Source organism: Oryctolagus cuniculus, chromosome 9 (genome assembly GCF_051225735.1).
Source record: "Oryctolagus cuniculus isolate XC-2025 breed Fujian yellow rabbit chromosome 9, ASM5122573v1, whole genome shotgun sequence".
Classification (NCBI taxonomy): domain Eukaryota; kingdom Metazoa; phylum Chordata; class Mammalia; order Lagomorpha; family Leporidae; genus Oryctolagus; species Oryctolagus cuniculus.
Window position 1 is genome coordinate 84,150,727 of NC_142875.1, and position 143,684 is coordinate 84,294,410.

Genomic DNA, 143,684 nt, shown 5'->3' on the forward strand with positions numbered 1-143,684 from the left:
TCTCAGCGCCATATTGTGGGAGAGCAGATGCATAGAATAAGTCTTAATTCCAGTAACAGTCTAGTCCGAGTTGCTCCCCACACTCTACCAAGAGGCTCCCAAAGAAAATAACTGAAGGCAGCCTCTGGCCAATTGCCAGCCAAGAACAAAGTAAGTGTCCACCAATAGGAAGTAGAAGAGGGACGGTGTTTTGGTGCATTGGATTGAGTCCCTGCCTACAAAGCCGGCATCCTTTAAAAGTACTGATTCGAGTTCCGGCAGCTCTACTTTTCAGCCAGCTCCCTGCTGGTGCGATAGAGAAAGCAGTGGAAGCGTTTGGGCCCCAGAGACCTACATGGGGGACCTGGAAAGAGTTGCAGGCTCCTGGCTTTGGCCTGGCCTAGCCCCAGTCATTGCAGCCATTTGGGGGTAAACCATCAGATGAAAGATTTCTCCCTTTCTCTGTAACTCTGCCTTTCAAATAAATAAATAAATCTTTTAAAAAATGAAGCAGTTGAGTTCCTTAAGTTGAAAGAAAAGGATGCTGCTGAGTAAAATGAAAACACATGAAAGGATAACACATCCTAGTGAAAAGTAAGTACATAGTTAAATTTGGATTATTCTGGGGACCAGCATTCTGGTGGAGCAGGTGAAGCAGCAGCTGGCATCCCAAGGGGCACAAGTTCATGTCCTAGCTGCTTCACTTCTTATCCAACTCTCTGCTTATGGCCTGGGTAAGGCAGTGGAAGATACTGAAGTGCTTGGGTCCCTGCCACACACATGGGAGACCCAGATGAAGCTCCTGGTCCCTGGCTTTGGCCTGCTCAACTCTGGCCGTTGTGGCCATCTGGGGAGTGAACCAGAGGATGGAAGATCTCTCTCTCTCTCTTTCTCTTTCTCTCTCCCTCTCCTTCTCCCTCTCTAGCTCTGACTTTCAAATAAATAAAGATTTCTTAAAAAAAGGAATATTCTGGTATTGTAATAGTGGTGTGTTAATCATTTATATCTTTGGTTGGAAGACTAACAGGCAAAGTTATCTAAAAATAACAACCATGATAATTTGTTCAGGGACACACAATTGTTATGGATTGAGTAGGATTTGTCTCCCAAAAACCCATGCAGCTGTTTAAACTCTGATGTCTTAATGTTAGTGGTTGATGAATTGAAGGTAGAGACTTGATCTAGTCGCGGTGGCTGGAAAGTAGGGCTGGTGGGATTCATTAGGTCCCTGGGGGTGTGACCTTGGAGGGTGGTTCTCACCAGAGGTCTGATGATTTGAGTTCAAGTTCTTCCTGGTTGTTCTGTTGTCTGCTTCCTGGCTCACCCTGTGATTGTTCTGCTGCACCTGCCATGACCAACTTCCACAGATACTGCACTATCACCGCCAAACCGTAAGCTGAAGTAGTCCTTTCCTTTCCCAAGAAGCTCCTCCCAGGTATTTTAGATAAGGTAATGAAAAGCAGACTAATACAGCAATATAAAAATATGTTAATAGTGACATCAAAATGGGAGGGAGAGATTAAAACTGCAGAATTGTGTGTGTGTGTGTATTCCTGTGATCAAAGTTACTAGCTTAAACCAACCTGTAATAAGATTTTCCTTTTAGTATAACTACAAAGCAAAGATCTACAGAGTAGATGCATAGAAAGTAAAAAGCAAAGAATCAGAAGTAGAGAAAGTCACTTGACCACAAAGGAACACAGTAAGAGAGAAGGAAAGGGACAGTGGGTATTGTGGTTAAGTCTTTAAGCACTGGTTAAGCCGTTGCTCGTCACATCAGAGTGACAAGGTTTGAGTCCCAGCTCCGCACCAGCTTCCAGCTTCCTGCTGATGTGTAGTTCAGAGGCCACAGGTGATGGGTCAAGCACTTAAGTCCTTGCCAATCACTTAAGTCCTGCCTGGACTAAGTTCTGGGCTCCTGGCTTTGGTCTGGCTCAGACCTGACTATCGCAGGCCTTTGTGGAGTGAACCAGTGGATGGAAGATCTCTCTCTCTCTCTCCCTTTGTCTTTGTCCCTCTCTTACTCTGCCTTTCAAAGAAATAAAATAAGTAAAAACTTGAAAAAAAGAGAGAGGATTAAAGTAACAAAAGGTCTACAAGGCCGGCGTCGCGGCTCACTAGGCTAATCCTCCGCCTTGCAGCGCTGGCATACCGGGTTCTAGTCCCGGTCAGGGCGCCAGATTCTGTCCCGGTTGCCCCTCTTCCAGGCCAGCTCTCTGCTGTGGCCTGGGAGTGCAGTGGAGGATGGCCCAAGTGCTTGGGCCCTGCACCCCAAGGGAGACCGGGATGAGTACCTGGCTCCTGCCATCGGATCAGTGCGGTGCGCCGGCCGCAGTGCGCCAACCGCGGCGGCCATTGGAGGGTGAACCAACAGCAAAAGGAGGACCTTTCTCTCTGTCTCTCTCTCACTGTCCACGCTGCCTGTAAAAAAAAAAAAAAAAAAAAAAAAAAAGAGCTCTACAAAACAGCTAGAAAACAATTAACAAACTGTCAACAGTAAGTCCTTACCTACCAGCGGTATCCTTGGATGGAAATGGATACAATGCATTATAAATACTTAAAACAATTAAAAACAACTAAATCAATGTTTTTCAATGGGGATAAAATTCAGACACAGTGTTTAATAATAACAAAAAAAGGGTAGTCTCAGGAAAACATAGCATAATAACATTTATATAAGTCTTGAGCGCATGCAAAGCAGTATTATACAATTGTGTGTGTATGTAAGATGCATATATCTTACACATTCCTACATGCAGTATAGAGATGTGTAATAAAAGGAAAAAGCATGTATGTGAAAAATAACATCAAAATCAGAATGTGGTGAGCACTAGGTTTTTTTCTCATTGTGCAACTTGCTATAAATTTTTGTGTATGTTTTAAATGTTAAAAAAAAAAACCTCTCAAATGCTTATCTGTCAGGAAGGTGGAAATCCTGACAGAGACTGAGGAGGAAGATACATGTTTCTTGCAAAACTTATATAATTGCTGTCTTTATTTTATCTCAACCTCACTGTTAGACAGTAAGAACAAGTAGCCGGTGACTTGGGGAAGAAGGGTGGAATTGTGGTTGAATAAAGTGCTGTTAGAATGCTTTACTGTCAGCGAGGGATTTGGGGGAATGTGGAATTTGAGGTTGAGTCTGCGGAGAGGAGCGAGGCAGCCTGGTGAACACAGGAGAGAAGGGATGATGAGCGGTTTGCCTGAAAAGTCAACCATTTAGGAAGGATTCACGCCAGCCGACCTGGATGCTTTTATGTCACGTATGTGCATAAACCACAAAGATGACCTAAAATGCACCTGACTGGCAAGGGGGAAAAAAGGCAATGGAATCTTCCTTCCAAACCTGTCACTCTCATTCTCCGTAGTGGAAGTACAGAACACAAGAAAAATGGGAAGAAAGGATTTCGGGGTGGGGGTGGTTCTTCAGTGGTTCCTATCTCTTTAGGAGGGAAATGGGATCCCAGCCATACTGTGCGGTTCTTCATCCAGACTTGGAATGCTCAGTGCTTGGGGTTGCTTGGCACAACACTCACTGCCTTCTGTGAATAGAAAACCCAACCACAAGCTGTTTTTCCCTCTGTGACCTGCCACCGCCGTTATACCATGCTTCAGCGGATAAATCAGAAGGAGACGTGCTTTTCAATTTACTAGAAGACACCTTGCATGTTACAAACGAAGGCACTCTGGCCAGCATCTGGTTGAGTAATTCACATCTAGTTATGGATTTCTCCACTTAATGCTAGCTCCTAAAACACATGCAAGAGGCGTGGCTAACGTATTAGCATCGAGCAGGGTCCATCTGATGACTTACCCCGGTGCTCAATTACTATTACTGCAGCTGTCACAGATAACTAGATCCAGTCAGTGAATTACAACACTCCAGAGTGTTTGAATCCACTTCACAGCCTGCAGCCCTGGGATTTCTGCTCACATATACATATTTTAAAGATTATTTATTTATTTGAAAGGTGTGGGTGATCCCATGAGACTGCCTGCCTAGCCCATGCAGTTGGCAGGTGGCAGGAGCTCCAGGCGCATTCCACCCCCTCCCACCTTCTGACAATCAAGTAAACTGCTCCCGGGTGTGGCCCAGGCCCATCAGGAAAGCTACTGTAGCTATGTGACCTTCAAGCTGATTGGAGAAGCATAGTGGTGCCGATATTGGTTTCATCCTATAGAATTAGTATTGCCCTGAATTAGTTACACCTCTTCTGCCTGCCCCTTAAAAGGTGTGCTTGGTCATGAATAAAGCAGACACGTTCACTGAAACTTGTCTCTAGTGCTTCTTGTTCAAGAGCACCGTTGCCCCACCCATGCTGACTGCTCCCGGGCCTCACGGGATGAGCCCGCAATTGGCGCCTGAACGTGGGACCTGAACCCATAAGGTGAGCAAGGGTGCAGGCCCCCAGTCCCTCCTCTGCTAGGTGAAGAGGGTACTTCCACCTCGTTCTAGGGATCTCTGACGCGGTCATGGGCTCCCCATGTGAACATGAACGGCTGCCCACTAACTTTTCTTTTCTTTTTTTTTTGACAGGCAGAGTGGACAGGGAGAGAGAGAGACAGAGAGAAAGGTCTTCCTTTGCCGTTGGTTCATCTTCCAATGGCCGCCACGGCTGGCGCGCTGCGGCCAGCACACCACGCTGATCCGAAGGCAGGAGCCAGGTACTTTTCCTGGTCTCCCATGGGGTGCAGGGCCCAAGCACTTGGGCCATCCTCCACTGCCTTCCCGGGCCACAGCAGAGAGCTGGCCTGGAAGAGGGGCAACAGGGACAGAATCGGGCGCCCTGACCAGGACTAGAACCCCGTGTGCCGGTGCTGCAAGGTGGAGGATTAGCCTATTGAGCCGTGGCGCCAGCCAACCCACTAACTTTTCTAACTTTGCTTATCTTTCTACATTCCACCCTGTCCTTTGTGTGCGTGCCCCGCCCGGGGCTACCACACTGTCGCCCCACCCATGCCAACAGTACGCAGGCCTTGTGGGATGAGCCCACAGAAAGGCAGAGTTACACACAGAGAGAGGTCTTCCGTCTGCTGCTTCACTCCCCAAATAGCCACAATGGCCGGAGCTGCATTGATCTTCAGCCAAGAGCCAGGAGCCTCTTCTGAGTCTCCCACAGGGGTACAGGGGGCCAAGGACTTGGGCCATCTTCCACTGCTTTCCCAGGCCATAGCAGAGAGCTGGGTCGGAAGTGGAGCAGCCGGGTCTGGTACCGGCGCCCATATGGGATGCCAGCACTGCAGGCGGCAGCTTCACCCGCTCCCCGCTGCTCATATTTTTAAATTAGCCTAAAGAATTGCAAAATGATGAGCAAGGAGAATCCTCACAGACAGCTGCCAAAAGGCTTTCTGTTTATTTTGGCACACATGAGAAATATTTTGAATTCCTAAAACACAGAAAGGTTCTTCTCATTAGAAATGTGTGATTAAGTCTTGCTTGTCATTGGAGACTGAAGCCTAAGCCCAGTAAGTTGGTGAAGAAAGTAGAGCAAAATCCTCATTTTGCCTGGATAAGAAACAGGTATAAGTCTGTTCTTTTCCTCCTCTATCATCTGCTCATAACGCCTGCGAGCAAAGGCGGCGCCACAGACAGCCGCAACCCTGAACTTCCTTCCAGTCCTTTCCTTCCCGTCATCGGGCTCTGCTTCACCTGATGAGGTCTCTGGCACTCTGCAGCATTCCCTTTTTGCTTCCTCTCATTTGCTAGGAAGGAGTTCAGGTGTCACAAGTGAGAGAGCCCAGCGTCCCTGGGGCTGAGGTGTCAGCTGACACATTCAGGCTCTGATGGACAACTTGCAGGCCCTTCAGTTGTCATGGCTCCAGGGCAGGCTGGGCCTGGGGTCTGACAGTGACAGCGGGACTGGACTTTGCCCTACACAGGCCTGAAATCCAGAGGACTTGTAAATGTTTAGCTTTGGGCCCTTGGCATTCAAGGTATTGGTCTGTTTATGTGTCCACTCTTCTAAGGCAGTGTTTCTTAACTACTCGCTGTAGGAAATGCATTTCAGTTCACATGCCAGAGGATTTCAACAGGGAGAATTAAGCATATGGGATGGATGGAACACACACTGAAGGATGGAGAAACTTAAAAAGGAACACTGAAAAAACACAGGGGCGTGAACTGCCGCAAGCAGCTACTGCCTCCAAGGTTGGAGATCAAAGAGAGGAGAGGAGATTGGGGTTATCAGCACCCAGAAGCAGCTTGGAGGGAGCCCATGGAGCTGGGATTCAGACCCCTGACAAGGGACACCACTGCCAGGCTGACACTAATAACCCTGGGGTAGGAGGGAAGAGAAACGAGGAGGCTGGTTCTGGGTGTGAAATAAAAGGGTGGCAATGAGAAAAACTGCCACGGTGCTGAAAGATCATTGCTGGGGTGATGCTGAGAGGTAGAGCAGGCCCAGAGGAAGGATGAGGTGCACCCCCTCCTCCAGCTTTGTCGACTTCCTCCAGAGCCCCCGGTAGCCACATGACAAAGGAGGACAGTGGTCTGCACAGTTGCCAGCCCACCAATGTGAAGTGAGGGAGACAGGGCAGGTTTGAAGCTGAAGGCCATCAAGGCAGTAGCTGCCAAACAGTATGGTGACTATGAGTCTTCTATCACATTCTTTTCTACAGAGGTAGAGACACAGAGAGAGAGGTCTTTCATCCGCTGATTCATTCCCCACATGGCTGCACTGGCTGGAGCTGAGCTGTTCCGAGCCAGGAGCCAGGAGCTTATTCTAGGTCTCCCACATGGGTGCAGGGGCCCAAGGACTTGGGCCATTTTCTACTGCTTTCTCAGGCCATAGCAGAGAGCTAGGATTCAAAGTAGAGCAGCCAGGACTTGAACAGGCACCCGTATGGGATGCCAGTGTTTCAGGCCAGGGCTTTAACCAGATGCACCACAGCACCAGCCCCTCTAGTACATTCTTTCCTACTTTACTTCACCCAACACTACCTTACCTTTTTTGAAATAGAAAAAACTGGGACCGGTATCATGGAGCATCCCACATGGGTGCTGGTTCGAGTCCTGGTTGCTCCACTTCTGATCCAGCTCCCTGCCTACTGTGCCTGGGAAAGCAGTGGATGATGGCCCAAGTGTTTGGGCCCCTGCCACCCACCCCTGGGAGACTTGGATGGAGTTCCAGGCTTCTGACTTTGGCCTGGTCCAGCCCCAGCTGTTGCAGCCATTTGGGGTAGTGAACCAGCAGATGAACAATCTCTCTCTTTGTAACTCCACCTTTCAAATAAATAAATAAATAAATTCTTAAAAACCATATACATAGCCGGCGCCGTGGCTCAATAGGCTAATCCTCCACCTTGCGGCGCCGGCACACCGGGTTCTAGTCCCGGTTGGGGCGCTGGATTCTGGCCCGGTTGCCCCTCTTCCAGGCCAGCTCTCTGCTATGGCCAGGGAGTGCAGTGGAGGATGGCCCAGGTGCTTGGGCCCTGCACCCCATGGGAGACCAGGAAAAGCACCTGGCTCCTGGCTCCTGCCATCGGATCAGCACGGTGCGCCGGCTGCAGCGGCGGCCATTGGAGGGTGAACCAACGGCAAAGGAAGACCTTTCTCTCTCTGTCTCTCTCTCTCACTGTCCACTCTGCCTGTCAAAAATAAAAAAAAAAAAAAACCATATACAAAGCTGCAACAGACCCATCACACTGTCCCACAGTGAGGAAAATTACACTGGGAGATCTTCAAGGTGGGGCCTGAACATTGGAATTCAGCACTATTTTGACCTCCTAAGCTGTTCCCATAGCAGCAGTGACTTAAAAGAATTGAGTCCCATGGGGTGGGTGATGTGACACAGTGGGTTAGTGCCCTGGCCTGGGGCACTGGCATCCCGTATGGGCGCTGGTTTGAGATCTGGCTGCTCCACTTCCGATCAAGCTCTCTGCTGTGGCCTGGGAAAGCAGTGGAGGATGGCCCAAGTCCTTGGGCCCCTGCACCTGCATGGGAGACCTGGAAGAAGCTCCTGCCTCCTGGCTTCGGATTGGCACAGTTCCGGCTTTTGCAGCCAAGCAGCCAATTGGGGAGTGAACCATCAGATGGAAGACCTCTCTCTCTCTCTCTCTCTGCCTCTCCTCTCTGTGAAACTCTGACTTTCACATAAATGAATAAATCTTTAAAAATAAATAAATAAATAAATCCTTTAAAAAAGGCGGGGGGGATTGAGTCTCAAGGATCCCTCCACAGAATATGGGGACCTATACTTGCACAGGCTGCTGGAATGTCTACACCACAAGGATGCACGTATCCTGTTTACAGAAGTTTTCCTTATCTGCAGTTTTGTTTATAGCAATTTCAGTTACTCATGGTCAACTTCAGTGTGAAAATATTAGATGGAACTTTCCCTAAACAACTCGTGTGTTTTAAATAAGGCTGAGTACGTTATAATTGGCCTATTTTATCTTTAGCTATTATAATTATTAGTTATCTATTATTATTATAATTAATATCTTACCATGTCCAATTTATAAATTAAGCTTTATTATATGTATGTACGCATAGAAAAAAACCAGAGTCCATATAGGGTTTAGTGCTATCTGAGGTTTCAGGCATCCACTAAGGGTCATGGGACAGTCTCTGTGGATATGGGGGTATGACAACAGGACCAGACAGAGGAAGATTTGCTAAGGAAAAAAGTTAAGGAACCACCAAGCCTAAAAATTTATTGTATCTTTATTATATATAAGGTATTATGAAGGTACCTTCAAGAATATCCAGAAATGCACATGAAAGGAGCTTGAAATATGGTGAGGAGAACGGGGAAAGTCAATGAGTGTGGTCAATGGGTGGGCTGCCGCGGGGCCAGCACGTGGTCAGTTCTGGAGCGATAAGGGCGGGAAGTACGGTGAGTGCAGATCAGGGTGATATGCTTGTGAGCAGGAATGATTTGGAAAGGTTCTGTGTAAAGCATAAGTTAGTTTTATAAATTAAGGCACAGTAAAAGATGAACAGCGAAATAGTAATAGATAACTAATAATAGTGGTAGTTAATAATAAAATAGAACAATTTGAGCAGTGTACCGTATGTAAGAAAGCCTTTTTAAAACCTGTGAATTGTTTGTTTCTGAAATTTCCCATTTAATAGTTTTAGGTATAATTTGAATGGGCAGGGGGATGGGATCTGACGTCAATGAAACAACAGAAGCATCAGAATAAGGAAGGATAGGCCTGTGGGGTGCAGTGCTGGTGCTGAGGGGTCAGACCAAGAGAAATCCAAGCATCAGTCAGAGCTGGAAGGTGAAATCCTGGAAATGGAAAGGGTACAGAGATGTTTTCAAGTGCTAATAGGCATCTGTGTGTGTGTGTGTGTGTGTGTTTAAAATTCATTTTATTTGAAAGGTAGATTTACAGAGAGAGAGAGAGAGAGAGGGAGATCTTCCATCTGCTGGCTTACTCCCCAAATGGTCACAACAGCTGGGGTTGGGCCAGGCCAAAGCCAGGAACCAGGAGCTTCCTCTGGGTCTCCCACATGTAGGTGAAAGGACCCAAGGGCTTGGGCCATGCTCCACTTTTTTCCCAGGTGCATTAGCAGGGAGCAGCCAGGAATCACCCCACTGTCCATATAGGATGTTGGTGGTGTTGCAAGCAGTGGCTTAATCTGCTACGCCACAGCGCCAGCCCTGTATGTGCGTGTTGAACGGCAGAGATAAAAACAGAGAGCAAGATCTTCTAGCTAATCCACTAGCTCACTCTCTAAGAGACTGCAACAGCTGAAGCTGGGGCTGGCCAAAGCCTGAAGTCCTAAACTCAGTCTGGGCCTCCCATGTGGGTGGGAGGGACCTACACAGTAATGGTAATGAGCTGCCTCCCAGGATGGGTAATAGCAGGAAGCTGGAATCAGGAGCAAAAGCCAGGATTCAAATGTGGGCACTCTGATATGGAATAAAAAACCTGGATACCTAAGTGGTATCCTAATCGCTGTGCCAAAACACCCACCCAAATATAGAGACTAACCATCGGGAATATGCCCACATTGAAGGGGCAGATGAGTAAGGCAATGAAGTATGGATAGGGAGCTGTCCAGAGAACCAAGGCCATACACCACTGAGGGGTGTGACCAAAGCCAAATGCTTCGGAAATCTTTTTGACTTTGAACAGCTATGCTAAGTCTCTTTAAGTGTCTCTTGACTGCACTGCCTTTCTGTGCGGTTTAACCTGTTACTACTTTCAGTCCTATCTTTCAGAGTTTCCTCTATGGCATGGGTGCAACAGACCAGGGGAAATCAATAGCTAAAGTTTCTTGTTGGTCCTAGTTTCTTTCCAGTTTCCTGTGAGCTGCCAGGCATTTCAGGCTGTGCTACAGAGGTCCAGGGTCTTCCTTCACCTGTCTACCTCCAGCTCACTGCAAAGCTGCTATTTGCTTTTGCTGCTGTCATCCATTCCCAAGCAGCTGGTCCTGCTGAGTTAATTCCCTGAGATCCTGACTTCAAAACCCAGGAGGGTCTTGCTTTGAGACCTTGCTTTGGGGGACTTCTTCAAGGCTGCAGACTGCACTCCAACCCTGACCATCTACCTTGCAAAGACAAGTGACTGGTCACAAAGGAAACCAGATGAGGGACTGATGGATCAGGTGAACCTAGCGTTCTGACTGCAAAACATGTGTTCAGCTGGTAGCAGATCGGTATCGCCTTCTCCAGGAGTAAAGGAGAATCTATTTATATTCTTATTACTTATGCAGAGTTGTGACCAAACTGCTACAGGTGACAGGCTCAGGGGCTGCTTCGATAAAGATGTCATTGTGATAGCTCAGATTCTGTTCTGGACTTTATGCTTAACTGCTGTCATTTCTTTTCTGAAACATAAGCTGTGGTTCTATAGACTTTGGTTTCTTTTCTGCCCCCTGGATAACTGATTTCAGCTACCATCCCCTGCTTCATCATTTCTACTAAATAGAGTAAACCACTATTATGGATGTAAGAACATGGTTCTCATAAATGTGCCCACCATGAAGGTATCCTGGACAGATCAGGTACCTAAACTGCTTAATATTTATTGAGTACACCATGAACTGACTCAATACAATATGCAGATATATACAGGTGTGAAAAAACATTAATAGCTGGCCCAAAGTTTCTCCAGGGGGAGTTACTTTGTGTAGAAACATACTTTGAAAACAGTTTAGGGATGGTAGGTAGGCATGACGGCACAGATTAGGAAATGCAGATAACTAAAAATACTGTAGAAAGAGAAAAGAGGAGAGAGCAGAGATGGTGGATCATGGGAGGCTGCAGCTTATGATGAAGGCATAGGGGTTAGGCTATGGGGGAACGGAAGGACTTTTTTTCTTTTTAAAAAAGATTTATTTATTGAAAAGTTATCAGAGTAACAGAGCAAGAGGGAGAGACAGAGCAAGAGAGAGGTCTTCCATCCACTGGTTCACTCCCTAAGTGGCCACAATGGCCAGGGCTGAGCCAGGAGCTTCATGTGGGACTCCCACACAGGTGGCAGGAGCCCAAACATGTGAGCTATCTTCAGCTGCATTTCCTAGGCCATTAGCAGGGAGCTGGACCAGAAGTGGAGCAGCTGGGAAATGAACCAGTGCCTATATGGGATGCTGGCTTTGCAGGGAGCAACTTTACCCACTTTGCCACAATGCCCCAATTGAAGGACTTCTAAGAGCAGAGGATTCTAACTTTGTGGTTTTGTTTGTTTGTTTGTTTTGTTTTGCTTTTGCATCCCTTACTTAAAAGCTCCTTAGCTACTCCAAGCCTTTGGAAGAGTCAGAGAAGGGGTGGATTCCCACATTATGTGTCAGGAGAGGAGAGGAAAGTGGTTTGGGAGGTGATATGGAGGGACTCTAAGTGCTCAGAAAGCAGAACTCCAGAGCTAGAAGTGACCCAGAGAATAAACTGCAGGGACTCTTCAGGCGTGGAGGGGACACTGGTCTTTCCATAAGAGGTGGATAATGGACTGGTGCCAATTTCAACAAAATCTCTGTGACAGGGTGACCCTAACAGACAGCTGGATTACATACACACAGTAGTTGGCTATCTTCAACAATTCTCAAGAGACATTTATTGTAGAAAATGACAAGGTCAGTGATTTACTTCTCCTTCCTTTTTTTTTTTCTTCTTTTCCTATTAAATCTTTAGGTCTCACTCTCTTCATCTATAAAAACACGAGACTGGGCCTATTCTATCGCTCAGCTACTATTAGTTTACAGCTCTAATAATGATGAGTATTTTTGTTTCCTTTCCAAATATACTGATGTGCAGCACAATGTACAGATCTGAAGTGCACTATTCTGTGAGTTTTGATAGCTACATTTGCTTCTGTCACCCAAACTATTAGATATAGAACTCTTTCACTCTTTCATTCTTCCCAGATCTAGGAAAAATGATAAATTCATATGGAAACACAGGAGACCAAATAGCTAAAGCAATTTTATACAACAAAAACAAAGCCAGAGGCATCACAATACCAGATTTCAAGACAAACTACAGGGCAGTTGTAATCAAAACAGCCTGGCACAAAAATGAAAGAGTAAAACTCCAGAAATCAATCCACACATCTACAACCAGCATATGTACTCCCATGTTTATAGCAGCTCAATTCACAATAGCTAAGATATGGAATCAACCCAAATGCTCATCAACTGAAGACTGGATAAAGAAATTATGGTGTATATAAACACTATGGCATACCACTCAGCCATAAAAAAGAATGAAATCCTGTCTTTTGCAACAAAATGGATGCCAACTGGAAATTGTTATGTGAGAGTCGACTGTCAAGGTGCTACTTCACTGTTTTATTTTTACAGCTGCACTAGGAAGGTTTAAACCTGTAAGCTTAAGCTTAACTTTTTACACCCGCACATATACAATTTTAACTCTTCATTCCCCACTCCTTGTTGTGAGGATCTCTAATCTTAGAGATTATTTGTTTTTGTTTCTTTTAATGTGACATATTATTGTCTTATGACCATGAGTTTAACATTTTTAACTTGTTTCCGCATGAAGGTGATGAGTCTATTTAACACACAAGGTCCTATTGTTACAATTAGGAGTAGAACAATTAAGGGTCCTGCTAGGGCTGACAGAAGAGTAGTAAGCCATGGGGACCGGCCGAACCATGACTCATGGTATACTGAGTCCCTACCTTAGGCGCCTTTATACTTACCCCAAGAGATGTCCGTTGGAGGCGTCCACGGGCAGCCGCGATCTCGCTGGGGCCTCCAAATGTGAGAGTCGACCACCCGAAAAACGTCACCAAGAGACACGTCTCTTATGCAAACAGCACGGGGAAGTTTTATTGATTATCCAGCATGCTGGGGCTGTCTGATCATACATGAACAGAACAGCCCCGAATAACCAAAGGTTAGGGTTTATAAAGGCAAAAACCGCAAAACCAGGAAGGGGAAGAGAATACACGGTTGTTAAGCAGTTGCTAAAGTCTTACAATCAGCAATTATGATCTTAAGACATAGACAAATCACATCTTCATTATTAGCCCAGGTAACCCAGGTGCAACCTTTCTACTTTTAAGCTTGAACAATCATGCTAGGGGGTTTTTGTGCGTTGCCAAGGGTGATGTAGTGCACTGCTATTGTCCGACTATTTGAGATCATAGTTTTGGACCAGAGTCTCACGGTGGGGGGGTTGCTTTCCCAGAATGCAGTCTCAAGTGCTCCAAAATGGAGTCCCTACTGTCAAGGTGCTACTTCACTGTTTTATTTTTACAGCTGCACTAGGAAGGTTTAAACCTGTAAGCTTAAGCTTAACTTTTTACACCCGCACATATACAATTTTAACTCTTCAGTTACACTTGGTGAAATAAGCCTGTCCAAAAAAGACAAATACCACGTTTTCCGTGAACTGTGGTAACCAATAGAGTACCAAAAATGTAATGTATAGGAGTGAAATTTACATTTTGCGCTCAATGATTGTTTATACTCCTTGTCTCTACTATTGAGGAACAGTGTTTTTTTCCTTCTTACTATCTGTTGAACTCTTTACTTAGTGTAGGGTTAATCTTATGAGTGTAAAGTAAACTGGAAGCAGATCATTGTAAATATTGAGAGAGAATAGGAGAGGAAAGAGAAGGAAAGGTGGAAGTGTGAGTGGGAGGGAGGCCAGAATGGGAATTATCTCTATGTTCCTAAATCTGTATACCTGAAATACATGAAATTTGTATACCTTAAATAAAAACACATAAGCTTCTTGAAGTATAAACAAAAATTTCATGTCCAAGTCTTTGTGTGTACATGTTTTCATTTACCTTGTGTAGGTGTGTGTATTGCTTTTTGAAAGATAGAGACCACTTTTCCCCTTTGTGGGTCTTCAGCGTCAGTTTCTCCTTTGCTGGTATTTATTATTGTTGACTTTTTTATTACAGTCTAGGCAGTGTGAAATTGCATCTCATGTGGTTTCTGTTTGCTTTCTGCTAATAACTAATGATTTTGAGCATCTATATATGTGCTTATTTACCATCTTTTTTTTTGTGACATGTCTATTTGAATAACTTGCTCTTTTCCATTGGATTGTTTTATTCATTTTAAGAGTAATTTGTTCTGGATATAAGTTCTTTGTCAGCTATGTATTTTGTAACTATTTTATTCCAGTCTTGCTGGTATTTTAATTTTCTTAATGATGTCTGTAGAAATATAGTTTGAATTTTGATGTAATTCAATTTATGAACTTTTTTTATCATGCTTTTTATGACACAACCAAGAAATCTTTGCCAGATTTAAGATTCCATGTTTTCCTCTAGAAGTTATGTTGTTTTAGCTCTTACATTTATGTATGAGGGGACTTCAAAAAGTTTGTGGAAAAACTGAAATTAAAAGATAGTGGGGCCAGCACTGTGGTGCAGTAAGTTAATGCCCTGGCCTGAAGCGCCAGGATCCCATATGGGCGCCGGTTCTAGTCCCAGCTGCTCCTCTTCCATCCAGCTCTCTGCTATGGCCTGGGAAAGCAGTAGAAGATGGCCCAGGTCCTTGGGCCTCTGCACCCACGTAGGAGACCCTGAAAAAACTCCAGGCTCCTGGCTTCAGATCGGTGTAGTTCTGGCTGTTGTGGTCATCTGGGAAGTGAACTAGTGGATGGAAGACCTCTCTTTCTCTCTCTCTCTCTGCCTCTCTGTAACTTTGCCTTTCAAATAAATAAATCTTTTTTTAAAAAAGTGTGTATTCTTCACAAATTTTTTTGACTACCCTCATAAATTACCTTTTCAGTTGATGCTTGTATATGTCAAGGGTCTATTATTTCTTTCATTTTGTAATTATGTTACTGTTATTTCTTTCATTTTTACATGCATGTATCTTACTGTGCTAGTGAAATTTGTTGAAAGGAATGCCATTTCTCTTGTGAATTTCCTTCTGTTCTTTTTAGAATCAATAGGCCATGTATGTTAGTATTTGTTTCTGAATTCCCCTTTCTTAAACTGCTTTGACAAGTCTAGGTCCTTTCAGCTTGTTGATTTCCAAAACAAACAAAAATCCCAAAGCCTGATGGAAATTTGAATTGCACTGAATCCATGGATCATTTTGAGGATAACTGCCATCTTAACAATACTGAGTATTCCAAACCAGGAGCATGTAATCTCTCGCCATTTATTCAGATCTTTTTCTCAGCAGTGTTTTGTAATTTTCAGTGTACAAGTCTGGAACTTTCTTGTTAAATTTATTTCTAGGTATCTTGCTCTTTTTAATGCTATTATGATCTTATTTCCTGTGACTTTGTTGTGCTTGTTTGTTCTCATTATTTTGTGTGTGGATTCTGAAAGACAGTTCTTTCCAGTCCAGTTGCATTTTATTTCTTATCTGATTTCACTAGCTAAAACTTCTAGTACAATCTTAAAAAAAAAAAAAGTGGCATTAGAAGGCATTCTTAACCCGTATCCAATTTTAGGGAACTTCCTTTAGGCTTTCATCATCAAGTATGATGTTTGCTGTAGATTCTTCGGAGATAATGCTCTTCATCAGATAAAGGAAATTCCAAGCTAGATTTCAAGCTTGCTTACAGTTTTTGTCATTTAAGGATATTACAATTGCTTGAATGCTTTTCTTCATCTGTTGAAATGATCATGCATTCCTCCTTTATTCTATTAATATTTTTATTAATATTTACAGTGTTTTCACAGTAATTGATTTTTAGATGTTAAACTATCTTTGCATTCCCAGGATAAAAAAAAAAAAATTCTTCGCTTCTTAGCCAAACCCTGTGTCCGAAGCCAGCCAACCAATGTTCACCATAATTAATTAAAGGGCATTTGTAGCTACTGTTGAAAGCCAGGCTTTGTTTAATAGTCCTCGGACAGAGCCTCGGGGTTTCTCACTCACAAGGCTATGGGTGTGGCAATCTCCGATTTGCAGATAAAGCTCCCAGGGTCAGAGCAGGTGGGTCAGGGATCCCAGCTCTTCCGCCACCAAGGAGAGAGGCAGGCTGGGCAGGCCTCAGTGTACACCCGGCTAGTCCTCAACCCCCTGCCGAAGAAATGTACAGATCCAAATCCACTCGAAATCAACGCCACTGACAAATTCCAAGACCCGAATCATCCTACTGGCCCAACGAGCCTTCCCGTTCGTTTCCAGTCCTAGCCCCACCAACGGGCAGGCGGGAGGTGTGGAAGGCTGCCATTCGCCCTCGCCGCCTGAGAAACCGACCGAGCGGCCGACGGGAGCTGGCCCCGGCGCCCTGGACCCCGCCGAGCGCTCCTTCCTGCCCTGACGCCACAGGCGTCCCCTCCGAACTCAGAAGGCAGAACGCGCCCGCGCGGGAGTCGGCCGCCGCCGGGAGGGCCCCTCAGAAGCGGTCGGACCCCCGAAGCCACATCCTCCTCAATGCCGTCGTGTCCCCCCTTGCCCACGACGCGTTCCCGCGCCTCCCTGACCCCGAACCCTGACCCGCTGCTCGGGCTCCTCCCCAGAGCTGACTCAGAGCCCCTGCGCTCCCTCCCCGCGCCACCCCTGCGGCGCAGCCCGCGGCTGCCATGGCAACCGTACGCCGCCGCCGCCGCCTCTTCACGCACGCCGCGAACTAACGGACTGTGCGGCGACGGCCTGCCCCACCCCCACCCCGCCGGACCGCATCATCAACGGTCCGCCGACCTGCGGCACCCAGGTAATGAGCCTGAAGGACAGCAGCGCCAGCGGACGAGCAGGTGGTGGGTGTCCAGGTGGACAGCCTCGCTCCGTCTCCCGGTGGCGGAGACGCCCGGACAGTACGCGGCTGGGCTTCCCGGGCGCGAGCCGCCGTGCGGGGAGGGAGGGGCATCGAGGGGGAGCAGGGACAGGGCGCGAGGCTCCTTGTGCATTCTGGGGATTGTAGTTCAGTGGCCACTCGGGCCCACGGCCTTGGCGACGAGGCACGGACTGGGGAACTACAAAGCCCGGCGGCCCCGACCGCTGGCGAAGAGCGATAAACTTTGAGCGGACCGGGAGAGAGAAAAATCTCTTTGTCTTGAGGGTGCTCTTGGGTGGTCGCGGAACTGGGCTGTGTGCGCTGGGAAGGGGAAGTGGAGGTGAGACTTGGGCTTCCCGCCCTGTGGCTTGGCCCGCCCCGGCTGCAGGCGCCCAACCCCACTCCGGCAGGGCCACCGCCCTGCGTAGGCTGGGGGATGAGCAGTCGCCCCCGCTGCAGGGCCTGGGGCCTTCGGCGCCGCTCACCCTCGCAGGTTGCTGCCTCTCGGTGCAGAACCGTATGTATGGCACGCATCGGATGTGAGACCCGAGGAACTTAATTTAACAGGCTCCTCTCCTTTCCAGGATACTTTGATTTCCAGGTGTTCCATCATGGCTGTATTCCAGTAGCTTAGCGGTGTTGGCTTATTAAAACCATCAGTGAGTGATTATTCAAAGGGCAGTAGTGCCGAAAGGTTAAGTGTGCACGTAGATTAAAAGCAAGTCGTCGTTGTTTGCTGGTGTCTGGTGTTTTTACTGTTTTGTATTTGAGGTGCAGGGTTGTGTAATGATCCCCTTCTCCACTCAGCTCTCTACACATACTCTGCTTCTGCTCTGAAGATTATTTCAGCGTTAAGCTTCTGATAACTTTTAAAGCACTGACTTTGGGAGCTATTTTTTTTTTTTAAAGCGCTAGGTGGTCCTTGTGGTTTTGTTTGCTTATTCGGGTGGTCACCAGGAGCATTATGTAGAGTGAGAAAATGCCATGCTTGAATGCTCTGAAATGCACTTCTGTTTTTGGTTAAAGAAGCAATTTTGTAAAAGAAGGAGATGGAAAGTAGATTTGGTAAGACCCGGGTGGTGGTGGGGGTGGTGGGGTGGAGTGGGGGTGCCTGAGGCTGCATGTTACACGTTACAGAGATTGGAAAGTTTGTTGAGAACCTTTTGTGTGCCAGATATTATGCCCAGCGCTGAGAATAAAGAGATGAGTAAAATATGCCTGTGTCCTGGAGGGGCGAACGATGATGTCACCCCTCAGTGTGACGCACGTGTCTGCAGATTGCTGTGGGAGCCCAGATGGGACTGGGTGGGCATGGAACAACAGTGTTTATTGAATGCTTCAAGTGAGGCACTAGGCAAAGGGTGTTGCTTTGGAGGTGTGAAGTGGTTCCTGAGGAAACAGGCATAGTGACCTGGCCTGAGGTTCTGGCTGGTAAGTGGCAGCCTGTGATTTCCGTCCAGGTGGACCTAACTGAAGACGTAAATCATGATTTCAATCACCAGTTAGTTGAAAGATCTGGACTGTCCCAAGGAGTTCAGGGGAGGCCTTCAGTATGCTGTGACTTGACTTGTGTTAAGGCATTTGAGTGCATGTTCACTGGAGGCGAGGAAAGGCATTCTTCGTGAATTGTGGAGCATGAGTAAAGGATAGATTTAAGAGTGAATATTTTGTATGTGGGGATCCCTGAGGAATCCTTTGAATGACCAGGCCCCAGAATAACTTGCAGCGTAGCAGGAGAGACCAGATCGTAAAGTACTTGATAGTAAGATTGGAGTTTAGGATTTTTAACATGGGGCAATCATTAAAGAATTTCAGATAGAGTAGTGGCATCATCAGGTTTGTCTTTTTAGAAGGATAGTGCCTGGTTTACCGTGTGGAGAATGGGTCTCGGGAGAGTCGAGAGCTCAGAGTGGCGTAGGGAAACCTGTTGTAGGGAGGAAAGAACCCAGTAAAGGAATTAAGAGATTCTGAACCAAGCAGCTGGGGCTACAGAAAGATCTGGGGAGCATTTAAGAGATACAGTTGACATATAACTTGGGAGTTTCGATGTTGGCAGCCAGGAAGATTTGGTATCCTAAGATGTGGTGCTAGATTTCTGGGTAGGATGACAGGCTGGTGAAACCACTGATTGAGGTGGGAAGCAGGTTTTCGCTGGGTGAAAGATGAGCTAGTTGAATTTTGAACATTTATTTGGGTTCCTGAGGGATGTTCAAGGGGGGATGCGATTGCATCCAGTGCTATCAGGGATGGATAGAGATTTGCATGTAGATTAGTAGCTAAAATGACAGAGGACTAGCTCAGTGAGGAGGAGTAGAAATGAAGGAGGGGGTTTGAATATGCCACTCCATGGAGGCTCTGTTGTATAGGGGTGCATTGGAGGAATGGGAGGAGAGCCCACGAATGAGACTGGAGGGACATCAGGAGGCACAGAGGGAGAAGTGCCTGGAGAGAGGAGAACACACAAGGAAGGCGGGTGGAGTAACAAGCTGGGAGTGGGCCAGGAGGGCGGGGCAGGTGAAGACTGACAGGTGTCCAGGGGGTGTGGTGGCCGGAAGTCATTTCAAAACTGCAAAAATGAAGAGGAGTCAGGGAGCGTAGGCTGCATTGAAAAACCGTGAGATTTCTGCTCATACATATACAAAAGAACAGAATAATGAGCCCCCCGCCATGTAGCTATCACCCAGCTTGAAGAGTGAATGCATAGCCAATTTTGTTTCATCCATAACCTCAGCCCCCTTAAAGTGGATTATTTTGAAGTTAAACTCACACATCATATCTGATGATCATTTCAATTATTACTATTTCTTTTTTTTTAAGATTTATTTATTTTTATTTGAGAAGCAGAGTTACAGAGGCAGAGGCAGAAAAAGAGGGAGAGAGGTCTTTCATTGGCTGGTTAGCTCCCTAAATGGCTGCAATGGCTGAAGCTGCACCGATCTGAAGCCAGGAGCCTGGAGCTTCTTCCAAGTCTCCCATGAGGTTGCAGTGGCCCATGGACTTGGGCCATCTACTGCTTTCCCAGGCCATAGCAGAGTTGGATTGGAAGTGGAGCAGCTGGGACTCGAACCAGTGCCCATATGGGATGCTGGCACTGCAGGTGGCAGCTTTAGCCCGTATGCCACAGTGCCATCCCCAATTATTAATTATTTCTATATGTGTCTTTAAATGTTTCTTTTTTTTTTAAATAGCTGTATCAGTATCCTACTTTATAGTACTTCCTTAATATAAAATTTCTAGTCACATTTCTTTTTTTAAAAAATGTTTTATTTTTACCCACTTTAAAGGCAGAGCATGAGAGAGAAAGAGAGCACTTCAATCTGCTGATTCACTTTCTAGATGTTCCCAGTTGACTTCCCAAGACTGGGTGAGGTTGAACCCAAGAGCCTGGAACCCCATCTGAGCCTTCCTTGGGTGGGAGAGGCCCAAGCTTTTGAGCCATCATTTGCTGCATCCCGGGACACAGTAGCAGAAAGCTGGGTTGGAAGTGGAGTAGCTGGGATTCTAGCTGGCACTGTGATACAGGATGTGAGCACCCCAAGCGGCCACACTTCCCCCGCCATGCCACACTTGTCCTGACATTTATTAAAAAGATCTTGATTGTGAAGATATGGAGCAGTAACTAAAAAAGATTTGTAGGTTGTTTTATAACAAGCTGTTAAGGAAAGGACCCAACAAAGAAGGACTGTTTGAACCTGTAGGAGATGAAGAGAGCTAATAGAAGCCCCTGCAAATGTGGGAAGGGATGGGGTAAGCAGATGAAAGAACTGGTCTTGAAATGAGTTTGTCATGTATGACAAGTGTTAATTGTTAGTTCATTTATATCCCTGGGCAGTGTACTGGTATTGGTGGGAGGAGAGTGCCTGGGAAAGGAGAAAGTGCGAATGGGCGTAGGTAATTCTGGTTTGGGGGTCAAATGGTGAGCTGATTTTCTCTAAGAGGTGAATGGGAGTGGGGATCAGCTGATAGGAGATGAGATTGGGGTAAAGGAGAGTGACAGAGACTTGCCATAGCTCCATGGGAAAGGAGCTGACCGAGTACAAGTGAGAATTGGTTTTGTTGAACAGAGATTAGAAATCCTTAGTTTTCAATGATAGCACAACATGAGGTCGTGTGATTTTACTCCTTAAGTTTTGATTGGTTTACCAAGGGAGAGCTTAAAATTTTGATGAAACCAATAAGCCTGATGTAGTGCCGAAAAGAAGAGAGTCCAAATCAAGACCCGATGATTCCATCATATGCCACCCTGGATTTATTCACTTAGCTAACAATTACTGTCGGTTTTGTGTAAATATACAAGCTAAACTAAAACAACCCTTGCGGATCTTTTGGAAGCGTGCTCTGTTTTCTCAACATTTACAGTGCTGTTCTTTTATAGAAAACATTTTTTGAAGAGTCATTTGCTGAATGCTGTGTAGCACAGATCTGTCTGCACAGCTCATTTTCTGTGTAGTCATAGGCAGGTTCTCAGACCTGTACTCTTACCTCATGAAAGGTGTAAGTACTATTTTACATGATTGTGGAAAGGGTAAAGTTAGCGGAGGTAACCTAAGCGCTCAGTAACTGAAAGCATTTTCTTTCCCTTTCTTGCCAACAGTGTGGCAGCACTGCCTATTGTGTCTAACAAAAAGGCTGGTCTGTGACTGTGTCGCACCGTATGAAGCAGATTGGTGAGGTAGTACTTATATTACAACATGGTTAGCTTAGCTTCTAAAGAGGGATCGTGAATTGTTCTTCCTCAGGGTTGGGCCTTTGGCCTAATGGTTAAGATAGTGGTTAGGGTACCAGCTTCCCACACTGGAGAACTTGGGTTTGGGATTTGACTTTGGCTCCTGATTCCTGCTGTTGCGGACCTTGGGAGGCAGCAGTGATCGCTCAAGTAGTTGAGTTCCTGCCAGCCATGTGGGAGACCTGGATTGAGTTCCTGACTCTCAGCTTTGGCCTCCTGGCCACTGCAGGCATTTAAGGAATAAACCAGCAAGTGGGAGCTCTTTCTAGGTCTCTCAACTAATAGATAAAAAAAGAAGCCTCCTTAAATGCCATGAAATGTTATTTTATGGGCCATTAATAACACTCTTGCCTTTCTTTCTTTCTTTCTTCCTTTCTTTTATTTATTTATTTATTTATTTTTTTGACAGGCAGAGTGGACAGTGAGAGAGAGAGAGACAGAGAGAAAGGTCTTCCTTTGCCGTTGGTTCACCCTCCAATGGCCGCCGCGGCCGGCGCACCGCGCTGATCCAATGGCAGGAGCCAGGTGCTTCTCCTGGTCTCCCATGGGGTGCAGGGCCCAAGTACTTGGGCCATCCTCCACTGCACTCCCTGGCCACAGCAGAGAGCTGGCCTGGAAGAGGGGCAACCGGGACAGAATCCGGTTTCCCGACCGGGACTAGAACCCGGTGTGCTGGCGCCGCAAGGTGGAGGATTAGCCTAGTGAGCCGCGGCACCGGCCTTCTTTCTTCCTTTCTTTCTTTTTTTCTTTTTCCTTTTCCTTTTCCTTTTCCTTTCCTTTCTTTTCTTTTCTTTTCTTTTCTTTTCTTTTCTTTTCTTTTGTCAGAGTTACACAGAGAGAAGGAGAGACAGAGAGAGAGAGAGAGGTCTTCCATCTGATCGTTCACTCCCCAGATGGCTGCAATGGCTGGAGCTGCACCAATCCAGAGCCAGGAGCTTCTTCCGAGTCTCCCATGTGGGTGCAGGGGCCCAAGGCCTTGGGCCATCTTAACTGCTTTCCCAGGCCATAGCAGAGAGCTGGATTGGAAGTGGAGCAGCTGGGCCTTGAACCGGCGCCCATATGAGATGCCAGCACTTCAGGCCAGGGCGTTAACCCACTGCGCCATAGTGCCAGCCCCTGCCTTATTTTTATCTTCAGATACACAGGAAGTTCTGGAAGATCCCAGAAGCTCTAAAATCCTTTGCTGTCTGTATTCTGTATTTATGGGTTAGGTTTCATTGAAACTTAAGCATATGCTTATAAATTATATATTTATATATATTTGCTATAGTTTGAGTGGGATTTGGTTCCTGAACTCAGACCTTTGAATCTCAAAACTGAGGGTTGGCAGTGCTCGGAGGGTGGAGACATGAGTCAGTGACGGTGTTCAGGAAGTGGGCCCTAATGGGCCCTAGTGGGGGGTTCTTGCTCACTGAGGACATGCCTTTGAAAGAGCTGGTTATAGAAGCAGAGTTGGGCCTCGCCACGCTTTGCTTCCTGGCTTGCCGTGTGGTTCTTCCTCTGCACGTGTTCTCTCCCTACAATGTTCTGGTCTCACCAGGTGGCTGAACCAATGGGACCTGCCCAATCTTGGACTGTGAACCTCCAAAACTGCGAGCTGAAATAAGCCTGCTTCCTTTTTTTTTTTTTTTTTTTTTTTTGACAGGCAGAGTGGACAGTGAGAGAGAGAGAGACAGAAAGATCTTCCTTTTTGTCGTTGGTTCACCCTCCAATGGCCGCTGCGGCCGGTGTGCTGCGGCCGGCGCATTGTGCTGATCGAAGCCAGGAGCCAGGTGCTTCTCCTGGTCTCCCATGGGGTGCAGGGCCCAAGGACTAGGGCCATCCTCCACTGCACTCCCGGGCCATAGCAGAGAGCTGGCCTGGAAGAGGGGCAACTGGGACAGAATCTGGCGCCCCGACCGGGACCAGAACCCGGTGTGCCGGCGCCGCAAGGCGGAGGATTAGCCTATTGAGCCACGGCGCCGGCCCAAACAGCCTGTCTTAACTGTAGTAACAAAAAGGTAAGGAGCGAGGTTGTTACTGTTAGCTGTTCCTGAAGGTGTGGAGGAGGCTTCTGCATTTGTTTTCCAGAAAACAGTTTGGAGAAATAGGATAGAGAAAGCCCAGAATGCTGTAGAATGCAGGGCGCTCAAGGGGATGCTGATGCAGGCTGAGAATGCTAGAATGCTCTTGGAGGTGTCGACCATAAAGGCCAAGGTGATGAGGTTTCAGATGGAAATGAGGATCCTTCTGGGAATTGGACTAAAGGCCACCCTTGGTGCCTGTGACAAAGAACAGCCTTACTGTGCCTGTGTCCTGATAATTTTGTGGGAGGCTGAACTTAAAGATGGTGAACTGGTTTGGTGGAGGAGATTTCAAAATGGCGAAGCATGGGTGTTATTAGCTGTTATTGGTAAGTCAGAATCAGGAGCAGAAAGGAGTAGGGAGGAAAGATTGGGTCAGTTTGCAGCCTGGCCAGAGAAGGTAGGGAAAACATGGTCTGTAAGTGCAGATAAATGGAGTCGTGTTCTTTTTTTTTTTTTTTTTTGACAGGCAGAGTGGACAGTGAGAGAGAGAGACAGAGAGAAAGGTCTTCCTTTGCCGTTGGTTCACCCTCCAATGGCCGCCACGGCTGGCACACTGTGGCCGGCGCACTGCGCTGATCTGAAGGCAAGAGGCAGGTGCTTCTCCTGGTCTCTGGCGCACCGCGCTGATCTGAAGGCAGGAGCCAGGTGCTTCTCCTGGTCTCCCATGGGGCGCAGGGCCCAAGCACTTGGGCCATCCTCCACTGTACTCCCGGGCCATAGTAGAGAGCTGGCCTGGAAGAGGGGCAACCGGGACAGAATCCGGCACCCCGACCGGGACTAGAACCCGGTGTGCCGGCGCCGCTAGGTGGAGGATTAGCCTATTGAGCCGTGGCGCCGGCCTGGAGTCGTGTTCTAATACACAAGATGATGAGAGAAAAACCTGAAGGTGTTTGGGAGCTCTTTACACTGCCCCTTCTATCCCAGTCCCAGAGGCCTGGAGGGGCAGACATGTTTTGTGCAAGTCTGGTGCACTTCCCGAGAGCTTGCCCAGGGTGACTTTGGGCTTCCTGTCCTTGTGCTCAGCTGGCAAAGTGCTGTGAGGCCCTGGCTCAGGTAGGTCCAGGCACAGCTCATGCTGGCGACGGACCTGGGTGCCATCCACATAATGCTGATCTTGGAGACTTGCAGAGTGCAAGCGTTGTGGGGCTTTACTGGCTTCTACCAAGATTTCAGAGGAGAGCCTGGGAAGCCAGGCAGAGGTATGTGGTAGGGTTGGAGCCCCTGCGTGGAGCCCTTCTTGGTGCAGTGCTTAGTGGAGCAGTGGAGTGAAGCAGATGTGGAGGCCTTAGGATGGTAATGTGGTCAGCATGTGAAACGTTCATCTTGGAAAGCTAGAGAGAGCTGTGTGCAGCCTCAGAGATCTGCCATGTAGGCAGAGACTAACAGAGGCATGGAAGCCTCCTCTAGATTTCCAAGGATGTCTCGGACAGCCTGGGGGCCCAGGCAGACCTGGTACATGTACAGAGCTGCTGCAGAAAGCCCCCGTTAGGGAAGCTCATGAATGGACGTGTGGAGGCAGAGCTGGTACCTAGACTCTCCACCAGGGCACTGCCTAGTGGAGCTGCAGACGAGACTCCAACTCGTGGGAACTGAAGCATGGGCTGTGACCAGGCAGCCACGGGGGCACGGCTGCTCCTTCCACAGTGCACCCCGGGTGCCAGACATGGAGCTTTAGGATTTAATGCTTGCCCTCCTGGGTTTCAATCTTGCTTTGTTCCAATCAATCCTTTCTGTTTCCAAGGCTTCCCTGTTTGGAATGGAAATGTATACCTTGTACCTGTCCAGCCATTGTGTCTTGGAAGTATGTTATAGGCTGCCTTGGGTCTCTGATGAGACTTGAGAGTTTTGAGTGATGTTGGACTGAATGTAGGCTTTGGGACTGTTGGGCTAGAATGATTGTGTTACGTGTGAATTTCAGGGAGACAGTGCTGGAATACTGTGGTTTGAGCAGGTGCTGGTGCCAGGATGGAGACTTGATTCTGTTTGCAGGGTGAACCTACTAGGCGGTCCTTAGGTCCCTTAGGGCATGCCCTCAGAAGGTAGTTCTCAGAGAGGCTTGGTTATAAAAGCGGATTTGGGCCCCACCTCTCCCTCTGCTTCCTGGTTTGCTGTGGGATCCTACCTCTGCACATGCTCCACCTTCCCAATCCTCTGGCCTCACCAGACAGCCAAACCAGTGGGGCGTGTTGGAGCTTGGACCATGAACCTGCAGAGCTGTGAGCCAAAGTAAACCTCCTTCCTGTGTTACAGCTTTTGTTGGCTGTTTTGCTGGAGTGATGAAAAGCTGACTAAAAACAGCAATTTTGTGTGCTCAGCATTGTTTTAAACACTTGTCTCTCCAATGATAACTACACTTATATGGTCGGTGGATACAGGAAATTATGCGTTAGGATGCTTAGTCATAATCAGGTGTATATGTACAGGCATTGGCAGATAAATTGAAGACATAGGTTGTGAAACAGTTAAAAAATTGCCAAGGTTGAGTATGGCAGCAGCGGCAGCTGGATTTGGGGTTTCTAGCTGCTAGGTCAGTCCTGCTCGCATGTCATGTGGTGCTGGTGTTTGTGTGACACCCACAGTGAGGAGAACAGAGGCTCTCAGCTGCTGTGTCATGCTCCCCGGGATGGGGGCCAGTGAACATGCTCTGTGTCTTCCTGAAGTCCCACCATGGGGAGCAGGAGAGACCAGAGTTCAGTTCCTGCCCCATCTCCACCTAAGACGTGAGCCCTTTCCCGGGGGAGTTGGTAACCAGGCTGTGTTCCAAACCCTGTGCGAGCCCACTTCCCGCTGGCTGTGAAGATGACCTTCGTAGGCACCCAGGGCCACAGCACTGGTTTGTGCCACCACTCTGCACGCAGACCAGAACAGTACATGGGGCCCTAAGCCAGCCTTCCTTCCTTGCATCAAGTGATGACCATTTTACTGGTATTCTGTCTCTGCTTCTGGTAGGAGATGGCTTAAATAAATAACTTAAACTTTAAAAAATGGAGTTTTCCAAGTTTCTTTTGTTAGGGATAGTTTGATTGTGGCTGTACTTAAAGGTATGGAAAATAAATCAATGCTCTTTTAAGTCCTTTTCTTTGTTTCTATTCATTAGTAATTGTTAAACAGCCTATTAAAAAGTGAATGTTGGGGGCTAGCGCTGTGGCTTAGCGGGTAAAGCCACCACCTCTGGTGATGGAACCTCATATGGGTGCCCGTTTGAGACCCAGCTGCTCCACTTCCGATCCAGCTCTTTGCTATGGCCTGGGAAAGCAGTTAAGATGGCCCAGGTCCTTGGGCCCCTGCACCCACGAGGGAGACCCAGAAGAAGCTCCTGGCTTTGCATCGGCACAGCTGCAGCCATTGCAGCCATCTGGGGAGTGAACCAATGGATGGAAGACCTTCTCTCTCTCTCTGCCTCTCGTTCTCTCAGTGTAACTCTGACTTTCAAATAAATAAATCTTAAAAAAAAAAAAAAAAGTGAATGTTGACCCTGGCATTGTGACAGTGGGTTAAGCTGCTGCTTGTGATGCCAGCATCCTATATGAGTGTGGGTTCAAGTCCCAGCTACTCCACTTCCTGTCCAGCTCCCTGCTAATGTGCCTAAGAAAGCAGTGGAAGGTGGCCCGAGTTCTTGGGCCCCTGGACTCATATGAGAGACCCAGATGAAGCTCCTGGCACCCATTTTGGCCTGATCCAGCCCTAGCCATCATGACCATTTTGAGAATGAACCAGTGGATGGAAGATCTCCCTATCTCTCTGTAACTCTGCCTTTCAAATAAGTAAATAAATAATTATTTTACTTGAGCATTAGTTTAAAATCAGTTGAATATTCTTTTGGTATGAAACTTTTTAAGATTTATTTTATTTATTTGAAAGTCAGAGTTACACAGAGAGAGGAGGAGAGGCAGAGAGAGAGAGAGGTCTTCCATCTGCTGGTTCACTCCCCAATGGGCTGCAATGGCTGGAGCTACACTGATCCAAGCCAGGAGCCAGGAACTTCCTCCAGGACTTCCCACGTGGGTGCAGGGGCCCAAGGACTTGGGCCATCCTCCACTGCTTTCCCAGGCCATAGCAGAGAGCTGGATCAGAAGTAGAGCTGCCGGGACTTGAACTGGCGCCTGTATGGGGTTCTGGCACTGCAGGCAGCAGTTTTATCCACTATGCCACAGCACCGACCCATGAAACTATTTTTGGTAAGTACTTTTTATAGTTTTTAATTTTGTATGAGTATTGTTTTTGTGTTTTATAGAGTTTTATGCTTAGTCACTGACCAACAACTGCATTTACTTCTTAAGTTATTCTAGAACCCTTTAGAATGATTTTTTTTTTTTGACATTTATCAAGCACATTTTCCTTGCATTTCAATTCAAGAAATGTGCATGTGTTTCTTTGCGGTACATTGTACCATACCTGGCGGTACACAAACAAAACCTGACTCCTCTGTCAAAAGTTCTTTCATTCTACTCAGTGCTCAATAAGTATTGTGTCCTCACTCCTGTGTTGTGCAGGCAGATGGTCTCCAAAAACAATGGATTTTTTTAAAAAAAATTTATTTATTTATTTGAAAGGCAGAGTTACAGAGAGGCCGAGGGAGAGATCTTCCATCTACTGCTTCATCCTGCAGACGTCCGCAATGGCTGTAGTTGGGCCGATCCAAAGCCAGGAACCAGGAGCTTTCTCCGGGTCGCCCACAAGGCTTTAGGGGCCCGAGGAGTTGGGCCCTCTTCCACTGCTTTCCCAGACCATAGCAGAGAGCCAGATCGGGAGTGGAGCAGCCGGGACTTGAACTGGCGCCCATATGGGATGCTGGCATTGCATGAGACGGCCTTACCCACTATGCCATGGTGCCGCCCCCACAGTCTATTTTATTTCATAGTTTTCACACGTTTGAGGGACAAATATAACTTAATCTGCTGTAGTTTAGTACCATGTTTCCTTATTCTCATTTATTTCCCCTGTTCCTGTAACTGTCTTCATATTTTAGTATCTTTTTTTTTTAACTTATGTCTTCTTTCCATTTTCCTTGGCAATTAGAGGGAAGAAGAAATGAGAGAGGGAATCCGTGTTTTTTCTTACCTACTTATGGGAGAGTATGTGGTATTTAACACATACTTCCTGGTATGGATATAGTTATTTTTGTACTCTTATCTCCTTGCATTTTTGCACATTCTTCGAAGTTAAGAATTACTTTGATAAATCCCACATGTCTTTACATAGTTTCTTACATACACATAGTCCCTCCGATGTGATATGTGAGTGTCCCAAGTGGCAGGTTATACACCATGCCAACAAGGCCTGCCTCAAACGTTTTCTTATGCATATGTGAAGTCTAGACATATTGGTAGAATTCAGTGTGGCGCAGAGTGCTGAAAATTGAACTTGATTTGTTGTTTGGCTACCACTGTTCTAACTAGTGTTTCCACCTCTAGTGGAGTTCGCGTTGCTGAAGTGGAGGCTGCTTCCTTGTTTGTCATTCTTTTGTTCTTGTGTTTTTTGTTTTTTTTTTTTTTTTTTAATTGTCAGTGTTTTATAAAAGATTTATTTGTTTATTTTGAAGTCAGAGTTGGAGAGAGAGATCTTCCATCTGCTAGTTCACTCCCCAGATGAGCTCAACTGTATTCTTTTTTTTTTTTTTTCCTAAAGGATTAGATTATTTATTTGAAAGGCAGAGTGCTAGAGTAATGGAGAGGAAGAGGAAGGGAGGGGAGAAATCTTCCATCTGCTGGTTCACTCCCCACATGTCCTCCTCAGCTAGTGCTGGGCCAGGCTGAAACTGAAACTCCATCCCGGTCTCCCATGTAGGTGGCAGGGGCCAAAGTTCTTGGGCCATCACCTGTTGCTTCTCAGGTGTGTTAGCTGGGAGCTGGATCAGAAGCAGAGAAGCCAAGACTGGATGGAGCATCCTAAGCGGTGGCTTAAACTTCTGCACCCCAACACCCTCCCTAGGGATAGTATATCTTAATGTTACAAGTTATTTTTGTTTTTCAGATATGCTTATTGACTTTTTAATGTCCTTATATCTTTAAATGTACTTATGTCATGATATCTAGTAGATTATGAAGTGTTTTAGATAATTGCATTTATTTTTCCTTCTGTTGTATTATTTGTCTCTCTCATGGTGGATTGTTTTCTTTGGGCCTTGTAATTCTAGATGTAACCTTGGTAGAAATACTGTTGAGTCAAGGACGTATTCTGTACTTTTGTGTTCATTTCTGTGAAGTGCCTTATAGAGAACTGATGAGCGAATAAACACAGTATTTATATAAGGAGCTACTACCTAGCAGTGAAAAGCAAGAAACTATAATACATGTGAGGACACAGTTGAATCTCAAGAACCGTATTCTAGGGCCGTCGCCGTGGCTCACTTGGTTAATCCTCCGCCTGCAGCGCCGGCATCCCATATGGGTGCTGGGTGCTAGTCCCGGTTGCTCCTCTTCCAGTGCAGCCGCATGGGAGACCAGGAGGAAGCACCTGGCTTCAGATTGGCACAGCGCCAGCCATAGTGGCCATTTGGGAAGTGAACCAATGGAAGGAAGACCTTTCTCTCTGTCTCTCTCTCGCTGTCTAACTCTATCTGTCAAATAAATAAATAAATAAATAAAACAGTATTCTAAATGCAAGGATTCAAACATTGTGTATGATTCTATTTATGTGACATTCTAGAACAGACAAAGCTATGGTGCCAGATGAACAGAAGAATCCCTGGTGAGGGTCGGGACTGACTCAGAGTGAGGGAGATGCTCTTTATCTCCAGTGGTGATGGTTCTGTGGTTCTACGTTGTTTCAAAACTTACCAGTTTGTACACTAACAACATGCGCACTTAACTGTATGAAAATTAGACTTCAGTAAAGCCGATTTTATAAAAGGCAGAAATCAGAGCAGAGAATGCTCCAGAGGAGAAGTTCTGACTGGGAGGGGCACAAAGGGTCCTTTTGGGGAGCTGGCAGTGTTTTCCGTCTTGGTGTGGGGTTACTTGAGTGTGCGTAATGTATGTGCACAACATAAAAATTACTTGAGCTGTTTGCTTAAGGCTTGTGTGCTCTATGCGCTGTACACCTCAGTAAAAAAATGAAAAAGGGAAAAAAGTTCTAGATAAAGATTAGAATATAAAGTTGAGAAAAATCCTCATGAAAGTATAGTGAAAGGACAAGAGATGGGAAATAAGAAAGAGAAGATAGGACAAACAGAGCAGGGGCCTAGGACATCCAGTACTTGAGTCAGAGGTGGGGCAGGGAGCAGGCGTTTGGCCCAGCAGGGCAGATGCCAGCTCTGGTTCCTGTGCAGTTTCCCTCCTGTGTAGACCCTGGAGTCACCGGGTGGCAGCCGAAGTGATTGGATCCCTGTCACCCACCTGGGAGACTGAATTTAGCTCTAGGCTCTTGGCTCTGGACCTGGCTGCTGTGGGCATTTAGAGTGAACAAGCAGATGGCAGCTGCCTGTCTCTGTCTCCCTTCCTCCCTCTCTGTCTCTGCATCTTTCTTAAACTTAAAAAACAAAGCAAAACAACAGCAACAACAAAACCCATTTTTAAAAAGTGTTTTATAAGGAGAGAACAGAACAAATGGGAAATTATTGGTGAAATGATGTCTTAATTTCTTCAACAAATGAAGACAAATAGATCCATTTTGAAGTATATCGTCAGAAATTGTAGAAAACTCCGGTCAAAGAGAGGCTCCTGCAAATTTCCAAGAAAGAGGAGAAACTGGTGCTGCATAAAGGATCTGGAATTTGAATGACTTTGTTTTCTCAACCTAAGAGTGAAACCTAAAAGCAATGACTTTGCAATTCTGAAGAAAACTTATTTCCAGACTGGGATTTAATAGCCAGCTGAAGTGTCTCTGCAGTGTGAGGGTAGACTGAAGGCATCCTCCGACACGTTAGTACTCCCACCTGTGCAAGTGTGCTCTCCAGAGGACCAGGCGCAACCCAAGACCGAGGAAGACTTGGGACACATCTGAAGGGGCGATGTGGGCGATGCCCGGGGCTCCCAGGGTGCAGGCAGGGGTCAGGCCGAGCTGCCTCAGAGGGCAGGGATCCTGTTTCCCTCCAGAGCAAAGGTTAGGTGTGCTTACAGCCTTGGAGGATTGAGTATCTCTGTGGAACAAAGGGTAGGCACGCATATTGTTCTGTATGATGGAACCAGGTTCTGTGGCTCTTACAGTTCAGCCTACTGTGTATGCAGATGATACCTGGCCCCTTTGAATGGCCCTGTGGGAATTGGGGTTTGGGGAGCTGGTGTGGTGTGCAGGGGTAATACCTTGGGTTAGGTTGTGTTCCGGAAGCTTTATAGTTCTAATTCTTAGGCATAGGACAATAATCCATTTTAAGTTAATTTTTGTATATAATGTAAAGTAAATGTTGAGTTTGAGGTGTTGTTGTTGTTGTTTTGTGGTCTATGATATCCAGTTGTTTCAGCGCCCTTTGGTTGTCCTTCCCTCATTGAATTGCTTCGACACCTTTGTCAAAGATTAATTGGTTGTAAGTGTAATGGATCTATTTCTGGATTCAGTTCGTATCAGCCCCAGACTATCTTAATTGCTGTAGCTTTCTGTATAATAAATATTGAAATCAGTGTGAATCCTTCTGTTTTAATCTTTTTCAAAACTGTTTTACCTATTTATATCTTTTGTACTTCCATGTGAGTGTTAGAATCAGCTTTTCATTTTTTGCAGAAATACTGTTGAGATTGTAATCATTGACTCCACATTTTCAAGAGAATAAACATTTTACCCATATTGAGTGTTCAGTGCATAAAAACAAGCACACATGTGTGTAGCCATTAACATAGGTTATCTTTGATTTCTCTTAGTGCTTTTGGCATTGTCTGTGTACAGATCTTGTACATATTTTTGAAGTTTATCCCTGAATATTTAATGTTTTTGAATGACTTCACTGTTTTGTTTTAGTTTCCAAGTACTTCTTGTTAGTAAATACAAATGTGATTGTTTAATGTTGCCCTTATATCTTGCAATCTTCACAAGTCACTTTTTTGTTCTAAAGCTATTTGTAGATTCCCCAGTATTTTCTCTGTTGGCATTCATGTTGTCTGTGAATCAGAGCAGTTCTACTTTTCCACTCTGTGTGTCTCTTGTTTTTGTATTGCCTGTTGCACTGCTTAGATCCCCTGGTTCTAACGTGGACTAGAAGGGGTGGGAGGAAATATCCTGGCCTTGTTCTTGGCCTGAGGGGAAGAGCACTGAGTCTTTCCCAGCAAGTATGAAGCTAGCTGTAGGTATTTCAGGGGTGCTTTTTACTAGGCTGAATAAATTCTCTTATGTTTTTAGTTTGTTAAGCTTTCTTTTCAAAACTTTATTTTTATTTATTTGAAAGAGAGACCCAGAGATATCTTCCATCTACTGTTTGACTCCCCAAATGCCCAGAACAAATGATGCTGGGGGCAGGCTGAAGCCAAGAGCTGGTTCCTCAGTCGGGGGTGGCAGGGCCCCAACTTCTTGAGCCATGACTACTGCCTCCCTGGGTGCACACTAGCAGGAAACTGGAATTGGAAGTGGAGCTAAGACTTGAGCCCTGCACTCCCACACGGCATGTGAGTGTCCAAAGTGCCTTAACTGCTGTGCCAGTTGTCTGCCCCAGGGTAAGCCTTCTTAGGAATTGTGTTGAATCCTCCATACCCATTGGGATGATCATGTGATGCTTCCATTATATTCTCTTAAAATGCAAACCATCTTGTATTCTTGAGATAAACCCCACTGGGTTTATATGTATTATATATTTTATGTATGTATTACTGGCTTTGTTTAGCTAAGATTGAAGGATTTTTGTAGCTGTGTTCGTGAGGGATATTGATATGTAATTTCTTTTGAAGTCTTTATCTGGTTTTGTTATCAGGTTAATGCTGGCATTAAAATGAGTTGAAAGTGTTCTACTTTTATTTTCTGGAATACTTCGTTTAGAATTTTTTTTTCTTCCCTAAGTACTTGGTAGAATTTACTAAGTGAAGCCATCTGGGTCTGGAGTATATTTTTAGGGGAGGAGAGATTTTAAGTTACAAATTCGGTTTCATTGACCAATAAAGGACTACTCCAAATAACTACTGTTGCTTTTGAGTGCACTTAAGTGTATTAGGACTGTCAGAGAATCTGTCCATTTCATTAAGCTCTCTTTGCCTTTTGCTATCTCTAAGGTTTTTAGTGATAGTTCCCCTACATTTCTAGCTTTTGTAATTTACATTTTTTTCTCCCTTTTTCTGTCCAGTCTTGCTAGAGGTTTATTCATTTTATTGATTTTTCTGAAGAACTTACTTTTGGCCACATTGAAATTTTCTGTTGTTTTTCTGCTTCTAATTTTGTTGATTTCTTCTCTACGTTCTTCCTTCTGCCTCTTTTGGTTTTAATTTGCTTTCCTTCCTAGATTCTACAGACAAAAGTTCAGGGAAGGAGGTAGCAAATTGCAGTCCAGGGGGCCAAATCTAGCCAGCTGATCTTGAATGGCCCATGAACTAGGAATGACTTGCATTTTTAAACAGTTGAATCAAAAGATTATTTGTGAAATGTGGAAATTAAGTGAAATTCAGATTTCATTGTCCATAAGTAAAGTTTTACAGCAATATAGCGACTCTTAGTTGTTTCTGTATGAGTACTGTAGCTACTGTTGGGGGCATTGTAATTGGTGTCTCAAGTGCATACTTAGCACTGTGTGTGTTGCTTTATTTTTTGATCAGTCCATACCCATGTGTCCAAACAAAACTTAAAACTGACTTGGTATGTTACACTTTTAAAGCACAGTGGGGCATGGATTGTTGGGTTAGTTGTCTATCATGCAGTGACAATTCAGCTGTGCTAAAGCAATACAGTATTCACAGACATCACCAGACTAAGCATGTATCACAGTGTAGAAACCTTCGAAAGGAATATCTTAGTTCAGTAGCAGTTTCTGCATAAAATGACAAAATGAGAATGAGGCCGCACTCAGAACAAATTTCCATGTGGCTCATTTTTTAGCCAGACGAGGAAGTCATTTATGCATGGTGAGTTATCTAAATCATGTTTGGTTGCAGCAGGCACAGAATTGTGTCTGAAGAAAATAAACTTGTTTAAAACCATTAGCCTTTTGGCAAGAACAGTTGCTCAAAGAGTTGGGGACATCAATAATCAATTTAAAAACAAGGCAAATGATTTTGAGTGGTTTTCCTTGGCTCTTGATGAGTTGACAGATGTTACCAATAGTGCTCAGTTGTTGTTTATTTGAAAAGTCAATGCTGAGTTTGAAGTTATTGAAGAATTAGTGTTAATGAATAGTTTGTGTGGAACAACTACAGACAAGAATATTTACAAAGATTTAAGAAAACAGGATTTCTGTACAAGCTGAAGTGGATCGGAACTGAGATATGTAGCTGATGGCGATAGAAGGCTGTGGGGAACAGGGGGACATGTGTGTAAAGCTGTGAAACGTAAGCCGTTGCAAGTCTGTGGCTAGTCGTTTCTGAGGGATTCTGAGGGATTTTGCCGGGACTGTTTGAATCCATCATGTGATACGGAGCCACCAGTTTGTTGACATTTGCTCTTGTGGACTTGCCCACTGGCAGCTCCATGAATATCTTCACTTGCCAGACTGTATGGCAATTGGATGGCTTTGTAGTGGTGAAGGTTTTATTGCCAACTTTTGAGCTTGGGGCTGAAATTGAAATTTTCCTCCGTGAAAGGAAATGCTTTCAAATCACTGCTGAACACTGAATGGTGTTAGAAATCAGTTTCTGCTGTAGACTCCATAATGTTTCTTATTGAAATCAACCTAAAATTGTAAGACGAAGCAGTGCTTATATCAAAACTAATACCATGGGGCGGGCATTTGGTGCAGGGCTAAGACTGCCCTCTTGGGATGCCCTCATCCCACTTGAGCACCTTGTTCAAGTCCTGGTTCCTCCACTTCTGTGCTAGCTTCTTGCTGTTGCTGATCCTGGGAGGCAGGAGGTGCTGGCCCAGGGATGTGTGTTCCTGCCATCCATGTGGGAGACCCTGATGGAGTTCCAGGCTCCTGGCTTCAGCCTGGCCAGCCCCTGGCTGTTGTGGTCATTTAGGGAGTGAACCAGCAGATTGAAGATTTCTGCCTCTGTCTCTTTGCCTTTCAAATAAAATGAAACTAAAGAAGTAAACTTTAAGCCAAATAAATACTGTGTAAAGTTATTTCATTCCAACCAATGTTGTTTGAGTCACAAGTAGTATCAAGCTGTTTTATATAATGTCAACAGTTAAAGAAGTGAGATCTTCATTCTCACTCAAAGTTGCAGTAGATGGATAATCTAGGTTGAGCATCCCTTAACCAAAAATATGAAATCCAGAATGCTGTGAAATCCGAAACTGTTTGGTGCCAACATGACCCTCAGAAAAGTTGCAGATTTGGGAGCATTTCCAGTTTTGGATTTTTTGATAAACCAGTAGTGTCTATGTAAATATTCTAAAATCCAAAAATCTCTAAAATCTGAAACACTTCTGATCCCAAGTATTTCAGATAAGGGATATTTAACCTGAATTTTCTGTACTCAAAATACAAACAGCAGCATCTTTCAGACTTGGGTGCAGGTGCAAAGGGGATTTCCATATTTCAAAATCTGCTTAACTGTGCAGTTGTGAGGCAGTTCCCTCTAACCTTTACTTGGAAGTGATTTATCTGTAATGTAGTGATATGCTAAAAGGCAAATACTAGGATGAGAATAAGTTCTTTAAAAAGTCTTTCTTTCTTTCTTTTTTTTTCTTTTGTTTTTTGACAGGCAGAGTGGATAGTGAGAGAGAGAGACAGAGAGAAAGGTCTTCCTTTGCCATTGGTTCACCCTCCAATGGCCGCCGCAGCGGGCGCATTGCAGCCAGCGCACTGCGCTGATCTGATGGCAGGAGCCAGGTACTTATCCTGGCCTCCCATGGGGTGCAGGGCCCAAGTACTCAGGCCATCCTCCACTGCACTCCCTGGCCACAGCAGAGAGCTGGCCTGGAAGAGGGGCAACCGGGACAGAATCCGGCGCCCCGACCGGGACTAGAACCTGGTGTGCTGGCGCCGCAAGGCGGAGGATTAGCCTATTGAGCCGCGGCGCCGGCCCTAAAAAGTCTTTCAAACAATGAATATGTTGAAATGAAACCATATGCTTATGATTTGCTATCAGCCTATGGCAGCTCCTAACTGGTACTCATTGCAAAAAGACATTTTTCAGAGATGAAATACAAAAACTTGTATTTAAGATCAGCACTGACAACATGCGAGCAATTATGACTGATTCTGATGATGGGGAAACACTAACTTTGAATCTCAACTGTGTGAAATATCCCTGAAAACTGTTTAATTCCTCTCAGTAGTAGAGACCTGTCAACAGACAGTTGTATTGTTATCATTGCTATAATATTTTGAATTTCATCAATAAAAATTAGGGAACGCTTTTTCTTTAAATGATCCCCATTTTACTGGTTAGTCCTCAAAGCCTCAAATGGTTACTCTCTGTCCCTTTATTTAAAATGGTTGCTCACTCTTGCTTTACCATCAGGATATTTGCATCCTGCTTAGTTGTGTGCTTGCACTTCTTAGCAGAATTAATGCTTTTTCCTGCAAAGAAAAAATTTATGGAACAGTTTTATTTCTGCTAGATTCGCTCACTGCTGCTTATTTGCTCTACTGACACTTGGTTGTTTGTGTTAATGTTCTAAATGTGAAGAAGAGGTTTTCTGTGGTTGTCCTGTATTCTGTGAATAGGTCTGAGCATTTTATCATATCTTCTTGTGTAAAAGTAGACACTCTTTTCTGAGTGAGCTTCTCAGCACAGTGCTGCCTCCCAGGAAACTGTGGTGGAATGAGGGATGAACAATAGGGCATAACACACCAAGGTAATGGTTTTGTTTTCAAGAATTGTAGTGGAAAGGCCAGCGTTGTGGCATTAATGGGTTAAGCTTCTGCCTGTGAAGCCAGCATCCCATATGGGTGCTGGTTTGGGTCCCAGCTGCTCCTCTTCCAATCCAGGTTTCTGCTAATGAACCTGGGAAAGCAGTGGAAGATGGTTCAAGATCTTGGGCCCCTGCACCCATATGGGAGACCCAGATGAAGCTCCTGGCTTTCAGCCTGGCCCAGCCCTGGCTGTTGTGGCCATTTTTTGGAGTGAACCAGTGGATGAAAGATCTCCCTCCCCCCCTTCTCTCTCTCTCACTCTGCTTTCAAATAAATAAAAATAAACTTTTTTTTTTTTTTTTAAAGAACGTGGTGGAGTAGGTTGAAATGAACTAGTGATGGATAATTTTGAAGAAGACTTTTTGGGGTCCTTATAGAACATAAAAGAGATTCAGAATCAAAGGAAGAGCTCAACTAGCAGACCCAAGTGTAATTCCCTTAGGAAGACAATGAGAAATTTTTGATTTTCCTCAGTAAGTGTAGTCACTGCTTTACTGGTCCAGGAAACAAGAGAAGGGCAGTTCGGACCCTTTCCCGGAACCTTCAGTATCTTTGGCTTTCCCTTTCTTTGTAGTCTTGAGAGGGAAGTATCTGCCATAGAAGCCTTGGATGTCTTAGGAGACTTTGGGGAAGCTTGGAGGAGAAGCCAGAGTGATTGGGCTGAAGGGCTTTGGAAACCAGAGATTCTGAGGATATTCTTTCTAGTATCTTACAGAAAGGGAAAGATTGACCATAGTTATCTGCACAGCTGAAAAGCCATGGAGAATGACAAGATTGTAAACGCCGAGGCATGAAAAGGGCTCCAGTAGTTTAATTCAGTTTTTTTTGCTTGGATTTTATTTGTATGGGACAATTAAATGCACGTAAATGATGCATGGGCAGGCATAACTGTTCCTTTGAAATGTGTTCCTTAAGTGTGACTTTCATTCTTAGGACCACACGTGTCAGTGATAACAGTTTCTGCGGTTCTAACTGCATCACTGGAAAAATGTAACATCCACATATATATATATGTTCATATTTCTATATTTTTTTAAAAATGTATTTATTTATTTGAAAGTCAGAGTTACCCGAAGTGGGGTGGGGAGAGAGAGAGAGGTCTTCCATCTGCTAGTTCACTCCCCAACTGGCTGCAATGGCCAGAGCTGTGCAGATCTGAAACCAGGAGCCAGGAGCTTCTTCCGGGTCTCCCACGTGGGTGTGGGGGCCCAAGACCTTGGGCCATCTTCTACTGCTTTCCCAGGCCATAGCAGGGAGCTGGATCGGAAGTGGAGCAGCTGGGACTCGAACCAGCGGCCGTGTGGGATGCTAGCACTGCAGGCGGCAGCTTTACCCACTATGCCACAGTGCCGGCTCCCATATTTCTGTGTTTTCAAGAGTGAATTGAATAACACAAAGCAAGATCATCTTTTTTATAGTTGTAGCTTGTGATAATTATCAGTGAGCTTGGAAATCCAGTGTCCAGTTTGTATGCCCATAAATCAGTCAGTGTAGACCTGTGCAGCATGTCTCCCTGCCGTCTCCTTGGTGTTCTTCTGTGACCTTCTTTGTACTTCCCAAACTGGAAACTTTATTCAGTATAACTGTTTTGACTTTCAAAGTTGTCGTAAGCCGATATTTAAAGGACTAATTAAAAATGTTTCAAAGTCAGTACTGAAAACTTTAAAAAGCCACTATATTTTATGTTTAGGTCTCTGAAAAATGAATTTGGCTGAGATTTGTGACAATGCAAAGAAAGGAAGAGAATATGCACTTCTTGGAAATTATGACTCATCAATGGTATATTACCAGGGGGTGATACAGCAGATTCAGAGACATTGCCAGTCAATCAGAGACCCAGCTGTCAAAGGCAAATGGCAACAGGTAAGAGCGCATTAAAATACCCAGTGAATGAGGGCTGCCGAAGTTGATTATACTTTAAAGGTAGAGTTGAAAAATTAGTTTGAGATTTTATGCGTGGTTCATACTTGCCTGAGTATTAAAGTATATTTAAAATGTACCCTGAATAATTTCCCGATGTCTTACCTGGCTAGTGATTTATGTATTCTAATTCTAATGGAATTTAATTTCATTTTTTAAAAATGTTATGGTCAATTACCTAATAGTATATGACGACAAGTTTTTGAAGTAAGGTATTCCCACTCACCTTTCTCTCTTGTTTTTACGTGTAGTTTTGACTGATTTCATCAAACTTTTCCTTAAAAGACTTTATGACAAATAAGTCAGTAATCTAATAAAAATATTAATATTTTTACTGTCATTTGACTGCACAACTTGATTATATAATAGCACAGTTAATAAAAACTTGAATTATAATTTTCCCACTTATTGTAAAAACTTAAAATCCTTTTAAAATTAAAAGTACAAAGTCAAGTATTTCTTTGAAGTTTCTATTTCATGTACTAATGCCTTTTAAGTGTTCTAATTTTTCCACTAGTCAGAAATTGATGTTTTACTGAGTTTTGAGGGTACAGTTAGCTTGTTTTCCAACTTAAGTGTTACTAAATTATGTTGAGAACAATGTACTTGCCCAAACTCAGGCTGAAATTTTTTTTGTTTTTTGTTTTTTTTTTTAAGATTTATTTACTTATTTATCTGAAAGAAGGACAAAGAGAGAGGGAGACAGAGATTGGGGGTGGGGGTGGGGGAAGAGAGAGACAGAAACCAAGGCCAAGACCGAGAGACCAGCCTTCCATCTACTTGTTCACTCCCCAGATGGCTGCCAAGGGTTGGGCCAGGCTGAAGCCAACAGCCCGCAGCTCCCTCCTGCTCTCCCATGTGGGTGGTGGAGACCCAGGTACTGTTGCCATCTGCTGCCTGACTAGGAGCGTTGGCAGGAGTGCTGGATTGGAAGAGGAGCGGCTAGACTCGACCTGGCACTCTGATGTGGGATGTTGTCTTCACAAGCGGCAAACCCGCTGTACCACAGTGCTGGTCCCTAGTTCCATTTGTCATACTAGCCATACGCAGGGTTGCTCATTAATCTGTCATGGAAATATTTTTGACATGTTTTTAACTGTATGTATTAAATAGTGACCATTTCTATTTAGATATTTCTGCTATGTTTCTTTCCATTGGGTTCTAAAATTTTATTTCTCCTAGAGTAGCTTATATTATATTATTCTTTATATTACCAGTTGAATTTTACTTAGGTTTTTCTTTGATTCTAGAACTCCATACATTCTTCTCAATATATTATTCCAAATAAAGATAAAGGAAAATTTTTTAGGCTCTGCCTTCTGATTTAAAATATAAAACTGTCAAAATGAATTTATAAATGCAGTTTTCTATTTTTATTTGCTTTTGAAAATTAGATTGGGATCATAGTTTGAAAACACAAGCATTTCAACATACCAGGTGTTCAGCTAAGTTTTTTAAATATAAGGAAAATTTTGCCCTGAAACTAAAATGAACTTTACCCAAAACTTGGAAAAAAATGGAAATAAGGCCAAAAGAATTCCAGTTTCAAAGTGGAGAATATAATTCGTAATACACAGCTCTGGCTCTCAGCCACTCCTGACAGGCATTTTGTATTTGGTAATATTGGGGGTTGGAAATGCTGGTGAAAATTTTGGCTGACATCATTTTGGAATCAGTTTATGGATATATTAACAAGATATAGCATACTTTAAAAAAAAGATTTATTTATTTTTCATTTATTTTACTTGAAAGTCAGAGTTAGAGAGAGGGAGAGGTCTTCCTATCTGATGGTTCACTTTCCAATTGGCCACAATGGCTGGAGATGTGCCGATCTGAAGCCAGGAGCCAGGAGCTTCTTCTGGGTCTCTCACACGGTTGCAGGGGCCCAAGGCCTTGGGCCATCTTCTACTGCCTTCCCAGGCCATAGCAGAGAGCTGGATAGGAAGTGGAGCAGCCAGGGCTCGAACTGGTGCCCATATGGGATGCGGGCACTGCAGGCGGCGGCTTTACCTGCTACCCCACAGCGCGGCCCCAGAGTTAGCATACTATTATAGCTCTCTGGAAATGGTTAACTTGCTACCAACCAGTTGCTTGTTATAAATTATATTCACGATCATCCTATTCTTGGTAGAAATAGAGTACCATTATGAAAGATCTGTAACTACTTCCCTTATGAAATGGCATATAATTATGTCTTTTGTTAAATCAGTCTGTCTTCTTTCTGTGTTGCTTTAAATTGTTTTTTTTTGTCTGTGTTTGAATACGCCTTAATGATTCATTTTTTGCATACTTTGAATGACATTAAGAAAACCTACCTTCTATAGCAATTATTACTACAGCTTAAATATTCTTTAAACAGTTTCTGACATAATGACTTTTTTTCTTAAGGTTCGACAGGAATTATTGGAAGAATATGAACAAGTTAAAAGTATTGTCAGCACTTTAGAAAGTTTTAAAATCGAGAAGCCGCCAGATTTCCCCGTGTCATGTCAAGATGAGCCGTTTAGAGACCCTGCTGTCTGGCCGCCTCCTGTTCCTGCAGAACACAGGTAAACAGGACCTCATGTTCTCTTTAGTCTTCTAGTTCAGTGGTACTCAGAGGGAAGGTTTATTTGGCTGATATATGAGAAAGCATTCTGGAGACGTGCAAATTTACTTCCTGTTTATGATTTTGCACCCGAGGTTTACAGGGTTTGTGTTTGATAAAGAGCAGAAGTCAGTCACATGTCAGGTGCCTTGCTAGTGCTAGAGTTTATCAGTGAAGAGTTGTATTGGGCTCATATTATGAGCATCAAGATTTGGATAGTTTTCCTTTTCTGCTTGAAGAAACTCTTAACTGCAGATGAAATGGTGGAGACTTTGGATTCATCTGGTTCGTCTTAAGTCTGTAAGTCTCAGTGTAGAAGGAACCTTACTGATAATGTGTAAATGGCTTATCATTGCTAACAAGCCAGCTTCCTTGGTGAGGCATATTAGATTCTAAGTTCCTCTTCTACCGGTTTTCTCCAACTTCCAGCTTACACAGCACATACATGAAATCCCAGTTCTCATTCCCTGCCTGTTAAGTTTTTCTTTCTTCAAGGAATATCCATAGTCTCCATCTCTCAACTAAGCACCTCACAGTCATCAGATCTCAGCTCACTGACTGTCCTTCTGCAGACTTTTAAAAGTTTCCCAGGCATAGCAGTTTATTCATAGCAGTTGTTCACATTGCATTTGTCTTTTAACAAGATTAGGTTTACTTAAAACAAAATCGATAACAAACTTGCATTGCTAACACAGGGCTTGGTACATAGTAGGCATTCAGCCAACACTGATTTCACAAGTGAGAAAACTGAGGCCTGGCGAGCAGGACTTGTGTGCTAGGCTAGACCAGGATCTGAGTGTAGGTCATTCTGTCTTTCTCTCAGCTTTATTGTGAAGTGCTGTTGTGGCCAGAATGTTGCATCATAGAAAATGAGTTTTTCTCTGGTTAGTAGCTGTGATCATCTATTTTGCTTATTGATCTCTTGAAGTTTTCTAAAATCACTTAGAGAACTGTGAAAAGTGGTTAATTTATTCCTTCAGGATGTTTTCCATGAGTTGCAGATTTTGTGATTTCCTCGGTAAAAGCAGTAGAGGAAGATTCCTTTGTGAGGTCTCCAGCGATGTAGTTTTTTCCCCTCCATGTAACCAGCTTCAGGTATTCTTGGGTTAAGTTACCCTTATCCTTAAAAAACAGTGCCTCACAGGTCATAGGATTGTTAACTTGAACATTCCAAAGTAAATAATAATCAAAAGAAATAATGGTATTTTGACCTATCAAAACTTGAAATTTTTCTATATTTGTGTGTAATGAAATAGTGCTTTTTCTGAAAGCATTAATTCTGACATACACTTCTAGTTTCAGGCTAAAAGCTGCTAGTGACCTGAAATATAGGAGTACCTGTTCTGAATTGCTAGTGTGCTAACATGAGTGTCACCGATAATAACCTTAGTACTCAAGGTGCGAACTCAGTAAATTCTGGATGGTATTTTCATGTTGATTAACACTAAAAACTTCTCCTTGTTAGAGAAACACTAGCCTAGTCGCTTTCTTTTCTTTTTCTTTCCCTACCTGCCTGTAACATGGTTCTGAATTACTTTTGGACTTGTTTTTCAGTCCTTTTTCAGAATGTACTTCTCCAAACCACCTTTCTCCATTATAAATTTTTAAAGCATTCCCCTTGTGTATATAGCCATGGTATGTAGTTTTTAATTTTTATGCTATGGATTGAAAACCCTTGATAAAATAGCATATCTATGACAGCATATTGCTGGGGAAAAGTAAAGGTTCCTGTTTCCACATATTATCATTAACAACAGGAGAAAAGCACTAACAACTCTGCTAGGTTTTACTGGAAAAGGAATTGCATATAATACTTTAGTAACAATCCAGGATTAGTAGTTATAAACTTTATGAATTAAATTTTTATGTAAGCAAAACAATAGGTATTTCATTGTTTAGTAATGTTAACAGTGAAGTATTCCTAAGGCAAATGTTAATGAAGTAAACTTTGTACCATTTCATGGCACAGAATGGGTACGAGGTTAATAAAATAAGTAAATACTAAAATTGTAAGTTTAAGGTTAAAAGTTGTGGGAGGGCCCGGCACTGTGGCATAGCAGCTAAAGCCACCACCTGCAGAGCCAGCATCCTGTATGGGTGTCGGTTCGAGTCCCAGCTGCTCCCCTTCTGATCCAGCTCTCTGTTATCGCCTGGGAGGGCAGTAGAGGTTGGCTCCCCTGTACCCACGTGGAAGACCCAGAAGAAGCTCCTGGCTCCTGGCTTTGGATCAGTCCAGCTTTGGCTGGTGAGGCTATTTAGGGAGTGAACCTGTGGATGGAAGACCTCTCTCTGCCTCTGCCTCTCTGTAGCTCTCTACCTTTCAAATAAATAAATAAATAAATAAATAAATAAATAAATCTTAGAAAAAGAGAGTCCTGGGAGGTTAGAGTAGTATAATATTTTTCTACTTTTACAAGCTTTGCTTCTTTTCCAGGTCATATAAAGCAGATGTAATAAAGTTTTCTCCTACAGCTAGTGAATGTGTGTGGCCCTTAGATATTCTTGGTTTTATAGAAGGACACTTGACGTGGATCCATGAGATCAGATTTTGATCTGACACCCACCTGCTTTATGACCTTGACCAAGTTATTTAATGTTTGTAAACCTTAATTTCATTCTCTGTGAAATGGGTCTGTCCACCTCATGGAAGTGAGTAAGGGAATTTAATGTCCAAGAGTAACTGGCATACAATAAGTATTAAAAGTTAACGGTCAGCTCTGACAACTAGACTACTGTAATGTTCTTTAGGTAAAAACAAAGAAAATAATAGAATTAAGAAAAGATAGCTTCACCCATAAAGCCCCTTAAGTAATTTTCTTTTCTCCTGGAAAATTCTGCCTGAATCCTGAGTTTTCTGGAACATTGTAAATGCTGCTGGTAGAGAACAAATGGCTTTTGAGATTCCATGTCCCGTGAAGTTGGTGATCACTTTTCGGGAAGGGGTGAGTGCCAGTAGTTATTAGTCCTATGCTGTATGTCGTACAAGCATTCTTACTTAAACTTAACTCCAGCGACCCCGTGGAGCAGGTGCCGTTGTTGTGTGCCCGTCTCATCATTGATAAGGTGATACTGTGAACACCATTTACAGCTGAGGAAACGCAAGTTCAGAGTGTGTTATTTCCCCCGAGTCACCTGAATAAGAAAGTGGCAGAGTCAGGATTTGAACCGTTTCCTCCACGTTAGGAGTCTTACTTGTTTCTTTTCTGCTGTCTTGTTTTTGTGTATGTACTCGATGGTGTCTATAGGTATATTTGGAATACACCTGTGTATGTTAAAATTATCTACTTGTTAAATAGCTTTTAGTGGGGGTGGGGAAATAAAGAAGCTGAAAATGCTTAGTAAAATAATGATGTTTTAAGTATAATTGAAAAATTTTTCCACGAGAGCACTGCGCTGAAATGACAGTGTAAGTCCGTAGGAAACATCATTTTTTGGTATAAAGCATTTCAGAGAACAGCTGACGTGTTTGGCATCAGCTGCTTAACTTGGTAATGCTGTTGGTGCATCTGTCTTTTTCACTTCAAACTTTGAACACAAAACTCCATCCCTTTTGCTGCATACCCAGGTCATCTGGATACAGATAGCTCCGAACTGTTTAAAAAAGGGTTTATTTTATTTATTTGAAAGGCAGAGAGATCATCCATTTGCTGATTGCTTTCCAAATGCCAGCAACAGCCAGGGCTGGGCCAGGCAGAAGCCAGGAGGCTGGAACTCACTCCGGGTCTACCATCTGGTGGCAGGGGCCCAACTGCTTGAGCTGTCTTCTGCTACTTTCCCTGGAACATTAACAGGAAGCTGGATTGGAAGCAGAGCAGCTGGGACTTGATCTCATGCTCCACTATGGGAACCCAGCATCTTTGTTGTGGGATGCAGTGTCCCAAGCAGTGTCTTTTTTTTTTATTTTTTAAATTTATTCCTCCCCTCAAAGAAACCTTTTATTTAAGGAATACAGACTTCATGCATTTCATAAGTATAACTTTATGAATATAGTGATTCTTCCTACCATACTTGCCCTCTCACCCTACCTCCTCCCCCCTCTCCCATTCCCAACCCCATTCTCCACTAAGATCCATTTTTGATTAACTTTATACATGGAAGACCAACTCAATACTAAGTAAAGAGTTCAACAATTTGTACGGAAAAAAATACCCGAAAAAACAAAAAACAAAACAAAAAGCAACTGTTCTTCAACAGTTGAGACAAGGACTGTTCAGAGTCTTTGCATCTTGAAGTTAATTTCACTTTTTTTTTTTTAGAAAATTAATTAACTTTAAAGAAACACCCAAGAATGATATATCTTTTGGGAGCACTTAAACATAATTATAATACAACTCTTTGAGGACAGAGGTCCTACATGGGAAGTTAGTGCACAGTGACTCCTGTTGTTAATTTAACAGTTAACACTCTTACATATGACATGAGTGAATACCCGAGGCTCTTGACATAAGCTTCCTAGGCTATGGAAGCTTTTTGAATCCACAAACTCTGTCAGTATTTAGACAAGGCCATAAGCGAAGTGGAAGTTCTCTCGTCCCTTCAGAGAAAAGTATCTCCTTCTTTGATGACCCAAGCCGTGTCTTAGCCAGTGCACCAAATGCCTGCCCAGATGGTTCTCAGCTTAATGGTGGCTCATCTTAGAAACGTTTGCTCCCAGTCAGCCCGGTCGTCAGGAGAGGACACAGTCAATACTGTACAGTGTGCTGTGCTTGTCAGGAAGTAACTCCCTGGTAAATCAAGGGTGGTTTTCCACTAGTGGTTTTGGCACACTGTTTAAAGTTATGCCTTTTGTGTCATACAGCTGCTTATTATGATCATGTTTTAGTTCATCATATGTGTCTTGGAAAAATTGAAACTATTTTAAAATCAATTAGATTCACTGCCTTAAATGTGAGCAAGTTGAGCTATAAAAATGGAATCATTGGAAGTCATAGCAGTTTTAGAATTTACCTCCAAAGAAATGAAGCTTCCAGATTATTTTAATGTCCTCCGTTAAAAGGTTTCTTGTATTAATGAAATGATTTTTTTTAGAATGCTGGTTCAAGTCTCAACTACTCTGCTTCTGAACCAGCCTCTTTTTTTTTTTTTTTTTTTTTTTTTAAACAGGCTGAGTGAACAGTGAGAGAGACAGAGAGAAAGGTCTTCCTTTTCCATTGATTCACCCCCCAATGGCCGCTGTGGCCAGTGCACCACGCTGATCTGAAGCCAGGAGCCAGGTGCTTCTCTTGGTCTCCCATGTGGGTGCAGGGCCCAAGCACTTGGGCCATCCTCCACTGCCTTCCCGGGCCACAGCAGAGAGCTGGACTGGAAGAGGAGCAACCGGGACAGAATCCGGCGCTCTGACCGGGACTAGAACCCGGGGTGCTGGTGCTGCAGGCGGAGGATTAACCAAGTGAGATGCGGCGCCGGCCCAATGAAATCATTTTTATAATCGTTTACATGTAGTCTTATTAAGTATGCTCTCTATGAGGTAATCACTCATAGTGGGACCTGAACCCATGAAATTAAGATTTTCTGTATTGGAGCAGTATTTCATATTGTATATATTCAATGAACTATTCTTATTCAGCCTAAAAAATAAATGTAGGAGGTCTTTTTTCCCCAAGCTTTATTGTGTTTATGACAGCTAAACATCATATACAGTTAAGGTATACAGCTGGATGATTTGATATATGTGTATTTTAAGAAATATTTGGGGGCCTGCCTTGTGGTGTAGAGGCTTAACCCCACTGCCTGTGACACTGGCATATGGGTATCAGTTCTGGTCCTGGCTGCTCCACTTCTGATCCAACTCCCTAGTAATGCATCTGGGAAAGCACCAGAAGACAGCCCAGCCCAAGTAACTGGGCCCCTGCCACCGACATGGGAGACCCGTCTAGAGTTCAGTCTCCTGGCTTTGGCCTGGTCCAGCCCTGGCCATTGCAGCCATTTGGGGAGTGAACCAGCAGATGGAAAATCTACTTCTCTTTCTCTCTCTGTAACTCTGCCTTTCAAATAAATAAAATAAATCTTTTAAAAAATAAATTTTAGTTATCAACTAATACTCATGTAATTTACCAATTTTTTCTTTTTGTAGCTAAGAACACTTAAGATCTACCCACTTATCAAATACGAAGTATGCATTAACAGTGCTTTGTTTTAAAGATTTATGTATTTATTTGAAAGAGTTACAGAGTGAGCTGGAGAGACAGAGATTTTCCATCTGTTGGTTAACTCCCCAGATGGCCACAATTGGGCCAGGCCAGAGCCAGGAGTCAGGAGCTTCATCCAGCTTCATCCCTTGTGGATGGTGGGGGCCCAGGTACTTGGACCATCTTCTGCTGCCTTTCCCAGGTCATCAGCAGGGAGCTGGATTGGAAGTGGACTTGTGGGCCGGCGCTGCGGTTCACTAGGCTAATCCTCCACCTTGCGGCGCCGGCACACCGGGTTCTACTCCTGGTCGGGGCGCTGGATTCTGTCCCGGTTGCCCCTCTTCCAGGCCAGCTCTCTGCTGTGGCCAGGGAGTGCAGTGGAGGATGGCCCAAGTGCTTGGGCCCTGCACCCCATGGGAGACCAGGATAAGTACCTGGCTCCTGCCATCGGATCAGCGCGGTGCACTCCGCAGCGCGCTGGCCGCAGCGGCCATTGGAGGGTGAACCGATGGAAAAGGAAGACCTTTCTCTCTGTCTCTCTCTCATTGTCCACTCTGCTTGTCAAAAAAAAAAAAAAAAAAAAGGAGTGGACTTGTCCCAGCATCGCAGGCGGTAGCTTAACCCGCTCTGCCACAGAGTCCCACCCACGGTTTTGTTAACTATAGTTAACAGAGCTTGCACAACTGAAATGTGGGACTTAATGTTGTCTCCCAGTGGGAACTTATCCCCGGTGTGACAGTGTTGCAGAGCTGGGCCCTAATGTGAGGTGACCACCAGAGAATTCTGTCACTTCCTCACTGGGGAGTAAGTTAGTCGGTGGGAGAGTAGGCTTGTCACAGGGAGTCTGCAGCCCCTCTGTTTCCTATGCCCTCACCCCTCACCATGGGATGACACGGCAAAGAGCTTCCTGCCAGATGTGGGCTTCTCGATCTTGGATTTCCTGGTTTCTAGAACTATACCAAATAAATCTCCGTTCATAAATTACTCCGTCTCAGGGATTTTATTAGAGTGGCACAGAATAGGTTAAGATTCCCCATTTCCCTCTCCTCTCAGGCCTGGTAACTGCCCTTCTACTTTGTGTTTCTGTGAGTTTGACTACTGTAGAGGCTACATATCACTTCGTGCAGTATTTGTCTTCTACACATGGCTTATTTCATAATAATATAGCATAATGTCCTCCACGTTTATCCATATTATTGCAAGTGGCAGGATTTTTGTTTTTTAAAGACTGAATAATATTCCATGGTGGCTACCCCACTTTTTCCTTACTGCTCATCTATTGTTGGACATTTAGGTAGTTTCTGTACCTTTGCTGTTGTCAGTAGTGTTGAGATGAGCCAGAGAGTGCAGATATCTCTTTGACATACTGATTCCATTTCTTTTGGCTGTGTGCACAGAAGTGGGGTAGCTGGATCATAAGGTAATTCTATTTTTGATTTTTTGAGGAATTCTTGAGGATTATATACTGTAATCCATAATGCCTATACCAATTTGTGTTCCTATGTGATAGATCTTTTAGGTTAAATCTTTTGGGGGACAGGATACACAGGATACCCAAAGCCTGAAGTTAATCCTATGGCTTTTTCTGTACAGATAGACTAAAGCTGTAATAGGCCTTCTAATGTTATTTCATCGTGACCCAAGGGAGATAGTGTAATGTGTTTCTGTGTATGGATAGATGGGAAGATTGATTTTTTTTATCAGATTAATGCTATTCTGTAGAATTGCAGCGAAGTGGAAATTTTTGTTGACTTGGTATTAAAGTTGTTGCCTTCGGTTTCTTTGGATACCCAAATAGATTACCTAGCTGATAGCATTTTAGATCCTAGTTTACAGTGAAAAAGATCAATTAAGGCTGGAGTACCGACAGAGCGTAAACTGTCATCTCATCCATGTAAGTGTTTCACCCAGCCTCAGGCTCAGTTGTTTTCCCGGGATTAGAAGGTTGGGTAGCAAATTTTTTTTAAAAAATTTACTTATTTATTTATTTGAAAGTCAGAGTTACACAGAGAGAAGGAGAGGCAGAGAGAGAGAGGTCTTCTGTCTATTGGTTCACTCCCAGTTGGCCGCAATGGCTGGAGCTGCACCGATCTGAAACCAGGAGCCAGGAGCTTCCTCTGGGTCTTCCCACACGGGTGCAGGGGCCCAAGGACTTGGGCCATCTTCTACTGCTTTCCCAGGCCATAGCAGAGAGCTGGATAAGAAGTGGAGCAGCTGGGACTCGAACCAGCACCCAAATGGGATGCTGGCACTGCAGGCAGCGGCTTTACCTGCTACACCTTAGCGCCAACCCTGCAAGCTTTTGTATCAGTTCTACTACAAGTTTGCTTCTAGTGAGATTGTTTCATAAAATTGCCTTGAAGTCTTAGGAGAAAAGGTCTCTATCCTTGATCTGCCTGACATATTGGGGACACTCGTCATATGCCAGGCTTTAACTTTGGTCCTTGTGGGGAGCAGTAATCCAGACCCCTGTAGATCTTTAGAGAAATTAATCCGGGGGCCAGCACCACGGCTCACTTGGTTAATCCTCCACCTGCAGTGCCAGCATCCCATTTGGGCCCCGGGTTCTAGTCCCGGTTGCTCCTCTAGTCCAGCTCTCTGCTGTGGCCCAGGAAGGCAGTGGAGGATGGCCCAAGTGCTTGGGCGCCTGCTCCCGGGTGGGAGACCAGGAAGAAGCACCTGGCTCCTGGCTTCGGATCAGCATAGTTCCGGCTCTAGTGGCCATTTGGGGGGTGAACCAACAGAAGGAAGACCTCTCTCTCTCTCTCTCACTGTATAACTCTGTCAAATAAATTAAAAAAAAAAAAAAGAAAAAGAAAAAAGAAATTAATCCAAGCATCCTGGAAAGCTTGAGCTAGGATTCTGGAATCTAGTCTATGAGGGGCTTCAAAAAGTTCATGGAAAAGGTGTATTTTAAAAAATGCATGGATTTCAGGTTTTCTTGTACCAGAGAAAGCTTCTCTCTTAATTCAGTTTTCCATGAATTTTTCAAAAATCTCCTTTTATGCCAGATATTGTACCAGGCGCCCTTTCACGCGTTGTGGGATACAGCAACACAGTTGCTGCCCTTTTAAGCATACAGTTTTGTACCATTTAAGCATATGGTGAAAGTGTCATTACTGAGGTGGAATGGACTGGATTTGGTGGTTAATGAGATATGGAGGATGGAGAAGTTGGAGCAAGCAGTGAAACACCTAGACCAAGCTGTTGAGTGGGAATTAGAAGTGAGAACTGAGGGCCTTTGTTGAGGTGCCATGGGTTAGGCCACTGCTTGTGATACCGCTGACTGATAGCAGTGCTGGTTCGAGTCCTGGTTGCTCTGCCTCAGATCTGGCTCCCTGCTGTTGTGCCTGAGAAGGCAGTGGAAGACGGCCCAGGTGCTTGGTCCCCTGCACCCACGTGGGAGACCAGGATGGAGTTCCTGTTCCTGGCTTTGAGCTGGCCCAAACCTGGCTTTTGTGGGCAATTAGGGGAGTGAACCAGCAAATGGAAGATCTCTCTCTCTTTCTCTCACACACACACACACTCTCGCTGTCTCTCTTGCTCTGTCTTTCCTTGCCACTCAGCTTTTTAAATAAAAAATAAATAAGTATTTTAAAGAGAAATGAGAAGTAGACTTTGAGAGAGACTTGAACTAGTGATGGTTATTTAGGAATCATCAGCAGCTGGGGCTGAGAAATATCATAAGGCCATTCTTTTTATGAGGGAATAATTATTTGCCTAATGCTCTTAGCAGGTTGAGATGATATCATTTTCTTCACATTCTGGAGTCATATTATCTTCAAAATTCTATTTCTTGAGTAGGGAGTAAATTCTGTTTTTAGACTATGAGTAGAATATAGGTAGCAGGGCTGATTAGCCACAATAATAACTGACATTTATTGAGTTTTTCTGTGAACCAGACACTGTGCTAATAAACTCTGCACATAGCATAGGTTCTTAGTCTTTTTTTTTTTAAAGGATTTATTTATTTATTTGAAAGAATTACACAGAGGCCAGCGCTGCGGCTCACTAGGCTAATCCTCCACCTTGCGGCGCCAGCACACCGGGTTCTAGTCCCGGTCAGGGCTCTGGATTCTGTCCCGGTTGCCCCTCTTCCAGGCCAGCTCTCTGCTGTGGCCCGGGAAGGCAGTGGAGGATGGCCCAAGTGCTTGGGCCCTGCACCCCATGGGAGACCAGGAGAAGCACCTGGCTCCTGCCATCGGATCAGCGTGGTGCGCTGGCCGCAGCGCGCCGGCCGTGGCGGCCATTGGAGGGTGAACCAACGGCAAAGGAAGACCTTTCTCTCTGTCTCTCTCTCTCACTGTCCACTCTGCCTGTCAAAAAAAAAAAAAAAAATTACACAGAGAGATCAATCAATCAATCAATCTAACATCTGTTGGTTCACTCCCCAAATGGCTGCAATGGCCAGGGCTGGGCCAGGCCGAAGCCAGGAGCCTCATTTGAGTCTCCCATGTGAATTCAGGGGCCCGAGCACTTGGGCCATACTGTGCTGCTCTTCTGGGCATGTCAGCAGGGAGCTGGATTGGAAGTGGGGCAGCTGGGACTTGAACAGGCTCCCAAAGGGGATGCCAGTGCTGCAGATGTTTTTATTTATTTGAAGGGCAGAGTTGAGTGAGAGAGAGAGAGAGAAAGATCTGTCTTCTTGTTCATTCCCCAAATGGCCACAGTGGTCAGGGCTGAGTCAGGCTGAAGCCAGGAACTTGGAACTGTGTCTGGGTCTCCAACATGGGTGCAGGGACCCAGGAACTTGGGCCATCATACACTACTTACCCATGTGTATGATGTGCATTAACAGGGAGCTGGATTGGAAGTGGAGCAGCCAGGATTCAAACTGGCACTCATGGCATACTGGCATTGCAGGTGGCTGCTCAACCCATTGTGCCATAATGCCAGCCTCCTCTTATTTAATTTTTATAACCACTTCCTAAAATAGATAAAAATTATTATAATTCTTTTTAAAAAAGATTTATTTGAAAGGGAGAGTTACAGAGACAGGGATAGACAGAGAGATCTTGTATCCTCTGGTTCACTCTCTAAATGGCTGTGATGGCCAGGGCTGGACCAGACCAAAGCCATGAGCCAGGTGCTTCCTGTGGGTCTCTCACATGGGTGCAGGGGCCCAAGAACTTGGGACATCCTATGCTGTCTTTTCAGGTGCATTAACAGGGAGCTGGATGGGAAGTAGAGCTGCTGGGACTCAGACCAGTGCCCATTTGGGATGCTGGCATTGCATTCGGTAGCTTTATCTGCCATGCCACTATACTGGCCCCATTCTTATTTTTTAAGAAGAAACTGAGATTTCTTGGTTACTTTATCAAGTGCTGCATGTAGGTCAGATAGGATAAGGATTGAGAATTGGATTGAATGTGGCAGCACGAGCTCATTGCTGGCCTTGACACAGGTGTGGTGGAATGGTGAGGAGAGGGGAGTGGATTCAGGGGACGGAAAGAGAGGAGCTGAGGGCAGTGACGATACAGCTCTTCCAGTGAGTCTTGCTGGAACAGAGGAGTGAAGACATTGTAGCTGGGGGAGGCAGGGAGACCAAGGGTGTTGTTTCTGCAAGGAAGGAGTAACAGGGCATGTCTGTGCTGATGGGAAGCCTGCGACAGAAACGGGAACATTGACGCTGCGTGGCACAGTAGAAGAGTGCTGGAGCGGTGTCCTTGAAGAGACAAAGGAGGTGGATCTCAGGTGAAGTGAAGGGACTGCAGGACTGCTGGCTCAGTCAGGGGGGTGGCAGGCACATTGGAGGTGTGCGTGCGAGGAAGTGGGTGCAGAGGGGACTGCTGATTGTTTTGTGGTCATCTCAGGTTAAAAACAGGCAGGACCTCAAGGAATGAGGACACAGGGAGCAGGTGTTTGTCAGGTTCTGAATTCCGATCTTAGGCGTTCTGAGGTTGGGAGGACATTCCATTTGACTAATGCGTTGTTGCTGTTAGGTAAGTTTCCTCTAGGGAGCATTCGCCTGAGTTACAGCACTCAGGAGTCACTCACTTGCAATTTTCACTTTGCCGTTCCAGATCTTTATTAAAAGAAGTACTTAAAAACTTGGTATTTCTTTTTTCTATATTACAGAACAGTCAACTGAAAGACATTGTAATTCGTTAGAGATAAAGTAAGGAGTGGGAACAAGATAGTGGTAAGTCAGAATGAAGCTGCATTGGCTTTACGTTTTAAATGCAAGTCGTCTTTGCCTTGCTGTCCTTCAGCCACTGTCATTTCCCACTCCTGCTCTTGCCACCCTGCCGTAGAACAGAGCCTGTACATGTGTTGCCTTTCCCCTCGATTCCTGGAGATCCTGCGCCTGCAGTCGTGGCAGCATAGGGACTGCATTCTTGGAGATACAGAATAGCTTCCTGTCTTACGTTTGCCATCTCTTCCGGAATTCCTTCTCCTGCTTTATGGTATCTGAGGCATGGCACTATTCTGCTTTCCTTCCTCTTTTCCTTTTTGCTGACTGTGGCCTCTTGTCTCCCTCTCCTGTTTTTCCCTAGTCCTCAGCCCTCTGCTGTTCAGATAGCCTGTCCAGCTCAACCTGTCCCGCACCTGTTACGTGTCTCTGTGGGCCACTCACTCAGCCTCTCTCACCCTTACCTTCATCTGCGATAAACTGGGAACCATGTGACAGTTATCTTACAGGGTTGGTGTGAGAGTTAAATGACGAAGCAGTAGAGCGTAAAGACCAGCCTGGCATCTAGGAAGTGCTCAGGAATCATTTGCAGCTTCACTGCCCAGCCCTGCTCCCACCCCACTTGACATGCAGGTGCCTGAGGCCCTCACTCACCAGTTAGGTCTTCGTTCACATTTAGCCACATAGTCTTACCCTGACTCCACACTAGCTACCTGTCCTCACTCTGTCCCCTTGCTTTGCTTTGTCTTTCTTCATAGTACATATTGGAGGGTATGTGTGTGTATGTATTTCTATTTGTGTAGGTATTTGTGTGTGTGTGTGTGTGTTGCCTGCCTGCTGGATTGCATGCTCTGAAGTCAGGCCTTTGTTGTACTTAGGGCTCTATCCCCAGCTCAGAGAAGAGTGCCTGGAGTGTTGGCATTCCATTCATATGTTTGGAAAGAGTGAGTAAATAAGACACTTATTCAGACTGTTCCATGTATTTGCCAATTGTTTTTTTCATAGGTCCTTGTGTTTCATTCTTGGTGGATTCAGTTTTCATCTTGGCTGAAGTATATTAATTGGTCTTATTCTAAAGGTCTCTATTAGTGGTAAACTATTAGTTTTTGCTTCAAAACATCTGTTTTCTGTCATTCCTAATAGTTCAGGATAGGACACAAGGTTGGTAGTTATTTATTCTCTATGCTTTGAAGATGACATTAGTCGTAGTATTCTCTAGCCTGCTGGCTTGCGTTGTCAGTGGAATTGTTGTTTGTAGGCTAACTTATCTTTTTCCCTCTCCTTAAGATTTTATGTTTTGCTTCTGGCATTAAAACAGTTTTGCCTTGAATTATTTAAGTATGGTGTATTTTTATTTATGCTACTCATTTAAATTCTTTGATTATACTTTTAATCATCTTATACATACATGTGCTTTATAGTCTGTAACTGACATTTCTATTATCGAAAGCTCTTGGGAGTCTTGCATTTTGTTATTTGTGATGACTCTCTCTGTGCTGGTAAAGTTGAGTGTCTCTTCTGCCACGGGTTTTGTCATTCAGTGTGGGGCCTGTTCGGCAGGGTGGTCACTGCGGAGAGAACCTGTATGTGCTGAGTCAGGAGCCTTGGGGATGGCACCTGTCCGGGCCCGCTTTTAGGTAACTTTCTTTCTTTATGAATTCCAGTCCCTGATCACATGAGGATGAGCCCCTGGCCACTATTCAAGGGAGACTTTTGTCTTATTCCACAAATACAAAATGTAGGTGCAGTTGGCACAGGTTTACCTAACTTCTTCCATGTGTTTTAAATTCTGCCCTTTCCCTGAGGCGCTGCCCTCCGAGGGCCCTGGCTGCACGTGGCAGTCTCAGTGCAACTTCTCCGACTCTCTCCGGCCGTCCTGTGGACACTCGTATCTCTGCTCCTCAGATGTCCAGGGCTGCAAACCTCGAAGAGTCACTGTGCTCTCGGCTCTCAGCTCGCTCTACAGCTCTCTCTAGTCTGTTAGTGATTCTGTTGCCAGGGTAAGATTAGCTCTGTATTTTTTTTTTAAAGATTTATTTATTTATTTGAAAGTCAGAGTTACACAAAGAGAGCAGGAGAGGCAGAGAGAGAGAGAGAGATCTTTCATTTGCTGATTCACTCCCCAGTTGGCTGCAACAGCCAGGGCTGCACTGATGAGAAGCCAGGAGCCAGGAGCTTCTTTTCTTCCAGGTCTCCCACCCAGGTGCAGAGGCCCAAGGACTTGGGCCATCTTCTGCTGCTTTCCCAGACCACAGCAGAGAGCTGGATTGGAAATGGAGCTGCCGGGACTTAAACCAGCACCCATATGGGATGCCGGCACTGCAGGCATCCTGACTTCTGACCCAGCTTTACCCGCTAGGCCCCAGCGCTGGTCCCAGCTGTGTATTTTAAAGAGCATTTGTTACATTTTACCCAGCATTCCTACATATTTTATTTTGGAAACATTTTCAGCTTATTTATTTTTGTTGTTTTATATTGTTTTTGGAGTTCTGTTATAAATTCTTAAGGATCTTATCCTACCATGCATTACCTTTTTATTTTTTCCACGAACTTTAGAATTGTTTATTTACTTATTGGCTTGAGAGGCAGAGAGAGAGAGAGAGAGAGAAAAAGAGAGGAGAGAGAGAATTTCAATCTGTTGGTTCACTCTCCAGATATCTGCAATGGTTGGATCTAGGCTCAAGCTAGGAGCCAGGAATTCAATCCAGGTCTCCCACATGGGTGGAGGAACTTAGTTACTTGAGTTATCATCACTGTATTCCAGGGTCAGCATCAGCAGGAAGCTGGTGTCAGGAGCTGGAGCCAGGGATCCAGTCCACGTAGTCTGAAATGCTCCTGTGTGTCTTAGCTGGTGTCCTAACGCCTCTTGATTATAGTTGAGTTGAGTACTCTTCTGCAGCAAGGCTTTAGTTGTAGGATTTATGTGTGGACGAAAGGAGACATCTAGTGTAATTCTAAAATGTGTGTATATATTTTCCACTACATTGTAGGCTTCTTGAATGCCGAGACCATGTCATATGCTTTTAGTATTTTCTTGATTTTCAACTCAGTGTAATAATTTCCCAAGTTGCCTACAAGGTGAACAAAGACCTGTGAGATAGCTAAAATTCAACTGGTGTTTTTTATTACTCTATATGTTGTATAGTCCTGATAATCTGAAAGAATAACAAACCATCCACTTTTAAGATCTAAATGTTGGAGGACCAGCACTGTGGCACAGTGGGTAAAACTGCTGCCTGCACCAGCATCCCATATGGGCTCCGGTTCAAGACCTGGCTGCTCCACTTCTGATCCAGCTTTCTGCTATGGCCTGGGAAAGCAGTAGAAGATGGCCCAAGTCTTTGGGCCCTGCGCCTGCGTGGGAGACCTGGAAGAAACTCCTGGCTCCTGGCTTCGGATTGGCGCAGCTTCGGCCTTTGTGGCCTATTTGGGAGTGAATCAGAGGATGGAAGACCTGGGTGTGTGTGTGTGTGTGTGTGTGTGTGTGCACGTTTGCGCATGCGCGTCTGTCTGTCTCTGTCTCTCTATGTGTAACTCTGACTTTCAAATAAATCTTTTAAAAAAAGACCTAAGTGTTAGGAAGAAAAGAAATATCTTAGGGTTTTTCAAGTTCCAAGTTTTTTAGGATGAAATGGGAAAGACAAGGGCCTGTCTTTACAGCCATAGAAACTCAGGATACAGGGGCCGGCACTGTGGTGCAGCAGGTTAAAGCCCTGGCCTGAAGTGCCGGCACCCCGTATGGGCACTGGTTCTAGTCCCAGCTGCTCCTCTTCCCATCCTTCTCTCTGCCATGGCCTGGGAAAGTAGTAGAAGATGTCCTAAGTTCTTGGGCCCCTGCCCCCAAGTGGAAGACCTGGAAGAATCTCCTGGCTCCTGCCTAGCTCGGCCTAGCTCTGGCCGTTACCTTTATCTGGGGAGTGAACCAGCGGATGGAAAACCTCTCTGTCTCCACCTCTGTCTGTAACTCTGTCTTTCAAATAAATAAAATAATAAAAAAAAAATCAGTGTGGGGAGCAGCCCGGACTGGACTGAGTTACTGGAATTAAGACTTATTCTATGCATCTGCTCTCCCACAATATGGCGCTGGGAGAGAAGTAAACAGCTTCCGCACAGCTGCCTCCAGTTCAACCAATAAACTGTAGGACTTGCTCCTGATTGGAGGAGAGCAGCGTACTCGGCATGTGGGCAGCCGAGTTGGGATTGGCGGAGGAGGACTATAAAGGAGGAGAGAGACGGCATGCACGAGGAACATCTAAGGGGAACATCTAGCTGAAGGAACACCTGTGCAGCCCCCGAGAAAGCCGGCCGGCGGTGTGCCGCTCCCCTGCGGAAGTGGGGAATGTGGCCAGGGGGAACTGCCCTTCCACGGAGGTGGAAGGGATAGTAGCCAACCCGGGAAGAACCAGCAGCAAACCCGGGGAGGGCCGAGCAGATGAAAGAACAGCGCAGGGTCCTGTGTCGTTCCTCCACGAAGAGGGGGAGCGACAAATCAGGATACATTTAGGTAATTAATCTACCCACTGATAGAATTCTGCCATTAGACTGGAGGATAAGTGATGTTGTCATCCCTCTCACTCCACCTTTTGCAATGACACAAAGATTGGCTTGCAATATTAAATAAGATTTAGTATGGCCCATTAGAATCATTGACAAGAATCCACTAAGAGTTCCAGCTGAAATTATTGGTCATGAGTAGCATCCAGATTGCTATGAGGACAACCCCCGGCATGTTAATTGGATTGTGTAATATTTGGTGAGAGAAGTGTGTCTGCAGCTCCAGGTCTCAGACCAGCTGAAATTTTGGGTTGACTGTGACCTTGGTTGATGTGAATTATGGGTGTTCTGTAGTGGCTAAACGTTTTTCAACTCTGGAAAGATTTAAAACCAAATAGACATGTGTAAGAGACTCAAAACTGTAGTAATACTTTTCTGTTACAGGAAATGTATGCATTTATTATTATTACGTATTTGACATATTTAAGAAAATATGGCTAATATGCATGCAGTTCTACTTTAAATGTATTATGAAATCACTTGGATTTGTGATTACTTTACTCAAAAAATTGTTAAGGGGCTGGTATTGTGGCATAGTGGGTAAGGCTGCCACCTGTGATGCCAGTAACCCATATGGGTGCCGGTTCAAGTCCTGGTTGCTCCACTTCTGATCCCGCTCCCTGCTAATGTCCTGGGGAAAATGGTGGAAGATATCCTAAGTGTTTAGGCCCCTGCCACCCACATGGGAGATCTGAATGAAGCTCCTGGTCAATCCTGGCCATAGAGGCCATCTAGGGAGTGAACTAGCAGATGGAAGATCTTTCTCTTTCACTGTCTCTCTCTCTCTAACTGTGACTTTCAAATAAATAAATAAATCTTTTAAAAAAACTTGTTAAATATTTTATTGGAACATTTATAAGAAACTTAAGGCTATCTTTTTATGAATTTAATTTACCATAAGTTTTAAAAGATATATTTATAAGTAACTTATGCTTTACTAAGTAAGGCAATGCAAGAACTACAAAGGAAATAAAATATATTAAATTTGTAGATGTGAATAAAAAATTTGATGGCTTTTTATTAGCCATGTGTTATTAACAGGACCAAATGTTATTTAGAAGCCTCTTAAAAGTAGTTTCTAGAATTTTCTCACCTCATATACAGAAACAAAGACCTGTAGCTGGATCCAAAAGCTTTAAGAAAAAGCTGAATTTTTGCATTTTTACCTTTTTTTTTTTTTACAGGCAGAGTTAGACAGTGAGAGAGAGAGAGACAGAGAGAAAGGCTTCCTTTTCCATTGGTTCACCCCCCCAGGTGGCTGCTACAGCCAGCGCGTTGCGGCCAGTGTGCCGATCCGAAGCCAGGAGCCAGGTGCTTCCTCCTGGTCTCTCATGCGGGTGCAGGGCCCAAGCTCTTGGGCCATCCTCCACTGCCTTCCTGAGCTGCAGCAGAGAGCTGGACTGGAAGAAGAGCAACCGGGACAGAACTGGCGCCCCGACCGGGACTAGAACCTGGGGTGCTGACGCCGCAGGCAGAGGATTAGCCTAGTGAGCCTCAGCGCCAGCCTGCATTTTTAACTTTAATAAATTAAATATTTTATAAGTCAAAGCAAGCCTCTGAAGAATGTTTTCTGCACAAAAATCACGTTGTCGAGGAGGCAGAACAACTGTATCAGCATTCCCTGTAGTACTTGATGTCTGTCTGAACAGGATTGCTCCTCAGAGGGGCAGGACGTCTGGCCCTTGGGCCAGGTAAGGCCCAAGACATCACGTGGTCCGGCCCTGCCAAGGCAACTGCGGGCGGGACTCGACCTTCAGAAAGCGTCTAGCAGGCTCATTTTTAAGTTGATAATGCTGTGTGGGCCATGAGTGATGTTACGAATGTCCACGTAGCCCCGCCCCCACCTTTGGCCTGGATGAGGAGGGGAGAGTTAAGCGAGTACAGCCTTTCCTGCTGGGGGGCATCGTGCCTTGCATTCAGAGTGGCCATGTTTGCTGAATTTATACATATCTTACAGAGAATTTTTTGTTATTTATTATCTTTGGATAGCAAGCAGTTAAACATTTCTGAGGGCCTTTTTAGAACTGGAGCTTACCTTTAAAGATTAAGTTCTGTGAAGTCAGCTGGTGTGTGAAGCAGGGACCACTGCAGTTCAGAAGGGCAAGGCGGGGCCTCTCGCAGATGTTACTGGCTTGCCTGTGTGCTCGTTTTGGGGAGGAATCCTGACATCTTCTTCATCTAGCTCACAACACACAGAAAAATTAATTAATTTTGGATTAATGCCTAGAATGGATTTATACCTAAAATTTAAAAAGTGATAAAATTTCTGGAAGAAAACATGAAAATATTATAATGACCTTGGACTAGGCAGAGATTTATTAAACTGGACATTAAAACATGAAAGATAGAAGTTTGATAAACTGGATTTCTAAAATTGTGATTCTTTCTTCATCAATAGAAATATTATTAAAAGAGAGAAGATATTTACAATGCATGTATCAGAGGGTTTGTTTCTAGAATATATAAAGAACTGTGATCAATAAATCAGTACCAAAGACAACCTCATTTTTTTTACCCATTTATTTTCATTTTACTCACGAGGCAGAAACTACACAGACACACACACAGACACACAGACACACAGACACACACATTGCGTGATTGAACTTCCACCTGCTGGTTTACTCCCCAAGTGCCTGCAACAGCCAGGTCTGGGCCAGGCTGAAGCCAGGGTCTTAAAACTCAGTATGAGTCTTCCACATGAGTGGCAGGGATCCAAGTACTTGAGCCATCCATTTCCTGACTCTCAAGGTGTGTGTGTGTGTGTTATATTCAAGCTAAGCTTTCATATATCATATGAGCCAGCAGCTCCACTCCTGAATATATATATATATCCCAAATAAATGCATACCTGTGTCTTCATTATATGAACATAATGCTCATATTCATAACAACTTTAATAATAACCTCAAACTGGAAACAACTCAAATTTTCATCAACAGTGGTACAAACTGTAATATATTTGTGCTGTAGAATCTACACAATGAAGAAAACTAATACTATATATAATGATATGAATGAATTTTATAGGTTAATGTTGAAAGAGAAGCAAGAGAGAGTAAATTCTATAGAAATCCTTGTATATGAAACTCAGAGGCAAAACTATGAAATTGACATCAGAATGGTAATTGACATTAGGAACTGCTATTGACTAAGAAAAGTATGAAAGATTTTTCTAGTTTTTTTTTTTAAGTTTTTTTTTAAAGATTTATTTATTAGAGAGAAAGAGAATCTTAGGTCCCCTGGGTCACTCCCCAAATGGACACAAAAGCCAGGTGTCAGCCAGCCTGAACCCAGGAGTCAGGAACTCTATCCTGGTCTCCCAGGTTAGTGGCAGAAGTGGCTATGTGCTACTGCCTTTCCAGGCTCATGAGCAGGATGCTGGATCAGAAGCAGAGCAGTCAGGACTTGAACTGGCACTCAGATATGTCTCAGGCAGCTGTTACATCTGCTGCAGCATAAAACCAACCCCAGTTTTCTGGGATATTGAGAAATATTCTATGGTTTTAAAATTAATTTTTAAAATGAGTTAATTTGAAAGGCAAAGAAATGGATAGACAGACAGACATGTACACATTTTCTGTTCACTGGTTTAGTCTCCCAAATACCTGCAACAGCTATGGTTGGGTCACAACAGAGTTAGGAGCCTGGAACTCAACCCTGGTCTCCCACTGAGTGATAGGGACCCAAGTACTTGAGCTATTATCTGCTGCCTCCCAAGGTGTGCCTTAGCAGGAAACAGCGCAGACTTGAACCCAGGCTCCCTGATGTGATGCCTATGCATCCAACAGGCATCCTAACCACCACACCAAATGCCTGCCCCACCTGTGTTTTAATCTACTTGTGGTTTCATGCTACAGATTTTTTTGTTGTGTAAATATGTGTTTATTTTATCATATAAATATTATACCTCAAAGAAACTTAAAATTTCACAGTTTTGTGAAGTATCTTTTTTGTTTACAGACAGTGTGAGTCTTGCAGAGGTTAAATGATAATGATCAGTAGTTTGTAGACTTAGGAGTAAAAAGGTATCCAGGTTTAGGAGTCCAGATCTGGGGGTTATTGCAGATCACCATTGTGCTTCACTGGACAGGTCAGAATAGTATTTGCACTATTTTTATGCCAGCAGTAACATTCAGCCTAGTTCTTGTACTTACTAGGTATCTAATAGGTATTTACTGATTTGAAAAATAATGTGTGATGAATGGACATTAAAATCATTAATGTTTAATTTCAATCAATATAAAATTGTTTTGCCTACTGACTCAGATTCAGAGGTATTAAATAGTGACTCCAAGTCCTTATAGTGAAAATATGAGTGTGATCTGCTTAGAACTTATGTTTTTTACCTTTATTAACTGTGGAGAAAGGTGTTTTCCTCTTTATTCAGTTCTTAAGTTATACAGATTAATGGTGCAGTGAAATTTTTAAAGTTAAGTACCATGGCTTGTATTCTTAGACAAAAATTATCTCTGTTCCAGATTACCTACTTTAATGCCCAATTTTTAACAATATATGGACAGAGAGATGTAACCAAAGAACTTAAAATAATTTCAAACCGCAAAGTTGGGGAAGTGAAGCAGGCACAGTAGCTCCTTCAGCGGAAGTCTTTACACCTGTCAGACAGAAGCGTGAGGCTGCACGAGATCCTGCTTCTTAATATGGTGTGGGACGAAGGAGTCTTCAAAAGCAGGCTCTTTCCCGTGGACTTCCCAGGACCGTGGGAAAGTGGTGCCGGAAGACGCACAGTCCCGTTTCTGCAGCGCAGTCTCTCATGGAGATTTGCCAGGCTCACACCCCGTAGGTTCAGCTTTGGATGTGAACTCCGAGTCTCCGTTGCTAGATCATGCCCCAAACTGTAGCAGTCCTGGTGTTTCATTTTTTAGCTCCCCAGATCTTTTGACTAGAGTTGTAATATATTTGCTGTTCAAAATGTTATGAAATACTGAGTAGGAGAAAAAACAAGCATTTACAGTTTGTAAGATTGAAGAATCAAAGTACAATAGCACCTAGGTATCTGCCTTACCCTCACTGCTCAGAGAGAAATACTGTCCTGAATTCGGGAATTTACCTTTCCCTCGCTTTTCTTTACACTTTGACTACTTATGCTTGTGTCACCAAATTATACCTTATTTTGCTTGCAGTCACAGTGTATATATTCTTTGAACTTGCTTGTTCACTCAGCATTACAGTCCTGAGATTCATCTGTTGTTATTGCATGTATCTGTAGTTCACATTCACTTGTGTATTGCATTCTGTTCTGTAAATATCTAATAATTTGTGTATCTATTCTGATAATGGACACTTGGGTTATTTCCAGGTGTTTATTGCAAGCAGTGCTAAGGGCATTTGCATATATTACCATTTAATATAGCTTGGAAACAAGGAGTATTGGAATTTGGAGGAAATCCGGTTTATCTGCCTGTGATTGAATAAGGCTCTGTCTTCCCATTCCTGTAGGGAAATCTCAGATAGAGAACTGAGCACATGTTTTTTTTTATCTGCGGATCTAACCAATTATTCTGTATTTGAAATACTCTAAGCTAGTGCAGTATTGGCCGGTTTGGCCATTAGGGACGCAGTCAATGATGCTGTGTGACCCCTAAAGTCACTTTCTAAAGAGAGACTAGTAAGAGAAGCCTTGAGAATTTTATTGTTTACATAAGCCGGCAGCTGTCACTGGGTCCTTCAGTTGAAGCATGACATTGTGCAGTGATGCACTGATGGACAGAGGAGTACAGAACAGAATCACGGGTTTCCGCTGGGAAGTTGACAGAGTCTGTTACAGATGTAATATCAAACCGCAGTGAGATGGAACTGAAGACTTAGAAAACGCAGGCGTGCTTCCTGTGAGACACGGCGCTTGACACAGATGGCACATTGGCTTCTGCAGCAGTCCATTCGGCTCTTTGAGGAGACCATGGGAACCTTGAGTGGCAGGATGAGGTCAGCAGCAGCAGACGCTTGGAACACAACCCGCATATGAGCTTTGAAAAGACTCTTCTCCAACACAGCTTAACTGAGCTGAGCATGCAGCAAAATGGACTACAGCAGGGCTCCTAAGTGGCTGTTAAATCACCAGCCGGGCTGGGGAAAGCACAGGCTGGGAAGGCAGAAGGAATGTCTCAAGATTCGCTGCGCTGCAGCCCCAAGCAGCCAGGCCTGACCAGGCAGCCCCAGCAGCTGGGGAGCAGCCAGGCCTGCAGCTCGAAGGGCTCGGCTTGCTGTTTGTGAGCAGAGGCTTCAGGCTGGCCGTGGAGTCTAAAAAGCAGGACCACAAACAACGAGGGGCTATTTAAATAGCGGGCACAGCTGCTAACAATAGGACAAATGTGATGTGTGTTCTGTGTGCAAGAGAGTGTTGGACTCATTTGATTGTCTTTGGCTATACCCAGGAATCTGATTCAGGGAAGACATTTATGTATATGCACATAAATAAAGTTTCTAGCCCTTCATCAAAACAAAACAAAACTGAGTCAGAAAACAGTGATTGCTCTGAAATAACAGGGCAATCTAATATTTTTAGCATTTTATTCTTTACCAGTCTCATCACATTTTTATTTTATTGACAGAAAGCTTGAAAGACAATTAATGCCCTAGAACCAATGAAATAATAATGCTTTGAATTTCAGAATGTCCGTGGCCATTTTACTATGCACAATTCTTCACTATTTTCCCATGGATTTCTTTCACAAAATTCTGATTTATCTTTGTCTCCATGTAGGGCCAGCATAGTAGAGGCCATATACCACCTAATGGGCATTTAGTAAATATTTGTTTAACTGGACTGAACTCCAAAAATTAAGATGGCAGGATGTGGTATATGGCAGGATGGGCGTGTGTTCTCACTGTGCTTCTTCATCCTAATCCTCTGCAGTTTCCAGCAGCCTGAACATGCTGTACTTGGAGCTGCAGTGGGTTTGCCTTTTACCTTTTTTGCCATGAGTTTCAGCCTTCTTGGCTTTTCATCCATCTTCCAGTCTTGTGGATTCCTTGACTTGGGTATCTGTGCATCTTTTTAGATACCAGGAACAGAACTCCATGATGAGTTAGGTGAATTACAAGCCTGAAGCTGGAGAAGAGATGTTAGTAGAAATGGCTTAGGAATGAGAAAGGAATAGATATAGGACCCGAAGGGCTACAGATCCAATGAAAAGCTATGGAGAAAGAAGATGTACTCAGAACACAGACGTAGTGACACTTCAAGAAAGAACTAAGACTAGACACAAGGTGATAGGGTCCCTCACTCAAGACCCAAAGAGAGACTGGTAAATACTTTGCCAAGAGAGTCCAAACTTTCCAACATGAAAGAGATCTGTTGTCATGTTCATGTAACAAAACATGTTACTTTGTATGCATAGTTGTGTTGATATACTTAACAAAAGTCTCAATCACATTTGGAGGCCTGTATAATTTAACAATCCTGTGATTTTTAACACTCTCAAAGCATGTCAGTATTTTTCACATAAACCACTTTGTTTATGAGATCTCATTGTCAAGCCCTACCATGTGTAATTTGACGAATGAAATGTTGATTTTTTTTGCGGTACAGAAGCAGAGAAAATCATTATAAAAAGTAAGTTAGTAAACTGGGCAAATAGACATTACAAATTCCTGTCCTTTCAGAAAAAAGCTTTTAATGCTTTTTAAAAAGTTATTTATTCTTTGTTTGGGACAGTAATGATTAAAGTTATAGACTTTCCATTACACTATTGAGATTATTAAATAAGAATAGTCTGTATTGCCCTCTGTTGGTGATTAATAGTTACTTTTGACACAATAATTGCTGCTGTGTCATTTATATGTATGAGTGTTTAATAGTTGTATCAACCAGTATATTTTAGAGAAAATAAATTTTTAAAACCAACCTAATATCTGTGGCCATGAATTGATAAGAAGTGGAAAAATGAGATCTTGGGATTTTAGTTTTTAACAGTTTGATTGAGTAAGATGACATTGAAATACGAGTATCTCTGGTTAATTTTTGTTTTTGTTTTCTTTGTCAGAGCTCCACCTCAGATCAGGCGCCCGAATCGAGAAGTAAGACCTCTGAGGAAAGAAATGGCGGGAGTGGGAGCCCGGGGACCTGTGGGCCGAGCACATCCTATCTCAAAGAGTGAGAAGCCTTCTGCAAGTAGGGACAAGGACTGCAGAGCGAGAGGGAGAGATGACAAGGCAAGACTCTCTTTGTGATCCCCTCACTTGAAGCCCATGCCTTTTGGTGGATATTGGGATTTTTTGTTGGCTTTTCAAGGTAATGTGGTTTTGACTGGAGGAGTTGAAGTCTGATTCGAGGCCTATGCGGTCTTTGTGTTTTGAAGGCCATGCAAGAAGTATAGGAAATACCTATTAACACACAGAAAAACTTCCAGTGAACTGTGCCCTTTGTAGTAATTTTCAAAAGAAAGCTTTAAAACTGTTTTGAAAATGATCTTAATAAAGGTTTTTTGAGTTAAAATGGACAATAAAGGGAAACATAATTGTAGGGAAAAGACTTATAAGAGTATATGTGTATATTCACAGAATAAGAGGGATGATGTGTTTTACTACTGCTAGAAATAAAAAAAAATCTCTGACTTATCTGTAAATTATAGGATAGAGCAGGATCAGGATTTTTTTTTTCTTAATGAGAAGATTTTCTTGGCTAGTGTTCATTGTGCATATTTGTTTACTTGGAAAATTGAGAGGTGAATAAGCACAGCACAGGGAGGAAATTCTGGTTGCCCTTAAAACCGATTTCAAAACAGTGGGTTGAAGATCCCCTTACAGAGTAAGGAGCTGGCTCTGATGATCTGATATATCTCTTAGCCTTACTTTTAGTGAAGAGAGACTAACAGGGTGACACTGCTTCCCATTTGCATCATGATATCATGAATGAATGATGAGCTGTTTGGCCACAGAGAAGTAATATTTTACAAGTTAGTAATCACAGGAGCTGCCATCACATTCATGCTGTGATATGTATAATGAAGATATAATTTATAACCTATAGCAAGTGGTTATCCTTCAAAATGCTATGCTGTATTTGAGTATTTTTTTACTGCAAATAATTTTGATCAGTAGTTAAGGACTATAAGACCGACTTCCTAAAAGCCTTGTGAGTGTTTAGTACTGATAGAAAAAAAAACTGACGTTTTCTGAATATTTCTTTTCATGAGATAGACTCAAAGGTGTATTCAACATCTCTGCCTCAGCAGGACAAAAGTCAGTTTTTTTTTTTTTTTTTTTTCTGTTAAAGTTGTTTATTTGTTTGAAAGACAGTGACAGGCAGAGAAGACAGAGATTTCCCATCTGCTGGTCACTCCCTAAATGCTCACAGCAGCTTCGACTGGGCTTGGCTGAAGCCAGGGACTGGGAGCGCAGTCCAGGTCTCCCATGTGGGTGACAGAACTTGAGCCCTTGCCCGTGTCCCCCAGGGTGCTGGAATTGGTAATGGAGCTGGGAACTGAATCCAGGCATTCCGATGCAGGGTGTGGGTGTCTTAATGGCTATGCCAAATGCCTGCCCCTTGATATTTTTTTTAATGTTTGTAGTTTTCTTGGAACTTTTATGTCATAAAATAGTGACTCAATCTCACATTCTTTTTGGGACTAGTGAGAGGTACTAATAAATCAATTTTTGCTGCTGATGAAATTGAACAGGTTCTCTGCCATTGTGAAAAGCTGGGTAAATGCATACTTGACAATCTGTATCTTAAGTATCATCTTTTGCTGCTTTTTCTGTGCCTGATTGCATTTTGGAGAATAACATGAGGACTGAAATGCAGTCCTCGCTCTACTGGTAGCTTTTAGGTAAAATTTCAAATAGTGTGAGGAACTTTAGCCTTTAATTTCATGTCACACAGAGAAGAATTGTGGCCATGGGTTGTTGGATGCTGCCTTGCAGGGCACCATTGAGATGACTGTATAGTAATTCATGAAACAGCATCGCGAAGCAGCATCCTACTATCCCCGTATTACAGGTAAAGAGACTGGGGTACAGAGAACTCAGAGGTCTTAGGGTTGGGAATAGTCTGGAAGAATGAAATTTTGTAAAGTCACTTAGCTTTTTCCCATTTATTTTTTTAAAGACTTATTTTATTTATTTGAAAGGCAGAGTTACAGAGAGAGAGGGGGAGAGAGAGATCTTCATCCACTGGCTTATTTCCCAAATGGCCGCAACAGCCAGAGCTGGGCCAGGCTGAACCCAGTAGCTTCCTCTGGGTCTCCCACTTGGGTGGCAGGGGCTCAAGCACTTGTGCTGTCCTCCGCTGCTTTCCCAGGTGCATTAGCAGGGAGCTGGATTGGAAGTGGAGCAGCCAGGACTTGAACCAATGCCCATATGGGAGGACAGCACTGTAGGCAGCAGCTTATTTTTTGCTACACTGCAATGCCAGCCCCCGTTTATGGTTTTTGTATTGTGTAGTTTCCCTGCCTACCAAGCTAGATTAGCAATCTGGATTGAATTTGGAGAAAGAGATCCAGAACAATTAAATAAACCTTGACTTTTAGATGTGACCACTAAGCAAAGAACAAAACAATCAAGGAACGTTTGTTGAATGTCAAGTACATTTTTTCTAGAGATTGTAAATTGCCTATCATGTATAATTTTCCAAATAATGTCCTAAATCCTACTTACTCCTTCATTGACATTTAAGCACTCAGAATGTCACTTAAAAGGAAGCCCTTTATTTAAAAACAAACAAATGACCAACTTTTCTGAGTCACTGTGCAAATAAAAGGGACTATAATTTTAAAAGTCAAATCCACGGAAACTTCATTAGACTTTAAAAGGTGTTCTTGGCTTGGTTCTGATTGTTGTAGCTGTTCACTGTTCCCTAAGACTCACTGAAGGCTGTGAGAGTTTGAGACAGCTTAGGTGAAGCTGATGGATGTTCCCTTCCATCTTGGAAGGGCCTTGCAGATCTGATTTGCAACGTTGTTGTTGTTTTAAAAATCAGCTTAAAAAAATGAAGCTATTATAATAGACTAGAAAGTAGAGTTAATTGCCCATAGTAAAGACAGTAGTATTTTGAGAAAAAAATTAGCTATATAAATCTACAAAAATTTAGTTATATAAACATGTTTAACTTGTGATCTGAAATTTATTACTTTGTGTCATGGTCAGAGTGTTGAAAGCTGTTGCTGTACTTAAACTACTTTTTTTTTGGACAGGCAGAGTTAGACAGTGAGAGAGAGAGAGAGAGAGAAAGGTCTTCTTTTTTCCGTTGGTTCACCCCCCAAGTGGCTGCTACTACCGGCGTGTTGTGCCGATCTGAAGCCAGGAGCCAGGTGCTTCCTCCTGGTCTCCCATGCAGGTGCAGGGCCCAAGGACTTGGGCTATCCTCCACTGCACTCCCGGGCCACAGCAGAGAGCTGGACTGGAAGAGGAACAACCAGGACAGAACCAGTGTCCCAACCGGGACTAGAACCTGGGGTGCTGACACCGCAGGCGGAGAATTAGCCTAGTGAACCGCTGCGCCAGCCTGTACTTCAGCCACTTTAAAGATGCAAAGAAGTCGAGGGAGGATGAGACAAGACACACATCTTGTCCAAGGTCTCTGGTGTATTGGGTTTTTCAGTTGGGTGTTGAGAACTGTCTGATACAACACTTAATAATAGCAGTAGTAGCACACTTACCCCTCCCCCTTCATTAAAAAAAAAAAAAAAAACTTTCTTCAGAAAAGGCCCCTCTGAAGCTTTTTAGATGTATTAGTTTGATTCCTACACAGCCCTGTGGGCTCAGTGTTATTTTTGACATTTTACATAGGAACAGAAAGAGACCCTGAACCCTTAGCTGCAGGTCGATGAAGGGACTAGGATTTGAATCCTGTCTAACTGCCATGGGTGAGCTTTCGATCATGCTATATAGCTTCATATTTGAAAATGCTTTCTATCTCATTTTAATATATCATTTACACTTCTTTCATGTAAGAGAACCAGCTCATTTTTGGGGGTGGATGGTTAGCAGTTTTCTTTTTTTAAGCTGCTGACAGGCCTCAGGTTAGGTCCAAACTAAAAATGCCATTTTTCAATAAGTAACAATCTCTTTGCCTAGTGATCTCTTTTAGGGCCTTTGTAGTTTTTTCCTCCTAAGGTCTATAGGGTTATCCATGAGGCCAGTTTGTGCCCCATCTATTTATTTTATTTTAAAAATTATTTTCATTTTATTTGAATGACAGAGTGAATGATTGATTTTCGGTCCCTGGCTTACTCCCCAAGTGTCTGCAACAGTCAGGGCTTGGGCCAGGCCGAAGCCAGATCCTGAAATTCAGTCTGAGTCTTCCAGGTGGGTGGCAGGGACTCAAGTACTTGAGTCTTTACCTGCTGTTGCCCAGTGTGCACATTAGCAGGAAGCTGGATTGGAAGTAGGGAACTGGCACTCTAACCAGCTCTCTGACATGGAATGCAGGCACCCTGAGTGGCATCTAAATGGCTGTGCCAAACATCCTTCCCTGTACCCCCGTGTACTTCACATATCTTTATTGTGTATTTTGTGACATGTAAAAAATGGCTGTTATGTGTGAGGTAGTCTAGGGTATCTGATATATAGAGAGATTGAAAACTGAATTGGAGTGTTCTTTCTTTAGCTTTTAGAAAAAGAGACAGACAGACAGAAAGAGATCTTCTATGTACCGGTTCACTCCCTAAATGCCTGCAACAGCTGGGCAGGGCCAGAGGGCCAAAGCCAAGATCCCAGAAATTAGTCCAGGCCTCGTGTATGGATGTCAGCTACTTGACCCTCATAGTTGCCCTCCAGGGTGCACCTTAGCAGGAAGTTGAAATGGAGCAGTTAGGACTTGAACCTAAGCATTCTCTGATGTGAAATACAGGAGTCCCAAGGGAGTTCTTAACCAAATGCCAAATGCATGCTCTTGGGATTTCCTTTTGATTCATATTTATTGATAATTATCCAAGTGAACAGGAACTTGAAATAAAACCTTTTTTTTAAAGATTTATTTTATTAATTTGAAAAAATTACAGAGAGAGGTAGAGACAAAGAGAGAGGTCTTCCATCCTCTGGTTCACTCCCCAGATGGCCACAATGGCCAGAGCTGAGCTGATCCGAAGCCAGGAACCAGGAGCTTCTTCTGGGTCTCCCACGTGGGTGCAGGGGCCCAAGGCATTGGGCCATCTTCTACTGCTTTCCCAGGCCATAGCAGAGAGCTGATGGGAAGAGGAGCGGCCGGGACTAGAACTGGCACCTATCTGGAATGCCAGCACTTCAGGTCAGGGCTTTAACCCGCTGTGCCACAGCACTGGCCCCTGAAATAAAATCTTTTAATTGAAGAAAAGTGCCTACATTTTAAGGATACTATTTGATGAATGATGATCATCGAACCAGTAGTATGTTGATGTATGTTTTAATAACTGCTTTTCTGAAAAAAAATACATGTATACATGTTCCCATACAAGTTTATTATAAACCTTACTGATATAATGAGGTGTAGCATGTGCTTTATAAACAGTAAGATACCCAGTACTCTTTATTGTAAATTTTATAGAGCCAGTGGACTCTCAAAGGATTTTTCTGCTGATTTTGGCCCAATTTTTCTATCTGTCTCCTGCCTCTGGTTGTATTTGATGGAGGAATATAGTGCTGACATGAAGTGGTAGTAAAATAAAAACATGTTGGAATTCATTGATTAATGACAAGTAACTTTGATAAATTGGATAACAGTTTTCAAATACTAGAAGAATATTCCTTGTTTGTGCTTTTTACAGTGTATTGTTATGATAGAAGGGACACAGTTTTAAATTTAATATGCATATGCAATTTTCCAATTTTCTTAAATCTAGACAGTGAGCAATAAATCAAGACCTGATTTCCAGCATTTGATTTTTTTTAATTTTTTTTTGGTATTAATCCTTCCACTGTGACATTTTCCCATGTGATGTCCCTGAACACAGAGTCTGGATGAGTTGGGGTATATCTACCATGGAGATACAATGACTGAAGTAACCTCAGGAGCATAGATGACAGTAAAATGATCAGGAAGTGAGGAGTTGTGAGTACTGCCTTTTTAAAGATACAGTTCTGAATTTGTGTTAGTTTTTATGAATGGGCTGTGTTTTACAGCTGGCTCATAGAATTACTAATAATTTAGTAATAGCCTTTCACAAACTGGTAAGAAATGGCTTCAGCAAGCTGCACGTGACCCTTTTAATTGCCAGGAAACTGCCATGGACAGTGATGTCAGGAAATAGACCATTTGGCACTTCAGACGCTATCTTCACGTGAGATCCTCCCTGAGCCCAGCCACTTCCCTGACTCCCAGGGGCACCCATTTTTTCTGATTTCTAATGCCATAAATTAGTTGTGTGTGATTTGAAACTTTCTGATCAGGAACTGCGCTTTTGTATCTGGTTTTTATTGTTCACAGCATTATATCACAGTTGAATCTGTTTCCTTGTTAATGGGTATCTGGATTGTTTTTAGTTTGGACCTATTATGAATAATGCTGCTTTTGATAGTTTTATACTTATCCTTTGGTATCTATAGTTATGCATTTCTAGTAAGCACATATCTAATAAGAGTGGAATTGTTGGGTTATAGGATATACATAAATTAAACTTTAGTAGATGACACCAAACAGTTTTCCAAAGCGGTTAGTTACACCACTTTCTCTTCTAGCCTGTGGAGTGTAAACTCCAGTTGCCACAAGTCCTTGCTGTTACTTGACACTGTAATGTTCTTAAGGTAAGATATAGTCATCTCGTGACTTTTTAAAAAAGACTTATGTATTTGAAAGAGTTACAGAGAGACAGCAACAGAGAGATCTTCCATCTGCTGGTTCAGTCCTCAAATGGCTGCAGTGGCCTGGTGCTGGGCCAGGCCAAAGCCAGTAGCTTGGAACTTCATCCATGTCTTTCACATGGGTACCAGGGCACAGGTGACTGGGCCACCTTCCACTGCTTTCCCAGGGACACTAGTTAGATTGGAACCGGAGCCATGTGGAATGCTGGCACCACAGGGAGCAGCCTCACTTGGTGCGCCACAGTGCTGGCCCCTTCACTGTGGTTTTACCAACATATTCACTGTGTGTTGTGTATTTATCTGATAATGTATGAGATTGAAAGCCCTTTTATGTGTTTACTGGCCATATGAATTATCAATGACTTGTTTTTAAGGAAATAGTCTGTCTTTTGTATATTAAATCACTCCACATACTCTTTCTGTGATGGCAGCTAATTTATAGTGCTGGGTTTTGTTCTTAAATTTATTTTTTACCTGATCGTATCGGATCATGGTAAAGTAGTTTTATGTCTCGATAATTCCGATTGAACTTATGATTTGGAATTCAAAGTCTGTTTTTGGAAGTTTGTTGTCCTAGTCTTTGAAAGCATGAGTTTCAAATCATGGGAATATTTGTGTCCAGATAACTCTTGTTCAGAAGGTCAGGCAGAAGTGCCAGTGTGTGGTGCAGCAGGTTAGCATCCTATATCGGAGTACCAGCTCAAGTTCTGGCTTCTCTGCTTTCAATCCAGCTCACCCAGACGGAGTTCCGGTTCTTGACTTCAGCCTGGCCTGGCTCTGGCTGTTGTAGCAATTTGGGGGAGTGAACCAGTAGTTTCTAGAATTTATAGTTTGTGTATTTCCTGATTGAACTATCCCCAGTTTTCTACTTTTAAGACTATTTTACTAGTTTATGAGCTGTGTTTCAATGTGGTATTTCATTGCATAGTAAGGTTGAATCTGGAATGTTTATAGCCATGTTTAAGTTTGTTCATTTCTTAGAATGTACCACTCATACTGATTATTTTGTATAGTAAGAAAGTGTAAAATAGAGCATGAGAGAACCCGCTGCTCTCCTTTCTGTTCCTGGTACAGTGACCAGAGTGTTCCTGTTTAGCATGGGATGTCAGATTGTCTCTGTCCTCTGCTCAGAGCCTTCCACATGGTTTCTCATCCTGGATGAAAGGATACTTACAGTGGTCTACAATGTTCCCTCCACAGTTTGCCATCCATTACTCTTTGACCACGTCTCTTACTCCTCCCCTCATTTCATGCCTTTCCATTGATGTCCTTGCTGTTCCTGGAACTTGCCACGTGTAGTTCCACCTTGAGTCACCTGTACTCGCTATGAATGTTTTATAGTGTAGTTTATTAATTTGTGTCTGAGGACCCAAAACCTGAGCAGGGGTTTCTGTCTGTTTAGTTCAAGGCTGTATCCCCAGTGCCTGACACATAGTAAGTATTCATAAATCTTGTTAAAGGACATGTGTCTTGCTAAGTATGCAAAATGCTACGAGGTTCATTATTTCAATATTCCAGTGCCAAGCACTGTTTTGTGTTTATCAACCAGTTTTACTTTGTGAAATGATAGAGTAAGGTGCACATTAGAGATCTTGTCTGGCTTTTCCTGTGATTGCTTCTCTCACACTGGGGTAGGATGAGCCTGGGGCGATGCAGCAGCGTGCTGTAGTGTGCACAGTTTCTGAGAGCACTGATTCTGGAGCAGATTGCTTGGGATCTGGCTGTGTGTCCTGGGGCAGTTCACTCACTCTCTCCAGTGCCTCTTGTTGTTGTTGTTGTTTTGTCATCTATGGGATGGAAATAATAATACCTTCCTCAAAGCCTTAGAAGAAATATGTGAATCAAAATATGTGAAGTGCTGGGAATAGTACGTGGTACATGGTGAGCAGTGTGTGAGTTTTAGTTATCAGTGGAACAGGACAGTGAGGGGCTAACAACGATAGGAGACAACACAACATCACCTAAAAGGTAACAAACAGTTGTTGTTGGTGTTGTTTTTTGACAGGCAGAGTGGACAGTGAGAGAGAGAGACAGAGAGAAAGGTCTTCCTTTTGCCGTTGGTTCACCCGCCAATGGCCCCCGCGGCCGGCGCACTGCAGCCAGCGCACCGCACTGATCCGATAGCAGGAGCCAGGTGCTTCTCCTGGTCTCCCATGGGGTGCAGCGCCCAAGCACTTGGGCCATCCTCCACTGCACTCCCGGGCCACAGCAGAGAGCTGGCCTGGAAGAGGGGCAACCGGGACAGAATCTGGCGCCCCGACCGGGACTAGAACCCGGTGTGCTGGTGCCACAAGGCGGAGGATTAGCCTAGTGAGCCGCGGCGCTAGCCCACAAATAGTTGTTTTTTAAAAATAAACTATCAGATACCATTTCCTTTTTAAACATTGACAGTTTATTTTTTTAAAAATATTTACTTATTTATTTGGATGACAGAGTGACAGAGAGGGTAGGCGGGGAGAAACAGAGAACTTCCATTTGCTTGTTCATTTCCCAAATGCCTACAACATCTGGGGTTGGGCCAGGCCAGAGCCAGGAACCAGCAACTCTATTTAGGTCTCCCACATGAGTGGCGGGGTCCCAAGTTCTTGGTCCATCATCTGCTGCCTCCTAGTATGTGCACTAGCAGAAAGTTGGATCAGAAACAGAGGTGGCCCACTCTGATATGGGATGTAGGCATCTCAAGCGATGGCCTAACCTGCTGTACCCCAGTACCCTTCCACACAAAGTCAGTTTTCTAAAACAAGAGAAATGATGAGATTTGTAAAAAATTCTGCACTTGCCTTGTGCCACTGAATTCAGGCAGCAGGTGAATCAGCTGCGCAAATGAAACAGTGGCTGTGCAGAAAGAACCTGAGATCAGTTGTAAGTGAGCTAGCCGTCCCTGGGTCTGTGGGCCAGAGGCTTTGATGGCTCAAAACCCCATAATTCTGATCTTGGGCAGCCTACTGTGTAACAAGAGAGCTGACTCCTCTGGTGGACAGAACTCACCGTGAGGAAGTTCTTTTGCTGATTGGAAATCTGCCTCTTTCCTTTGGAGCGGTTGAGTTGGTTGTGTTGCTGTGTTAGCCTGTTCTTCAGCTTAAATGTTTGTAGTGCCCGAGGTCCTCTTCCATATGACATGGCTTTTGGACTTTTGTCACCCAAATCAGCTATCCCTGAATATAATTTGTTAGTATTTGTCTTAAAAGTACAAGACCAGAGCTAGTGACTGACTGTCTTTAACTTAATCTTCCAACATGAAGGGCTGCATAGTAAAATACAAAAGCATCATTTGCATTTTGGTTGAATTGTGTCATTAATTGACTATAGTATCTGATTATCCATTTTGAACATCATTTTTCTCAAATAGAATGATTAGCCAATATGAATAAATGATGACTAATAAAGCTTTCTTAATATAGATAATTTAGTTCTCAGTTAAATAAAAAAGCTAAAAATATTTTATCGACGTGTCAGACTTCATGCCAGTTAACCAGCTTTTGCCAATGTTGACCTTAGTCAGCTAATGTGAAAATCTAAGCAAAGAATTCTTTTTTTAAAGATTTATTTTATTTATTTGAAAGAGTTACAGAGAGAGGTAGAGCCAGAGAGAGAGAGAGGTCTTCCATTTGCTGGTGCACTCCCCAAATGGCTGTCTGAAATCAGGAGCCAGGAGCCTCTTCTGGGTGTCCCATGCAGGTACAGGGGCTCAAGGACTTAAGCCATCTTCCACTGCTTTCCCAGGTGCATTAGCGGGGAGCTGGATTGGAAGTGGAACAGCCAGGACTTGAACCAGCGCCCATATGGGATGTGGGCACTGCAGGCTGGGGCTTTAACTCGCTGTGCCACAGCGCTGGCCCCCACAAAGAATTCTAAAATCATTTCAGTGACTTTGCAGCTGTCTTTTGTACAGGTAATAATATGGGGGGCAAGGATAGCCTTATTGCTTGAAAACTGATAGTTTATCTTAGATATTGCGGTTAATATCTGGCTGGTTAACTGATAGTACAGTTGTTTATATTTGATATTCCTGTTCTCAGTATGTATGTGTTATGAAGGATAATCAGCTGTTTTGCTGATTTCCTGATATAACTAAATTCATTACTTAATTTTAATTTTCCTCAAATATTCCTGACTCTTGTGTATGTGTGGGAGGGTATTGTTCCTTTAAATAACCTCACCATCTTGATCTTGTCTTTGTGTACCTCATATGTATTCCAGGCTCATCTGTGTCATTGAGAAACTTGGGATTCTCGGGCAAGTCATTTAACTGGCTCATGTCCATGTTAGCTCTTGTGTGCGGTGAGAGGCTTTGACTTCTTTGCTTGTCCTCCTCCTTCACCCTCTCCTTTTCTGAATAGCAGCCAGAGGGTCATCTAAAAATGTAAATCAGATCTTGTTATTCCCGTGTACTGAGAAGAAGATCCAGACTCCCCTCTGCCCATCCCTGCAGGCTCTCCCTTCCGCTCAGTACGTTTTAGCCATGCCGAGTACTCAGTATTCCAGCTTATAATTACATGTTTTGCCTTGTTCATTTGTAACTTGTTTCCCCAATAGAGTAGACTCGCGATGAGGGTAGATAATGTGTTTTCATTCACACTCTATAAACACCTAAAGCAAAATAAAATAAAAAATTTTCTTTGTCTATATGCAAATTATTCCTATTAGAATCACTTCTGGTTCCTATTGCCTTCAGATAGATGGGCCACTCTTCTTTTCTCTTGGTGTCGTGTTTATTAGGTCTTCCCCTGCCATTTAGACACTGATGTTAAAATGAATTTTTTTAAAAAAAGATTTATTTATTTATTAGAAAGGCAGAGTTAACAGAAAGAGGGGGAGATAGAGAAAGAGAGATCTTCCATCTGCTGGTTCACTCTCCAAATGGCTGCAACAGACAGGGCTGGGCCATTCTGAAGTCAGGAGCCAGGGGCTTCTTCCGGGTACCCCACATGGGTGCAGGGGCCCAAGGATTTGGGCCACACTGCAATAGTCGAGCTGTCTCTGGTGAATGGCTTTGTGGCACTGTGGGCTCAGTCTCAGCCTGTGACGCTGGCATCCTGTATGGGCCCAGTTTGTGTCCTGACTGTTCGACTTCCCATCCAGTTCCCTGCTAACGTGCCTGGGAAAATAGCGGAGGATGGCCCAAGTGCTTGGGCCCCTGCCACTCACTTGGGAGGGCCAGATGAAGCTCCTGGCCTTGGTCTGGCCCAGCCCTGACCATTTCCGCCATTTAGGGAGTAAACCAGCAAATGGAGGATCTCTCTCTCTCTCCCTCCCTCCCTCTGCCCCTCTCTGTAACTCTGACTTTCAAATAAATAAGTACATTTACAAAAAAATAAAAATTCTTCAAAGCTGAGTAAATCTTGGCAGAACTCCATGGAAACCATAGCATATAATTTGATTTGAAACATTATATTATTGAATGACAAATTAGGGATAAAATATATTGCTTAAAGGGTATTAGTAGTGCTGTTTAAAAAGGCCCTCTACCATTGGCATTTGGCCCAAGTGGCTTACTGGGAAGAAGGTGATTATAAAGTAAATTGAAAGTATGTCATCACAAAAATTAAAAGAAAATAAGAAAGGGAGGGGAAGGGAGGGTGGGAAATATTGTTATGTTCTTTTTTTTTTTTTGACAGGCAGAGTGGACAGTGAGAGAGAGAGAGACAGTGTTATGTTCTTTTTTAAAAAAAGATTTTTTTATTTGAAAGGCAGAGTTACAGAGAGGTAGAGGCAGAAAGAGAGAGAGAGAGAGAGAGAGAGAGAGAGAGAGAGAGAGGTCTTCCACCTGCTGGTTCACTCCCTAGATGGCCGCAATAGCCAGAGCTGTGCCAATCTGAAGCCAGGAGCCAGGAGGTTTTTCTGGGTCTTCCACGTGAGTGCAGGGGCCCAATGACTTGGGCCATCTTCTGCCTTCCCAGGCCACAGCAGAGAGCTGGATCAGAAGTGGAGCATCCATGACTCAAATCGGTGACCATATGGGATGCTGGCACTGCAGGCGACAGCTTTACCCACCATGCCACAGCACCGGCTCCTCATTATATGTGTGTGTGTGTGTGTGTGTTTAAAAAAAGATTTATTTATTTATTTATTTATTTATTTATTTATTTATTTATTTATTTTAAAGTCAGAGTTACACAGAGGAGAGGAGAGGGAGGGAGGGAGAGAGAGAGAGAGGTCTTCCATCCACTCCCCAATTGGCCGCAGCTGCACTGGAGCCAGGAGCTTCTTTCAGGTCTCCCCCACGGGTGCAGGGGCCTAAGGACTTGGGCCATCTTTACTGCTTTCCCAGGCCATAGCAGAGAGCTGGATTGGAAGTGGAACAGCCGGGACTAGAACCAGCACCCATATGGGATGCTGACTCTGCAGGTGGTGGCTTTACCCGCTATGCCACAGCGCCTGCCCCCCTCATTATGTTCTTTCTTTCTTTTTTTTTTTTTTTAAGGGAAAGTGTTTATTGGGAGAAACACGACAGACTGGAGAGAAGGGGTGAAGAAGGAAAAGAGGGAGGAGAGCGTAAGAGAGATCAAGAGAGAGAATGAGAGAGAGAGAGACAGAGACAGAGAGAGGGAGAGAGATCAGGAGACAGAGAGAAAAAGAGCCATGTGTTCAGGAACAGGTCCTTTTAAAACTTTGCCGGGGGGCAGGCAGGGAAGTAGGAACAGTGAATCCCATTAGGATGGGGGTGATTATGTTCTTAAAACTGTTTGTATGAAATACATTAAGTGTATTCCTGTTCTATAAATAAAAATTATTTAAATAAAAATAAAAATGAAAAGAATTTAAAGAAAGCCTGACTCCTGATAGGGTGACAGAGTGACAGGGACGTGTCTTTGTAAGGAGCCATTACAGAGCCTCAGCTCTTCATCTGCCGCGTGCTTTCCTGAATGTTTCCGAGGACCTAAGAGCTCTGACAGGCCCAGGCTGCTGCCAGGGAAGGGCAAGGGCGTCTGGAAGCAGGGAGTAGTGCCTGGACGTGGCCTAGTGCACTTGATTAAGTTCTTGAGCTTTTCTGAGGCCTGGCTTCCCAATCTATAAAAAGGTGAAGGTTAGTCTGTGCCTTGTAGGGTCGTTGTAGTAAAGGAGCTGGTGTATGTGGTTTTCCTGCCACATAGGCGTTCAGTAAATCGGTTTTCTTTCTGACTATGTGTTAACACTCTAAATACTCTCTAGCACCCACCGCGTCAGAGGGAGGCCCTCCCCATCTGCCAAAGGACTACTTGAGTCTTACCTGCAACTGTGCCTCCAATAGTGTTCATTTGAAGTTTACAATAAAGTTACCTGGTTCATCTGTTTCTGATGAGTTCAATGGGACGGGGGGTTGGGTAGATAACATTTGCGTGATCAGACAGTACTATCCTAAAATAATGAAATTGAAAAGCGATAAAAGTAGTTTCAAAGCTTAATTATGTGAATTTAAATTATCCTTTTACTGATCAATATCTTTTTTTATACCCATCCCCAGGGAAGGAAAAATATGCAAGATGGTGCAAGTGATGGTGAAATTCCAAAATTTGATGGCGCTGGATATGATAAGGACCTGGTGGAGGCCTTGGAAAGAGACATTGTATCCAGGAATCCTAGCATTCATTGGTGAGCATCTTTTAAGTTACTGAGTTAAAGTAGAGGACAGAAGAATGCAAGTCCTCGGTTGGCATGTGTGAGTTTTCTCTTGCTTTTTTTTGTTCATCTCCTGACTGTGGCTTCATCCATCGTGTGACTGTAGAATTGGCAGGACGGTTCTGCTGGAATGTAATCCAGCATGTTTTCCATGTTAATTTGGTGTTGACACAACTGACAAAGGTCGTTAATTTAATAACATGTCCTAATTAATAACTGCAGTATGGTTTCAGTGGTCATTGTATGCACTGAGGATTAGAATAATGTTCTTAATGTAAGAATAATTTCATGAGCACAAACATTTAAGAGAGTTAATTTTGACTATAAATCAGAGGTGTCCCTGAGTAAACACTCTGAAACTCTGCTGTTCTTGTAAAGGGACGACATAGCGGATCTGGAGGAAGCTAAGAAGCTGCTGAGGGAAGCTGTTGTTCTTCCCATGTGGATGCCTGACTTCTTCAAAGGGATTCGACGACCTTGGAAAGTAAGGATGGATTCCAGAGGTTCTGGCCTGAGTATGTGCTCGCGTGATGATGAAAGGCGGCCTTGCTGTTGGTTGCTCATGGGGTTAGCAGTGTCTAAGGTTGGGGAGGTCTGGCTGCACCCCAGCACTGGATTCAGATCTGTGGTTGAGGCCTGTCTGTTCTGCACAGCAGGCAAGATGGCTCGGAAGGATTGAGCTGCAGTGCATAGTTAAGGTGCTTTCCCCGGGAGTGCTGAGCGAGAGATTAGTTCTGAGAATCTGCTAGACAGCTATTTCTGTAACAGAAAGTTAATAAGCAGATTAATCAGTGATAGTACATAGTCTTATAGAATAAGTATTTGATCCAAAAATGCCTTTCTGAAAGTTGGCCGTATTTCCCACACTATTTCTTTGATGGTTGTTCTCCTCCAGGCCTGGGATAATTCTCAGATACGATCAGAAAGTGTGTTTCTTCCCGGCTTGCCCGCCTCCAGCTTAAAGCCTGCCCAGCATTCATCCTTCTAAGTCCAGCATTTTCGTTTTGTCGTAGTAAAGTCTCTCCCAAGATGCTTGCAGCCCCTCGCCTTCCTTGCTGCCTGGACCCTTTGTGTGTCTTAGCGTTGGACAGAGCCATTCTGTGTCTAGACAAGGGGACTGAACAGAAGCATGGTCCCCCTTGCCCTCCTGAGTGAGCTGGGACAGTCTTTTTCTCTGTCAGTGTGCCTGCAGGGAAGAGGAGGAGAAATTGTGTGTTTAATGGATAGCTTAGAATGCATTTTGATTACTTCTCATAACCTGAAAACTCCTACAGACTACATTTGTTACAGATTTACCTTATTTTAGGAAGCTGTTATTTGAAATTCCCCCATTGTCATAGCTTTCAAAACAATATTAAAAACTAAATAAGGTTTTAAAAAGGTATTTTAACAGCATAAATCATGTATCATTATATATTTATGCTCTATTGTAGTGAAAATTTATTGTGATGACTGGTGTTATAATTCAGAAGTGTTCATTTTTGCTCTAATAAAACCTGTATGTCATAAAGTAACACATAATAGGATAGGTTGAGAAAGAATGCAATTTTAACTGTGGTGTTTTCAAATTAAAATAAATGAACTGGACAGGCAGTAGCTTAGAGCCTTTCAGAAAATTTAAAGTTCACCGCTTTCAGGCTTAGTTTCTGTTCTAGTCCTGGCTTGATCACCTATTCGCGTTTCTGAATCACAGCTATGGAAAGCAAAGCAAAACACAAGCCCAGATGCCTTGGGCAGCTGGGCGGCGCCTCTGGTGATTGGAGTCACCCAGGTTCCTTCTCGCCAGCTGCTCTGCCAGCGTCTCTCATGGGGCCTCCTTCACCTCACATTTAACTGGTGATGGTGGTGGGCTTGGGAGACACATGCACTGGAATATTCCAAGGGAGCATCACACACACACACACCCACACACCCACAGAGAGAGAGAGAGAGAGAGAGAGAGAGTCCACTACTATCTGCTGTTTCATTCCTCAGCTATCCTCAACAACCAAGGCTGGGTCAGGCCAAAGCCAGAAGCCAAAGCCAGAAGCCAGAACTCAGTTTGGATCTCCTAAGTAGGAGGCAGTGACCTAGGTGCTTGAGCCACCGCAGTTGTCTCCCAGGGTGCACATCAGGAAGCTGGCATCAGAAGCAGAACTGGGACTTGAACCCAAGCACTCTGATAAGGGCTTTGGTGTCACAAGCAGTGCCTTAACCACTGAACCAAATGCCTGCCCCAGTATTATTCCTAAGAAGAAAAATCATCTACTTGTTTTTAAAAAGATTCTCATTTCACTGTTAGAAAAATATGATGTGATTTTATCAATTTATTTACTGCTTACTGTGCTTTTGTAGTATTTATTGGCAAAGTGGGTGGAGACTAATTGTAAATATTTATCTGGCCTATACCTTATTCCTGGGGTATTGAAATTTTTTTCTCTATCAGTAGAATAAAATTCTGAAATAAATCAAACTCTTTTTTATAGGTTATAATTGAAGAGATTTGCAAAAATTGGGACAATAACTAGATTTTAGGGAGGATTTACAATTAAGGAGGGTACCACAAAAATTTGAGATGTTTATAAAATTTGTCTTAAAATCTGAATTGCAGAACTTTGGATTGGAGTGAACCTTTGAGAACTGAGCAGATCCCCACAGTTTGACAGCCTGGGAAATTGAGGCCCAGATAGGTGCATCAGCCATGATAGTCCCCTTAGAATACCTAAAATTGAGGGCCAGTGTTGTGGGCAGCGGGTTAGGCCGCCCTCTATGATACCAGCATCCTACAATGGAGTGCCAGGTTGAGTCCTGGCTACTCCAGTTCCAGTCCAGCTTCTTGCTGATGCGCCTGGGAAGGCAGCATGTATGGCCCAAGTACTTGGGTCCCGGTCACCCGCATGGGAGGCTGGGGTAGTGTTCCTGGCTCTCAGTTTTGGCCTGACCCAGCCCTGGCTGTTGCAGCCTTTTGTGCAGTGAACCTGCAGGTGGAACAGCTCTCTTTCTCCCTCTCTCTCTCCTCTCCTTCTCTGTTGCTCTACCTTTCAAGTAAATAAGTAAGTAGATCTTTAAAAATGAAAGACATGTCTCAGCTTCTGTGTTTATGTGTGCCTTTTCTCCTGTGTAGTGTGATGTTGTTTTATTCTCCCATCAGATACTTATTTACCCCTATTATGTATATGACTCCTCAGTAATGTACTTGGAAAATGTGTAGGTTTTTCAAGACATGGTTCTGAGCTATGAGACATCCCAGATGGAGAGTTAGGCGGGTGCATGGAACTTTGTAAGTGTTGGGCAGAGGGGAGCCTGGTTGGGAGTACAGGCTGTGTATACCCTGAGAGTACTGCAGAGGGCGGGCGTGACACGCATAGAGAAGCCTTCATTCCTGAGAACGGGGGATTTGGCTTGGGAGTTGCAGGACTGCAAGGATTTCATTCTGTTCAAGACGTTGCTGATGTTGTGGGAGCGTGGGGAGGGATGAGTGACGTGAGCAGTGGGATGTAGGTGAGAAGGTCTTCGTGGGCTTGGGAGACACATGCACTGGAATTTGCCAAGGGAGCACCATGTGCAAAGGGTGCAGAACCTGGGTCCAGGCTGCCCCAGCTTCCCCACTTACTGGCTCTGTGATCTTATTTTTATTTTTAAATTTATTTGAAAAGCATAGAGAAAGATACAGAGGAAGAAAGCTTTTATCTACTGGTTCACTCCAAATACCTGCAGCAGCAGAGCTCCTGGCTCCTGGCTTTAGCCTGGCTCTGCTCCGGCCATTGTGGCCATCTGGGGAGTGAACCAGTAGCTGGAATATTCTCTGTCTATCCCTCTCTAACTCTGCCTTTAAAATAAATAAATAACTCTTTTTTTAAAAATGGTGAAATTAGCTGCCTTTTCAAAAATACATACCTGTAGCATGAAATTTTCTAACAATAAAATAAGGTCGTTCCTTGTAAGTTTTCAGTTCAGATTATGCAATCTTTTTTTTAAGGCAAAGTTGTAAGTTAGAGAATAAGGAGATACCTAGGATATAGGTTGCTGTATTTTTCAGTGACCGAAATAAATAAGTAAATATGAACACATACAAATGTCCTGCGAATGGAATGCAGAAAAACGACATTAAAAGATAAGTTTATTTAGGTGCAGAAAATTTTAAATGCCATGGATGGTTTTTTCATAATACACATTTTTCTGTGACCTTTTGAAAGACCCTTGTAAATATGGATTTCACCAGAATAAGATTATCTTTTAATTCCATTTGCCATGAGTTTTTGAAGTGCCCTCATAGACTTCGGTATCTTATACATGCCTGCGTCATTGTCACCTTGAGACGGTTTACCCACCCAGCCCATCTTAGCATTTTCAAGTTGCACTGTAACTTCTTTACTGGTTGAGTATCCTTTTTCTGAAACGCTGGAGACCAGAAGTGTTTCAAATGTTTAATTTTTTCAGATTTTGGAATATTTGCAGCAAATATGGAATGAGATATCTTGGGGCTGGGAGTTAGGTCTGAACATGAGATTGATTTGCGCCCTACACGCCTAGCCTGGAGGTGATTTTGTACTGTATGCTTAGTGTGCTCGCGTTCTCCCGTGAGCGACGGTCAGGTCTGCGGTGCTCTGCTCGCAGCATCAGGTTGTCACCGGAACGTCTCAGGTTTGGGAGCATTTCTGATGAGGGACGCTCAGCTGCCTGTATGTCCTGTACTACACTGAAAGTTTCTTCAGGATTTGTATGTGGTTTTATCACAGTTTCACATGGTAGCCTTGAGGACCAGCATTTGGTAAGCATTCAGTAGAGGCGTATTGAGAAAGTGCACGTTAGTTATTTACCATGTGTCAGGCTGTGGGCTAAGTGCACAAGGTACCAAGGTGGATAACTAATAGCCCCAGGAAGCTCAGGTGCTTGGGAGAATAAGCCAGTCCAGGTAATGCAGTAGAGGCTTATGCTGAGTATAGTGTTTGTTGAAGGCAGTGTGGCCAGTGCCGTGCCAGGGAAATGGACAGAAGAGTAAGTGGACCTGCTGAGCAGAATTCTATCAGGGGTGATCTCCCGGAGCAGGTGGCTCTGAGCTGAGACTTGAAAGATACATAGAAGGTCAACAGGCAGATGTGAGGATGGAAAGCTCTAAGGTGAATGGATGCCGTGTACACACAGAGGAAAAGTGTACGAGGGTAGAGTGGAGGTGTTCTGTGTGGCCTTTGAAGTACAGCGTGTGTAGGTGGGACGTGGAACAGAAGTCACTGCTGGAGTGCTAGGTGTGACCCACCTCCCCACCCCACCTCCCTTCCCGAGGAGCCCCGTAAGCCTGCTCCTGGCGGCAGGGGCCCTGGAGGGATTTTGCAAATGCAGAGAGAGTGCCTTTCTGTGGCAGTGTGGGGTGGGTTGGGGATGGACGCAGGTGTGTACAGTTAAGGAGTCCACTCTGCAGGTCCCTAGAATAATCTAGCCACGCAGTGAGGACCTGAAGAGAGGCATTGGCTAATGGCGGGAAATGGGTGGATTTGGAAGATGTAAGTGGTTGTTTCTAGGGCTGAGGGACAGGCACAAGTTGTACATGTTACAGGCTTGAATCGAGTGACTGTGACGGCACCCACGCAGAGGAGGCCACACCTGAAGGGCTGAGAGCAGGTTTTCCCCAGACGGCCTCACTTTGACCAGCTGGCCATGCATCCAGATGTTCCCAGTACCTGCCCAGGTTCAGCCGCTCTCTGGGATGAGTCACAGAACTCAGCAGACGACAGTTTTGTTGCAGCCGCAGGGTACAAATCAGAAACAGCCAAAGGGAGATGCGCACAGCGCAAGGTCGAGGATTCTGAATATGGTGGTTTTGTCCCCTCCCGGTGGAGGCTGGAGGCGTCAGTCTCCTGGCAGATGGATGCGTGACGACACGCAGCACTTTGTATTAGTGTTGCCAAGCCTGGAAGCTGTGCAGAGCTGCAGCAGGGTTTCATTATGTAAGCACAATTGCCCACGGGTGTCACTCTCCAGTTCCCGGTGGCCGGCCTCTCCCCAGAGGCTGAGTGCATGCCCCATGGCTCAAAGCACTGCCTGTGTAAGCACATGACGTGGTCAACTCCCATCCTGAGTCATCTTGTTAGCATAAACCGTATGCGGCCCGCTCTGAGTCACCTGATTAGCATAAAATTTCAGAGCTCACCCTGAATAACACTCCTGCCCCGATTTAGAGGCTGCCTTCCAGAATTGGGGGGCAAAGGCCAGCCAGCTTCTTTTCTAAACCGAGAGAGGAGCAGACAAATGGAAACTAAGAATGTTTAAAATCTCAGCATGTAATTGGAAATAAAGATTTGAAGCTTAGGGTAGATTGGAGATTAAATCAGAATTGTGAGATGGAAGTAATAATATGAGTATGATGAATTTGTTCAAGGAATTTTATAAAGGGAAGCAGCAAGAGTCTTACAGTTGCTTTCAGAATGCAAGGGCAGGGGATGAGGACATCTGAGAGACACTGGAAATAGTAGGAGAAATGGCAGGCAAAGAGCAGTGTCACAGACTCTCCGAAGGAAGGGAGGAGGGGACAAACACAAGCCAGCCACACTGAAGGTCAGAGCAGAGGCGGGGAATAGGATTGACCGCTGGACTCATAGATCTGGTATTTTAAATGAAGGGAGGAGGCAGAAGTCAGGTTGTAGGAGGTAAAGAACATGTAGAGAGGCCATTGCTGTGGTGTAGCAGGTAAAGCCACCGCCTGCAGTGCTGACATCCCATATGGGCGCCAGTTTGAGTCCTGGCTGCTCCGCTTCCTATCCAGCTCTCTGCTATGACCTGAGAAAGCAGTAGAGGATGGCCCAAGTCCTTAGGCCCCTGCACTCGTGTGAGAGCCCCAGAAGAAGCTCCTGGCTCCTGGCTCTGGATTGACACAGCTCTGGCTGTTGCGGCCACCTGGGAGTGAACCAGGGGATGGAAGACCTCTCTCTCTCTCTGCCTCTCCTTCTCTCTGTGTGTAACTCTGACTTTCAAATAAATAAATAAATCTTTAAAAAAAAAAAACGAACATGTAGAGAGCATAAACTGTTTCTTGAAGAAGGGTGGCAGTAAAGGGAAGTTCCAAGAGGTGAACAGTTGCTAACAGATCTATGGGTTCAACTGAAAGATTAAAAATGTATGTACTTATTTGTTTGAAAAGCTGAATGGTTGACACACATATAACACACCACACACACACACACACACACACACACACAGAGGGAGAGGGAGAGAGAGAGGGAGAATCTGTCCACTGGCTAAATCCTCACTAAATGCTTTGAATAGATGGCGCTGGGCCAGGATAAAGCCAGGAGCCAGGTACTCCGTCTGAGTCTCCAACTGGCATGGCAGGGACCCAAGTACTGGGCTCATCAGCTGACTTCCAGGCACAGTAGCATGAAGCTGCATCAGAAGCAGAGCATCCATCCCGGGCCTTCTGATATGGACTGCAGGGGTCCCAGGTGGTAGCTCAACCTGTGTGCCACATGCCTGCCCCAAAGATCTATTTCTCTCACTGTGACAGATTTAAGTGCATTTATATACTGATGGGGAAAGAACTAGGACTCAGGAGATACAGGGCCAAGAGGAGGTGACTGAAGGAGTAATGCCAAGAGGGAGGGAAACTCAGAAGTACTGTGTTGTATCCAGGTTGTACCTGTGTGTGGATACTAACGCTGGAAATGAACTCCTGCGGAGGTGGCTGTGTTCGTGACATTACAGGCTGGGAAGGTGCTGAAAGGAGTTACTAGAGAAATAGGAATTTTGCACAACTGTACTTTACAACAGGACCTGTGGCATCAGTTTTCAAAATCTCAGCCTCAAACACAGTTAAAGCCTCCCTACGGAGCAAAAAGAGATTGTCGTGGATCTAGTGTTTCAAGTCCTAGTGATCCTTAGATGTTCTGTGTATCAAAATTCTATAGCTTTAATTTTATGTTCATTGATTTATTTTCATCTACTTGAAAGGCAGAGAGAGAGTCAGAATTCTTCCTTTTAAAGATTTATTTATCTGTAAGGTAGAATTAGAGAGAGATCTTCTTTCCATTGGTTCACTCCCCAAATGGCCATAATGACTGGAGTTGGGCCAGTCCAAAGCCAGGAGCCAGGAGCCAGGAGCTTTTTCCAGTTCTACCACCTGGGTGTAGGGGCCCAAGGACTTGAGTCATTCTCCACTGCTTTCTCAGGCACATTAGCAGAGACTCAGATCAGAAGTGGAGCAGCCAGGACTTGAATCAGCACCCATATGGGATGCTGGCATCACAGGTGGCAGCTTTACCCACTACGCCACAGCGTCAGCCCCAAGAGTCAAAATTCTATTTCAAGACAAAGGTTTAGGCAATTTCTGAATTTGGAGTTTATGAGCTCTTAATATACACATAGTTTCCAAAGTTTGACCCCTCGGAAGCTTATCAAATGAATTAGCAGTTGGTTCAGAATTCTTTTTAAGGTGTCATCAGCTATTATATCAAAGAAGTATAATGGCAGCTGTATATATAACACATCTTAAAAGTATTGAAAGAAAATGATAATGATTAAAAATCCATTAGTCTTCGAGACTTGAGTTTTTATTCCTCATTGATTTGCTTTTTATAGAATATTTTTGTGTTTATTTGCAAAGGTAAGAAGTAACTAAATTTTGTTTTTAGTCTATATTTAGTGGCTCTTTCTTCACTAACACTGCATGTTATCTAAATGGTCTAGCACATTAAACTGATAAAATTCTGGCTAATTTGATTATGTGTGAACCACACTGGATAGTAGTTATTTTATTAACTCATAAGTGGATCTTTATTTTTGACTAAAAGCTGTAATACACACACATACACACACACACAATAAGTATTCGGTGCATTATGGAAGATGGATTGTGTCCCCAGTGGTGGTCAAGGTTTGTATAATTCCACCTGGGTAGATAATATCTTACTTCTATTACACTTAAACAGAGCAATCACTCTTAAGCAGTATGCAGGATTACATATCACATCTTGTGCCAAGTTGGGGAAACGTTCTTTCTGAATGTGTGAGAAGATTCTTTGTGGTCTAGACCTTTTATTAGCTTATCTTACTCCTCATTTTTTCTACTCTTGCCAAATGCACCATGATTTTATAATGACAATTTCGGTGGGAAAATCTTCATGTACGTTAATAGTGGATGATGTTTTATTAAAAAGCATTAAGGTCTTATATTTCATTTAGTTTCTCTTTTGAAATTTCAGGGTGTGCTGATGGTTGGCCCCCCAGGCACTGGGAAGACTATGCTTGCTAAAGCTGTTGCCACGGAGTGTGGCACAACGTTCTTCAATGTGTCCTCCTCCACGCTGACGTCTAAATACAGAGGCGAGTCGGAGAAGTTGGTCCGTCTGTTGTTTGAAATGGTGAGTGACGATGTGTTTAGGTTTCTCCAAGGGCTGCTTGTGTAGGTGCACGGTGCCCCCATAATCTAGCTTCCTTTTTAAAAAGGACATGGTGTTGCATCATCGTAGTGTGGACACATGAACAAAACGCGGGTGGGGGGCTGTGAGGGAATCGCTGTGTCTTCCTCGCCGTGGTGAACGGAGGACCCTGGGCATCGTGTCCAGTGCGGGTGTAAGGGCTTTGTGCTGGTGGATCAGAGGATACTTTAGGATGTGTTGTGAAGATCAGTTAGGAACTGATCTGTCATTTGAATTTGGTCCCTTTTCATAAGGAATTTACTTAATAATTAGGTCAATCTCTATCCTCAAAATTTTTTTCATTACAGAAATTTTCAAACACAAAAACATGTAGAATAGTACAGTGATTCCCCAGGTTTCTGTCACCTACCTTCACAAACCATAGAACTTTCATTTTCAGAAATTTCCTTTTTGTGATGTGAATAGCATCATTGCAGGGGGAGATTGCAGCTGTTTTGTTATTGTTCTGAAAGCAAAAGGTGGTATCTTAAAAACTCATCAGACTGTTTTACAAAATCACTGAATTACTTCATTAAAATGTTTTCACAAAGGCTAGATTTTATGCTCCCACCACGATCTTCATTGATGAAATAGATTCTATCTGCAGTCGAAGAGGAACTTCTGATGAACATGAGGCAAGTCGCAGGGTCAAGTCGGAGCTGCTCGTTCAGATGGACGGTAATTGACATTTAATTACTGTCTGGAAACTGTTAGCTTTCCTTCTTGAATTTCTTGCAGACCACTACTTGGAAATTTCCAATGAATGGACTAGAAGGCAGCCTGTATTTATTTTTGATTCATTTGTTCATCTATCCATTTATTCATTTATTTGTGCACGTGTTGCATAGTTGTTCCGATCACATCCCATTTCAGGCTCTGGTGTAACAAAAACCAAGGACTGCCAGGGGCTGCTGTTTACAGCGAAGTTTCCAGGGGTGTATTCCACAGTCTCAGGGGAGAGACCTTGTTAGAAAAGGGTCTGCAAGGTTTAAGCCATTTTCGTAATGTTATCATGACCTTATTTGCCCTTTTCACTCATTCTCTCATAAGCGTGCTGCAGGGTAAGACATGGGATTTCATAAAGACAGAATGCAGAAGCACATAGGGTAACTGAGCTGCTTTCTGTGTAGTTAGACGTTAAAGTGATTTGCAAAAATGTAAGAATTCCTCTTTCCTAATTTTTATTTTTGAAAATATTTTTATAAAAATATTATTTCTGTTAACAAGTAACATATTGTTATTTTTAAATGAATAAAATTTTCTGTGTTAATATCTACTGTTCAACATATTCCACTTATACAAAAGCTCTTTTGGAACTCTTTTTTTTTTTTAATTTTTATTTATTTGAAAGGCAGAGAAACAGACAAAGATCTCTTATCTACTGGTTCACTCCACAAATGCCCACAACAGCTGGGACTGGGCCAGGCCAAAACCAGGAGCCAGGAACTCAACTCCTACATGGGTGGCATGGACCCAACCACTTGGGCAAGCACCTGCTGCTCCCCGGGCGCACATTTGCTGGAAGCTGGAATTGGGAGTGGGCCTGGGCGCTTTGATGTGGGATGCAAGTGTCCCCACCACACCTAAAACTTGCTCCTCAATAAAAGGTATAAAACGGTCTTTGGACCAAAAAGTTTGAGAACCACAGCTCTGGATGGGAAACAGGCAACTGAGCATATAATTACAATATGTTATACGTCCTATGGTAAAGGTAGACTCTGTGCAGTGAGAACACAGCAGAAGCAGTGCCAGAAGATTGAGGGAGTTATTGGAAGGGCACAGCTGAACTGGACTTTGAAGCATTGCTAGGAGTTACGCAGCCACAAAGAAAAGGCATTAGGGAGCCATAGAAGGAAGAGTTCTGGGCTCAGGGCTGTTTTTAGAGACAATATCCAGAGTGTTTCCTAGGAGCCATGTTATCCCAACCAGGGATACTAACCGAATATTTATAATATGCATATTATTACAGTACCAGACACTACTGTAAGATACAGAAAATAATCAACTATCACTCCCTTCCATCAATGAGTTTATTATTTTGTTGAAGGGATGTAAGGGAAAACATTAGGTAGCTAAAAAACTGGAAAACATGGTGTGGGCGCTGTGGCGAAGTGGGTTAAGCCGCTACCTGCAGTGCCAGCATCCCCTGTGGGTGCTGGTTTGAGTCCAGCTGCTCCACTTCCAACCCAGCTCCCTGCTAATGTGCCTGGGAGAGCAGTGGAGGATGGTCCAGGTGCTTGGTTCCCTGCACTCATGTGGCAGATTTGGATGAAGCTTCTGGCTCCAGGCTTTGGCCCAGCCTCAGCTATTGCTGCCATTCGGGGAGTGAACCAGTGATGAAAGACCTCTCTCTCTGTCTCTCCCTTTCTCTTTCTGTAACTCTGCCTTTTAAATAAATAAATAAATCTTTTATAAATTGGAAAAGTAAATCACTGAATACAGATTTAGTCAGCTGAGTGTCATTGAGTGGCATCTCTGACTAATACTGTTAGTTGGATAGTGCAAGTCTTTGTGATGATAATTGAAATATGTAGGAATTTGGTAATAATTTATTTAAAATAAATTTAATAATGTAGTACAATGTTGCTTTAAATCCACTACTTTGTTACACCAGGCTAGAACATCTTATCAACACAGTGTGTGGGTTTTTTATATTATTTTCTCTGTGTTTTTTACAGAGTTTGTGTTGTGTCAGCTAAAATGTTTTATTCTAAAATTTTAATTCTGAGAAAATAGTTTACATGCATATAGTTGGTTATAAATATATATATTATATATACTTATATATATAAATATATATTTATTATATATAAATATATATAAAATATAAATATATAAATATATTTATATATAAATATATATTTATACATTTATATATATTCATATTATTTTTATTTATTTTATTTTTTATATTTTTATTTATATTATTTTTATTTATTTATATTATATTTATATTATTTATATTTATATATAAATATATATTTATATAAATATATATATTTTTTCGTCTGATTATTAAGTTCATTCTTAAAAGGTTTCTTATATTTTAGAAGTCACTTAAAAGATTGAAGGGGAAAATTTTTGTAATACGAGTTGTTTTTCAAAAATATGATTGCTTGTCAGTATTTTAAGTAACTGAACCCTCTTCTAGTCTGTCTTCTGGAGAGAGAGAAATTAGACTTCAAAAGGTTTCTGTGGGGTAAGATTCCGCCTGGGGTCCCCTATTGGATGCCTGGAAACCCAGCCCTGCTCCTGACTCCAGCTTCCTGCCTCTGCAGACCCTGGGAGACTGCAGTGATGGCTCAAGGGGCTGGGGTCCCACTCACATGGGAGATCTGGACGGAGTTCACAACGCCCAGCGTTTGGGGAATGAGCCAGATTTCCTCTCCCTCTTCTCTGCCTGCCTTTTGCATAAATATTTTTTGAGGAATAAGGGCTCCAACAGAGCCACACTCTCATGCTTTTTCTTTTCAGAAGAAAATATATTCGTCTTCTTACAGAAAAATCTATTTTTTTATTTGAATTCTGGATTAGATTATATGATTCTTCTACTTTGTTGGTTTTTGTCATTGTCTTGTGTTTGGTTTTGCCACCATCCGGAGCTCAGGCAAATGTTCGTCATTGAGCCTACCACAGGCGTGGTGGCCGACATTTAGAATGTCAGCCAAATGAAAGAATACAGGACTGTAAGAAAAGCGTTATGTGTTTTTCCCTCCTCACCCTGTACAGGAGTTGGAGGAGCTTTAGAAAATGATGATCCTTCCAAGATGGTTATGGTTTTGGCTGCTACTAATTTCCCATGGGACATCGATGAAGCCTTGCGGAGGAGATTAGAGAAAAGGATATACATACCTCTCCCAACAGGTATGACGCCGGCCTTCTGCTGTGTTGTGTGCCTTGTTATTTCCTATTCCCGTTTTCTTTTTGGCCAAATCCTTACTCCATTGTCATTTGCGTTTAAGGAAGTTCGTAGCATCACAAAACTGATTTGTACCAAATGGAAACAGAGGCCACGGTGTTCTTTACATTAAAGAGAAATTCGTATGTGCAGAGCAGTGCTCCTGTTCATAACTTTGGTAGCACTTTCTAAGATATTACTTTTATTTATTTATTTATTTGTTATTTTTGCCAGGCAGAGTTAGTGTGAGAGAGAGACAAAGGTCTTCCTTCTGTTGGTTCACCCCCCAAATGACCACTACTGGTCTCCCATGCGGGTGCAGGGCCCAAGGACTTGGGCCATCCTCCACTGCCCTCCCGGGCCACAGCAGAGAGCTGGACTGGAAGAGGAGCAACCGGGACAGAACTGGCGCCCCAACCGGGACTAGAACCCGGAGTACTGGCACCGCAGGCGCAGGCGGAGGATTAGCCTAGTGAGCTGCGGCGCCGGCCTAAAGCTATTACTTTTAAACTTGAGGAGTGTTAAACCTCATTTAACTGATTAAAAATAAAGTTCTCTGGGGCTCTTCACAGTGTGCCGCTTTGGAAACTATCAGTTCATCCGATTAATGGATGTTGTGATTTTCACAACAGAACTTTTTATTTTGGGATAAAATTTGCATATGGTGAAATATGCATATTTTAAGTGTACAGTTTGATGAGTTTTGGCAGGTATATAATCCTGTTTAATCAATACCTTAATGAAAATGTTGGAACATTTTTGTCACCCCAGGGAGTTTCTGTGTCTTGCTCCCAGTTAATTCAAACTTGTTTTTAGGCATTAGTTCACTTTCCCTTATTTTTTATCACCATAGATTAGTTTTGCCTCTTGTTTAATTTTATATAAATGGAATTGTGACAGCATATACTTTGGCTAATTTCACTCAACATAATATTTTTAGATTCATTCAGGTATCATTTATCTTTGGTATGATTATAATACAGTTTGTTTATTCTCCTGATAGTGGGCTTTTAAAGGTTGCTTCTGGTTTTTGGTTATTATAAATAAAGCTATAAATTTTCTTCAATTTTTTTATGGATGAATGTCTTCAATTCTTTTGGGTAGTATAAACAGGGAATGGATGGGCCATAGGGAAGGTATATGTTTAATTTTGCAAGACATTTCCAACTTGTATTCCAGAATGGTTGTACCATTTTAATTCCCACCATCAGTGAGTAAGAGGTCTAATATTACCTCATCCTTGCCAACATCTGATATTGCCAGTATTTTGATTTTAATCATTCCAGTGACTGTGAAATGGTTTTAATTTTTTATTTGATGACTCATGTGCTTCTTGGTTGCCCATTGGCATGTCGTCTGTGCAGTGCCTTCTCAGGTCTCTTCTGCAGTGTTGTTTCATTAATGCTTTACGTAAATCCTGCCAGGTGTGTGCTTTGTGAGTATTTCCTACTAGATTGTGACTTGCCTTTCAGTTTTCTCTATAGTGTCTTTTGATAGGCAGGAGTTTTTGGTTTCGATGAAGTCCTCTTGTCACCTTTTTCTTACATGGATAACGCTTTTTGTATCTTAAGGAGGCTTCGCTTACCCTAAGGCTGCTATGTTTTTCTCCTGCATTTTCTTTTAGAAACTATATTTAGATACATAGCCTCTCTTGAATTACTTTTGTGTGTGTATATGTCAGATACAGGCTGGGTTTCATTTTTTTCTTAAGTATGAATTTTCAGAAAGTTTGTGGAAAATGGAATTAAAAGCTAAGTTTAATTTTTGTGTACAAGTTTCTGAAAGTCATATAGTGTTGTAGTACCACTCATTGAAGGTACCGGGCCGGCGCCGCGGCTCACTAGGCTAATCCTCTGCCTGCGGCACCAGCACCCCGGGTTCTAGTCCCGGTCGGGGCGCCAGACCCTGTCCCGGTTGCTCCTCTTCTGGTCCACCTCTCTGCTATGGCCCGGGAGGGTAGTAGAGGATGGCCCAGGTCCTTGGGCCCTGCACCCACATGGGAGACGAGGAGGAAGCACCTGGCTCCTGGCTTCGGATCGGCGCAGCGCCGGCTTCATGACAGAGCATTCCTGCGGAAACAGCTGCCTAAATGTACAGCTGGCCCAGGAATCAGAAAGCCGAAGGAGGGCCTGGCCCTGTGGTACAGCAGGCAGGGCCACCACCTGCGATGCCGGCTTCCCATATGGGCACCTGTTCAAGTACCACCTGAGGTATCAGATTTCCCGTTTCTGTCACAGCCTTCCATCAGTGCAGACATAGTTGCTTACCTGTTCCACACTAGCCCAGAGCGATGCGCTGAAGAGAGTTCAAAGTAAGTTCTAGCTTTGCTTACATTGACAGGATGGAAATCCATACACCTTACTTTCTTTTCTATAAAGATCTTTATTATTTATTTGAAAGGCAGAGTTACAGGACGAGGGGAGAGGCAAAAACAGAGAGATCTTCCATCTGCTGGTTCATTACCCAAATGGCCATAACCAGGAGCCTGGAACTCCATCTGAGTCTCCCACATGGGTTGGCAGGGGTCCAAGTAGTTGGCCCATCTTCTGCTGCTTTCTGAAGTGCATTTGCAGAGAGTTGGATCAGAAGCAGATAAGGTGGGACTTGAACCATTGCTCCAGTATGGGATGCTGGCATTGCAAAGGGCAGTTAAATCTACTATTCCACAATGCTGGTTGTGGATTTTTTACTCCTAGTAGTAGTAATTTATATTATCTCTGTTGTTTTTGATCATTCTGTCTAGAGATTGATTCAATATGTATCTTTTCACATCCAATTTTGCTTTGTTAATTTTCTGTTTTCTAGTTCATGGATTTTAATTTTTTTATTATTTTGTCCTTTATTTTTTCAGTTTAATTTTCTCTTTTTCTGAGGTTAGAAATTTAAATTATTGATTTTAAGTTTGCAAAATTTTTTACATTGTTTATTCATTTATTTGAGAGAGAAAATGTGAGAGACAGAGAAATACCAACAGAACAAGAGAGAGAACTTGTTTTTTAAAAAATATTTATTTATTTATTTATTTGAAAGGCAGAGTTACAGAGAGGCAGAGGTAGAGAAGGGAGAGAGAGAGGTCTTCCATCCACTGGTTCACTCCCCAGATGGCCGCAATGGCTGGAGCTGCACCGATCCGAAGTCAAGAGCCAGGAGCTTCTTCTGGGTCTCCCACGCGGGTGCAGGGGCCCAAGGACTTGGGCCATCTTCTACTGCTTTTCCAGGCCACAGCAGAGAGCTGGATCAGAATAGGAGCAACTGGGACTAGAACCAGTGTTCATATTGGATGTGGGCACTTTAAGACAGGGCTTTAACCCACTGCATGACAGTGCCGGCCCCAAGAGAACTCTTTCATCCATTGGTCCACTCCCCAAATGCCCTGCATGGCTGATACTGGACCAGGCTGAGACTGGGAACTAGAAATTTAATCCAGGTCTCCCATATGGGTGACAAGAACTCAGTTGAACTCTTAGGTTCTGCCTTAGCAGGAACTGGAGTCAGGAGAAGGAGGTGGGCATTGAACTTGGGCATTCCACTGTGGGATGTGGGCATTCCACCTGGTTCTTAACTCCTGGGCCAAATGCCCACTCCTAATCTTTTTTTTTTTTTTTTTTTTTTGGTAAACATTTTAAATCTGTAAATATTTCTTTAAGTACTGTTTTAGCTTTATTCCAAAAGTCTTGCTGTATTATGATTTCTCTATCATTAAGTTAGAAATATTTTATAATTCTTTTTTCTTTCTTTCTTTGACCTCTGAGTTATTATTAACTGTATGGTTTAGAATTTGGATTATTGTTGTTGCTTTTTTATTTTAAGATACCTTATTGTTGATTTCTAATTTAATTCCATACTCTTAAGAGGTTAATTTTGAATTGTATTGAGGTTTATTTTATGAGTTAGCATATCATCTGTTTTGGTCAGTGTGACAATTGTAATGGAATAAAATGTTTCTTCCAAGTTTACTATGCCAGGTGCATTGAGTTGGTGTAATAATGTAACTCAGCTGGCACCGCGGCTCACTAGGCTAATCCTCTGCCTGTGGCGCCAGCACCCTGGGTTCTAGTCCCGGTTGGGGCGCCAGATCCTGTCCCGGTTGCTCCTCTTCCAGTCCAGATCTCTGCTGTGGCCCAGGAAGGCAGTGGAGGATGGCCCAAGTCCTTGGGCCCTGTACCCGCATGGGAGACCAGGAGGAAGCACCTGGCTCCTGGCTCCGGATTGGCGCAGTGTGCCGGCTGTAGCAACCACATGGGGGGGTGAACCAACGGAAGGAAGACCTTTCTCTCTGTCTTTCTCTCTCACTGTCTAACTCTGCCTGTCAAAAAAATAAAAAATAATAAAAATAATGTAGTTCAGGTCTTTAAGATCCTTGCTGAGTTTTTAGTCTGGTTTGTCCATCAGTTTCTGGGAGTGAATTTTTATTATTTTTTAATTTTTTAAGATTTATTTATTTATTTGAAAGTCAGAGTTACACAGAGGAGAGGTAGAGAGAGAGGTCTTCCATCTGATGGTTCACTCCTAAATTGGCCGCAAGGGCTGGAGCTGCGCCGATCCGAAGCCAGGAGCTTCCTCTGGGTCTCCCATGCGAGTGCAGGGGCCCAAGGACTTGGGCCATCTTCTGCATCTCCCAGGCCACAGCAGAGAGCTGGATTGGAAGTGGAGCAGCCGGGACTTGTACAGGAGCCCATATGGGATGCCAGAGCTTCAGGCCAGGGCGTTAGCCCACTGCACCACAGTGCCAGCCCTGGGAGTATCTTTTTAAAATCTTCAAATGTGATTGAGAATCTGTTTATTTCTTTTAATTCTATCAATTTTTGATTGTGTTCTTATATATTTTGAAATCATCATGTTAGTAGGTGCAGAATTACTATTACTGTATCCTGTTTTCCTTCTATTATTACAAAATGCCTCCCTATCTCTACCAGAACCCTTTGACTTGCTATCTACTCTGGTATTAATTTAGCCTTACCATCCTTCTTTTGCTTACCAATTGCTTATTATATCTATCTTTGTTTACAGTGCAGTTCTCATAGAACTTAGTTTGGTCTTGCTGTTCATCCAGTGTGTCTCTGCTTTTTAACTGGAGTATTTAGTTCATTTGAACTTAGCATAGTTACTGTTCTGGATCTGTTTAAATCGGCCACCTTGCTATTTGTTCTGTTTGCTTCTCCGTACCTCGTTTCCTAATTTCTTTTGGGTCAGCTAATTTTTTAGAATCTATTTTAGTGTCTTTATTGGATTTTTAGTTATACTTAATTGTATGTTTTAGTAGTTGCTGTACTGATTACAATATGCATAATTTTACATAGTTAAAGTTTTTTTATTTGAAAAGCAGAGAAATAAAGACAAAGAGAATCTCCCGTCTGTTGGTACACTTCCTAAATCCACAACAGCTGAGGCTGGACCAGGCTGAAGCTAGGAGCCGGGAATTCAGTCTGGGTCTCCTGTGTGGGTAGCAGGGACCCAACCACTTGAGTCACCACTGCTGCCCCCTAGTGCTCATTAGCAGGAAGCTGGAATTGAGAGCAGAGCTGGGACTCAAACCCAGGCACGCTGGTACGGGATATGGGTGTCTCAAGCGGTGTCTTAAGCCTGGGCCAAATGCTCAGCTACGTAAAACAGTTCTTTTAATACTTTAATTTTTTAAATTCTATGCTTGAATTAAAAATATTTATGCACCACCTTTACAGGATTATAAGATTGTACATTTGCTCATTATATGTAGCTGTATCAGAGAGCTTTGTATTTTTGTTTGCTTACTTACATGTTGCTGTTTCACATTCTTTTGTTTGAAATTGAAGGTGTTCCTTTAGCCTGATTTGATGAGGAACTCCTTCAGCTTTTGTTACCTGTGCAGGTCTTTATTTCTTCATTTTTGAAGAGCAGTTTTGCCCTGTATAGTATTCTTGGTTGGCAGGTGTTTTCTTTCCGTACTTTGAATTATGTCATGCATGTAATGTTTCTCCTGAGACATTTAGTAATTCTCATAGAGTCCTCTTGTAGATGACAAGTCGCTCTTGTATCTCTCACGGTTCTCGTTGACTCTTGGCGGTGTGATTGATGTGTGTCTCAGGGTGGGCTCTTTGGGTTCATTCCACGCAGAGTCCCTTTGACCCTTAAGTTGGAGGTTCACTTCCTTTCTCATATTTGGGAGGTTTTGGACCATCATACCTTGAATTTAACTCTATTCCTTTCTCTCCTTCTAGAACTTCCATAATATGCATGTTTGTCTATTTTGTGGTATCCCATGAGCATCCCTTAGACTTTCTTCACTTTTTCATTTTTATTTTTCCCTTCCTCTGACTCAGTTTCCTGTGGCCCATTCTTTGAGTTTACTGATTCCTACTCCTGTTTAAGTTTGCTGTTGATCTTCTCTGGTGAATTTTTTAATAGTTATTATTTGGCTTCATAATTTCTGTTTGGTTCTTTTTTTATGGCATCTTTGTCTTTGTTGAATTCTCTCCTTTTTTTTAGTGCATCATTTTACATGATTTCATTTAGCTGTTTTTCTATGTTCTTTTATATAGCAGTGATGCTCTTTAACATGATTATTTTCAATTGTTTGTCAGAGAATTCATAGGTTTTTTTTTTAGGCTTGCTTCCTAGAGATTAATTTTTCCCCCTTTGGTTGGGCCATGTTTCTCTGGTTCTTAATATGCCTAGTTATTTTTTGTTGTCATCTGTGTGTTTTAAAAAAATGGCATCTTCCAGGCTTGATGAACTGGCTTGGGAAGACCTTCACCAGTCAGCCCAGTTAGAGCTTCTAGGAGGGTCTCTCTAACCTTTTGTGGGGATGCCTCCTCTTTGGGCTTGTGTATATAATTTCCCAGTGGGGTTTGCTGGTTTTTCAGGTGCTTATTTCCTCTTTCTCCCTCTGCTGTCTGTCTGTGGGTACTGTAGCCTCTAGAACAAGCTGCTTAACTCTCCTGTTCTTTATGCCTCTCAGACGGCCATGCTGTGCCAGTTCTGTCAGTGCTCCAAGTCATATGAGTCAGATAACAAGGCACATGGAGAAACAGAGAAACATGACCCAACTAAAGGGGAAAAATTAATCTCTACAGCCAACCCTAAAATTAAAAAGACAAAAACCTCTGTGAATTACATGACAGAGAATTGAAAGTAGATGTATTAAAGAACTCAGTTCCGTGTAACAGGTCACAGATAAACAACTAAATGAAGTCAAGAAAATGATGCATGAACAAAATGAGAACTCACAGTGCAGTCCCATGTCGCTCCCTGTCTTCGTGGAGGAACGAAACAAGACCCTGTGTTGTTCTTTCGTCTGCTCGGCCCTCCTCGGGTTTGCTGCTGGTTCTTCCTGGGTTGGCTACCGACCCTTCCACCTCCGTGGAAAGGCGGTTCCCCCTGCCACTTTCCCCCTTCCGCGGGGGAGCGGCACACCGCCGGCCGGCTCTCTCGGGGGCTGCACAGGTGTTCCTTCAGATAGATGTTCCTGGTGCATGTTGTCTCTCTCCTCCTTTATAGTCCTCTTCCACCAATCCCAACTCTGCTATCCACAACGCCGAGTACGCTGCTCTCCTCCAATCAGGAGCAGGTCCTGCTGTTTATTGGTTGAACTGGAGGCAGCTGTGTAGAAGCTGTTTCCTCCTCTCCCAGCGCCATATTGTGGGAGAGCAGATGCATAGAATAAGTCTTAATTCCAGTAACTTAGTCTAGTCCGAGTTGCTCCCCACAGTCCCATTGATCGAAAGGTGTAATGTTAGACACACGTTCCATTCTTCTCTTTTTTACCCCATTCAAGAGGCCACAAGCTAGATACCTTCTCCAAACCACGTGGAGCCATGCCAGGTTTTGACTGTGGTCTTAGAAGTTTCTGTTACCACAAGGAGCTGCTGAGTTTTCCTTTGTTCTCAGAGTGTGCCCCATCCCTGTGGTTGCTCTAAGTCTTGTGAGACAGAGCCAGTCCTTTGGGAGCTTCCTGAAAAGCTGCAGTGTTGGACATACCTTCTATCCTGTCTTTCCCCCAGGGGAAAAGCTGCCAATTCAGCTTCTCCTCCCAGTCCCATGGAGCTGTGCTGGCTTGCGGAAGTGGTTGACTTGGTTGAAATGAAATGGCTTTTCATACCCATTTCAGTGTAGTCCTAGCCTTTGAGCTTGCCTGAGATTCTGTGACTTCCTAACTGGTTTCTGGAGTTTTCATTTTTTTTTGATCCTACATTGTTAAGTCCTTGCCTCTGTAGGAAATCAAAACCTGGGGCTTCCTGTTTCAATATCTTGCTGAAGCCACTGCTGGCCTGTTTTTGATGTGAGGTCAGCTGCATTGGTGTAGCTGTTTCCTTGTGTATTAGGTGTCATTTTCCCCTCTGGCTACTTGGTTTGTTTGTTTGTTTGTTTGTTTATTTATATATATATATATAAAACCAACCTTTAGTGGCAGACATTTGGCTCTGCAGTTAAGAGCTTGCTTAGGACATCCACGTGGTATAACATAGTGCCTGGGTTCAAGTGCTGACTTTGCTTCCAATTCTAGCTTCCTGCTAGAGCACACCCTGGGAGGCAGTGGGTTGTGACTCTAGCACTCAAGTCCCTGTTACTCTCCTGGGAGAACCAGGCTGAGTTCCAAGCTCTTGGTTTCAGCCTGGCCCAGCCCCAGCTGTTGTGGATATTTGGTGAGTGAGCAGTAGAAGGAAGATCTCTGTGTCTCCGTCTCTGCCTTTCAAATAAAAATGAATAAGTAAGTAAATAAATGAAGTTATATCATTTTTGTTGAGGAATACTTTATGTACAATCAACTTTATCTATTTAAATTCAGCGAGTTTGACAGTAGCATATGGCCTTGTAAGCACAGACAAGGCACAGGACTCCTCTCTCATCCTGGGAAGATTCCCTGTGCCCCTTGCAGTCTGTTCTTCCTCTTCCTCCAGTACCTCATTCCTTAGGCCAACTTGGATTTGATTGTTGTCACTGTGGATTATTTTGAATTTCACATCAATAGGATCATGCAGTATGCATTTGGTGGCCGTGTTCTACTCAGCATAATGAGCAAATGTGCTGTTCTGTGTTGTTTTTTTCCTGGTGCGCACGGTCCCATTGCAGGGGTGCACTGCAGATTGTTACCCATTCCTTTGCTGTCAGCTAATTGGGTTGTCCGGGTGTGGGGCCACTGTGAGTGAAGCTGCTGTGGACATTCACGTTCAGATCCTGTCTGGACGTAGTTTCCATTTCTCTTGGATAAGCAGCTGTAAGTAAAACGACTGGGGCACGTGATAGCATAATGTGTAGCTTGTAGAAAGCTGCCTGGTGTTTTCCTGAGGAGTTGTTCTGAACATACTATATTTATCTTTGGGTTTTAGCAGTTGTGCTATGATATGTCTCCGTGGGGTTTCTTTTTATTTATCCTGCATTTATCCTGTGATTGAACTTTGTGATACTGTTTCTCAAGTCACTGGGGCTCCATTAAACCTTCCTCCAATCTTTTTTCTTTCTGTTCTTCAGGTTGGCTAATTTCTGTTCATCTGTGTTTATGTCTGCTGCCCCTTGCTTCTGCCATTTCCAATCTGCTTTTAAATGTGAACAGTTTATTTTCCATTCAAAATATTGAATTTTGTAAGCCTCGTACTTCCATTTGGTATATTTATTTGAAAGCCAGAGAGTCATAAAGAGACAGCAGAAAGAATCAGAGGGATCTCTCATCTGCTGGTTTACTCCCCGAACGCCTGCCTGGCTGGGGATGGGTCAGGCAGAAGCCAGGACCCTGGTGCTCAACCTGGGCCTCTCACAGGGATGGAAGGAACCCAGCTACATTTTTGCTTGTTTTAAAGATGTATTTATTCGAAAGTCAGAGTTACAGAGAGAGAGATCTCCCATCTGCTGGCTCAGTCCCCAGGTGGTCGCAACATCCAAGGGTGGACCAGACCAGAGTCAGAAGCCAGGAACTTCTTCCAGGTCTCCCACGTAGGTAGCAGGGGCCCAAACACATGGGCCATTTTCTGCTACTTTTCCCAGGATCAGAAGAGGAGCAGCTGGGACACAAACTGTTACCTATATGGGATGTTGGTGTTGCAGGCGGCAGCTTCACCCACTGCGCCAGAAAGCTGACCCTCCAACTACTCGAGCCATCACCTGCTGCCTCCCAGGGGGACATTAATAGGAAACTGAGATTGGGAGTGGAGCCGAGACGTGAGCCCAGGCAGTCCAGAGTGGGATGTGTGGCACCTTAACTGCTGCGTCAAGCACCCGTCCCTGTTTATAGTTTCTATTACTTTTCATTTCCTTCTCATTGGCTCACTGTTTTTATCTCTTTTTCTTTAATTCTTTAACATTCTACCCTTCAAATGGGGCTTAATTCCCCTTCCCTTGAATATGGATCAACTCCGAGATTTGCTTCTAAGGAGTAGGATATGGCCGAAGTGATGTCAGGTGCCTTTCGAGGCTAGACAGAAGGAAGGGTGGTTTTTTCCTGGCTCTCCCTGTCTTAGGTCATTCAGTTTGGGGGAGGCCAGCTGCCGTGCTGTGAGCACACTTAGTATGTGGAGAAACCCACGTGGGAAGGGATTAAAGGCTTCTACTGGTAGCCTGCAGCCTCTTGCCAAGCTTGGGATGAGCTGCCTTTGGATGACCGTAGTCTTGGTCCACATATGGACCGCAGCTTTGCTGGAGTCCTGGCAGTGGTCAGAGTTCTCTAGAGAAATAATACCAGTAGGATTTGTGTGTATGTGTATCAGCTCAACCGACGGTGGAGGCAGGCAAGTCTGAGCTGTGCAGGGTGCAGGGTGCAGGGTGGGCTGTCAGAGTGGAGCCCGGGAAGAGCTCCAGTCTGAGGGTGGATTGCGGCGGAGGGGAAGTTCCTCCCGGGGGAAGCCCTTCTTCTGTGCTCTTCAGACTTCAGCTGATTGCATGAGGCCCTCCCACATTGGGGAAGGCAATCTGCTTTACTCAAGTCCACCAACTTACACGTACATTTCATCTACAGCACCCTTACAGAGACACATTCAGAGTAATGTTTGACCACATATTTGGGCAGCGTGGCCCAGCCAGGTTGATACACCAAATTAACCACTGTAGACTCAAAGCTAAAACTTTACACATACAACTAACCCACTCCCAGATTCCTGATGTACAGAAATTGTGAATATAATAAACTGTTTTCAAGCCTCTAAGTTTTAGTATAATGTGTTATTCAGAAACAAGTAACTAATACACTGCCCTATAGTCTTTGCCATTTAATTTTTTTTTAAAGATCTGTTTGTTTATTTGAAAGTCAGAATTACACAGAGAGAGGAGAGGCAGAGAGAGAGAGGGGTCTTCCATCTGATGGTTCATTCCCCAGATGGCTGCAAGGGCCAGAGCTGCGCCAATCTGAAGCCAGGAGCCAGGAGCTTCTTCCAGGTCTTCCACATGGGAACAGGGGCCCAAGGACTCGGGACATCTTCTACTGCTTTCCCAGGCCATAGCAGAGAGCTGGATTTGAAGTGGAGCAGCCGGGACTAGAACTGGTGCCCATATGGGATGCCAGTGTTTCAGACCAGGGCATTAACCCACTGCACCAGAGCACTGGCCCTGTCATCATTCTAACGTTGCATTGTCTGTTTCTATTGATTACTTTTTAAGTTTTCTTAATTTGGGGTCACGTTTTGTTGCTTCTTTATAGGTAAAGTAATTTTTATTATATGCATTACCTCATGTGGAGTCTAGCTTTTGCCATTTTCCTTTAAAGCACTCAGATTATTGGAAGAATGAAGAAAAATCCATTTTAAAATTCCTCGTGAGATTTGGCTGATGCATAAATGGTTGCATCTCATGTTTTGTCTCATTTTGGAGTTGTTCACCACAGAAGGGCATCCTGGCCAAAAGCATAAGCCTCACTAGTGGACTTTAAAACTGAATTTTTATAGCACATTGCTTGATTCCTTTGTAAGTGGACCTCAAGGCTATGTAACATAGTTGGTGAATTTTCTAGCTCACAGATTCCTTATATTTTCTTGTGTTGTCTTACTTTGTCTTCCCTGGCTGTTGCTCTGTGGTCTGTTACTTTGAATAATTTCATTCTTAAAATTAACTTAACTGCAGTAAAAACAATGGAGTGTGTGATAGTAAGGTGGGGAGTGAGAAATAATGAATTCTGACTGATGGGCTTAGTGGGACTCTAGAAGAGGTTGCATTTAACTGAATTTTCAGAGAGAAAACAAGAAAGGACGATTGCATGGAAATGGATAGCTGTGGCCGAAGCATCTGGTAGAATGAACAGGTATGGAAGAGATAGAATAAAGTAAATCTGAACAGGTGCAAGGCCGGCAAGAACAGTTTAGAAATCAAGGATTAAATGTAATGGAAAGAAGAGCTTATTAAAATAGAAAATTGAAGGGCTTTTTATGAATACAAGTAGCCATGAAAAGAAAATTTTAATTGAAAATCAGGCAAGAAGCATTATAAAGAGAAGAGAGATGAAACAAGAAAAACCACTCCAAAAAGGTACATTGCCAGGTAGGTAATTTGTATGAAGAAGTAGGAAAATTTCTGCAAGACTGAGAATTAGAACTTGGTAGCAAGAAAAGTCAGCATACCAGTTGCTCTGAAACCTAGTGGGGCCACAGACTTGTGTTGCTGCCATCATTCCCGATGGGCACAGCGGGGATGACTTGAGTCCGGGGTCCTCTGGCGTCTTCACTCGCATGTCTGGGTCCCCAGTTGGGCCTGTCTCTCTGAAGTACCCGCATGTTACCTGTGCCATCCATGTGGCCTTGGGTAGTCAGTTTCATACATGGTAGCTCACAGTGCCAGGTGGGATTGCGCCACTGGATGCGGTGGAAGCCCCACTGCGTTTTCTGACCTGGCCTTAGAGATTACCTCGTGGCACTTCTGCCATTCTCTGTGCTCAAAGTGCTCTCAAGCCCACCCAGATTCTGAAGAGGGAGTTTGATCTCCTCTCATCTATCGTGGCCATCCCGGTAAACACCATCCATCATGGTCAACCAAAGGCAAACTAACCAGCACAGGTGGAGCCCTAATGTTCTTTCTTCAAGTCCTTCCTCACTCCATGTGTCTAAACTGTGACAGCAGTCCCCTGGTCTATGAACTCATTTGCCCAACCCCCTTCACTTAATGATGGTTTGCTTTTATTGTTTGTTTATTTTTACGATTTAATTTATTTATTAGAAACATGGAGAAGCTCCCACTGCTGATTCACTCCCTAAATGCCTGCAATACCTGGAGCTGACCGGAAGCCGGGAACTCAGCCCAGGTCTTCCTGTGGCTGGCAGGAACCCGGTTACCTGAGTCATCAGCACTGCCTCCCAAGGTCTGCATTAGCAGGAAGCTGGAGTCGGGGGCTTGGGTGCTGTCATGTGGGATGCAGGCTTCTAACGGCTAGCCTAAAACCCCAGTGCATATTTTGCTTTTTGACTGACCCCTTAGCCACCAAGGCATGACAGAGCATCTTAGGTGGTATGACTCTCGTTCCCTATCACGTGTCAGAGTCCTTCCTTTTATTACTTGTTTTTAAAGATTTATTTGAAAGTCAGAGTTAGAGAGAGAGACACACAGAGAAAGAAAGAGAGAGGTCCTCCATTTCTGGTTCTCTCCCCAGTTGGCCTCAAAAGCTAGGGCTAGGCCAGCCAAAGCCAGGAGCCAGGAGCTTCATCCAGGTCTGCCACATGAGTGGCAGCGGCCCAAACACTTGGGCCATCTTCAGCTGCTTTTCCCAGGTCCATTAGCAGGGAGCTGGATCAGAAGTGGGACAGCTGGGAGGCAAACCAGTGCCCAGATGGGATTCTGGCATTGCAGGCAGCAGCTTTACCAGCTGTGTCACACAATACCAGCCCCTTGTTTTACTTTAAAAACAAAAACAAAAACACTTCACACCTTGCATGCCCTTGTGTCTGTCTGCATTTATCAGTCTTCTGTTCTTTTCTAGTTACCCTTTATTCCATTCTGACCCACACAGGCTTCCTCCTGCTTGCATGTCATTATTTATGGGCTCCCATTTCCAAGATTGTTCTCTCTTTCCTTTTGTTAAAGTTTCGCTGATTTTTGAAAGCCACCATAAGAGCTTTCGTAACTCCACGCAGTCTTCTCCCTGTGGCCTGCCTTGCTTGTGTGGCCTTCGTTTCCTGGAGTGTTTCGTCTGTGCCGAAGCTTTCCCAGGCATCACTCAGTAGAAGTTTGTCCTGGGCCGGCGCCACCGCTCACTAGGCTAATCCTCCGTCTGTGGCGCCGGCACCCCGGGTTCTAGTCCCAGTTGGGGCGCCGAATTCTGTCCCGGTTGCTCCTCTTCCAGTCCAGCTCTCTGCTGTGGCCTGGGAAGGCAGTGGAGGATGGCCCAAGTGCTTGGGCTCTGCACCCGCATGGGAGACCAGGAGGAAGCACTTGGCTCCTGGCTTCGGATTGGCACAGCGCGTCGGCCGTAGCGGCCATTTTGGGGGGTGAACCAACAGAAGGAAGACCTTTCCCTCTGTCTCTCTGTCTCTCTGTCTCTCTCTCTCCCTAACTCTGCCTGTCAAAAAAAAAAAAAAAAAAAAGAGGAAGTTTGTCCTGGAGTCTCACTGTCCCCTCGCAGTCCTGTTGGCTGATTGAGTGGTGGTGGTGAGAGGGCAGGGAGCACTTACTGAGTGCTGACTAGGGGCCAGGCTTTACGTGTGTTAACTCATTGAATGCTCAGGTGCTCAGGACTGTCTAATGAGGTAGATTCTGTTCTCCAAAACACTTTTAAACCAGATCTTATTTATTTATTCATTGACTCATTTGAAGGCAGAGAGAGACACTCCCCCATCCACTCCCCTTCCCAAATGCCTGCGACAGCTGAGGGTTGACCAGGCCAAAACCAGGAGCCAGAACTCTGGCTGGGGCTCCCACCTGGGTGGCAGAGACCTGAGCACTTGAGCCATCACCTGCTGCCTGTGCATTCGTGGGAAGTTGGAATCTGGAGTGGGGCTGGGACTCAAACCCAGGTGCTCTGAAATGGGATATGGGTGTCCCAAGCAGCATCTTAAACGCTGTGCCACGCAGCAACCCCCTCGCTTTACATTTAACATGAGGACACTGAGGCACTCAGTATCCTTCCCAGTGTAGCAGAACAGGCTGTGGTCCCAGAGGACCCCAGATGCCAGTGTACTCAAGAGGGAGAGAACCTGTTCCCAGGAGTTCATGAGATACCGATGCATGGGTTTCAGAATTTTTCTTACCAGAATACTTTATCTTTTACTCTCACTTCTCATGATTTTTTTTTTGTAGTGCCCTTGTATTATAAGAAGCTCTGTATGATTCCTCCAACAATGATTATTTAAACTTAGAACATGAATTAACTGTGTTATACAGCATTGGCATGTCTTTATACTATTATTAACACATTAATCCCTCATTAAATCTTTTCACAAGGTTATTAAATATCGTTAATTCAGTTTTATAGAGCTGATAAATCTTAACTTAGAATTTTCTGACTTGTTGCTGCTATAATCAGTGTTAAAAGTTAATTGCCCCCAAATTTGTAGTTAACAGGGAACAAGAAGTTTCCTTCTACTAAGCTTCAGTACCACGGGCACTGACAGGTTTATATTCAAAGTTTGTGGTAGGTGAGTTAGTAAAGTTTAATGAAAAATATGCCTGATAGACCAGTTAAGAACTGAGAGCCCAGTCTGTGTTTAGCCAGGAGGTTTCCTGGATATGGGTATGGGCCCAGACCTCTTTTCTCCTACCCTCTCCCTCTTCCTGAGTGCCTGCTGGGTGGAGGGCCTTCTGGGCTTGGAATTCCCGAAATTCCTCCCAGTACAGTGAGGCTGGGCCTCAGAGCTCCCTTGATGCTGGGCAGGGAAGAGTCCCCTCTGCTGCTGCCCCCAGGAGAGGGCTGGGACCCACCCAACAAGGTTACCAGACAAGAGCCCGACTTCAGATGTGTAACCGCTGGTCTGCTTTCAAAGCTTGCATCTACATTTTTCCCAATCCATTGCACAAGAATTCCCACCTTCAAGAAGTTTCCATTTTCGTCTGCCCCCAAAGTTGTTTTGAAGTTGGCAGTCTGGAACTTCGTTTTTGAGAGAAAATGTTATATTGAACTCTGTGGCTTAGGTCCTGAGGCCAGGCTGCATGTAGTAAAGCATTTGGTTTACACACACTGTGGTATTCCAATATTGGGCCATGAGAATTAAGTGGTGCTTACTCACTGACATCCACCTGCTATGTGTGAAGCACAGCATCATGATGCCCTTGTGTTAGGATTGGGGGTTCTTGGGGATGGCGTTGTGGCAGAGCGGGTTCAGCCACCGCGGCATCCCATGTGAGCTCCGGTTTGGGTTCCCGCTGCTCCACTTCCCATCCAGCTCCCTGCTAGTGCACCTGGGAAAGCAGCAGAAGATGGACCAAGTGCTCGGGCCCCTGCCACCAAGGTGGGAGACCAAGATGGAAGTTCTATGCTTCTGGCTTCAGCAGCCTGGCCCAGCACTGGCCATTTTGGCCATTTGGGGAGTGAACCAGTGGATGAAAGATCTTTCTCTCCCTGTCTATCCCTCCCTCTGTCTCTGTAACTCTGCCTTTCAAATAAATAAATAAAACTTTTAAAAAAGCATTAGTTCTTAGGCAGCTTCAGGAATACAGCATTCTGTGCAGTAGATGTGGGAGTTCCTCCCTCGTGCTTCCTCCTCCCCCTTGCCATCCACCTGAGCGTGGCACTCTCAGCTACTGTTGAGCAGGTGTGCCCACCCCTGTGAACTGCAAGGATGGGCGCTTCCAGGACTAAGAGCTCTGGAGGTGAAGATTCTCTGCCCTTTCTTGGTTCTGGCAGTGCCAGATGACACCTGCTTGCCTGTCATTTCACTGCAGCTACTCGTGGTGGTATTTTGCAGTGTGTGTGTGTGTGTGTGTGTGTGTGTGTGTGAGAGAGAGAGAGAGAGAGATGCAGATACTGAAACATCTATTACAGTGTCCTGCATATCTGTTAATTGGCAAAGCAGACAACCGTAGAACCCCTGTAGGGCAAGAAATGGAGCATCCTTGGGGCTCTGCAGCCCTGTGGTGTGTCCCTCCCTCTCACAGCTCCCTCCCTGCCCCTGCTGCCAGTCACTGTTAGTCCTTTCAGAGGAATGATGCACAGCTTCTCCTTAAAACTTTGTCTCCTAAGACTGTATCCCCAAACACACGCTTTAGCCTTCTGTCGAACTTCACATACATGCAGTCACTCTGATTGTGTCCATGTGCGTCTTGCTGCTTCTGCTCAGTCTGTTTTTAAGATCATCCCTGTTGTCATGTGCAGGTGCAGTTCATTTTTGTGGTTGTGTCCTATTCCATTGTGAGAGTTGGCTCCGGCTACCCTAGCATGTACTACAGACCAGGAGGCTTCAGCAACCAATGTTGATGGGCCCACAGTTCAGGAGGCTGGGAAGCCCAAGAGCAAGGTGCTGGTAGGGCCGGCTTCATTCTGAGGCCTCTCCCCTTGGCTTACGGGCAGCTGTCTCCTTCCCACGCCTTTGTGAGTATGTCCATGTCCCAGTTTCCTCTTCTTGGAAACGCACCTGTCTTGTTGGCTGGGGGCCCAGCCTGATGACCTCTGTGAAGGCTCTGTCTCCAAATGCAGTCACACTCTGAGCTACGGGGGTTAGGACTTCAACGTAAGAATCTATGATGTGATGACATCACAGTCTGTCCTATCATGAGATGGATATTTTGATTGTTTCCAGTTGGGGCTATTATGAGCATTGTTGCTAAAAATGTCCTTGCCCGTGCGTAATGGTGACAGTGCCTGGGTTTCTTTAGGCCAGGATGGAGCATTGCATCTTGGCAGTAGATTTCTGGACCGTAGTGTATATCTGTAGCAGCAGTGGATGAGTCCAGTGTTTCCCAAGGTAGCTGTTCCAGTGCAGAGTCCTGTAGATGCCTATGAGAGCTCTTGTTCTGCGTCTCCTACATCTGGTAGTGCCAGACTTTTTAATTCATACCAGTCAATTGGTGCAAACAGTTATCTCATTGTGGTTTAAGTTATATTCCTTTTGTCACTAAAAAAATTTCAGTATCTTTTTCATTATTTATTGGCCATTTGGAGTTTCTGATATATCTGTTTAAATCTTTTGGCAGTTTTTCTGTTGGGTAGTCTGCCTGTTTCTTACTGATTTGTAGGAGTTTTTAAATACTCTGGAGACAAGTGCTTCATTACTTCCATCCCCTCATACTCTGTACCTTGTCTGGTTTCACTGTGCCTTTGATGAATATAAAAGTTCCGAATTTAAATGTAGTCAGTTTTTCAATCTCTTCCTTAAAATCTGTATTTTAAGAATTCTTTCCCGAGGTTATTAAGATTTCTTTCCTGTATGCTAAAATGCATGTGATTTTGCAATTTATATTTAGGTGTGATGTACCTGGCACACATTTTTTGGGTTCAGTATGTGATAGGACCCTATTTCATAGTTTCCGGGTGGATAGTCAGTTGTTCATGGAGAAGAAACGTCTTTCCCTGATCAGGTGTCTGCAGGGGATGCTCTGGTCGCTTCTGGATGTCCTCGTCTGTATCCTGACACATGGATCTGTCTGCACAAGAGCGTCACAGCGGCTTCAGCCCTGTGGCCTGCTCGCCATTCGTCTTGCAGGCCTGTGTGACTGACAGTCCCTCTCACCCTGCTGTTGTCCGTCTCGAGTGTCTTGTCGCTTCTTGGTTCTTTCCGTTTCCACAAAAATTCTAGTCTGCCTGTCAGATTCTATATGCGGACCTGTTAGGAGGATTTTTGCCGGGATGTCTTGGCTCAGTAAGGTCAGTTGTGGAAGAATTATCAATGTGGTGAAAAACAAAGCAGAACAAAAACCCGACCCTGGGGAACTGTTTGAAATGAAAGAGAACTGAGGACACACACTAACTAAATACACCGTGTGATGGTGTGTAAAGTTAAAAAGTCAGGAAATGGGAACATTTACTTTGAATTGTGTTGGACGATACTAATGTCCAGTGTTAAATTTCCTCATGAGGCGGATAATCCTGCGTATCCCTCTGTTCTTAGGAGATCCACGCTGAAGGATTCCAAGTGCAGTATCCTGATCCGACAGCTGGCACAAAAGGGGGGAGGAGAGGAGACAGCTCGAGTGATGGTGGCAAGATGTCAGCAGTTGGTGCGTCTCCATGAAAGTTAACCGAGAGTCTCGATTTTTCCCATAGACTTGAGGTTTTTTTTTAAATAATAGTTGAGGAAGTTTTATTTTGTATTTCAGGAAACAATAGCGAGCCAGATAAACTCCTTACACATCATCTTAGTGCGCTGTATTAGTCAGATTTGCCACCAGAAGCAATAGTGAAATGGCAAGCATGACCGGTTATTTTTAAAAAAATTCTCTGATTTCTCTGAACTTATTCAGTATACATTTAAATCATACTGGAGCATCAAATATCTGTAGGCTTGGCCCTCCAAGTAAAAAATACATTAATGAGCTTTTTGTGCCAGTTGTTGGTTTCCAGGAAGTTTTGTGAACGACTGGTGAGAGTTGTGGAAATCTGTATCGTACGAAAAGGTGAGCGGTGATTCACAGGAGTGCACGCGGCAGCCTCGCTTGGTGAAGTGAGCTAAGCACTGTCTGTTTCAGGTGTTTGTGGTGCTTGAATACTAATGTTTGTTGTCTTTTCGGAAGGGCTTTCAGACCCTTTGTTCCCCTAGCAGGTATTGTCAGTCTGTGAGTGAAACTGAATTTTCCTCTCAGTTTTCAGTTACCGAAGCAGAGGCACATGGGAACTCAGATGGCTCCAGGAGTCACGCAGGGAACTGGCTGTACCAGTGGGCCCTCAGTTCAGACCCTTCCTGGCGTTGGTCTCTCTCTTTTCCTCAGTGCTAACGTGATTGTTCAGCAAAGTGATTTGTAAAGCAAAGCGTCTAACAACAACAACAATCTCCTCACAGCAAAAGGAAGAGCCGAGCTTCTGAAGATCAGTCTTCGCGAGGTGGAGCTGGATCCGGACATTCGGCTGGAAGACATCGCCGAGAAGATTGAGGGCTATTCTGGTGCTGACATAACGAACGTGTGCAGGTATGCTTCGGCGCCCTGGGACTTAGCTATTGGTCAGCGAGCAGCAGGAAGTCAGTGTAGTGAGCAGGTGACTTAAGCAGCAGCAGTTTCTTTGGAGTCTTCCCAGTTGTCTTTTTTTTTCCTATATAACTTTGTTGGTTATTGTTAGAGAAATAAGTAGACAACAGTGTGGTCACATATGTTTTTGGTTTTTTGGTTTTTAAGAAATAATTATGTGTCTAACTCAGTAGTGATGACTTTGGCAACCTAAGGTTAATTCAGCTACATCAAGGCAAAGTGGCATCCCTTGGTTTTGGTTGGCACTGTTTGGCCACATGCAGACGAACAAAGTTGATCAGTTTAGACCATGGAAGATACACAGGCCTTCACCCACTCATATGCTGTAAAGTTTCCCTTTCCATTCAGAGGTAGCATTATTGTTAGGCAACTCACATCACTAGTGTAGAGGATTTTGTTTTTTAAGTTCGTATTTTCCTAACCATGCTTAATACTTGAATTGACTTAAGTAGTCTTTATTTAAAAACCATAACATAGCCTGTTTTTCTCACCTTTCTTCTAGTGTTTTCCCTGTGCAGGTTTAGCCTTAATGGCAACTCAGTAAACTCAGCAGAGTGTCTACTATCACTGAAGTGAAGTAGTAGAAATATTGAAGTTTTGATTGGCTCTGCCTTACTGATAACTTTTTTTGTGAGCTAGAATCATCCATTTCCTCCAGACCTTCACATTTATCTACTTCAGACAGAGCTGAAGTGGGATCAGCAGAAGCCATAGCTTATACCTTTAGTTGCTAATAAATACTCCATGTAGGGAATTCCACGTCCACCGTATGTGGATGTATTCTTGTTCCAGAGAGAGGCTCCTGGGTTTACCCCATCTGACTAGGCTGTAGACAAATTGATATGCAGTTTTCAATTATCTTAATACTACCTTATATTCATTTCAAAGTGTGTAATTTAATATTTCAAAATTTGAATTCACTTTCCTAAACTTCTTGGCTGTCTTTGAGAAACAGGTGGAGAAAAGAAAATTTGGTGCTATCTCAGCTCAACCTAGATGTTTAGGGTTTGCTAACTGTACAGTTCATGGTTTAAAGCCTGTTAATTAAAAATCTCTAAGCAGTATCATAAAAAACATAATCTTTTGAATGTTTTTCAGTAACCTTGTTAAGAGTGAGAGTGTTAAACGCATTTGCAGAAGTGGCCCGTGACTGACTGTGGTGTACTTTTAGGGATGCCTCCTTAATGGCCATGAGGCGGCGGATCAATGGCTTGAGTCCGGAGGAGATCCGCGCCCTTTCCAAGGAGGAGCTTCAGATGCCTGTGACCAGAGGAGACTTCGAGCTGGCCCTTAAGAAGATTGCCAAGTCTGTCTCCGCTGCAGACTTGGAGAAGTATGAGAAATGGATGGTTGAATTTGGATCCGCTTGAATTTTTGTCAGCTCTTTGATTTCTGGTAGTTTTATTTATAAAAATGTGAAAAAATCCCTGCGATTTTTTTTAAAAAAACAAGTTCAGAATTTTTCATTGGATTTTCACATACAGGAAAAAAAGAACAAAGAATCCTAAATGCAGTTGAGAAATAAGAAAAGCTCATGTAGAGGGCCTCACGGTCTCCTTCCCAGCTCTGCGCTGGTATGCCTTGTCTTCGTGCACTAGCATTGGATGCAGTCATGAATGTGCAGCGAGACCAGAGAAAGTGCTGTGGATGGTGGCAGGAACTTACTTTCAAAAGATGTAGAAGAACCTGCGTCTCTCACTTGTTCCTGTATTATTTTTTTCTTGGTTGTTTCGAGTTTTACCTTTGTGAACATGAGAGACCTATACATTGACTTTAAACATCAAAATCGGGTTTGTGTGAAATTCATTGTTTGTTGTCAAGGGACGAATGGTGGTACACTTTGGAGGAACGAATGAATTTGCTAGCTAAGCCTTTCGGATTCGATCATTACTGTTAGAGTCTATCATATAGTTAAATTCCCTACTCTTTCCTGTCCCCACCATTGATTCTGTCAACTGTGTAGTCATTTCTTGAGCTTTATTAAGGAATAACCCAATACTCTTGTCATTTTTTAAATCATTCTGCTAGGTTGTTTCTCTATTCTAAATATTTTTTGGTGTACTTCTTACATTTCATGTTGGGAAGGTGGGAACAATATTCTGACTCCATGAGATGTACTTTTATGTTCTAGACTTCTGAAAAGTTTGTTTTCACCCTTTTTTTCACCATCTTCGAATAGAGCCATGATTTTGTTCTGCTGCAACATCACTTGATTTTTGTTGAGTTCAACTGCAGTATTTTAGATTCTGTGACATTCTCAAGAAGTCCACTCTCTTACGGCTATTGCAAAACAAAATCTTCACAATTTTCCAGACAGCTTGTTTAACAAAGCAGCATCATACATGAGTAACTCATTTTAAATATTTAGAATTTCTCCTCGTCTAGGTTGAGAACTTGTACACATAGTAAGATTAGGATAAAAATCTGACACACTCACTCAGTTCATATATTCTTTCTGTTAGAGAATATAAAGAAACCAGAGAGTGTAAATGACATATATCTAATCACAGAGAGAGTATCCCATTGTTAGTTTGTAATACATTGATCCCATTTTGATTATTGGCCAATCTGTGCTGTAATGATCAAGCTTTCTAAAATATATAATTTGATGACATCCTGAATTTTCATTTTTTGATAGCATTTACTGGTTTAAAACTAAAAATAATGTAACTTTTTACATACTTTTAAAAAAAACCTTAAAATCTTGCTTAAGACATTTCATTATTTTTTTCCCTACTAATAACTGTAATTAATGCCTTATGTTCTTTCCGGAGAACTTTTGTCTGACTCCTTAAAATCCAGTGTTCATCTGATGCTATAAATCACCTCTTTCCTTTGAGACACGGATTATAAGAGTTCACATCATAAGGCATCATGATTTCATTGTAATTGAATTAATTTATCTTAAAAACTGAAATAAGAGTTTTCTTTTATTCATGAACTTTTAAATAAAGTAATAAGTAACCCCATTAGGATGACCCCATGAACTAGTACCATCTAATAATGTATTTTTTTTCCTACATCTTAGGGACAGTCATTGAAACATTAGTGTTGTAATTGTTCAAACTTGCTTGTAGTATTTTAATTGATTAGTTAGACTTTTGCCAGGTTTTGTATTATTTATCTTGGCATGCATTTAATTCCCCCCCTGAATTCTTTATGGATAACAACATGGCAATTGTGATTGTGTTATTACCAGTTAAGCAGTATTTGGAGACTCAGACTTCTGGAAGCTTATCTTTAGTGAGTCCAGTGTGCTTTTTGTCTTTCCTGTGTTTCTCATTTTGCTCCATCAGTGGACCGTGAGTGCTTTGTCTGTCTTAAACCCTTGAAGGATCTTGGTTTTCTACCCAAGCTTTAACATTCCTTGTGTATACATTGTCTTTATTGCACAAGACAGTGTGTTGCCGTACTCCGAATGAGACAGAGCCATTCAGTTTTGTTTGATGTGGTAATAGCAGATGTGTTATCAGAGCAGCAGTGTTTGGCTCGTGTAATTCCTCTGCGACACAGCGACTCGGAGACTAGGTTGTGTGTATCCTGCTCTGTAGATATCTGATAAGATAGTCGCTGCATCGGGCAGACTTGCATTGGTTGCCTGCTGTGTACAGGACCGGTGGGAAGCTGAACCAGACAGAGCAGTTCTGACTTGGCCCCTTTTCTGATCACTCTCAGCTTTGCACTTCTGAAGTTAGGGTTCAGATCATAGATGGGAAGGTGTCCTTAGGGAAGATAATATATATGTCTTTTTCCCTCTTTGGTGTGCTTTAAAATGAGAACTGATACCATTTGTTTGAACGATATGACTGTTACAGATTTATTTTAATGAGCTGGTTTTTATCATTTTCAAAGCAACATATGTCTTGTAAGCATGTAAACGTGTAAGTGTGTTATGGATTCACTGAAAACATTTTGCTCTCCGAATTCCGTTTTTGTTGTTCTGAAGGAAATGAATATTGGTGACATGAGCAGACAAATGGCTGTTTAATGCAGGCTGCCACCTTGCAGTGATCCAAGGAGAAAGCCGATGACGGCATCGTGACGTTATCTTCCGGTCAGCACCAGTGTGGTCATTTCAGAATGACCAGAACACACATCAGCTGCCGACCTGTCTCCAGAATTACCAGGATGTCTTGAAAGGGACAGGATGCCGCGCTCTGGCTGTGTGGCCAGGGCTTTGTTTGCAAGTTCCTGATTCTCAGTTTTAGTGATGTGATATTTGATGCTCAAAAATTGGCTGAAGTGACTGACGACTGAAGAAGTAAGCAAGTAAGCATCTGGCGAGTCAGCCATGAATGGACACAAGATGCATCCGTGTGTGTGCAGCCCAGATTGGTGGTGTAGTTGTCACTCTCTCTGCCCATGTTGCAGTGATAGACACTCTGGTTTTGGATAACTTGAGTTCATTCGAATTCCTTCTTCGGAAGTCACTTCCTGCATACCCTGCTGAATCTGTGCTGAGAACTGTAAAACCCTGTTCAGCTGCTGTGGCTACGTGTCTCCGTTCCCCTCCCTTAACTCTAGATAAAGTAGAGGTTGCAGGCAGGCGTTCAGGCTGTGTTAGTGCACTGTGGCTCCTTCAGCATTGTCTTCGATATTGAGTCTTTTTTTTTTTTTTTTTTTGCATGATAGTAGATTCCCACTCTTTTTATATATTTTTTATTAACCATAAATCACCTTATATTGTATCCTGTATGGAAGGCATAAAATGTTATGGGTGTCTGCTGACCTTTTTCAAGAAAAGGCTATCTTAACTTACATTGTGGATATGATGAGTAATTTATAACTGCTCTAATTTCTTTTTCTGTGTCTCTTGTTCCTTCATAGTTTTGATTGTGTAATACTTTTACATGTCACTTAGTTTGTGATGCACCTTAATATTTCTGTGAATCTAAGAATTTCATAGTAGAAAGAAGTAATAATTACATATGAGGGTCATGTTAGGGTGTTAAAAATATTTAAACCCCAATTGTTGTACTCTCATCTGCACTAGTTATTTTTTGTAGCAAAAGCTGAGAACTCTGGTAATTATTTAAGTTGACCTATTTATAATTTAAAGCTTTTCATACTTATTTATTTAATTTTTTTGTACATTTGTTTTTAATATTATTTCTTAACGTGGACATTGTGTGAGTATTTTTAAAAAAATCAAATCCTTAAGATAATAGGTGTGTTTTTAAAGCATCCATCTCATGAACAAGAATTCCTTGAATTTTCACTACAACTTTTGGCAGCCGGCAATTCCTTAGCTTTAATGATGGTTCTAAGTTTCTAGGTGACTTGGTAATAAAAACAGAGGATATACTAAAGTCATGTCCCAATATTATTTTTATTTTGCTTTTTTCATTTCTTGAGAAAAATAAACAAAACTAAAACTTAGGTATTGGTTTGTTACCAGCACTGTGTAAGTTTTGTACGTTTGGAAATTTGACACAGCAAATAGGGAATGAATATAAAGTTCCCTCCTATGAAAGAAGTTGCATCTGACTTTATGTTCAAATATGAAATGCACTTTTCCTTTGCAAAGTCTGAAGTGACTAAATGCTGCCCTTTGGAAACCTGGGTCTTTGCACGTTATTCCTGGAGTCTACCTCAGTTTACAGGCCTAGTTTTAGGGCACAGTGAGTTGATTTCGAGTCAGTTCATCCCATGTTCAGATTGTTCCTTTGAGCACTTCCTTCTCTCCTGCTCCCGCCTGCCTCGCGTTAGCTGTTTTTGTTAATTTTGAAATTTTTATTTAGGATATTTTGTGCTTCTCCAGCAAAACCATATACCCTGATTAACCTTTGTGAAGTGTCTGAGGTCCTTCTCCTCCTGCTGTAGCCTGTTTGGTTGTTTGGCTGTGTTGCAGTTTCAAACATGATGTGCACCTGCTGTTTCCCCTGCTTGGCGAGTACGGACTAACGTGACGACATGAACAGTTTGGGAGCCCCTTGAGTCCTGCGCACACTCTCGAGAAGAACCAAGTGGACAGTTGCATGTGCACCCTGGTGCATGGCAGCGGGCCTCGCCATGGCCAACAGGGGCCAGCAGGGACACGACACGGTACGACAGTCTGTGCGTGTGCTGTTAAGATCTCTGTTTCAGTGTTTGTCTTCCAGTATTTGAACCTAATTTACAAACAAACAAACAAAAACTCAGAAAAGAAATAAAAGATGTTTCTGAACTGTAATCATCGGACACGTTTTTTTCCTTACGCTTTGTGCAGTGCTTTGCTCGTCTCCCAAGCTTAGTTGTGTTTGTGTGTGGGTTGTAATTTGGTAATAAATTTCTAGAGTGCTGTTGTCAGTGTTTCCTTTGTGGTTCATTTTGATGTACAGTCACCGGCAGGAGCAGCAGACCCTGCACTAGTAAGGAAGGACTTCTCCCACGTTGTTTCTCATAAAACCACGTGTAGTAAACCGGATCTTTGGGGCTTGCTGTGCATTGGATTGTAATAACAGTCTCTGGGTTGATGCCAGTAAGGTGTATAATGTTTTTTTCATTTAATTCTGACTAGGTTAATGAAAACGCTTGTCTACCTGTGTAGCACCATTGTACAGTGGATGTTTCATACGGCAAATTTTCTAGATGACCTAGTCTTGTTTTATGACCTCTCCAAATTATTTGTCTTTTAATTACTAGACTTTCTTTTTTAGAGTAGTTTTAGACTTACATGCAGTTTGAACAGAAAGTACAGTTTCCACACACTCCCACTGGGCACCCTTGGTTTCCCTTTTGATTAGCGTCTTGCATTACTGGGGTGCATTGGCTACAGTTGCTGAGCCGAAAGTCATCCATTATTGTGACTCGTATCCATGGTTTACATTAGGGTTCACTGTTGCTGTCCAGTCTTAAGGGTGTTGACAAAAGCATAATGTCACATGTGCACCATGTACCAGATAGAATAGTTTCAGTGCTTTAAACCCCCCTCTGTCCCACCCACTCATCTTCCCTCCCAGCCCTGGCAGCCACTGATGCTGGCAGCCACTGATGCTTTGGCCGTCTCTATAGTTTGCCGGGTCCAGACTGTCATATGGTTGGAATCATGCAGTTCGGTAGCCTTTTGAGACAGGCTGGCTTTGCTTAGCAGAAGACATGTACGGTTCCTCCGTGTCTGTTCATAAGTTGATGGAGCATGCCTTTCTAGCACTGAACTGTATCCCATTGTATGGCTTTACCACATTTATCTACTGATGGCCATCTTGGTTGCTTTCAACTTTTCCCAATTATGAATAACGCTGCTGTTGGCTTTCATGTGCAGGTTTTGGTGTGCACATAAATTTCCAGATTATTTGAGTAAATACCTCTGAGTATGTTTGCTGGATCTAAGGTAAGAATATGTTGATTTATAAGAAACCACCAAACTGAACCATTTGTATTACCAGCAGCCACGAGAGTCCCTTTGATTCACATCTTCTGCAGCACTCAGTGATATTAGGATTGTGAATTTTGCCATTCTAGTAGGGGCTTAGTGATAGGATCTTATTGTTGTGTTTTGTTTTTTTAGAGACTTATTTATTTCAAAGGCAGAGTGTTTTTTTTAGAGACTTATTTATTTCAGAGGGAGAAGTGGTGTGTGTGTGTGTGTGTGTGTGTGTGTGTGTTGGGGGGAGGTCTTCTACCTGCTGGTTCAACTCCCCAAATGCCTTCAACAGCCAGGGTAGGGCCTGGCTGAAGCCAGGAGCCGGGGACTCAATCTAGGTCTCCCATATGGGTGGCAGGAACTCAAGCATTTGGGCTATCATCCGCTGCCTTCCAGGTGCATTAGCAGGAAGCTGGAACAGAAGCGGGGCAGCTGGGGCCCGATCCCTGGCGGATCCCCAAGCTGCAGCTTAACCTGCACCACACCACCTGCCCCATCTCGTTATTTTAAGTTGCATTTCTCTAGTTCCAGATGGTGTCGAGCATCTTTTCATATGCTTATGCATTTTGAAGTTAGTCTTGATGGGAAGCTTGCTGGGCCCCTGAGTCTGTAAACCAGAGGAGCTGGACTTAGCGTTTGCTTGGTGGTGCAGTCGCTCTGACAGGCAGGAGTCACCTGTCTGTGCTCCCTCTGCAGCGAGAGGGGAGCAGCGGGCTGTTTGCCTCTCCCTGCCTGCTGTTGGAGCGTTGGTGTTTGCTGATCACCATTTCCACCAGTCTGCGTCACGCCGCCGGCCTGGCCGTCTCTTCCTGTGCACTACTCACAGCCCCCCTTGAATCCCATGAAGCAGTCGTTAGACTTAGCGTCTTGGGTGCATTAACAGAGTGGTTTGGGAACAAGGAGCAGTCTAGTCTTTGAGCTCCAGTGCTTGGTGTCATTTGTCTCGTCCACCTGTGGCCTTTTGGGTTTGATCTTTGGCTCCCAGAAGTGTTCCAGGAAGACTGAATGTGAAGTGGACGCCCAGGCATAATGATGTTGCCGTGCAGTTGTGTAATGCTTACAGCTTGGCGGCACCTGGAAATGAAGTTAGTTCCACGGTCCCACCTTCCTTGCTTCCTGTGACTACCAGGTGCTCATCTCTGGAAGGGGGTAAGGGAAGAGAACTGGGTGGGTGGTACAAAAATAGGAGACATCCGTGGCCAGAGCCTCCCTACTCCCTCTCCAGTGCCTGTGCCCCCTGGCTCCTCCATCACAGCTATTGCTCCAAGGACACCCAGAACAGAGGGGAGAGAGGTCATGGAAGATAGCACCTGCCAACGGTTCCTTCCTGTCCTCTCTCTGATCAGAAAAGCTATATGGCCAATGCTTCCTTCTCTGTAAGTTTTGAAGGCTTAGCAGCACCCTACAGTATTGAGAGCTGAACTTGGGAGCAAATGGTGTGTCCTCGACTCATCTTTTAAGTGAAGAGCTGACCCCCTTTGAGGTTATTCTTTTAATATTTATTTATTTACTTATTTGAACGGCAGATTTACAGAGAGGCAGAAGCAGAGAAAGAGAGAGAGGTCTTCCATCTGCTGGTTCACTCCCCAGGTGGCCGCAAGGCTGGAGCTGCGCTGATCTGAAGCCAGGAGCCAAGAGCCTCCTCTGGGTCTCCCACGCAGATGCAGGGGTCCAAGGACCTGGGCCATCTTCTACTGCTTTCCTGGCCATAGCAGAGAGCTGGATTGGAAGTGGAGCAACCGGGACTTGAACTAGCTGACATATGGGATGCTGGTGCTGCAGGCGGCAGCTTTACCCACTACGTCACAGCACCAGCCCTGGAGATTTAAAAATATGCATTCACGACCACTTCTGACCCGGGAAATGGGACATGTGTTTCTGACCTGACAAGGTGTTAAGCAAGTCAGACAGCAGAACACTTATTAAGGTCCTTTAAGACGATGTAGCACGGTACAGATTGGGTATCCCTTACCTGAAGTGCTCGGGACTTGGCAGTGTTTTGGATGTTGCTTCATTGGTCGGTTGGTTGGTTTTGGAATATTTGCTTTGTTCGTGAAATACTTTGGGGATTACACCAAAGTCTGAATACAGAATTCATTTATATTTCATCTACACCTTATACACAGCCTGAAGGTTATTTTATACAATATTCTTCCCGCATGTGTGTTTTGACTTTGGGCCGTCAGATGAAGTCAGGCATGCAGTTAAAGCTTGTGACATCATGTCAGTGCTCAAGGAGTTTTGCACTTGGGAGCATTTCGTATTTTGGGTTTTTAGATCTGGGGTGCTCAGCCTATACCGGTAGACTGTTCACTCAACAGATACAGCAGGAAATACGAGATGAAGAGGCATCATAGGATTGAAGTAATATTTATGATGTTTACTATGTGCTATGTGTTTTACTCTTCCATTAAATTCATGCATTAACCCTAAGGTATATATGCTATGGTTCTTTCTCTGCAGAACAGGAAATTGAGGCTTGTAGAGGGACGTGCACTAGGTGCATGCTCCTAGCTCAGGTTCATTGTGGAGCCCATTGCTTTGCCCTTTTCCAAGATTCCTTTCAACAGTGTTAAGCACAAACATAAAGTACTCAGTTCTTGAAATAACTATGTTATATTTTTATCCATTTTTTGTGAGGTTATTAGTCACTCTTCCTTTTTCCTTAATGCTTTTTTTTTCTTTACAGAAGCCATAGGTGGATTACTGTGATGTGCTGTGTTAATGTTGTTATGTTAATGATAGGGGGCGGGTTCTTGTGTCCTAGCTTCACATGAAGTTGGGACTCCTGCCGTCCCTGGTTCTGTCAGCACGCACCTGTTACTCTCAGGGCGAAGCTTTAGGAAGTGAACTAAGCATTCCAAGAGCTTCTGAGACCAGCAGCTTCCGTGAAGGAGCGCTCCAACAGCACACTCACTGCTGAGTCCCTGCGGGGCCCGGTGCATGTATGGCTCTGAGCAGTCACGAGGCCGGGGTGGAGGCCCTACCCAGAGCTCTGCTCAGTCCTCACTGGTCCAAGTGTCTTCCAATTAGCACATCTTAAATAATTTTTTCAACAAATAACTAATCACGCTATGAATACAGTATTCCATAACATAAATCCTAAACTATAGTGTTAGTAATTGTTATGTAATTAGAGATGGATGACTTGAACTTCATTTGGGGTTTGTAAAAATACCTCAAGCTATTTTTCAAACGTTTTGAAATAGATTTTGTAACATTTCTCAAACTTGCTTTACCAAACACATTTCCTCTAATTTTTAAACCCTTGTGTATTTCTGAGGGAAATTTAATCCATATGTTTCTGATCCATTTGCACTTAACTCATCAAAGTTGTTTTTTAAGAAAATTTGGTTTCCAAGAAGCCTTAGGAACCCTTCTCATGAATTCTGTCAGCCTTTAAAAGCCTTCTTCCCCAATCAAGACGTTTTCCCCCAAGATAAATAAATGTGGATGAAATGTTTTGGTCCGGTTTCTAATAACTGAGCCCATATTTCAAAATCGAAGCTGGTTCTGGACTTGGGATAATAAACTATCCCGCCTTTATTCGCTTCATTTGCTGTTCTTCAAAGCCAGGATCTGCCAGGGGCCTGTGAGAAGTGTGCTCTCTTGAAAACTCGGAGTGCTCACACTCAACGCTGAACCCTCAGATTCACAGCGGAGGCGACAGGAGACCAGGCACGTCCCTCTGAATGAGCTAAGGCGCGCTCACACAGCCGACTGTTTCTACATATTCACACATGTCCGTATCTATATGTGAAAATACCCGTTTACATTCTTATAGGTTGACTTCTTCAATATTTGTTTATGTGAAAGAGAGAGAGAGCAAGAGGTTGACATTGAGGCAGAGATCTGCCAACCTCGGGTTCACTCCCCCAAATGCCTGCAGCAGCTGGCACTGGGCCAGGCCCAAGCCAGGAGCTGGGAGCTCCATCTGGGTCTTCCACGTGGGTGGCAGGGACCCTAGCCCTTGAACTATTACCCCTGCCTCCCTGAGTGTGGAGTAGCAGGGCTGGAGTCAGGAGCGGCACCAGGTCTCAAATGCAGACACTCACTCTGATACGGGATGTAAACCTCCAAGGCATCTTAATGGCTGCACCAGTCACCTAGATACCCCTTATCTGAAACGCCTGGGATGAGAAGTGTGGTTTGTTTTGTTTTGTTTTGTTTTTGCTTTTTTTAGATTCTGGAATATTTGCATAGATTCTATCAGTTGAATTTCCTTGACCAGATTATCTGAACTCGGGCTGTCGTGTGACACAGTGGGTCAGGCCTCCGCTTGCATCCACAGCATTCCATATGAGTCCCGGCAACTCCTCTTCCGATCCCGCTTCCTGCTCGTGCGCCTGGGAAGGCAACAGATTGGGCCCCTGCTGCCTGTGTGGGAGACCCCAATGGAGTTCCTGTCTCCTGGCTTTGGTCCACCTGTTGCAGCCATCTGGGGAGTGAAATGAAGATCTGTTTCTCCCTCTTTTCTCTGCCACTCTGCCTTCCAAATAAATTAAAAATTTTTCTTGATCTGAGGTCCAAAAATGCTCAGAAAGTTTCAGATTTTGGAACATTTCAGATTTCTGATTTTCTGATTAAATATGGTCAACCTGTACTTAAAATTTTAGCAAGTCCTAACTAGTGTGGATTAAATGAACAATTCATTGTGAAGTTGCTCTCGGTGTCTCATCTCTCTTTAGAAATGTTTTTCACCTGAGATTTATTTCAACAGGTTTCTGTTGCCTAGCAGTAGGGCTCCGGGAGTAGCTTTCTCTAAAGCTTTAATTGAACAGGTTAAGGGTGTGAAATCTGCTTAGAGAAAGTAAGGTCACCGCAGTGAAGGTAAACGAGTATCTCACAGCTAATTGGACAGGATGTCGTCAACCACAGGGGCTCTGCAAGGATTTGCAGAAACACAGCAACAGAAGAAAGGGGTTTGCTCACGGCACTTAGGAACTGCGTTCAGAAATACATTCAGAGAGGCACCGTGCTGTCAGTTCTCATTAGGGAACTTCGACACACAGATCTGCTAATCGCAAGGAATAAGCCCTTCAGTTCCTATTTTTAATAGAATTTTTCATTTTATTCTCCTGACTTCTTTTGTATGTGATTATTAGACAGTAAAAACATCTGTGCTTTTCAAAGTAAACCAATTTCTTCCATGTTTCATTAGTTTGTCCTATAAATGAATTCTTAATTTTTAGGGAAAATTTTTATAATAGATGAATTCCTTGTAATAGCACATTTTGGTTTCAATAAAGAAACCAAAATGCAAAACCTCATGCATTAAGAAGGGAGTTTTACTTTATATCTTTCCAGATGGTGGTTATTTTACTTTATAAAAGAAATAGGATTACAAAATTGCTAAATTTATTAAAGCAGTTTTTGTAGCAGTCAAGCCCATGCCCACACTGACTCCTGTCTCTCAAAAGCCCTTGGCCCGGGAGTCCCACCTGGCTCTCAGTCCCCTTTCACTTGGCCCATGGGGCAGACTGTACTGTCGTTGTCACTCTCACCAAGGACAGTGTCCCTCCAACAACAAAATGCTGGTGAGCCATGCCCGATTTCATTGTTTGTACTTTGCAGAATTTTCAATTTACAGCACTGTTTATGTGCAATTTATAAGGATGCTCACGAAATACAATTTAAAGTGTGAGAACACGGAAAGATAATTTTATTGGCACAAAATATCGTGAATATTTGTATTGAGAGCCATGAGATTAAATATGCTTTTCTCAGTAATCCTAGGGTAACAGTTCAGGGAGAGTGACTTCGTTTATTTCAGTGCTTGGTTTTAATAACCGTTACAACTGTAAAAGTCACTTCTGAAAGGTGTGCCGATGCAAGTGGAAGAAGCAAATCACAGACTGCAATGCTAAGGCTTGAACTTCAATTTTTCAGTCATTCCCACCAAGTACGCACAAGTTTGTGTTCAACTTTGGCTGTTAAATTTGCAATTTCCTTGATGTCAGTCAGTTCTTGCAAATTAAGTGGAAGATTGCATTTTATATTCATAGTTCAAAACCCAGTCAACCTCTTCCTTTGGAAGATTTTTAAACAGGAAAATTGTTTCAAGTTTCAGTTGCACTTATTAGAGTTTTAATAGAGGGCTCCATGTTTTTGGAAACAAAATCATGTAACAGTGGAAACATTTCTCAACTTTAAAACATGGTGTTTTTTTTTTTTTTTTCCAAGTAGTCACTGTCTCATACATTTTCAAAAAGTTCTAGGTAACTTAGGAGCGCGCATTTCACATTAGGTCGAGAGGTGAATGAAAGTGAGCATGTGTATGCGAACACCGTGAGAGTTAACAGAAAAGACTTTGCCCTTATTTGCATGTAGTGCACTCTGCTGCTTGCCAATTGATTGCATTTTGTGAAATTGCCGGGCCTGGCCCAGGAAATTGATTTCATTACTTGCTAGTGGTGAGCAGCTTGGAATTGAAAACTGCCTGGGTGCAGGCCCCTGGGTGCCGCCCCCTGAGTGCCACCCTGGTCCCCCTGGAGCTTCTGTGCTGACTCTGGTGACCCGTTTTGGGAGTGCCTGGCTCCCCAGGCACCTGGGGACTGCTCCTGATAGGTCGTTGGTGTGTGAGTGTGTGTGTGTGCACGCACGCACACTCAGCACTTGGACTGGCTGTCAAGGTCTCCAGGTGGGGCGCTGTGCACCTGCCCTCTGCCGCCCTCCCTGACCCTCGCGTGCCCTCCTATCCCAGCTCTTCATCCGCTGACCTTGATTTTGGTCAGGCTGGACGTGACAGGCCTTGCATGCCTTAGGACAAGATTAATTCCCGGTGGCTTTTCATTTCTCTGCAGTCTTAAAATAATTCCTGACCTTTGGATATGATACAGATACATCACTGTCCATTTCTTCTTGCCAATGTCCACGGCATTTTCTCCGATTTGTGTCATGTTGAATTTCTCCTGGGGAGGGACCAGGTCAAGGCGGCTCCTGTGCTTGGGTGCACGGTTTCCATAGCTGCTGGCTGCCTATTCTTGTGGTGAGAGAGGCATGCTTGGGTGGGCCTGGGACAGGAGGTGGTATAGCCCACAAAGCCACTGCCTGCAGTACTGGCATCCCATATGGGTGCCAGTTCAAGTCCTGGCTGCTCTACTTCTTACCCAGCTCCCTGCTAAGGCACCTGGGAAAGCTGAAGATGGCTCACGTGTTTGGGCCCCTACACCCATGTGAGAGACCCTGATGAAGCTCCTGGCTCCTGGCTTTGGCCTGGCCCAATCCTAAACATTGTGGCTGTTTGGGGAGTGAACCAGCAGATTGAAGATCGTTCTGTCTCTTCCCCTCCCACACCCCCGACCCCGGCCTCTCCTCTATAACTCTGTCTTTCAAACCAATTTTTTTTAAAGGCGGTGGGGTGGGAGGCGGCAGGGACAGGAGTGGAGCAGACTGGTAGGGTTTTGGGCCTGAGAGCGGGACTGGAGGCAGCATTGGGCAAGAGGCGCCTCCGGAGACTGGAAGGGAAGGAGGCCTGGTGTATTCTGTGCCACAGAGCGAGGGAGGTGGGCAGGAGCCGCCTCTCGCCCAGGCGTGAGCGCTGGCCTTGGCTGGATGCCTGTTAGCGCACCGTCTGTGCGCTGGGGTGTGAGCGGGTGTTTTGGAATATGAGAATTTCCGCCGCCAGCCCGGATACCAGCCCCCTCCCCCACGTGTGCACTGGGCCCTTGCAGAGAAGGTGATAGCCACAGCACTGTCCTGATAGGGCCGTTGGGAGGGTTGGCTGAGACACTGATCCGAAGTGCTTCCCGGGTCTGGCACAGCGATAGCCTCTCGCTCATGTCAGCGCCAGCAGGCACCCGGCTTCCCCCGGGCGGCTCTTCCCGGGAACCTTGCAAGCCCCTAAGGAGCTTCAGATGAGCCACGGTCAGAGTGCGAGGGGACTTCCCAAAGTTCAGGGGAAGAGGGGAATGGAAAGATAAGTATTTCCACTTCAAAAAAAAAAAAAGTGAAGCCTTGCATACTTTTTCTTAACATAAATTTTTCATGGACTTTTTGAAGACCCCCTCGGCTGAAATCCAAAGTGGAGCCAGCCCTCAAACCCAAGCTCTCGTCCATGGGAATGTGTGCCAAACTGTACAACTCCTCCCTCTCTTATTCCCGCTCTTAGTTTTTACTGGGATCTATTTTTTTTAAAAGCATGAACACTTAGTAGTAGTTTATTTAAATGGTACTTTTTTATTTTGTTTTATAAGAATCCATGAGGTCCTTGTAGGAAATTTAGACATAATTACACACTAAGGAAAAGAAATGAGACCTATAATCGCACTGTGCCTTAATGTTCCCTGTGTGGACAGCTCAGTTCCGGCTGTGCGTAGTTGCTGTGGCCTGGATGGCTTCAACAATGAAAATGTGTTCTGTACAGTTCTGAAGGCTGGGAAGTCCAAGATCTGGTCTCTGGTGAGGGCCTCTTCCTGGGTAGCAGACATCTTTACATGGTGGGGAGAGAGATGGTCTCTTGTCTGTACTTACAGAGCACTAATCCTCTGCCTGGAGGCTTCCCTCCTCATGATCTGGTTAACTCCAAAGGCCCCTGTTCCAGAACCGTCATAGTGAGGGTTCGGGCTTTGACATGAATTTTGAGCGGGAAGAAACTTTCAGATCAGAGCAGTGGGCTAAGGTTTAATGGAAGAAGTCATCCTATAAGTCCAATACATAAATCTTCATTTTTTTCTCTCCTTTAAAAAAAAGATCCTCTTGCATTGGCTGTCATATACTTTTCATGGTGGGAGACAAGGCTGCACCAGTTTTCATATTCCAAGAAGAAGCAAAATTGCAGGTGTGGGGAGTAGGGTCCGTCTCCCACAACATGGCGGGGCGCGGGGGAGACAAATAAGTACTGAGACTGTGGACTGAAACTAACTCTATGCGTCTGATCTCCCACAACATGGCACTGAGAGAGAGTAAACAAATCTTACACAGCTGCTCCGTTAATTAGCTGATTCCTGACCCAACCCCTGTTTGGAGGAAAGCGGCATGCTCAGCACGTGGGCAGCGGAGCAGGGGTTGGTGGGAGAGGACTATAAAAGGGGGAGAGATAACATGCAGGGTCCCCCCTGAGAGAGTCGGTCGGAGAGCTCCTGGGTGCTGCTCCTCCGTGGAGGCGGGGGAGCGGCAGCAAATCCGGGAAGGACCGGGGAGAGAAAACAGTGTCCGGTCGGTGTCGTTCCTCCGCGAGTGGGGGAGCGACAGCAGGTATTTGTAAGATGCTGTCCATTGTAGGAAATAACTCCAATTCTTTTTTTTTTTTTTTAGAAAGCTTTTATCTAGGATCTATTTTCAATTGGATTTACACACCTGTGAATAATTCTATGTTAAGTAAAGAGTTCTACCAATGGTATTAAGTAGAAAAAGAAAATAATAAAAAAAAACTGTTTCTCGACAGTCAAGACAAGGGCTGTTCAAGTCATAGCTTCTCATAGTGACAATTTCACTTCTACAGTTTTCCTTTTAGGTGCTCTGTTAGTTGTCACAAATCAGGGAGAGCATATGGTATTTGTCCCTTTGGGACTGGCTTATTTCACTAAGTATGATGTCTTCCAGATTCATGCATTTTGTTGCAAATGACCGGATTTTTTTTTTTACTGCTGTGTAGTATTCCACAGAATACATATCCCATAATTCCATAATTTCTTTATCCAGGCTTCCGTTGATGGGCATTTAGGTTGATTCCATGCCAAGAGTGGTCTTAACTACTGCCCCAAATGCCCACCCCTCCCAGGAACTTTTTGAAATTCCCTCATGGAAACCAACCAACACTGCAAATTCCAGCCCCCTCGGAGAGCAAGTTTGCTGGTTATCACTGCTAGGCTACATAAGGCGCTGCCTCCTCACCTTGCTTTGTCCCTCTCCCGGGAGCAGGGAGATGAGTGACGGGTAAGCTCTCAAATGCTGCCAGACCCAGGGCGAACGATGGGCTTGCCAGTCAGAGGCTGGGCTCTTCTCTGGACTGGCCCCTCATACTTTCTTGACAGTGCCACTGAGATCACAACACATGACAGAAAGACCAAGTGTCGCACTCCTGTTATTCTCTGAGGGATGCGGCCCAAGCCATGGCCAGGCAGTGGCCACACTGCTTTCAGCCTCTCTCCGTGCATCCAGAAGGTTCTGAACCCCACAACTGGCTTGGCTCACCCCGCATTGTGGCAGACCCTGCCCACAAACAAGTGTTTTTGCCATTGCTTTGGGAGAGCTACGTGGGCTACTTTCCCACAAAGGTGGGAGAGGCAGGAGGAAGAGGAGTTCTGTCCACCCCCATCTTGGTACTTTGGAGTAACAGAGTTGACTGGATACACTCCATTAGAAAGCTCTTGCAAAAAAAGAAGAAAAAAAAAAAAACTCTTGCTCTTGCCTCGTTTACCAAGAGAATCAAATTTCTCCCCATCTTCAGTAGAAGCCAAAAAAGCACAATTTGTCAGGCCGGCGCTGCAGCTCACTAGGCTAATCCTCCACCTTGCGGCGCCGGCACACCGGGTTCTAGTCCCGGTCAGGGCGCCAGATTCTGTCCCAGTTGCCCCTCTTCCAGGCCAGCTCTCTGCTGTGGCCAGGGAGTGCAGTGGAGGATGGCCCAAGTGCTTGGGCCCTGCACCCACATGGGAGACCAGGAAAAGCACCTGGCTCCTGCCATCGGATCAGCGCGGTGCGCTGGCCGCAGCACGCTGGCCGTGGCGGCCATTGGAGGGTGAACCAACAGCAAAGGAAGACCTTTCTCTCTCTCTCTCACTGTCCACTCTGCCTGTCCAAAAAAAAAAAAAAAAACCACAATTTGTCATTGAAGAAGTACCTTAAACGGAGAATTTACAAACATTATGCATTTTCTTTTTAAAATGTACTTATTTAAGAGGTCTCAAGACAAAAAGAGAGAGATGGAAATTCCCACCTGCTGGCTCATTCCTCAAATGCATGCACTAGCCAGGACTGGGCTGGGCTGAAGCCAGGGCCAGGTACTCAGTCAAGGTCTCTCACATATTTGGCAGGAACCTGATTACTGACTAGTCCATGGTCAGGAGCTGGAGCCAGGAGTCGAACTCTGATGTAGGACGTGGATGCCTTCAATAACATCTTAACCGCTAGGCTACACTCCAGCCCATGTTGTCTTTCCTCACTGCAGATACATGTCTCCCAGAGAGAATCCCACAGGTGATCGTGTACCTTCCTGAAACAAGAGTCACAGACTAGGTGTTGTGGTGCAGCAGGTTAAGCTGCAATTTGGGAGGCCCGAAGTGGAGTAGCTGGGTTTGAATCCCGACTCTTCCACTTCTGATCCAGCTTCCTGCTAATGCACACCCCAGGGAGTAGCAGATGATGGCTCAAGTACTTGGGTTCCTGCCACCCTAGGAGACCTGGAAGGAGTTCTAGATTCTAACTTTGGCTTGGCCCAGCCCTACCTGTTGAGGAGATGTGAGGAGTGAATCAGTGGGTGGAAGGTCTCTGTCTCTGTGAAGTTTCTGTGCGGTCCCTGGATGATGACCGGGGGGGAGGGGCTCTGGAGGGCGTGGTCAGTTCACTCCAGCTAGCCTAATTGACACAAATCTTTCTTATGTAGATATGTTCTTTAGACCTTTATATAATCAGTTCAACTTGTGAATACCCCCTAGGCAACTCGTGTCCTGGTAGAGGAACCCATAAAATGACCACAGAACACCTTGATGTTCAGTGAGGACAGTCACATGGCCTGGAGGAGCAGGAGCAGGACACAGCGGGCTTCCCAGAGGTGGTGGTTCCCAGGGGGCACAGCGGGACCACTAATGTGGACACGGCGGGGCAGTGCCTGTCTTCCTGGTACACACCCTAGAGTGGCATTTGCCCCTTAGGAGGGCAGGTTCTCGTGGATGCTGGCATCTGGCTAGGTGGCCATAACCGCCTCCATGAGGGTTTGTAGATCAGAGGCACTCGGATCCCTAGTGGGCTGTGAGCCTAAGAGGCCTCCTGTCTCCGCGTGGCCCTGGGAGCAAAGCTGCCCTAAGAACACTCCTGTGTGAGGATGGCTGCGCGTGGATTGGAAATCAGGCTGGGCAGAAGCTGGCAGAGAGCCTCTTGCTCTGGGCAGTGGGTGTGGTCCAAACAAAACATTTCCCTGACTTTTCTGTAGCTCAAAATCCCTTCTTGTGACTGCTGGCCACGGAGTTGATTGAACTGCTTTGCCTGCTTGCTCAAGAGGGGTAGTGGCGGGACTGATGCTGTGGTTTAGCGGGTAAAGCCGTGACCTGCAGTGCCAGCATACCATATGGGCGCTGGTTTGAATCCCGGCTGTTCCACTTCCAATCCAGCGCTCTGCTGTGGCCTGGGGTAGCAGTGGAAGATGGCTCCTGGCTTCCTATTGGCCCAGCTCTAGCCATTTGGGGAGTGAACCAGTGGATGGAAGGAAGGCACTCTCTCTCTTTCTCTGTGTCTGCTTCTCTGTAACTCTGCCTTTCAAATAGATAAATCTTAAATAAATCTTCAAATCAATAAGTCTTTTGAAAAAAAGGAACTGAATAAGTAGCCAAAAAAAAAAAAACTGTTAAAAACACTTAAAAAAAAAAAAGGCCTGGCCACAGCAGCAGCGTTTGGGGTCTCGTTCTTAGGCGCCCTGGATCTGACCCAGCTCCACCGTCCCAGTGGCCCTTTCCTGCTACGAAAGTGCCCTCCATTCTCCCAGGGCCTAGTGCCATCTGCTAGCCACTGTGGAGTCGTCCTATATAGGGTTGAATTTTCTGCACTTGGACCAAGCCTCCTTGAAGCTCAAAAGGCGCTTCCTAACTTGCAGCTGTATATTAAATTCACATATTTCAGATTGAAATCCACACAGTCTGTTTTTGCACTGCTCATACTTAATGGTAATTTCACTTGCCTGTGGCTCTCGGGCTGTATACGAATGAAAAGCACAGATTTGTGTGCGTATTTTGACTGTGTTCATGCACTGTTCATCTAGTTAATTCTTGGGGGTGTTTTTCTCTTAAGGTAACATACACATTGCTTTCCAAACAAAGAATAAGTAGGGGCAGTTTTGCTTTATAACCACATGGGCATTGCCTAAATTATCTTGCCAGAGATTTTTAAATAGTGTGTTTTCGTTTAAATAAAAAAAAAGAAAAGAAAAAGAAAAAAAATGTAAGCACCATCAGGCCTGTGGGGATGACCTCTCTGAACGGAGAACTGCGCTTTTCCAAGATCACACGACCTGGCTCTGGGGATAGGGTCGCAGTCAGCAGACCCAGAGGGAAAGGGCTCCAATTAGAGAAACGGTGGGCTGTGTGCTCGGCCGAGATGCCTGTGTCATGCTGGCCTCGTTGCTGTGGGAGGCAGCTGGCACTGTGTGTGTGTCTGGCGTCCGTGTTACTGTTGGGATGACAAGGCTTCTGCTGCCAGGAGCTGCCCTTCCAAGGGCAAATATTACTCAAGCATTCTTGCCTTCCTCTTGATCCTGTCTGGCCAGCGGGGCTGCTGCCTCGCTCAGCTTTCTCTGGGTCAGTCTAGCGAGGGAACGGCGACCCGGAGACCTCAGTAGCTTGCAATACCCAAAGCAGAGGTGGGGTTCTTGTGTGTGCACATAGATTCACAGAGCACCCGCAGCCCTGCTTCAGCCCTGATTCCGCTCTGAACATCCTGTCATGTGGAGATCAGTGATGCCTCCAGTAGTCCCTGTTGCCGCGGCACAGGGCAAAGAGCAAGAGGGCCCAGGAACATTCAGAGGCTCTTGAAACTTCTCTTCAGATGTGGCGTCTCACATCGCCGTGGCCAGAAGGAGTCACACCGCCAAGCCATCGTCCTCGGAGCTGGGACTGTTACTCTGTCCAGAGCATCACGTGGCGGCATGGGATGGCCAGGCCTCTTCCAGGGGAGGAGGCTGAGCCCTCCCCAGGACGGCTGTCCTCGCTGCACACACCGTGGCTCGGGCAGGCCGCCCTGCACAGTTTCACTTTCTGTTTTGTTTTCGTTTGTTCTTCTTGGGAAGTTTTAGAGTTGGAAAATCAGAGATATTAAAAAAGTTTTTTTTTAATGTTTATTTGAAAGGCAGAAAAGAGAAAAACAGATCTTCCGTCCACTGGTTCACTCCCCAGGTGGTCAGAACAGCTACGGCTGGGCCAGACAAAAGCCAGGATTCTGGAATTCCATCCGGGTCCCCCATGTGGGCGCAGGGACACCAAACACTTGGGCCATCTTCTGCTGCTTTCCCAGGCGCATTAGCAGGGAGCTGGATTGGAAGTGGAGCAGCTGGGAGTCGAACCGTTGCTCATATGGGCTGCGGGCATCACAAGTGGCAGCTTAACCCAGCTGGCCCCCAGTTATGCATCTTGTCCAGTGCTCCTGCTCTTCCGGCAGGGCAGCCGAGGCCTGGTGAGGTGACCGCCCCAGGTCACACAGCAAGACTTCCATCCACAAGCCTTCAGCACATCGGCTGGGGAAACGTTAAAGAAGTGCTACTGTGCTAACTATAAAAGAAAACGTTTTATTTTTCCCGAAATCACACCCTGACTTCATGTCTCTGGGAGACAGAGAAATAAAACAGAACCTGAGTGGTCAGTTTTGGAAGGAAAACAAACTCTGTGTTCCGTCCATTGTTTTTCCTAGCCACATTTGTATTAGCCAGAGCTTATTTAAATTTATTATGTGGCATCAACAGAGCACCAGGAGTTGTTTAGCACTGTAATAAGCCACAGTTCCTGCCAGGGCAAATTGCATCTCTGTTTTATAAGTGGCCTGCACCCTGTGCTGATCTGATTTAGACTGTAACCAGTGTGTAGTATTCCTGTGTTTCCTTTCAGCCTCTGTGTGGGACAATGGCAGGTGGATGACTGTCCTGGAGACACAGAATTGGGCCAGAACTAGTCCTTGGGTCTTCTGTGGGCTTCTAATGTTCTCACGCTGCTCCACTGATTAAAAGAACAAAAAGAAAGCTTTAGCACCGCCCGGGGGGATGTGGGTAACCTTTACTCATTCAGTGGTTTTCCCGGCACTCCACTTCTGCTTAGCAGAGATTTCAAATTCTAAGGTCAGCGACCTGTGAAAAGGTGATGGCATCGATGGAAGTGACTGCACGAGCTCCGAGTGCGGGACCCAGGTTGGGAGACAAGGAACGTGGTGACAAAGGAGTGGCCATGCCTCCCTTCGAGGGGCGGCCGGTGGGGGGGGGGGGTGGCGCAGGGGGAGACAGAAGTGCTCGTTGAGCAAGAGGCTTCCAGATCGAAAGGAGTGAGATGCGCTCCCTCCCAGCGACCTCTTGCTCTGAGCGCAGCGCCCAGGCAAATCCCCGGGGCTGAAGGACGCACAGATCTCACCCATCACACTGCACGTTGTCAAGTGGCTCCTGTTTATGACCAGCGAACTTACATACGCATCCGCGTCTCAGACAACACAGGTCCCCAAAGTAGGGAATTTGGGGGGAGTAGCCAGCATGGTTGAGATTAAGCGGCACACACCAGTGGTGCTGCAGGCTAGAAAGATCTCCCTCTCTGTGTGCACGTGGGGTTCCCAGCCTTAGCGGGAACATGTGGCAGTGGGAGGGGAGGAGGCAGCACCTGTGACAAATTCATTGACAGCCCGTGTAGCTTCAGGAGACTGGAAGCAAATAGTTTGACTAAATCTTGAAAAGCTGCCTTGGGGCTGGCGCTGTGGCTCACTTGGCTAATCCTCCGCCTGCAGCGCCGGCATCACATATAGGCACTGGGTCTAGTCCTGGTTGTTCCTCTTCCAGTCCAGCTCTCTGCTGTGGCCCAGGAAGGCAGTGGAGGATGGCCCAAGTGCTTGGGCCCTGCACCCGCATGAGAGACCAGGAGGAAGCATTTGGCTTCGGATCGGCATAGTTCCGGCTGTAGTGGCCATTTCGGGGGTGAACCAATGGAAGGAAGACCTTTCTCTTGTCTCTCTCACTATTTGTAAAATTAAAAAAAAAAAAAAGCTGCCTTTCTGTCCTTCCATTCCTCCTCGAACCCCTTTCCCTGCCCTGCACCTCCTAAAACAGCTGCCTGTGAGCCAGGTGCCCAGTTCACTTAGGTTTTCCAAAGCCTCCTGTTCTGACATCCACCTATCCAACCTGCTCCATGTTAGGTGCAAAAAATCTCCCCATCTTCTCCGGCAGAAGGCCTTTTCCTCATTGATGGGTGTTAGGACAGCGATCAAGATTAAATGGTGCAATGCGTATTAGATTCGAGCACTTTGTTTTACCCTCCCCAGTTTGTCCTTTCGCGTTGCCTGCAGTTTCTAATCACAGCTGGGTGCGAAGGCTGTGCACACACTGGTTCTCGAACAGGGTGAAGGGGCTGCTTGGGGAACTTTTAAAACTCCACGTGCCTGCACCCGCTTTCTTTAGATTTGGTAGCTGGTGGCGAGTCTGAATTTTAAAGAGCTTCCTGGGGGATTTGAATCCAAGTCTCCAGCAGGGAGCTCTTGCACAGGGAAGGTCTGTTTCCTCTTGTTGATGGCCTTAATAGATGAGGCACTTACCTCCCCTGTTACTTTCTTAATAACACTCAATTCCGCTTCCTAGGAGGTAACGCCTTCCTTTCTTTTCTCCTAGAGGATTGAACACGTGTGCTCGCATTCTGTCCTCCCTGCCCAACTCCTAGTTTACCAATTCAGTGGCCTCCAGGGCTTGGGCACCCTTGGACAAAGATGCACCCCAGTCCTTAGAACTGCTTGGCTTCAGAAGGGCAGGTGTTACCTCTAAGCAGGATCTCAGCGGAGGCCCCGTTCCCTCCCTCGTAGCCCTTCTTCTCCCTATACGAGGGTAATTCAACAGGCTCATAAAAGAAATGAAAAGCTGTTCATTTTGGTACATTTTTTGAAATCCATGAACAGTGGTTCCATAACACACATGTTCCATGAACTTTCGAGGACAGGCATAGGATCACTCCATTCCTGTGCCAGGGAATTTTGATTGCATAAGGAAATTATTTCAATAGTTGGGAATAACTTCTCTTTCCCCTTTAATTACAGCACAGCAGTACTGCGACTGTGCGCGACACTAAAGTGTATTCCATTGACGTTGTTGTGAGGGTGCTTGATGCGAACCCGGAGCTCTGTTTATGTGTTGCTCTGACACCATGCTTGTCTCACAAATAAACTAAACAGAGAGCGACAATCGTCTGGTAACACTGCACTCGGGTGGGATGGTTTGGCGCCGTGAAACGAAGCCCGAGTGTCAACAACAGGTCTGACCTAAGCAGCGTAGCCAGAGCCACACGGGTGGGTTAGTCGCCCTTCGCGCTTCAGAGCAAGTGCAATCTCCCAGCCTTCTTTTTTTTTTTTTTTATTTTTGACAGGCAGAGTGGACAGTGAGAGAGAGAGACAGAGAGAAAGGTCTTCCTTTTGCCGTTGGTTCACCCTCCAATGGCCGCCGCGGCCGGTGCGCTGCGGCCAGCGCATCGAGCTGATCCAAAGCCAGGAGCCAGGTGCTTCTCCTGGTCTCCCATGGGGTGCAGGGCCCAAGCACTTGGGCCATCCTCCACTGCACTCCCTGGCCACAGCAGAGAGCTGGCCTGGAAGAGGGGCAATCGGGACAGAATCCAGCGCCCGCACCGGGACTAGAACCTGGTGTGCAGGCACCGCAAGGCGGAGGATTAGCCTAGTGAGCCGCGGTGCCGGCCCTCTCCCAGCCTTCTGCCAAGAGAGGCATTCATGTGTGTGTGTGTGTGTGTGTATGTGTCTGTCTGTCTACAGGGATGGAGGAAGGATCTTTGCTAAGGTGTTTGGTAACATCTCTATTGATGTCGCCGTGGACTAGGCAGAAAAATGCGGCTTGCAGTTCCTTGCATTTGTGTGGGTTCTCGACTGGCTGGCTGACTACCACAAAGAATAGGAACCCATGGTCTATTGTGGACTAAAGCCTTGTACCCGAGGCTCTTCTCCAAGTGCTTTCCTTGAAGGTAAAGTTGAAGATGTCGAGTCTGCAGATGACCCAAAGCTGGGATGGACAGGTTATGCTTACGCTGATTAAAACATCGTTTTTAAGCAGCTCAATGGGATGGAAGTCAGAGCTGAAAAGAGCAAAATGAAGTGTGGGAGGAACAGATGTGAAATCCCACACGCATCAGTTGTCTGGGGCACGAGTTAGGGAGAGCGGGTGCGATAGTCACCAGACAACAAAAGTTGGCTCCAGTGTGTGTCACCTGGGGGACTGGCTCCCCAGAAGTTGTCACAAGGGCCCCAGAGAGCCTCAGGTGCATCAGGGGGCTGGGATCTCAAAGGCAAGTGCCAGGAAGGCACCCAGTCCCCCTGGTTCACAGCACTCTGCACCTCCCCTGAGTCGAGCACATGTCCCAGCGTAATGGTTAGGTTGTGTCTGTGTGGGCATTGCCCTGGGCTCCGGAACCACAGCTTCTCTAGTGTCAGGACCCTAACTTCCCTCTTCCCGAGTTCCAGCGCCACCGTGCCTTCATGGGCTCTGAAAAGGGAGTCCTTCCCAGGAAGGGATGTTTGTCCACTGTGTTTGTTTCATTTGCCCTGTAACCTTGGGGCCTAGAACAATGCTTGGTGTAAGGAAGTCTCCATTCATATTTGTTGCAAGAATGAATGACACCGACAGTTGCTCAATTAGTCCTAGCCACTCCTTCTCAGCGCAGGGTGCATGTCGGTTAATAAGTCGCTGCATGGCTAAGTAGTCAGGACTTTTCCTCCCATCCTCCCTTTCTCTAGCTTCTCAGGGCTTTGTTCCCATCTCGGACTACAGTGCAAGTTGAAACAGAAAAGCCCAAGTGGCATAAAAACATTAGCAACCCTTCGTAAAGACAGATTCCAAAGGGAAGCACACAGCTGAGGTCACGTGGAGCTGGGTTCCAGTCCAACTCTGGCTGAGCCAAAGGACTCTGGGGGGAACCTCAGTGTCTGAAACCCTGGTGGACGAAACACTCCAGAGAGTAGATGTAGTGTGGACGGGCACAAAGCACAGCCTAAATAAATGTCACTGTGCTGATGGAGATTTCACAAGGGCATTGGATCAGAACAGAGCTCTGAGGAGACGGAAAAAAAAAAAAAAAAAAAAAAAAAAAACCTCTCTGGGAAGAATCAGAAAAGGAAATTAGGAATCGCTGAGGGCTTGCCTTCAAGGCTTAATTCTCCTGCATGTCAAAGCACCTGCTCCTATTAGAGAGAGCCCCTCCGAGGGGGAAACAGAGGCCTGCACTGCGGAGGGAGCGCTGGTCTCCATGGCAACAGCAAGGCGCTTCTGATGCAGGCACACCTGGTTCTCTCAGGTTGCTCCACCATATGGCATCTCCTATATTTCATCAAGGAAAGAAAAGCCGGCCTTGACCTCTGGGCTCTTGCGCAGGAGCTCACATGCGCACGCGCACACGTGTCCACCCCCACATCTAACCCCAAAGACATTCCGGTTCCTAAACCACGGCCCCTGAAGCGATGCGAGGCTCCATCACAGGGCCAGGGAACACAGCCCCGAAGGCGTGCTGGATCCCACTGAAAGGCTGAGACAGCCGGCTGTGCTGCACTGTAGAGCGGTGCCCAGGAGCGAGGTCCCTGGCAAACGCATGGGCAGCGCGCCTTGACTGCGAGGCCGGCGAAGAAGCAGGTGCACCTCACCGTCCCCCCCGCGTCCATTACCCGCCCAAAGCGCAGGCGCATCCGTCACCGTGACTCAGCCCCTGACACGGTTTGTGAAAGTGGCCTCGCCGCTTCTCCCCACAGAGAAATGACCATTAAACGCTCTGCTTTGAACTCCTTTAAAAGGGAAAAGATTTCCTGGTAGGATTTAACAAAAAAAAAAAAAAAAAAAAGAAGGGGGTGGGGTGGGGGCGGGAACAGCCGAAGCTGCCTTGTGACACGGCCAGAGAGCTGTGGCCGCTCGGAGGTGTCCTGCTCTGCCTCAGAACCAGATGTTTAGAAACCTCTGGTTGAAAAAGATGTCAGAAATCGGGGACAAAAATCACTGCTCCTCGTAGCGTATCAAAGTCTTCCTTTTCAATGGGTGTCTTATTGCTTCGGTTTCTTCCCATTTCCCGTGAAGCCCACTTAAATGGACCATGCAGGCTGCTCCAGCATGCCCGGGTGAGACCGTAGTGCCTTGTGTACGTTAATAAAGAGCCTTTGAAGACTGTCTTAAAAAGCCACAGTTAAGCAATCTTAGGACTCGGGAGATAGAAATGTTGGTTTACTATCGCCCTCGTGTTTTTGTTTGTTTGTTTGTTTTTTTCCCAAATACCTTGGGCAGCCTACTGAGTAATAAATAATGCTGACCAAATGTACCCACTCAACTTGGGACAGTGGGCTGTGCTCTACAAAGCTGGTAGTCTGTGTTTTGAAACTGGCTCCATGTGCAAGGTTCCTGGTTCATTACTTAATTTTAATTCATGGAAAAGGCATTATGTTGAAAGCAATAAAAACTTTCCCTTGCATGTCACCGCAACCTTTTGGCAAGGATGCTGGCTCTTTCTTGGAGCTCCATCTCCAGCCCACTGGGTCACGGGGGAGCTCTGTGATCGCCTGGTGACCCCAAAGGGAGCTGTGGACCCCTGGCAGCATATTTGAGTTGCTCTCACCGTGCCAGGGGTAATCAGACTTCTAACTCCAACCCCGATGAAGCAGCCCAAGCCTCTGGGCTCCTCTGTCTGACAACCCATGACCTTGGACGTGACTCAACAAACGAGGGCAGAGGAATCTCGGCAGCCTTCCTGGGGTCCTGGGGACTAGAGGAACAACTCTGTGGTGGGTCTCCAGCTTTCTTGCTTGCTTCCTGTGCTTCTGACAGGGCTCCCACCCCAGGCTCCAACCCAGAACTGCGACCAGAATCTCCATGCGAAACCTGGTCCCAGCATTGCCAAACACAGGGCAAAGAGTAACCCAATTACTGGAAACATTTTTGGCAATACTTACCCTTCTCCAACCAAATAACACTGGAAGAACCACATGCCCCGCCCCAGCCCACCGCCCCCCCACTTCAGGGAGCGGATCGACAGGACCCTCCTGCCGCTGTCCCCCTGCTGTGGTGGGGGGCTCATCGTGCACCTTTGATGGGGAGAGGTGCACTCTGGGTGCAGCCTGTGGGCTCCGTGGCAGCAGGCAGGGCTGATTTCCCCATCATGTGGAGGCTGTGCAGGTCGGTGGCTAACAGAGCCTCCCTCTTGCCTGATATCCCAGAGGCAGATGGGGGGGTAGGGGTATCTCCTTGGCATCCTCCAGTCCTGTTCCCCTTTCTGGGTGTCCATCAGGGCCGGCAAGGCGCTGAGCTCCTGCCCAGCTCTGCAGCACAAAGCCGTGGCAGTGAGCCTTGCCTTCCCCTCTCCCAGCTGCCTGGGGGCCCAGGAGAAGAGCTGAACTCACACTTACCCCGACGCAGTGTGCGCTGATGCCCTCTTTTTGCTGGGAAAGTGTCCTTGGGGTTGAGCCATAAATCTATAAATTCAAGAGGCAGGCTGGGTGGTATGCTCTGGGATTGTCTCAAAGGCTATGGGACCCACACTGAGATGAGACACATCATCGTTAACAAGTTCAAGACCAAAGAGATAATGTTTGGCTCCCCACCCCCCCACCCCCGCCCCGAAGGCGGCCAGACAGAAACAACTCATTGCTGATAGGAGAACTTGAGGTTTGAGTGGCAGTGGGTCTGTGTTCGGCAGTTCAGAATGGCTCAGCATTTTTCAAGTATGAAAGGAAAGAACTGTCAACAACAAGGCCTATATCCAGTGAAATGAGTTTTCAAGAAAGAAGAGAAAATAAAGA

General features: G+C 44.6%; 1 protein-coding gene and 1 long non-coding RNA gene across 17 annotated transcripts; one reads left to right on the forward strand and one right to left on the reverse strand.

Annotated features, from left to right (window-relative positions):
* The first annotated feature begins 4,263 nt into the window (after nucleotides 1-4,263).
* KATNAL1 (katanin catalytic subunit A1 like 1) lies at nucleotides 4,264-120,860 on the forward strand. Of its 16 annotated transcripts, none has more exons than XM_089303283.1 (12): nucleotides 16,991-17,030; nucleotides 39,443-39,615; nucleotides 42,061-42,221; nucleotides 54,466-54,529; nucleotides 67,081-67,249; nucleotides 81,255-81,382; nucleotides 81,788-81,893; nucleotides 90,580-90,738; nucleotides 91,347-91,473; nucleotides 94,525-94,659; nucleotides 114,505-114,631; nucleotides 115,860-120,860. In XM_089303283.1, exons 5-12 carry the CDS (start codon nucleotides 67,136-67,138, stop codon nucleotides 116,056-116,058), a joined length of 1,095 nt encoding a protein of 364 aa, XP_089159409.1. In that variant the 5' UTR covers nucleotides 16,991-17,030; nucleotides 39,443-39,615; nucleotides 42,061-42,221; nucleotides 54,466-54,529; nucleotides 67,081-67,135; the 3' UTR covers nucleotides 116,059-120,860.
* On the reverse strand, nucleotides 14,336-17,156 carry LOC138843834 (uncharacterized). Its single transcript, XR_011378859.2, has 2 exons — nucleotides 17,018-17,156; nucleotides 14,336-16,393 (listed from the first exon to the last, which is right to left on the reverse strand). It is a non-coding gene; the product is annotated as an uncharacterized LOC138843834 (long non-coding RNA).
* Nucleotides 120,861-143,684: the final 22,824 nt, after the last annotated feature.

Excerpts from the sequence above, each read along its gene's own strand:
- KATNAL1 (XM_089303281.1), top strand. The coding sequence starts at position 39,454 with ATGAATTTGGCTGAGATTTGTGACAATGCAAAGAAAGGAAGAGAATAT. Across the intron at positions 81,383-81,787 it reads AGGAATCCTAGCATTCATTG|GGACGACATAGCGGATCTGG; the intron begins GTGAGCATCTTT and ends GTTCTTGTAAAG. Across the intron at positions 81,894-90,579 it reads GGATTCGACGACCTTGGAAA|GGTGTGCTGATGGTTGGCCC; the intron begins GTAAGGATGGAT and ends TTGAAATTTCAG.